This window comes from Eretmochelys imbricata, chromosome 1 (genome assembly GCF_965152235.1).
Source record: "Eretmochelys imbricata isolate rEreImb1 chromosome 1, rEreImb1.hap1, whole genome shotgun sequence".
Classification (NCBI taxonomy): domain Eukaryota; kingdom Metazoa; phylum Chordata; order Testudines; family Cheloniidae; genus Eretmochelys; species Eretmochelys imbricata.
In genome coordinates this window covers 38,068,238-38,212,416 of record NC_135572.1, presented here as the reverse complement: position 1 = coordinate 38,212,416, position 144,179 = coordinate 38,068,238, and the positions used below count along the sequence as shown (strand labels likewise).

The following is a 144,179-nucleotide window of genomic DNA, read 5'->3' as shown; positions in this document are numbered from 1 at the left end:
GTTGGGGGCTGCGGCCCCTTTCGGCCAAGTCAAAAAGGAGAAGGTGATATACACCCACAAAATGCCCTTATAGTCTCATGCAAAACAACATAAAGTCCAAAATCTTCCCCCAGCTACAGGGCCAAATGAACCGAAACAATTGCAAAGCTCCCCTTTCTTCAGCCTCAGACAATTGGAGAGAACAACCCCAAATAGGTTTTACCATTGTTACAGTGCCTGGCATCTAGTCTGTCTCAATACAAGCAAAGCAGATAACTCTCCAGCTCCTCTTCTCACTCAGCCAGGGCCTAGTTCAGCAGTCTCAGGAGTTAGAAAGCAACCAATTCCCTCTTCAGGATTACAACTCTCTGACTAACTGGCTTCTATCACCAATGCCTTTTTATGGCTTCCCACAGGCATAGGCCAGCAGTTTAATAAGTCACAGCTGCCAGACTTTCTCCCCTGATCTTCAGCATTAGCTTTCTCCTTTCTGTACGGGGGATGTACAATTCTCCCCACAAGGAGTACAGTCACAAATTTAATTGACGCATTATTTTCTTAATGAGCATCATCAGCATGGAAGCATGTTCCCTGGAATGGTGGCCGAAGTATGGAAAGGGCATATGAATGTTTAGCATATCTGGCATGAAAATACCTTGCAACGCCGGCTATAACAGTGCCATGAGAACAGCCTGTTCTCACTTTCAGGTGACATTGTAAATAAGAAGAGGGCAGCATTATCTCCTGTAAATGTAAACAAACTTGTTTGTCTTAGCGATTGGCAGAATAAGATATAGGACTGAGTGGACTTGTAGGCTCTAAAGTTTTACACTGTTTTGTTTGAAGTTATGTAACCAAAAAAAAACAACTGCATTTGTAAGTTACACTTTTATGATAAAGAGATTGCACTTCAGTACTTGTATGAGGTGAATTGAAAAATACGGTTTCTTTTGTTTATCATTTTTACAGTGCATATATTTGTAATGAAAAATAATAATATAAAGTGAGCTCTGTGCACTTTGTATTCTGTGTTGTAATTGAAATCAATATTGAAAATGTAGAAAACCATTCAAAAATATTTAATAAATTTCAATTGGTATTCTATTGTTATAAGTGCGATTAAATTTTTGAGTTAATCACGTGAGTTAACTGCGATTAATCGACTGCCCTAGTTAATACATCTTCTTTTCCTAATTAGACATAGTCTAAGGGTGAAATTCACTCAGATGTTGACAACTCACACTAATTAAGCCCTGCAGAATCATGTAATCATGCAAATGTATGGCTGCAAGGGACCTCAAGAAGACATCTCCACTGAGGCTGGATCAAGTAAACCTAGACCATCCCTGACAGATGCTTGTCCAATCTGTTCTTAAAACTTACAGTGATAGGGATTCCACAACCTTCCTTGGAAGCCTATTCCAGATCTTAATTACTCTTATAGTTAGAAAGTTTTTCCTAATATTTAACCTAAATCTCCTTTGATGCAGACTAAAGCCATTACTTCTTGTCCTACCTTCTGTCAACATGCAGAACAATTGATCACAGTCTTCTTTATAATAGCCCTTAACATATTTGAAGACTGTTATTAGGTACCTCCTTAGTCTTCTTTTCTCAAGACTAAATATGCTCAGTTTTTTTTAAATCTTCTTCATAGGTCAGGTTTTCTAAACCTTTTATCATTTTGTTGCTCTCTTCTGGACTCTCTCCAATTTGTCCACATCTTTTCCAACCTGTGGCACCCAAAATTGGACACAATATTCCAGCTGAGGCCTCATCAGTGTTGAGTAGAGTGGGACATTTATCTCCCATGTCTTAGGTACAACAATCCTGCTAATATATCCCAGAATATTAGCCTTTTTTGCAACTGCATCACATAGTTGAATCATATAACTCCCAAGCCTTTTAATCAGTACAACAATCTAACCAGTTATTCCCCTTTTTGTAGTTGTGCATTTGACTTTTCCTTCCAAAGTAAAGTACTTTGCACTTATCAGTACTGAATTTCATCTTGTTCCTTTCAGATCAACTCTCCAATTTTTGAAGCACTTTTTGAATTCTAATCACATCCACCGAAGTGCTTGGAATGCATCCCAGCTCATCTGCAAATGTTATAAGCATATTCTCCATTCCATTATCTAAGTCAGTGGGTCTCAACCTTTCCAGACTACTGTACCCCTTTCAGGAGTCTGATTTGTCTTGTGTACCCCCAAGTTTCACCTCACTTAAAAACTACTTGCTTACAAAATCAGACATAAAAATACAAAAGTGTCAAAAAAGTGCATTATTACTGAGCAATTGCTTACTTTCTCATTTTTACCATATAATTATAAAATAAATCAATTGGAATATAAATATATTACTTACATTTCAGTGTATAGTATATAGAACAGTATAAACAAGTCATCTGTATGAAATTTTAGTTTGTACTGACTTCACTATGCTTTTTATGTAGCCTGTTGTAAAACTAGGCAAATGGCTAGATGAGTTAATGTACCCACTTGAAGACCTCTGCGTACCCCCAAGGGGTACGTGTACCACTGGTTGGCAACCACTGCTCTAGGCCAGTATCCTTGTCAAAGAACGAAATTACATTTGTTTGGCATGATTTAGTCTTGACAAATCCATGCTGGCTGTTCCTTATAAACCTATTATCCTCCAGGTTGATTTTTTTATTGATCGTTTAATAATTTGTTCCTGTATCTTTCCATGTATCGAAAATAGGATGCAAAAAGAAAAGGAGTACTTGTGGCACCTTAGAGACTAACCAATTTATTTGAGCATGAGCTTTCGTGAGCTACAGCTCACTTCGAAGTGAGCTGTAGCTCACGAAAGCTCATGCTCAAATAAATTGGTTAGTCTCTAAGGTGCCACAAGTACTCCTTTTCTTTTTGCGAATACAGACTAACACGGCTGTTACTCTGAAACCTGAAAATAGGATGATCAGTCTATAATTCCATGGGTCCTCTTTATTTCTCTTCTTAAAGATAGGTACTGTGTTTGCACTTCTCCAGACCTCTGGGACTTCACCCGTCCTCCATGAGTTCTCAAAGATAATTACTAATGGTTCCGAGATTGCTTCAGCTAATGTCTTAAGTACCCTAGGATGCATTTAATCAGACCCTGCCAACTTGACTACCTCTAATTTATCTAAATACACTTTAACCTGTTCTTTTCCTATTCTGGCTCATGCTTCTTCTTCTTTGTTGTTAATATTAATTGTGTTAAGTATTTGGTCACCATTAACGTTTTTAGTGAAGACTGAAACAAAATACGCATTAAACACATCAGCCTTCTCAGTGTCATCTGTTATTGGCTCTCTTTCACTGCTAAGCAGAAGACCTACACTTCATCTTTTTCTTGTTCCTAATGTATCTGAAGAACCTCTTCTTATTGCCTTTTATATCTCTTGCTAGGTGAAACTCACTTGCTGCCTTAGCCTTTCTGATTTTCTCTCTACATGCTTGTGCTATTCTCTTGTACTCCTTCTTAACAATTTGTCCATGTTTCCACTTTTAATAGTATTTGTTTCTGATTTTTCAGCTCATTAAAGAGCTCCTGATGGAACTATATTGGCTTCTTACTATTCTTCCTGTCTTTTCTTTGCACTGGGAAAGTTTGCTGTTGTGCCTTTATTATTGTCTCTTTGGGAAACTGCCAGCTTTTCTGAACTCCTCTAGCCCTCAGATTTTCTTCTCATGGGACCTTATCCCAGTTCTCTGAGTTTGTTAAAGTTTGTGTTTTGAATTACATTGTCCTTATTCTGCTGCTCTCACTCCTTCCTTTCCTTACAATCATGAAATCTATCACGCAAATTGCCTTCCACCTTCAGATTCACTACCAGTTCCTTCCTGTTGGTCAGAATCTAGTCTAAAATAGCTGTCCCCCAGTTACTTCCTCCACTTTCTGAAATGAAAAGTTGTCCCCAACACATTCCAAGAACTCTTTGGAAATGTGTTTTGACATATTACTGTAGTAGAAAGAGAGAGCCTGAGACATGAGGGCTGGTATGAGGCCTGAACTAAGGTAGTGGTCAAACCGTGCTAATATAAAGCAAAGTCAGACTGTGAGCAGAAGTCAGGCCCTGTTATAAAACATTCAAATTCACAGCAGCTGTCAAGAATAGGGCTGGCATTGCAAAAACACCCACATTCCTAAAAAGTACTAGGCACAGGACACTCACGTAAGCACCTTTCAGAAGGGTGGTACCAGAACCCCTGATACCAAGTATGGTACAAACACACCTGGATCAGTCTGTGACAGTTTGGAGTCCCAGGGTCCTGCTGAAGTGTGGCTGAGCTGCCAAGGTACAAGGGCTTGCAGAGGCGGATGGACTGGAAAGCAGACGTCAAACAGTACATTATTGTCTCAGTGCTTCAAAACAGGTTCACTTTATCCACAGAGAAAAGCGCCTGGTGGAGTCTCAAGGCCAAAAAATGAAACTTTGTAAAACTGAGGGTCACTAGATTGTGTGAGGGATTCTTCAGTTCCCAGGAGCTCCATGGACACAACAGAGTGAGAGTGAAAAGAGTGCACAGACAATCATGAGTTAAAATATACAATTGCTTTTTCTTTAAAAATTGCAGACCACTTTGGACTGGGAGGTGGGGGATGGGGATGAGGGGAGCAGGGAGGGCACAACTTATTACCTGAGCTTTTTCTGTCCTTTCAGGCATTCCACAGTCTGGAGGACATAACAGTTCTGGAGGTTCTCGAAAGGCAAAGAGACATTTCATTCCAAACCTCTGGGGGCAGCTCAGCTGTGTACGCTACAGAAGTTTTCAAACTTATGGTGACTGAGCAGCACATGTGTGAGTGGAGTGGGCTGGTGACCGAAACAGGTGGGCCCAGAACACATGACCATCATCCCTGTAATTTGACCGCCTATCTGGAGTTCCAACGATGGGAAAAGTTTGCAGCTATCAGCACCCGGGATTGGGTCAAAATGCATGGGGGAAATCAACAGGATGGCTATGGATTACTGCCTCCCTTTGGCTTCTGATTCAGCCTGCTGTGAATGCATGCAAACACACCTGATAATACGGACTCTAAAAGAGCTACACAGACATCCCTCCCTTCCCCCCAGCATATTTCTTGACTACACACAAACCCCTAGCCATACTTTGCACATTAACTATATTTCACCTACCTCCTGTAAAATTTACTGTTTACAGGAGGTTTGGTTGATTTGTATGGCAGGACATACTAAAAGGGAAGGCAATACAAGGTTCTCACTTTTAACACCTCAGCACATCTTTGTGGGAATGTGCGAGTTTCTATTAAAAATTTAGTTTTGAATACTTGTTTCACTGTTAGTTGTGCTTCCATTTTGAATTCCACATGGTGACGATGAGGACGGGGGCGCTGGCATGAAATCTGTCATTAGCGGATACATGTTGCTGCCTGCAACTTGTAATAAATTTGTATTGGGGCATAAACCAGAAATCCCTCCCATCCATTAATAATAACAAAAGCCATGGAGCCAGAAAGGTATCAGCCTCTGGGACTAATTCTGCCCCTTGTGTTTATGTGCCAGTTCCATGTAGCGGGCTGCTCCTTTGGTGGGCGGGGGGCATCTAAAAGCTCCTCTGCGTAGGGATCCAGGATTGCTGCAGCTGCTCTGATGGCAAAGCCTCTTCGGCAATCAGTGTGAGCAGTAGGGTCACTTTGGTAGCCTGATCCATCACCTGCTGGCTCCCTCCAGTCCCAAACTGGATTCTGGGGTCAGAAGATCACAGTTCAGGCTGGTGTGAGCCACTGGGGGGTCAGTGCATAGCGCAGCATCCCGAATCTTGTCAAATTCCTCATAAGGGAGGCACATGACAAGGAGTTCTCAGAGGTGCAGTTCTCATCCCTGGCTTTCTGGTAGTTGTCCTGAGCCACTTAATCCAGTGAATCCCCAACACGACCATCTTGTCTATTTCTTGGTACACATGGTCATTTCAGGTACTCTGGCACTGGAGTCGAATGTCTTGCTCACCTCACACCACATATTTACCAGAATTTGACTGTAGTTTCGTGAGAGGTGGCAGCGTGCTTGGCAAAGGCCTTCTTATTGGTGGCCATATGCAGGAGAGAGGTCCCTCTGTGATCAGAATAAAATGGAAGGGTTAAACATCAAGCAGCTGTACTTGAACCAGGGGGTTCCTGCTGTTTCCAGAGGGTCTATTGGCTAGTCTTGAGATAGAATGTCTAGGAACACTGGCCCATGGGATTGTGGGATAGCACAGGCATAGTTATATGGGCCCATGGTGCCCATGCTCCACCAATATTCAGGAACGTGGGCCCGGCTCCACCAACGTTTGGGCTTATATTTTCAGAGCCGTCCCATCCATAGGATGGGCTGAGGCAACCACCCTGGGCCCTGCGCTTTGGGGGACCCCATGCTTCAGGGGATGTGGGGCCCAGGGCGGCCTGGGGGATTAGCGGGGGGCCTGGCACCGGCAGCAGCAAATGATCCGCCCCCAGCCTGCTGCATTCCGCCTCTTCCCGCCTGTGCTCCGCCCTTGCTCCACCCCTTCCCCAAAGCCCTGCCCCTGCTCTGCCCCCTCCCTGCCCCCATTTCACCCCTTCCCCCAAGCCCTGCCCCTGCTCTGCCCCCTCCCTATCCCCATTTCACCCCTTCTCCCAAGCCCTGGCCCTGCTCTGCCCCCTCCCTATCCCCATTCCACCCCTTCCCCCAAGTCCCTGCCCTACTTCTTTCCGGCTTCTGCCCTCTCTCCCGAGCGATCCTGGGAGCTGGCAGAGTGGGGAAAGCTGGGGCCGGGTCACTTGCTGCTGCTGGCACCAGGCCCCCTGCTACCCTACCAGGCCACCCTGGACCCCAAATACTCCTGAAGCACAGTGCCCCCCAAAGTTTGGGGCCCGGGGTGGTGGCCCTGGTCCATCCTATGGATGGGATGCCTCTGCTTGGACCCATTCTGGGCACCAACAAAAATTATACAAACCTGGTGCCCATGAGCACAGGACCTGAGTCTGGGGGACCTGGGCCTGAGGTGTGTCCACCCTGCACAATGGCAATGCCAATCTGCCTAGGAAACTTTAAAACATGTTTAAAAACAAATAGTGCCTGATGCTGTTCCCACTGAAGCCAAAGGGAAAAGTCTCATTGATGTCAATGGGAGCAAGTTTGAGCCTGAATCTGACAGCACCAGTCCTTTCACACATAAACAGAATATTGGTCTTTAGACCGATAGCCAAAAGCTGCCTCTGAAGTATTCTCAGAACTGCCACTGTCCCTTTTAGTAGCGTGCTAAGCCATTTCCCAGGTCCTGACCACTCACAGAATTCCTTCAGCGTGGGAATATTTAAACTAACAGCATAAAATAAGAGCAAACCCCTCCATTTCCTAACTCTACAGAGATGGAAGCCTACTGGAAGTTAAAAGCCTATATACTTTTGAGGATCTGGGGCGTAAGTGTTTCTAACAAACCTGGAAATACAGGCCTTGCAGAGTATCAAGGGCTTATCAAGATTAATGTACAGCACCTGCTGATGCCTATTAAATAAGGCCTGATAGCTTAACTAGCTAGCTGATCTCAATTACAGATTCTCTTGTTTGTGCTACTAATAAATAAATGAACTAGGAGCAATAAACTTGAACCATACACAATCCAAATTCATTCCCCATCCAATTATTCTGATTCTAATTGTCCTTTAGAGGTGCTGGCAAGAAAGGGAACTCGTATTTTTTTTAAATGGTCTATAAATGCAAATTATCCATCAATGGAATGTGATATGTGTTAATGTGATATTTATTAATATTAAAGTTAGTATATTTATTAAAGTGTTTGTTATTCCCAGTTGTTTGACTGCTTTGTGCAATTTTTTTTTTGCAAAACAATTTCTGTTAGTATTTTCTCTTTATGATATGGCAAAAATAGCAAATCGTGGCTCATCTGAATCACAGGTGCTTATCTCTCTTTCCTGACTGGATGACCTCTGTGTTAAAACTAGGAGTCCCTTTTCCAGTTCATAATTTATCTGCAAACAAGGTGCGATTTTTACAAAGGTACCCATTATTAGTAAATTTCCGATGAATCTTTTTGTGACTAAATCATAGGTTTTCATAATGGCTAAAAAGAATTTCCAGCTTAAACATTCTTGCAAGTATTTCCTATTATTATTATTTATTTGTGTTATGGCAGCACCTAGAGGCAGGGTCCCATTGTGCTAGGAACTAAGATGGAGCTTGATAAATTTATGAATGGGATTATAAAACAATTGTGTATGATAGCAGGGGACAGGTTTCGATGACCCAAGAGGTTCCTTCCAGTTCTATGTTCTTATGGTCTTAAAGTAGGCAGTGAATGAACATATACTAAAGGGAGAGTCCCTGGTGTAAAGAACTTACTGTCTAAATATAAGACTATCAGCCATGGGTGAATAAAACAGACAGGGAAGTACAATGAGACAATACTGGTCAGTATGAGACACCGGTGACCCAGCAATATGTTCATACTGTTGTTGCTTTTCTTAAATATTTTTGCAGCTAAAACCTTGCTCACCCAAATATTTGTGAAATAAAAGGGAGGCCTAGTTAGCAGTGAAGTGGATCACTAGGTTTCATTCTCAAGAATACTCTCAAATACTTTTTTGTTGTATTTACCCAGTTCTAGTCTCAGCCCTCTGCAGGACAAATACCTAGTTCAGCATTCATGAATTGCTCCTTGCTCTGTTGCTGAGTCTAACAATAGTGCTGGCTGTTGTGTGTGGGGGTTTGTGGTGTGGACACCTGGGTCGAATAATTTATATTTTACTGGTTTCAGAGTAGCAGCCGTGTTAGTCTGTATTCGCAAAAAGAAAAGGAGTACTTGTGGCACCTTAGAGACGAACCAATTTATTTGAGCATAAGCTTTCATGAGCTACAGCTCACTTCATTGGATGCATTGATTTTTTTTCAATATATTTTTTGGAAGCTGGGAGACAAGAACTGTACATACTGGAGTAGATCGTTGGGACAAGTCAGACTCAGTGAGGGAAGGGACTGAAAGGGCTGCATCTTTATCTCTTCCCTCCCCGATCCTGATCTCACTGGAGGCCATTCCCCCCCGCCCCCCGTGCTAGATAGAGCAGCCTCAGGGCTGCAAGAGAGTGGAAAATTGGGCTATGATCTGTAGAGAGCAATGCACAATACAGAACATCTTGATAGCAAGCAGAGGGTTACATGTAATACCGATCCTCCTCCTCTTCCTCTTCCACAGAAGCAAGTGAATTCCCCATTCAAACTGGCAAACATCTCTCTTAGGCAGTCAAAATGTTACTAATCTACTTTAGAGTGTGTATTTACCTTAGCAAAACTACATCTGCCTCTGAGCTTCTTGTTCCCAAAAGGAAGGAGGACCTTAAAACTGAGGCCAGCTGCTCTGATTTTTCTTAATGATTAATATGGGGCTCAGTAACCAAAATCACAAACGGGCTTGGAAATTAGGATAATGCATTGCAATTAAATCATGCGAACCATTTTTAATGGCAAAATGTAATTGCTTATTAAAATCCAGCCTGCCCGGTTCCCATTCACGTTTTTAATCAGACTAATTGCTCTTGCCTCTGAAATTTATGGGAAAGGCAGAGATGTGAGCAATTGTCATCGCAGTTTAAAACTAATTTATAAGCTCCGCCTTTGCACTGTGCTCTGTGGCAGCTCAGCTGAGGCTGGGAATACCTTCTAGTTTGACTAGAGTCAGGGAGACCACAGCGTCTTGTCAAAATGGTGAAGTGTGGTACTGCTAACGCTCTTGCTTCCTTCCGTAAATGCTAATCTGGTGTCACCGGGGATACGTCTGACAAAGAGGTGACAAATGTCCCCAGGAATTGAGGGTTTTTTTCATATTTGAGTGCTTGTGTGTGTGTGTATAAACACACACACACACACATCCCCATCTTCTGATAAATAATAATGTAGAACCAGATTCTTGGGCCCTTGTAGTTAAGACTTCATGCCACATGTTCTTTCTCTTCTCTTCCTCATGCTTGGGATGTAAATTCAGCAGACGCAAATTCAAAGAAATGCGCCTGCCTTTCTAAGGCCTTATCTACGTGGTGAAAAATGACTTTGATTTGGAACTCTCAGGGAGCTATTCCAGGAATCGGGACCCCCCCCATGCCAGTCTGCAATCAAAGACAGCGCAACAGCCAAACGCTGTTCTGGAGACACCAAATTCCTCCTATCCTGTGCAAAGAGAATGTCTTTTTTTACCAGAACCCAGATTCATTCACTGGAAATCACCTTCTGAGGCAGGTTTCAGAGTAGCAGCCGTGTTAGCCTGTATCTGCAAAAAGAAAAGGAGGACTTGTGGCACCTCAGAGACTAACAAATTTATTTGAGCATAAGCTTTCGTGAGCTACAGCTCACTTCATTGGATGCATTCAGTGGAAAATACAGTGGGGAGATTTATATACACAGAGAACATGAAACAATGGGTGTTACCATACATACTGTGACGAGAGTGATCAGGTAAGGTGAGCTATTACCAGCAGGAGAGCCGGGGGGTGGAGGGGGAGGGAAACTTTTGTAGTGATAATCAAGGTGGGCCATTTCCAGCAGTTGACAAGAACATCTGAGGCAGGAACTCCCATGTAGAATGAGTGGAATTGGAACACCCCTGGACAGTAATTCTTTGCTCTAATTTTGTTTCACTATTTTCATATGTGGGAAGTGGTTTTTCACATTCGGGACCAGTGATCTACATTTAAAAATTTAAATCAGTTTTTGAGGTGTCAGAGGACCAAAAAAAGCATCTCTGATATGGTACATGTGATTCACCATACGTGTACTTCACACATTAAAGCATAAAATGGATTCACTGACCTATCTGCAGGGCACTCCCTAGGAGTCCTTTCAAGCTGCCACAGTGTGAGTCAGACCTATGGAGACCATTGGTTCCTTCTTTTTGTTTTCCTTTAAAATACAAGCCATCCAAACTGAAAGTATGTGTTTGTGCTTTGTTTCTGGAAAACCGATCACATTTTTAAAGCACAACATAAAAAAACTTGACAGACTTTAGGCTAATGGTGCACTGAGACACAGCCTGTCATGCTGATTGGTTCTGTCTCATAATTTCCTTGTACTACACCTATCTATCTGTTGTCTCTTGCCTTATACTTAGATCGTAAGTTAAGGGACTGTCTATATTGTTCTGTGTTTGTCCAGCACCTAGGACAATGGGGTCTGGTTCATGACATGGGCGCGTAGGTGCTACAGTAATATAAATACATAATAATAATTATTATTTTTGAGTCATAGGTTTTTTCAAAGCACAAGAGATGTTCAGAGAACCTCAGCTGGAAGGTGCCGTATGAGCAAACAGGCAGAAAAAATAAACATTATTACTAAAAAGTCAGCAAATGTAATTTCTTTAGTTGTCACCAGAAAACCCAAAGTGTGATTTATCTCAGGGCAAATGTTTGTTGCAGCTCAGTTCCAAAAAATAGAAATTAACAATGGAAAGACAAGTGCAAAATTTGGGCCTGATGCAACTTCTGTTGAAGTCAGTGGAAATCTTTCCAATGACTTTAATGAGGGTTGGATCATGGACTATATCTGCATCCGATGAAGTGAGCTGTAGCTCACGAAAGCTCATGCTCAAATAAATTGGTTAGTCTCTAAGGTGCCACAAGTACTCCTTTTCTTTTTGCAAAGACAGACTAACACAGCTGTTACTCTGAAATATATCTGTAATGTAGGTGTAGTAATGGGTTAAAACTTACAGACCAGTGCTTTAATGACAAGGTGAGCATGAATTGAAAGCAAAAGCTGCTGCAAGTTGTGGGGTGCAGTGGCTTGCACACAAAGGAATTATGCAAATGCTGATTTCTCTAATCCAAATCCCATATGAGCTTTATTTTTCTGTGCTGCAGTCTTTGTTGCAGGTGGTGCTGCTCTGAGGAGAAGGGAGATGACAAAGAACAGAGCAGGAATGGAAATGAATTGCAGTATATGAGATGAGGTTTGGCTTTACATTCAGGGAATATGCATATATTCTGCCATGCAGGCCTTGAGCAATCAGGAATGTCATCTGTATGTTTGTGAGGCTTCCTGAATGCTATATAAGGGAGGTGGTGATATAGGGAGACACACAGAGCATCCATTTGATTTTAATAAAGCATTTCTTATGTTCCAGGGGAAGCTTTACTGGGTACAGAGGCTTAGCTGCTTCTATGAAAAATCTGTTATTTTACCAGTGTGTGTGTGGGGGAAAGGGTATGACAGAGAACACATACAGACATACACAAGCACAGACCCAGATACACACACACACCTTTTGCCTGTCCAAGAAGGAAAATTTATATTCAACAGAGGGGTGAGGAGAGAGGCATGGGGCACAGTCATCTGCCTGAAGAAGTGGAGCTGATAGAGGAGTCCCACAAATTAAAAAATGGTGAAGAAATAGAAGAGGGAGTCACCTTCTTCATAATTTCTCTCTTGCTGTCTCTCCCTTTTTTTACTAACCTCACTGGATTTTGTACAAGGACATTTTTAGGTCAGAGTTGTTGTTTTTAATTAATACATTTTCCCCTCAGTAACAGAAACCTAAAAAAGGGAAAAAAAGACTTCTTGTAGTTCTCCTTAAGTGGAATCCCCCACTTCAAAGTATGTCAGATAGTGATCTCATAAACAGCTGTCAGTTCTGGCAGGTGGCAAGAAGCCTAGAATGTACTATTCTTGGATCAAGAAAATATAAGTAGGTCAAGTTACAGTGGTTCTTGTAAACATCATCTCCACGAGAATCAAAAACCGATACAAGGTCAGAAAGTTCTACTAAGCTGAGTACAGAGAGGAAAGAATGACAGGGTCGATTTAGTCTTAAAATATCCGTCCTTCCGTCTAATCTCAAACTTTACCAAATTAGTTTTGTTTCATATTCTGTCTGCAATGGAACAGTCTGAGAAAGTTTTACACCACTGCGTTTTCACTGAGGCAATCGGGACAATGGTTTGGTGAGGTTTTGTTTATTTTAGCAACCTAAAGGAAAGCCAAAGAGATCAAACAGACCAAAAAGGAATTTGCACCTTTATAACTACTCAATGCTTGCTAGCAAAATATAATGCCTGAAGGACTGTAACAACCATATTAATTACGGCACTTCAGAGTCTTATTTTATGTTATCTATACTGGTGCTCTTCTAAATTCTTCACCTGCCTCTGGAAATTTAAAGTTTAGCTCTTTGCAGGCACTGTTGTGATACAGCCACGAACTACTGATTCCAATTTACAGATGGGGAAACTGAGGCACAGTGAAGTCCAGGACCAGATTCTGCAACTCTTGTTCAGGTTTGATTAGCCTCCTCATAGAGTAAGGTACTAATTAGAAGAATAAGGGTGGCAAAAATTTGGCTTTAAGTGCTTTGCCCATGGCCGGTCAATGACAGAGACAGGATTAAAACTCAGAAATGCCTAGTTCCCAGTCTTATTATCAGGCCAGACCACACTCTTTTTTTCTGAAGAAATTAGCTGTTTTTTCTTTCCTTTCTGGTGATCCCTTCCATAAATACAATTAGCTGTGATCTATGCACCTACCTACAGGGTTTTTTTTTAATAGTGCCCATCACTATTGTATCTAAGCACTTATACATCATCTCTCACTTTCCCATCCCAGTCAGTCAATCTCCCAACACATTTTGAGCTACTTATACCTTCTAGTTGTGTAATATCTGGCCAGAACTGTAGGGGCACAGGGGCTGTTCATGTAATGCTGCCCACCTGGACCAAGTCTCCAGAAAAGGAGGAGTTAGGGGCAGGAAAAGACTGAGAAAGCTGGTCAGCACGGCTGGCTGGTTGCACAGGGAAAGAGTATGTTGCACCTCTTAAAGTGCTGTATCAAACTACCCCCTCCTACTCCCTCAGCACAGCCAGGGAGCTTCAGGAGTCAATGTGCCTCTAGAACAGAATGCCTCCTGATGCCCCAGCGGGGGGTGCAGTTCTGCACGGTCCCTAACTATGGGCTGTGTCTAAACGCTATGTGCTCCATTGAAATCAATGGGAAATGGCCTCTGATCCAACCCTTCCTTACTGGGAGGAGATGGATCCACAGCCTCCAGGATAACCAAGCATTCTGCACAGTGTGAAGCATTCAAACGCATTTACAAGAATCTACCATCAACAAAATTCCAAGGCTGAAAATAAAGTTAATGCTGTTATTCAGCTCCCATTATCAGTTCTAATAGACACACTCAGCCTTGACTGGGCTTGAACAGAGAGTCAGCAAATTCTCACCTCTCGCTTCCTTTTTCATGGCCATGTATTACGCCTCCTGCTTGCTCCTGGACATATAGACTTGATAGGAACATTTGCAAATTGAAGTATTTTAAATTATTTTAAGTTTATGGTAATCTTTTCCACAGTGAATTGGATATAGATTTTAACCCTGCCTGCTTTCATTTATTTCCAGGCTTTATTCCATATTTTATCTCTTTGCTTCTGGGCTGTTGCCAGCAAACTTCTTCAATCTTTTTCTAGTTTCTTACCCATTAAAATTTTGTTTCTATTCTTATTTCTCTTTTGTGTTACATTATACCTCAGGGATCTCCTCTCCCTAGATCAGGCATTACCTAACTTCTTCTCAAGCTTGCATTTCAATAGGCATGAGACCCTTTACAAGTAATGTGCAGCTATGCATTCTCAACTGTTATTTTTTACTTACAGACATAGAAGACAGAGATTAATGTTCCAGACCTTTACAGTCACCTTGAAAGAGGCAGTGACCCAGGAACATCAGTCAGTGTTTTGCATCTGTTGGGATCACCCTGTGCAAAAGCGAAACTACATGAGACAGAACTTCTGTATTTAATGGAAAAGGAGTACAAGCAAATATCACTCCAGAAGGATGTTTCAAAGTAATCCAGATGGACAAGTCACCATGAGAAAAATAAGCAAAATCTTTCTGTGACTGATACTTATACTACTATTATAACTGAATCAAGTGACCCAGTTACAGCCGGCTTGTTCCTTGCCCTCATTAAAACATAGTTAAAACTGCAGCACACTTGAAACCTAAATGTATCCCAGAAACCCAGTTAAAGTCTTTGACAGTCCAGGATTTTCATATGGATACAGAGTTGCCAACTCTTGAGGATTTTATTATTAGTCACATGATATATAGTGTTTTCCCTTGAAGTTCCAGTTCTTAGAGTCATGTTATTACATCATAAATGTCAGATTTCATTTTAAACAAAAAATAAGTTTCTGGCCCTCATGGTTACAGAGAAAAACTTCAAAATATGAATCTTAGGGGCTCAAAAACCTGAATGCAAATAAAGAGCATCCCAAATTTATTTATTTTCAAATCTCATGATATTTTGAAGTCTTGAGGTTAGCAATACTGTAATGATGAGGTCCCAGGTAGAGCCAAGTCACACTACCTCAGGGGTTCTCAACTGGGGGTTGGGACTCCTCAGGGGATCAAAAGGTTATTACATGGGGGTCGCAAGCTGTCAGCCTCCACCCCAGACCCCACTTTGCCTCCAGTATTTATAATGGTGTTAAATATATTAGACAGTGTTTTTAATGTATGGGGGGGGGGTTGCACTCAGAGGCTTGGTATTTGAAAGGGGACACCAGTACAAAAGTCTGAGAACCCCTTCACTACAGCTTTTTAAGGGGAGGGGACAACTGTGCAGTAACCAGCTACCCTGTCTCAAATATAGTTGTAGTGTAGATGAGACCAACAGGCAAATGTACAGACAAAGCAACTTCAAGCAACAGAAGTAAATATAGACTCAACTACAACTACAAGAATGTACAATTCTGGAACTTTTGTGACTATTAAAGAAAATGACACCAAAATAGGTATCGGAATGCCTGAGAGGATCACAGCACAAGTGGCTAAAATTCTGCAGATGAGCAAACAAAAACCAGCTAAGGCTAAACCCGACAAAGGTCAGCTCATCTGTGGCAAATTCCAAAAACAGCCTTGTTCACAAGTCAGATGGGTTAAAGTGTGGCCCTTTCCTCAAGAGTAGGTTATTATCCAAGTTTTTATAGTGAACATGGAAATTGCTAGTGTCAGGAGACACAGAACTGAATCACTTATTAATTTGCATAGGAAAGAAGCAAGCAGTTATTGGCAGAGCTCACTGCATCAGGTGATGATGCAGCTGTTCAAAGTACTGCCTAGTTGTCCTTTTTGAATCTGCTGCATAATTGTGCTCCAGGATCAAAGGTTTCACTTAAAAAAATTAAACCTCTAGCCTTTATAGTTGCAAAGATAACCTTCAAAACATGAAATGAACATATATATCAAGGCAGTGATGTCCACCCAAGTCTACAGACAGCCTGAAAAAATCACTCTGGCCTGGTCTACACCTAAAACTTAATTTGACCTAGCTACATTGCTCAGGGCTGTGAAAAATGTCATGCCCTGTGTGACTTAGTTAGGTCGACCTAACCCCCAGAGTAGACGCAGCTCGGTTGATGGAAGAATTCTTCCATCGACCCAGCTACCGTCTTTCAAGGGGGTGGATTTACTACAGTGATGGAAAACCTCCTTTGTTGCTGTAGTGTCTACATTACAGCAGCATAGCTGCAGCATGGCAGTTGTGCCACTGTACTGCTTGCAGTGTGGCCATCCTTTCTGAGAGAGGTACAGATAACCCCGGAGCGTTAACTGTGGAGCTTAATGATGTCAACATTGTTAATGAGTCACTGTTTTTCATAATAGCAGAAACACCAAGATAACACATTTTCCTACCGTTGTGTGACGTAGTGGAAGATATTGAGAAGAGGTGTAGTGGGATAGGTAGTTGTTATCAAGATTTGATGGGGTATGGAGTGACAAACTCAACCCCAGTTGCCAAATTTAAGGTCACCTCTGGCCCTGTCCAAGACGAAAAAGAGAAGACACATCCCCTCCTGGGTAGTAGAGGCGTGTCTACCCATCTGCCAAACCCTCCGGCTTTTCCCTTGGCAGCTTCTCTCATGCTGTGACAGGAATCGGCAGAAAGCTGAAATGTGAGAGTATGGCTTCAGCATAAAATATATTGAATCAACATATTTAAAGACAAGGTACTGTACGGATCACGCTGCCCTGGATTATGGGTGAGAGGGTGGGGTCAGTGCCACATTAAACAGGCCTCTCTGCTGCATAGGTCATTCAAACTTGGCACATCATTTGAAACTAATGTTCTTCATAGGACAAAGGGCACTGGTAACTTAGTTAACAGTTAGTTTAAATCATTTAACTACTAAAAGTTATATATATGTACTTTTATATCTTGACTTTGTATTTATTGAAGGATGCATTTTGGATTTTTTAAATCATCACCAAGCTTGGGAAAGGAAGAGGGCTTGTGTGTAATAAAAGTTAAATAAGCACAACCTGACAGTTATGGGAAAGTAACCTAAACAGCTGTTTCATAGATTCATAGCATCTGAGTGAGAAGGGACCACTGTGATCTGACCTCCTGTACAGCACAGAGCATAGCACTTCCCCAAAATAACATCTTTTAGAAAAACATACCAATCTTGATTTAAAAATTGTCAGTGATGGACAATCTACCACGACCCTTGGTATATTGTTCCAATGGTTAATTACTCTTACTGTTAAAAAATTATGCCTTATTTACGGTCTGAATTTGCCTAGTTCCTACTTCCAGAGATTGGATCATGATGTATCTTTCTCTGCTAGCTGGAAAAGTCCATTACTAAATATTTGTTCCACATGTAGATACTTATAGAGAGTAATCAAGTCACCCCTTACCCTTCTCTTTGTTAAACTAAATAGATTGAGTTCCTTGAGTCTGTCACTTTAAGGCATGTTTTCTAATCCTTTAATCATTCTTGTGGCTCTTCCCTGAACCCTCTCCAATTTACGACCATCCTTCTTGAATTGTGGGCACCAGAACTGGACACAGTATCCAGCAGCAGTTGCACCAGTGCCAAATATAGAGATAAAATAACTGCTCAATTCTTACTTTAAATTCCTCTGATTATGCATCCTAGAATTGCAATAGTTCTTTTGGACACAATGTCACACTGGGAGCTCATGTTCAGCTGATTATCCACTGTGACCCCCAAATCATAGAATCATAGAATCATAGAATCATAGAATATCAGGGTTGGAAGGGACCCCTGAAGGTCATCTAGTCCAACCCCCTGCTCGAAGCAGGACCAATTCCCAGTTAAATCTTTTTCAGAGTCATTGCTTCTCAGGAGAGAGGCCCCCTTCCTGTAAGTATGGGCTACATTCTTTTTTCCCACATGCATTCATTTGCACGTAGCCATCTTAAAATGCATATTGTGTGCTTGTGCCCAGTTTAGCAAGTGATCCATATTGCTCTGTACCAGTGACCTGTTCTCTGCATTATTTACCAACCCCCAATTTTTGTGTCATCAGCAAACTTTATTGATGATGATTTTGTTTTCTTCTTTTTGTTTGGTCTATGTCAGGGGTTCTCAAACTGGGGGATGGGACCCCTCAGGAGGTTATTACCTGGGGAGGTCGCGAGCTGTCAGCCTCCACCCCAAACCCCGCTTTGCCTCCCGCATTTATAATAGCGTTAAATATATTTAAAAGTTTTTTTAATTTATAAGGGGGGGTCGCACTCAGAGGCTTGCTATGTGAAAGGGGTCACCGGTACAAAAGTTTGAGAACCACTGGTCTATGTTTAATATACAAAGAGTGGGACAGAATCCTATAAACGCCTTGTCACTCAATCAGAGGGGCTTGAAAATGCCCCATCTGAAATAAAATACATCCTGCAGAGACTAGTTTCCTGCTTTTCTGTGGCAATGTGACCTGATGAATAACTATCAGTGCTGAAGATGTGAGAAGCACAAGTGTGACACTGGACATATACTCTGGGCGTGCCCCTGCCTAAACTTAATATAGAACTAGATGAGTGAAGTTCTGAAATGCCTACTAGGACTCAACTCACAAGCCTCTCTGCCCCAAGAAAACAGTTGGTAGCTAGTGCAATATAATGCGTTAAATGATTAATGCTGCCCAGGTGGTGCATCCTCTCCTGTACACTAAGAGACTGTAGATGGGAAACAGCATCCTTTGAAAAATTAATAAACCAGCTACATGACAACCTGGCTAAAACCAGGGGGCCCATTTTTGAGCTTTCCATTCCTGTACTGAGCAAAGGAATGGGAAATGGAGGGGAAGGAGGTGGGGGACATGGCTTTAAGCCACCTTAGCACTCAGCCTTTGGAGCTACTTGTGCCCCAGGCAGTTAGTCTCAAGGCTGCTCTTACTTATGTTCCATTTTCCATGCCTCCAAGGAGTCCTGGGTAACTGAGATTAACGATAGGGCAGTTTGCTGTGACTACCTTCCCATTCTGAGACTTCTTTTCCTTAACTTCAATCCCAATGTGCCCCACACAGGGGGCTGGGAATACTGCCAGAGCAGAATCCTTAAACCAGACCTCGGTCCAGTGCTTGGATTGGGTAATGCAACCTGCATACTTTGTGTTTGGCTGCAGGCTTGTACTCCAAAGTCTCAGCTTTCATTTAAAAACCAAACTTTCTAGCTGTTGCAGCAAACCTCCTGAAAATGTGACCTGAGTGTCAGGATGTGACTGATACTGTGATATGTGCCTGAGTCTGCTGAGAGCCTGAAGCAACAGAGGGTATGAACTGCCCTCTTCACTTCAAGGAGGTGTTAACTCAGGTGCCAATTGACAAAATGTATACACTGTTAATCATTTCACTGCTGCTCAAAGCACATGTGAAAAAGAAAACAGGTTCCCAAAACAGCTTATTTTCCTAATCTAGACAAGGTTGCAGTGAGAAGGTGCAGGGAGAACCCCTAAAAGGTGAGCCTTTCCCTTTCCTACAGGCCATGCGAATGCCTGTTCTCAATTTCAGGTGACATTGTAAATCAGAAGCGGGCAGCATTACCTCCCATAAATGTAAACAAACGTGTTTGTCTTAGCGATTGGCTGAATAAGAAGTAGGACTGAGTGGACTTGTAGGCTCTAAAGTTTTACATTGTTTTGTTTTTGAGTGCAGTTACATAACAAACAAAATCTACATTTGTAAGTTCTGGACACTCACACCGGGCTTCTGTGTTTGGACTCTGGGCCTATGTGCTTTTTAAAGCACCACTTGGTCACTGAGTAGTCTCTGGCCCACTTCCTTGTCACATTTCAGAGTAGCAGCCGTGTTAGTGTGTATTCGCAAAAAGAAAAGGAGTACTTGTGGCACCTTAGAGACTAACAAATTTATTTGAGCATGAGCTCACGAAAGCTTATGCTCAAATAAATTTGTTAGTCTCTAAGGTGCCACAAGTACTCCTTTTCTTTTTCCTTGTCACAGACTCTCGCTCTGATACCCCTCATTGGAAGTTTGGCCTCACGGCACTCCTGGAGTTTAGGCATATCCTTCCCCAGAGCTCTACCTCAAGGGCACTCTTGTTTACAGCTCCCCTCCTCAAACCATCACACCTGATCAGTTCACCACCCTGGAAGGCTTTGCTTGGATGAAATGGAACAGTATGGAAACCTGTATATTTACAGCATGATGGCAAAAACAGTCAAGTTTAGGCATAAAATTCCATAATTAACCACCTAAATAAAAGTGACTTGATATTGCTGAGCAACCCCAGCTCCCACTGACTTCAATTGGAGTTGGATTGCTCAGAACCTTGGCAAATCAAGACATTTTTTATTTAAGTGCCTTAACATAGATTAAAGTCAGGAGCAGCGGAAGCCCCCTAAAAGTGGGGGGCCACTGGCACCTGAACCATGGCTCCATCCCCCATGCTGCCCCTTTCCATGAGGTCCCACCGCCGTATTACCCCTTCTTCCTGGGCCCCTCCTGTTACATTGCCCATTCCCCCTGAGACCACGCCCTTGCACCACTCCTTCTCCCTGAGCCCCCACCCTCATGCTGCTTCTTCCCCCCAGAACCCCACCCCCCGCTCTCTTCTCTCCACCCCTTCACACCTTGTCACTCACCCTTATGGCTGATAAAAAGTGATGGGGCCATGGCCCTCTGGTCCCCTGTTCTGGCACCTTTGATTAAAGTGTCTAACGTTAAGCATCTATATTTGGCTATATGCAGTCATATGTAGCACTATAGATCCTAATTTCTTTCAACAAACAATTAAGGTATCTTTTTGATTTCTTCAGATGTATTTCTCTACTGCATAGGGAGATTTTCGTTGCAGTCCTCAGACCATATATGGACTCATTCTCTTGTCACTTAGGTCAGCCACATCAACTAAGTACATTGTGAGCTGACCCTTTGTAGCTACATTTATTAATACCGCATAAGGAAATGAAGGTTTTTCTTCAGTAAAATGTTATAGTGGATTATTCTCCTATACCCTTTGCGGGTCATCTAACCATTCTAATGTTTCTTGACATAGCCTTGTCATCTGAAAGAACAATTAAACCAAACTTTACCTGAAATATTAAACCACAGGTTCTCCACTGTAACAATAATTCATCCAAACAAGTCCTTCTGAAGTCAGATAATGTCCACCTGGCCCTTAATGAGCTCTTGAAGCCGAGAGTGACAGGCATTCTGCTGTCTGTGAAATAAATACAAGTTATGAAGTGGTTACCAAGGAAACTTTATAGCGTAAAGAGATACAGTAGCTATGGCAAAAAGATATCACAGCCATATTATTCAGAGTGTGCGTTTGCTGCAAGTTGTATTTGTGTTGTCTTTCAGACTTATGGAACTGAACAGTCTGGGAAATCAGCCAAGTCACATGCATATATTGAAATAGACTCAATGTGAATACATGTAACCACAAGCAGCAAAGACAAGGATACTTTGAATGCAGTTCTAACCAAGTACTAAAAGCTAACCTCTCTCTGGGATTTTGGAAGAGGGTTGTTACGAAGATTGATTAGTCATTATCCTTTAGGAATTATTGTTAGGGTTACCCCTTTGTGACTGGAGCGGTTAGCCAAAGTTTGAGGCCCTGCAGGTTGCTTCCGTTAGAAGGAGAAATTGATGACTGGGTCAGGCGCTTTTTTGATGCAATCCTGTTTATTTACAAAGAATATGCCAAGTCTCTCTCTTGAGCACAGGCAGAATGAAACAGCAGGGGTAGTTTCTTTGCTCATAGCTCCAAGACCCTTTCAGCAAGCAGAGTGGGCAGAGACTCTGTTCAGTGCAAGTGTATTTAGGTGCTTTCCAGGGAGGAAGACATAGTCTGTGCCCCAGAAGTCTTACAAAGTTGTCACTAGGCTGAAACTGGAGAGTACTAGGCTCACATTGCTTTGGCATAGAAGCCTATACATTGTATTTCTGCCTACTATCTCCTTCAGAGATATGTTCAATGCATTTGATGAAAAATATTGGTTGCAGAGCAGATGCGACGCTGATTCCAGAGTAAAGTTAGAACCCGGACGACTGTCCTTCTTCAATAGCATCTCTTTGCAACATGTGGATTCAGAGTTTCTAAACTCACCACATTGCTCACACTGGCTCTCATCAACCCAGATCACAAAGTCTTAATCACACAGGTAGGTTAAGCAAGAAAAAAACATAATACTAGGTGTTTTTTTAATACAATACAGTTTTCTCATATTTTCTTCTGAAGATTCTAGGAAGAAATTTGACCTGGTGCAATGGTTTTATTATCCAAGAACAGTATTTAAGCAGAGGGCTTCCGAGAATCATTTATCATATGGAAAAAGTTATAGCTTGATCTCCGTGGGTGTTCAGAGCCTTTGAAAATCAGGTCATAGATATATTGTGAACTTAAGGCTCTGTAAAAAGAAATAACTTTGCTGTATTTAAAAAACAAAACAATAAAATGTCATTTAATTTTAGGTGCAGCAGCTCAAAGCTTTATTCTTTCTGCCTTTTTGATGTTTTACTGAAACTGTTCCAAAGATTTTGCAAGTGTGAAGAGTAAAACTGAAAGGTTTTTTTCACTTATTTAGTGACCTTTTGGCATCTAGACACATCCAGAGTTTGTAAGACCAGGAAAGGCACAAGTGGCAAACTGAATAAGGACTTAATCCAAAAGCCATTGAAGTCAATGGAAGACAATGAGCTTTGGATCAGGACTTAGAAGAAGGTTATTTTGCAAACTATTCTGTTTTAGCACATCACAAATAAAAATCACACCAAACCGGAACTTTTGCTTTGTTGATAATTTTAGATTTCTCAGGAAGCATAAGAACGGCCATACTAGGTCACACCAAAGGTCCATCTAGCGCAGTATATTGTCTTTCAACTGTGACCAATGCCAGGTGCCCCAGAGGGAATGAACAGAACAGGTAATAATCAAATGATCCATCCCCTGTCACAAATTCCCAGTTTCTGGCAAACAGAGGCTAGAGACACCATCCCTGTCCATTCTGGCTAATAGCATTTGAGGGACCTATCCTCCAGGAACTTATCTAGTTCTTTTTTGAACCCTGTTACAGTCTTGGCCTTCACAACACCCTCTGGCAAGGAGTTCCACAGGTTGCCTGTGCGTTGTGTAAAGAAATACTTCCTTTTGTTTGTTTTAAACCTGCTGCCTATTAATTTCATTTGTTGACTCCTAGTTCTTGTGTTATGAGAAGGAGTAAATAACATTTCCTTATTTACTTTCTTCTCACCAGTCATGATTTTATAGACCTCTATCATATCCCTCGTTAGCTGTCTCTTTTCCAAGCTGAAAAGTCCCAGTCTTATTAATCTTTCCTCATATGGAAGCTGATCATCTAGTTGGATCTCCTGCATAACACAGGCCATAGAATTGCACCCGATGATTTCTGAATCAAGCCCAATAGCATCTGGCTGAGCTAGAATATATCCTTTAGCAAGTTATAAAATCTTGATTTAATATCTCCAAGTGATGGAGAATTCATCCTTTGGCAAGCCTGGGTACTGGTGACTCTTTGTAGAACTTCTATAACCACAAATCAAAATGAGATCACCCCCAAACATGCCTAATTTAAGATTTACTCACAGAGCAGAGGGGACCACTCCAAATTAAGAATGAGGCAATTGTTTGATATCTAACATTTTTATTTATATAGTTGTATTTACTATATTATTTTCCTGTTGTGGGAGGAAATGTCCTAGATCAGTGGTTCTCAAACTAGGGCCACCGCTTGTCCAGGGAAAGCCCCTGGCGGCTTGGACCGGTTTGTTTACCTACCATGTCCGCAGGTTTGGCCAATCGCTGCTCCCACTGGCTGCGGTTCGCCACTCCAGGCCAATGGGGGCTGCGGGAAGTGGTGCGGGCTGAGGGAAGGGCTGGCTGCCCTTCCCGCAGCCCCCATTGGCCTGGAGTGCCGATCAGTGGCCAGTGGGAGCCGCGATCGGCCGAACCTGCGGATATGACAGGTAAACAAATCAGCCCGGCCCGCCAGGGCCTTTCCCTGAACAAGCGGTGGCCCTAGTTTGAGAACCACTGTCCTAGATCATTGTCTGAAAAATACATTGACTTCCTCTAGTCTTTCATCTTCCTTAATGCACGGTTGCTTCTGTTCTCTCTTTGCATCGCTCTGCTTAGGAAGTACTCATATTGAAAAGAGGTCTGCCCGGATGATGCTGATGCCTCTGCTGAGTCTCATTAGGGATTAGGATCCAAAATAGGGTGTATCATTACACTAATTGCGCAATGTTTTCCTTATTTAGGATAATGTCTCTTTTCTGTAGCTACTAACAATAATCATCATTACGTTCAGGTTTATTTTTAGTCCAGCGGTACCTTTTTGCAATCTATGCACACACTCACTTACCTAGGGTGACAGACAGCAAATGTGAAAAATCGGGATGGAGGTGGGGGGTAATAGAAGCCTATATAAGAAAAGACCCAAAAATCGGGACTGTCCCTATAAAATCAGGACATCTGGTCACCCTACCCTTACCAATCCTTAGTGGAACTACACTTGTTTTCATAAATCTTCCCATGCTCTCTGTGCATCAGAGGTTAGTGAATTACTCCCACATGAAGTTATGTATAGATTTCTACCTACGCCAATCTCTGGCAGGTATTCCTGAGAAAAGATGGAAGCTGTGGGCAGGGGGAAGAGGGCACCACCAGTTCCTCAGGTGGTATACATTGGCATAGCTCTTTTGACTGGCCCATTGTTTGTTTGTGTGAACTGCACACTGTAGTTTTAAGAAGGCAAATTTGGCTGATTGTATTTTTCACACCCTGCCCTCCCTGTTCCCTTTGAAGCAGCTGGAACCCTAAACTTGCCAGGATGGAGCAATCTGCAGCCATCCTCAGGGGAAATAAAGGCTCCTTTTGCTCTCCTCTATCTGCATAATTGTACAAGGGCCAGGAAAAATCAAGCCCTTAATGTATACCTGGTTCGGTGTTCACTTTTTATCTGTCCTTTTAAGCGTATTGATGAGGTCTGATTGGGTCCAGTGTGTATTTCCTAGGAACTCTGTGTAACTGTTGCTGGTTCTGTGTTTGTACAGAGCCTATAAGGGCGTCCATGTCCCTGACTAGGGCTCCTTGGCACTAGGGCGATACAAATAATAATAAAAGAGAGCTGAACACAATGTGCTTTCCTTCTTAGTCAGCCTTTCCTGCAAGAGTATGACCTTATGCCTTTCCAGTGCTTCATCCACCAGACGAAGTGCCATCTTACTAAAAATCCTAATCAAAATCCAGAAGCTTATTTTATAAATATTTCATAGATTATAAACAGCTGCTCTCTTGCGGCAATGCTAATAGCATTGCCCCAGTCTGCTGGGATTCTCATTTCCCTGATGCATGTTATGAGCACCGCAGCTCTCTTGTAAACTGCCTCTTACCTGCATTAATAACAAGCACCCAGGGCTGTCATCATCCTCGGTATAATTTTGTGTCTTGTTTCACTCATCCCCAAAGCATCTACAGAGGAGTCAAAAGGTGGGAAACTCTGGGAAATGGACTGGGGAGGGGAAATGCAACCATAGGGTAGATTTGGATTGTGAAACCCACCATCGCCACCACCAAAGGACAGGCGCAGCGGGAGAATTTAGAGCTGAAATTTTGGTTTGGCCTAGGGTAAAATTTGAGGCCATTTGCAAAATTTGTATCTGGGTTCCATTTTCAACATCCCCTAAACATCGTCTGTGGCAAGAGACTGACCCGGTGTGTTCTAATCTAATCTATAATTTTTGCCCTAGCCAATCTCTAATATCTAAGCACTGTCTGCAAATCGCATTAGTTTGTTAGCTGATAATAACGCAGAGAGAGAAGAGAATTGTTTATTTTAATATTTAAATACAAATCTTCAGTTCACATCATTTGGGGCAGCATGTTTCATTTCAGACTTCATGCAGCTCACTCAGGGTAAATGAACTACGTGACTAGACATTAAACATTAAACATTAAAATGCACCCCCCACCCCCATGACTTTATCTCTGGGTGTATCTAAACACTTGAAGGATGGCAGAGGGAAGAGAATGACTGCTGAGCTAAGCTCAGCTCCAGCCTTGTTTTCCTTCATACCACTAGAACCTGAGCCTACTTCATGTTACACACATGCTGCATGGCTACAGCTGGCCAGGGCTATAAAAGTTCAATGTAGATGTTCAAGCTTGGACCGGAGCCCAGGCTCTGAGACCCCCGCGAGGCTCCCTGCCCCCGTGCCCAGGCTTGAATGTCTGCATTGCAGTTTTTTGCCCCGCAGCCTGAGCCCTGCAGACCTGAGTCAGCAGATACTCAGTGCTGTGGAGATTTTATCACAGTGTAGACATATTCTTAGTGGGCTAAGGAATGGGAGGCAGGCCTATAAGCATGAACGGAAGATAAATGTAGCTGACTGAAACGTGGCTGCTTAAATTAAGGTCATGTTTGCTATTGCATTTCATATTTCTCTCATTTATTTGGCTTCTGTGTTGCTATAGTTACTTGTTACTGTTGCTCAAAAAAATCCATTTCAGTCCATCAGGGAAATACTGTCTGTAGGCAATTAAAAAACAAAACATAGAAATATGGCATTATTTGTAGCAAAGATCTCCAGAATGGCTCAAATCTATCAACTGAATACTGCAGGTACTGAGGTAATTTCCCACTTGGTTTGGGCTCATAATATAAGTTATGATCTTTTCTGATTTCTCTGGAGCTATACCCATCTATACCAGCTGAGTATCTGGCCTGGTAATTGAAAAAGGAATGTAATAATAACACTGTAATTAACGCCACTTCAGTGAGTGTTGTGAGATACTGGTCTCTCTGGTATTTGGTAGTGTGCTCCGTTTATCACAAGCTTGTAGCTAAGCACTCTAGGGAATCTCACATACTATCTATATTTTTAGGCACAAGTATTTTTCTAAAGCATCTATGATTTTGGTTCCATCTGCCTTTCTCTCCATCTGCTAGCTGTAAGTGCTGACAAATGAGGCAATAGTCCACCCACTTCTGTGTTCGGAGCCACTCTGATTGCCATGCTGTCTTTGTCCAGCCTCTGAGCCACTTCAGGTGGCCTGAAGAAGCTCCAACTTCTCACAGACGTCCCCATGCATTTGCATTGCAGAAGGCAGTGGAATGCTGCTCACAGCCATTATTAATCTGACTCAGTGCCTCCAGACAGCCATAATAAAGCATTAAAGCAGTAGAGAGCTGCACAGAGGATGCCACTTCTGGTGCACAACAGGAAGAAATGTAATTGATCCCAGAGAGCCCATGAACTACGGTACATAGTTCTTCAGAGTCATCTACTGCCACCTTCTCTATTAACGACTTACATATATACCAACACCTCATGTGTAAAGCACTTCTTTAGCACCCAAGGACTAGGCTAGTCCATTCTGAGTCCAGAGGATACCTTATCTAGGGCTGCCTCAAACTAAAAAGTGCAAATTCCCTAGGCACAATTACTTCAATTACTGTAACAATAAAGATCATCCCAACAGCTCCTAAACCTGTCCTTAGGGCTGTGCAGTACTGGGGTATAAAGGTATCAGAATAATTGGGTTCACCACTGCACTGTCCTCCTGCTGGGCACGTGCATTTGCCCCCCCACCCCATCTCCTGTTTGCAGGCTGTGACCTCTGCCCAGCCATGAAGGGAAGGAATGAGCTAGCTGGTTCATTACAACAATATAGGCACCATTAGCCATTCTACTATAAAGTTCTTTGTCTCTGTCCTAGATTCTGGCTCTGCCCTATGTAGCTGAAAGCATGCCGGCAGTTCTTTCCTCATCCTCTAAAGGTTTTAAGCCAGAAGCCCAGTGTTTATACTCCCTGAGCAGAAGCAGGGGGGGGGATCATAGTAATGTTAATGATGATAGGCACTCCAAAGAGGGGATTGCGTGTGGGGCCATAACCCTCACCCCATCCACATTGGCTGGCAAGCCAGACTGATGCAGACATTACATCTCCAAAACTGTAGGCCCTATTTCTTGGCATGGTCCCTGTAGCACCCTTGAGACATTCTATTTGCCTGTGTCCTCACAGTCAGAATACCTGCGGACACTGTCAGTGGTTTAATGCTCCTCTGAAGTCATCCTTGCAACATGGCTGAGGCTAATCCACCTGCATAATAGCCCTTACATTACAGGCTGAGTGTATCATACTGCATTGGCACAGCAGTTGGTGGCTACTGTAGCCAAGGATAAAAGGTATCAAGTATATTTAGGATATAGAGGTGAAATATAAGGATTAACTAATGTTGTAACACAGGGCCCACAGGCCTTAGGCCTGTAAGATATTTATCTTAGCAAAATTAGGCCTTAGGGCTTAGGATAAGTTAGCGTAAGTAAGTTAATAACAAAACCTACTAAGCTTATGGCTATGTTGTGGTATGCTGATGTTTTGAAATTAACTGGTGAGTTTGGACAATAATGTCTACGAGAGACCAGCAGACACCACAAGAGGACTGTTGGTAGCCAGGGAGAAATGTTAGAGACTTCCTTAAGGTAACCCACTGGTACTAGGGTGATATGGTCACATAAATGTTAATGAGTATAAGGGGAACTAATGAGTTAGTCTATGAAATATGGGGCATCCCAAAAGTAGTGGGGCTTGGAAGTTCAAATAAGGAAAAGGGGTTAAAACCTTCATAAATATGTATTGACTCCAGTGGGTGTCAGCATAACACATGATAAAAGCTGTTTCCTGGCCTGCATGCCGTGGTGGGGGGGAGACACCAGGCTGGCAATCACTGGTGATGATGGTGAGGATGAGAACTAACATCCTCATCAACCCTTGTTGGTTTTTCCACAAGGCATGGTGTGAGTAATGCCTATATTATGCGTTCTATATTGGTCTCGCTCTCCTTTAGCAAATTGCAACGTGTATATTGTTTGTTTGGTTTGGTTGATAAAAGGCATTATTACAGAAAGAGCACTATGCATTCTCTGTTGTGCAGCCAGGGCTTCCCCTTTCTACTGATAACCTCTCTTCTGTAGTCAATCTTGGGGGCTGAACTCTTAGAGACTCAAGTCGGTGTAAACCCTCATCTTTAGGGTGGGTAATTGGTTAAAGTAATCCATAACTATAGATAAGGTTACAGTACATAGTAAAGCAGTGCAAACCTTTCCATGCAGCAAGTACTTACAGGCTGCCTTGTAACTGACTCTGGAGATTTAAGATGCTTGCATGACAGCTGTATGAGTTAGAGCCGCACTTAAGAGTAGCAGTAGAGAGCTGCACAGAGGATGTGGCTGCTCATGAGGATAAAAACTGTAATTCCATGTAGTGCCAAAATGTTGTCTGTTAGACACCCACCTTTTGTCCTATAAAGGAACCAAATCTGTTCCTAGCGTCCTGTTCTTAGTATGAAATCACCTTTTCGATAGCACCACTGCTTCAGTAATTCCAGCATGGTAGTGGAGTGGGCGTTTGGCCTTTTGAAAGGAAGATGGCCCTGTTTGTGGAATAGGTTGGAAGCAAGAGAAGAAACCATGCCAAAGATCATAGCAGCATGTTGTTTTTTGCACTGATTGTGAGAGTAAGGGAGAAAGACCTCGGGATGGGTGGGAGGCTGAGGAGCAGAGACTTGCTCAGCAGTTTGAGCAGCCAGCAAAACATCCAAAAGGAAATAGAAACAGCTGGGGCAATACTATCGGGGATGCCTCGTGTTCATACTTCGAGTCTCAGGGATAAAAATGTGCAGCTATACATTCAGCCATTTACCTGTGGAGGGGGATTGGGATGGATTGTGAGCAATGCAGTGTTGTTCATGGGTGGTAGAAGTTGAACACTGTGGCAGCCTTTACCTTGTGTCTGTGCCTAGATGCGTTTGTAAAGCTGTATGAGTTATTTAGAATCTATGGATTTTTCTATGTAAAATGCATTGACGACTCTATAAATGAATTTTCAACAGTTTTTATTATTAAATGCTGCATTATATTGCAAACCTCAATAAACCTCAATGAGAACAATAGTGAAACAAAAATTCAAAGTGCAAAAAAAGAAAAAAAAAAGAAATCAAGATTGAAAGTGACGTTGGGCAGTGGAAGGCAAAACACTACAAGGGGATGGGGAATTCAAGTCACAGGTGAGTATATACCAGACTGTGCCTCGGCCTCCTCTTGTTCTTGGGCCTTCTGACAATGAGTGGCAAGTTATTAGGGGCCTTAGATGGCACAAAAGAGCTGGGCTCGCAGGTGTAGCTGATCTCATAGTTCTGAACTTAAGTCTGTGAAGAGAATGGCCTCTGGGAGCACTGCTGTAGCCTTATAACAGAGCAGAGTTGGTGTTCCCAGTCTCCTGTATTGTCTAGGGCACTGGTTCTCAACCAGGGGTATGCAGAGGTCTTCCAGGGGCTACATCACCTCATCTAGATACTTGCCTAGTTTTACAAGCAGCTACATAAAAAGGACTAGTGAACTCAGTACAAACTAAACTTTCATACAATGACTTGTTTATACTTCTCTATATACTATACACTGAAAATGTAAGTACCATATTTATATTCCAGTTGGTTTATAATTATATGGTCAAAATGAGAAAGCAAGCAATTTTTTTCAGTAATAGTGTGCTGTGATACTTTTGTATTCTTATGTATGATTTTATGTATGATGATATGATTGTATTCTTATGATTTATATGTATGATGATATGATTGTATTCTTATGCATGATATGAAGTTGTTTTTAAGTGAGGTGAAACTTGGGGGTCCACAGACAAATCAGACTCCTGAAAAGGGTACAGCGGTCTGGAAAGGTTGAGAGCCACTGGTCTAGGGCTGCAGAACATGGCTGGGTCATGGTTTACAGCACTGCATTGCCTGCTGCCCTAAAGGCTGTATGTGCTGCAACAGAGCATTCTGGCTCTGTATTTTCTCTAGAGTTGCTGCTCCATCTCCCTGTCTTTTTCAATGGTGTCTTCTGCCATGACTGCTCTATACCTGGCCATTACGACACTGTCTCTGGCCACTCTGACAATCTCTCTGGAGAACTCCATCTTTTTATCCCTCTCTGACCTCAAGCACTGCCTCCACCTTTCTGCTGTTTTCGTTTTTCTTTGGGACTCTGCAGTGATGTCCATGAACATTTCATCCTGAGTTTTCAGTTTCCCTTGCCCCAAGGTTAGCCAGCTGCTCAGCCTTGAGGGTCTGGCTGCGGCAGGAGCCATGGCTATGAGAGTAGGAAAAATCCCACAAATGATTATTGTTCATATTCCAGAGGGGCTGTGATAGCATTTTTATATGCATTTCTGACTTTCCTTCCCCAAGACTCTTCCCAGTCTTGGGGAACCTCAGAGATGGGAAATGATGTGTGCATGAAAACGGCTGCATTGGGATTTTTGTCTGTGCAGTGTGTGTTGTTTGGGTTTGCTGTTGTATCAGGGAGGCTGGGAAGAGGGGCTGGGAATATGTTCTCAGTTTGGGTTTGCAGGTTTGCTTACATGCTGTCAGGCTAGGATAGTGAGGGACAAACTGGATAGTAATTATCTCTACATCCCCTTTAGGCTGTCCTGACTCTTGAAGAAGTTACACTGAGTCAGGTGACTAGGAGGCAGAGAAAGGCCTTATTCAGAAAGGCAAAGGGTAAACCAGTGAGCTATGCTGTGAAGTTATTCACCAAGATGGTCCCCACAGAAGTGCTGCAGGAGTGGAAGAGAGTTGTGAGCTATATGAAGGAGCCATCCCCAATAATGTTCAGCCCAAACTAGAACAATTTATCAGTATTAGATTCTACTTTATTGCCACTACAGACATGCTGAAAGTGCAGAGAAAAATATGTAGGGTTCTGCAATGATTGTCCGAAGCATTTCAGTGTTCCCAGTGTTTCTCTACATAAGCCTGAGAGAAGCCATTAAGTGCTTTGCCATCCCTAAGGTAAACAGCTTTTCCTGTAAGAATGCATGTGACAGGGCATTTATACCTCACCAGGTACCTGTAGACTTTGTACCTTTATGGGCACGCAATGTCCATATCTACCTCATTGAAAGTGAAAATACTATATAAGAACGTAAGAATGGCCATACTGGGTCAAACCAATGGTCCACCTAGCCTGGTATACTGTCTTCAAGCAATGGCCAGTACCAGATGCTTCTGAAGGAATGAACAGAACATGGTAATTATCGAGTGAACCATCCCCTGTCGTTCAGTCCCAGCTTCTGGAAGTCAGAGGCTTAGGAACACCCTGAGCAGGGTGTTACATTCCTGAGCATCTTGGCTAATAGTCATTGATGGATGTATCCTCCTGGAATTTATCTAACTCTTTTCTGAAGCCAGTTATACTTTTGGCCTTCACAACATCCCCTGGCTGTCCCAGATTGACTGTGCATTGTATGAAGCAGCCTTCCTTACATTTGTTTTAAACCTGCTGCCTATTAATTTCATTGGGTGACCCCTGGTTCTTGGGTTATGTGAAGCGATAAATCACACTTCCCTATTCACCTGCTCCACACCATTCATGATTTTATAGACCTCTTTCATCTCCCTCCTTCATCATCTCTTTTCTAAACTGAACATTCCCAGTCTTTTAAATTTCTCCTCATGTGGAACCTGTTCCTTAGTTTTTGTACTTTTTACAACTCTAATACATCTTTTTGAGATGGGGCAACCAGAACTGAATGCATTATTCAAGATGCGGGCACACCATGGATTTATATAGTGGCATTAAAATATTTTCTGTCTTGTTATCTAGCCCTTTCCTAATGGTTCCTAACATTCTCTTCGCTTTTTTGACTGCCATTGTACATTGCGTGGATATTTTCAGAGAACTATCCACAATGACTTCAAGATCTCTTTCTTTAGTGGTAACATTTAATTTAGACCCCATCGTTTTGTATATATAGTTGGGATTATGTTTTCCAGCAAGCTTTACTTTGCAGTTATCAGCACTGAATTTCATTTGCCATTTTGTTGCCCAATCTCCCTTTGTATCTCTTCAGAATTAGCTTTGGACTTTCCATGAGTAATTTTGCATCATCTGCAAATTTGGCCACCTCACTGTTTACCCTTTTTTTCAGATCATTTATGAACAGCACTAGTACCAGTACAGACCCTTAGGGGACACCACTATTTACCCCTCTCCACTATGAAAAATGACCATTTAGTCCTACCCTTTGTTTCCTATCTTTTAACCAGTTACTGATCCATAAGGGGACCTTCCCTCTGATCCCAGGACTGCTTACTTTGCTTAAGAGTCTTTGGTGAGGGACATTGTCGAAGGCTTTCTGAAAATCTAAGTACGCTATATCCATTGGATTACCTTTGTCCACATGTTTGTTGACCCCCCTCAAAGAATTTGAGTAAATTGGTGAGGCATGATTTCCTTTTACAAAAACCCTATTGACTCTTCCCCAACATATCACATTTACCTACATGTCCGATAATTTTGTTCTTTAATTTCAACCAATTTTCTTGGTATTGAAGTCAAGTTTACTGGCCTGTAATTGCCAGGACTGCCTCTGAAGCCTTTTAAAAAAATTTACATCACATTAGCTATCCTCCAGTCATTTGGTACAGAGGCTTATTTAAATGATAGGTTACAGACTACAGTTAGTAGTTCAGCAATTTCATATTTGAGTTCCTTCAGAACTCCTGGGTGAATCCCATCTGGTCCTGGTGACTTCCTACTGTTTAATTTATCAAATTATTCCAAAACTTCCTCTATTGATACCTCAATGTGGGACAGTTCCTCAGATTTGTCACTTAAAAAGAATGGCTCAGGTGTGGGAATCTCCCTCACATCCTCAGCCATGAAGACTGATGCAAAGAATTCATTTAGTTTCTCTGCAATGACCATATCTTCCTGGAGTGCTCCTTTAGCATCTCGATTGTCCAGTTGTCCCACTAATTGTTTATCCAGCTTCCTGTTTCTGAGGTACTTAAAAAATTGTTGATGCTAGCTTTTGTGTCTTTTGCTAATTGCTCTTCAAATTCCTTTTTGGCCTGCCTAATTATACCTTTACACTTGACTTACTAGAGTTTATGCTTCTCTCTGTTTTCCTCAGTTGGATTTAACTTCCAATTTTTAAAATATGTCTCTTTGTCTCTAAATGCCTCTTCTTCTCTTATATAGGAGGTCAGACTAGATGATCACAGTGTCCCTTCTGGCCTTGGAATCTATGAATCTGTGAACTATTACAACTTCTTGGACAAATCTTGTAGTCCTTATTCAGTAAAAATGTCTATGAAAACCAAGGCCTACAAGACTTGGTGCATAATATTTAGATTCCAGCTAGTGTATAGTAGAGAATGAAACAGGCTATCTACAGAATTTTAAAGACCAGTATTTTGTAAATTTGACTTCTAAAATATGCTATGAGTGGTTCGCAACCCTGTTTGGTCTGACCTAAAGAGTGATTTAAAAAAAATCATCTTATGATGAATTAAATCCCACAATCCTTTGCAGCTGTAAAAGCTTATGGTTCATGATAAGAAACCATAGGTGGGGGGATGCTGGTGCTGAAAGAAGGTAGAAAGTCCTCAGGAGGGGATAGCTAATGCTGGGGAATGATAGTTCTTGGGTCAGAATGCTGGTGGAGAGATCTGTCCTATAGTATCATTGGGGAATGGAGATGCTATTGCAATGGTGATGGAGGGGTGCTATGGCCACAGGTGCTGACTTTTATTTTTCCCCGTGGGTGCTCCGCCCCCGCTCTGCCCCTTCCCCTGAGGCCCCACCCTTGCTCTCCCTCTTCCCACCCCTGCTCTGTCCCCTCCCCGAGGCCCCACTCTCATTCTGCCTATTCCCGTCCCGCCCTGTGCCCACCTGCAGCTTGCTGCTCTCCTCCCTCCCCCGAGCGCCTCCAAACAGCTGTTGGGCGGCCCCACCGAACAGCTGTGGCTGGTGGCTGCTGAGCACCCACTATCTTTTTTCCATGAGAGCTGGAGCCCCAGAGCACCCATGGAGTTGGTGCCTATGGCTTTGGCTGCTGGAGTGAAGGGGGGGTGAGCTGTGCTGCAAGTGCTTCTCTTCCTTCCCACTCCACACCGTCCTCTGAGCACTCTGCTCAGAGGCAGCAGCACTGCTTCCCCTCCCCGAGGCGAGTATCATGAGAGTGGGGATGGAGAGGCAGAGGAGCAGCCTCAGGCTTGCATGTCAGTAGAGCTGGTCAAATAATTTTGTGCAGAAAGTTGAAACCAACATTTTTCACAGGAAAATGTCAATTCTGATTAAAATTTTTTATTTTTCTCATGGAAAATCTCAAAACTAAAGGTTTCATTTGGAACTGATCTTTCTAAATGAAACAACGATTTTTCATTTTGACTTAAACTGTTGATTCCTTTTGGCTTTTCAGTTTAAAAAAATGACACAAAACAACATTTTATGATGAAGTGTTGATTGGAAATGACAGTTTTGGTGGTGCTTTGCTCTCTCCCACTCTCCGCTTGTGGCACACAGTTTAGTCTTGTGAGGACTGAAATGTTTTAACCTAACTAAAATCTCTAGGGCCAATATGGGGGTATCCGGGTGAAAATTAATGCAGGAGGTCAAGCTAGATGATCTACTGGTCCCTTCTGGCCTCATACTCAATTAAACTATTTTGACTTAAAAAGTTATGTCTTCTTAAAACTGAAAAATGAAATGACATTCTGAGTTGAAATGAAATAAAAATTGTTGGTCTGTTTAAAAATGTTGATTCTAAACAAACATTTTTCGTACAAATTGGTTCAGAACTTCCTGAAGGAAATCCCCAAAATTTTGAACCTAGATTTTTCACCTGAAGTTTCTCACAAGAAAAATGTTGGTTTTAAGACCAGCTCTTGGTGGGAGTCAGAGCAGGGCTGGTGCCAAGGACGCAGTAGCATGCGATCGATGAGGGAGAAAGACAACTCCTTCCCTCCCCTGCCTTTGCTCTTAGTGAATGTTGGAATTTGCTATTTCTCCCTCAACCGGTAGAGTACATCCCATTGGGTGGCTCCTCACAAATCCTGTTCTGGTGATCCCCATACCAGCACCCTTTACAGGTCTTAGAGCATTTCCACTAATTCTCTTTTATTTACTTTTTGAGTGAAAACTTGCTGCATGCAGTCTTAGTAAATAAGACCATTTTAGTTCCAAATTTTACTTACGTATGCACCCACACACCATTCTGGGTACTTGTAAATAATAACAATGCAAATGTGCCTGCCTGTGAGGCATTACTAGCTTCAGGTGCTAACAGTGAAATCTACCAAGTTTTTTAACTTTGTTCATGAAAATACTTTAATAAATCAGAGCTTAAAAATAACGTTTAGCATTTCCAGAACACTTTGCCTGTTCAGAATGCTCTACAGATATTGACTAGTACTGGGGGATAGGTAATTAAGTATTAGTGTCGCAATTGTAAAGTTGTGGAAACCAAGGCCAAGAGGTGGATCAAACCTACAATTAACTGGTGGAGCCAGGATTAGAACTCAGGATCTCGTGACTCCCAGCCCTCACTTCTTCTAGTAAAATAGCACCAAATAGTTGATGATAACATGTAATGGGCACTCCTGCTCTGCCTACTGGTTGGTGGCCATTGTACAATTGCTGAGATTGTTCCTAGTAAGCCCATGTTCCAAGTAACCACCATTGACCAAACTATGTCAAGACAATTGAGACCATTTTTCCTGGAATCAGTAATCTGTGCCTTGGTCCCTTAAATCTGGACTACTGAAACTTGCTTTTCTAAGGGTTAACTCTGAGTGCCTGTCAACAGCTTCAACCAATGCAGCATTCAGCATGCCCGTGTGTTGCCAGGAAGCACAGAGGGAGCATCTCACGGCAGTTTTCTGTTCACTCTGCTAACTGCGTGTTACTTTCCAGGGTAAAATTTATGAGTTGATCATGATCTATGAAACCTTGAAAGGTCTGAAACCCAGCTATCAGAGAGATTATTTCCGGCTTATTCCCCCACCGAGAGTGAGATGAGAGCAGGTTTCTGTGCTCCTGGAATTCAGTTCTGCTGGATATATGTAGCTTCACAACATGAGATGTAAAATACATATTTTTGCCTAGACTTTCCACAGCAGGGGAAGCCTCTTCCTCTGATATTTAATTTCCTAAATGCTATCCACTGTCTCAAATTTCCTTGAGGCAAGACAGTTAGCTGCAGCTGAGGGTGAAGCAATATGTGCTTCTTATTCTTGTCATGTCATTTAGTTCTTTTTAACTTGTTTGAAGGGGGGAAAGATAACATATTGGTGGCACCTTAAAATATTTCTGAAGATTTCTTTCTGTTCTCTTAACTGGTGGCACATAAGTTTTCCTGATAAAGAAAAAAATCAATTGGTATAGTTGTGCTTACTTATTATTCTGGAGTCTGAATCTTAATGCTGCAATGCCTGTTAATAGGGGAAAGGGTGGGCACCTTGCAGGAGAGTTACATTATGAAGATGGAGTGGGGGTTTTTCTCCCAGCTATGCCATCTGGGAGATGGGGAGTATTAATGCTTTAGGCATGCCTGGTATTGAATGTAAGTGAATGGCCTGGTGGCTATTCGGTTTACAGGAGTAGGACATATATTGAGTCATGCCTTGCCCGTGCCTTGGTCATTTCTGCTGTAACCTCCTACTCTGAGGCTCTCTGCTTCTCACCCTCATCTCCTCCAGTCTGTTAAAATTACTGCTGCTCCCCCTCCCGCCACTCGGACCACATCACCTTGCCACTTACTCCGAAATTCCACAGGGACAGGGCCTGGCCCTAGCAGGACAGGTCAGAACAAAACACCTATACACAAGAGAAGGGGCATCATAGAATGGGCTGTGGTCTTTGAAACTGTAATGCCTCATACACCGAGAGGATTTTTGAGTAGCTTCCTGAAAGAGAGAGAGGGTAAGCGGCAAACACTAAGGGCCTGCTTGTGTTTCTTTTGAAGTTTATGGGAGTTTTGTTATTGACTTCAGTGGGAGCAGGATTGGGCCCTAATTGTGAGGCTTACAGGTTTATGAGGCTATATAATGGAATCAAATGGACCAGTCAATAAATTATGAAGTACATATACTTCATTTTATCTTATTGACATGGTGGTTTTTCAATAATGTGGTGCTGTCAGCTTAGAAGGACTTTTAACTGTCAAAGCAAATTCAGAGACCTATTGCCTATTGTTAATACGCTGAGTAATCTAACTTGGTGGGTATTTTTATGTGCTTATACCCGGACATGGTAATTATATGCAACATACTCACACCACTGATTTATGTACCTTACAACGGCTTCATGTTTACCTTTGCGTGTATAGTAAGAGGTCATTTTTTCAAGTGGATCTTTCGGCAATACACTTCTGTTACACTCAGAACAGAGATTCCAAGGCCACCATTGCCCAGACATTGACATTTAAAAAAACCCTCTTAATGAGATTTTATTAAGAAATCTTAAGACAGTCTCCCCCGCAACAATGAATGCAGCCTTGTTATATAAGAATTACTTGGAAAGATTACATGGTACTTGATGTGTAGTCTAGAAAGAATTTGAGACAGACACAGCAACTTTAAATATAGACCAGAGCCTTAAGTTTGAATATGTAAGGTATGAGGAGGGAACTTTGGCAGGGTGTATGTGAAATTTTAGAACAACCCAATCTGTCAAAAGAAAATCAAATGGCCAACAAAAGAACTATTTAATACATCACCAAAACCCAGGACTAGTATTTAAAATGTAATCATTTACCTCATCCTTTGCCTTCCTTCCTCTCTCCCTTCATCATTAAATGAGGTTAACTCATTAGATTAAATAAAGCATCCTCTTTTGCTACTGCCTTTAAGGTCTTTCACACTTCATAAAGAGCAGGGATATAGTCTAGTGAGATGGCTCAGAGGTTGAACTCAGAGGTGATTTTAGACTGCAGACTAAGCTGTGGCATACATAAGTCAGAAAAAGTGCCAAACATTGCTTGATTTATTTTCTTTCACAGTTCAAGTCAAAAAATGTTCCCCATCTTAATAATATGTAACATGGTGCTCATTAAGCTTAAGGTCTTTTTGCAAGCCTTGTAGGTATCCTGCCAGATGGCACAAAATCTAAATGTAATACAGTAGTTTGTCTCTTCTAAAGTTACTATGGACTATATCTGCCAATCAAAAATGTTCTTCCTTTGCCAGCTGTGTCTTGTGGTGATATAAAAAGTTCTGTCAAATGAGTTGTCTCAACGTTGCCCATTGCAGGAGAAAAAATAAATTCCTTCTGCCTTGATGAACATATAAAGCAGAAAGCCCTAATTAGAGTGTTATTGAATTATATTTTGAATAGTGCCAAAAAGTATGCCCGATACTTTCTAGACAAGCATATATATGGGCAGGGTCCCTGCTCTGGAAAGTTTACAGTGTAAAGCCCCAATTTTGCTAGCAGAGCTGCAGGGGCGGGCCCTTGTATTGAACACAATAGGACTCCAGGCGGGCGTAAGCCTTGACTCTTGTGCCTCTGATTGCAGGATTGGACCTTAAAATCAGATTCTGTCAACCTTATTTGCATTGACTAGTATTTTATTCTGTAAGCAGTCCCAGCGAAAGCTCACTGAGTAAAGTCCTATACCACACAAATAAGAGTGAAGGATCTGATCCTATTTAGACACTATAGAAATAACGGAAGGAATGCAAAAGAAGTGGTGATGTTTAGCATGTGACTGGTTGGTTCCACATTTATAACATTTTGTGTTTCATTAACACCTGGAGGAAGAGAGGGCTAGGTATAGAGATCTTAGAGGAACTGTGGTTTAAAGCAAGTCTAGAGGCAGAAAGGATGGCAGGCCAAATCAGGAAAGGAATTTCAGGAATAGTGTGCAGCACAGAAGATGTGGAGATGAGGGTGGTGGCTGGAGTTGCTTTTATCATCATAATGATGATTTTTGATGGAAAATATAGTTTCTGGCAAATAAAAATTTTCCATGGGAAAATTTCAATTTTGCCAAAAATTTTCAATTTCAGTGTTTCCCTATTGGGAAAACCAAAATGAAATATTTTGTTTTGGGCTGGTTTGACTCTAATCGAAATATTTTAGTGTGTTGAAGTGACCTGAAATGTTTCATTTTGAGTCAGGTCTACATTAAACTGCATTTCCCTCTGGTGCCATGTGGGAACTATAGTTTGGGTCTCTCATATCCCCCATCCTCTCCTATGGGCTGGGCTGGTGATTAGTTGTGTGACTTGGATGGAACTGTATTACTTGTTCTGAAATAATGTCAGTAAATTATAGAGTACAAACTGGGAGTCAATAGCTATTAAATGCAAAAAGTCAGTGAAACATTAAAGTTATTAATTTAAATGCACAACAGCCATGTGAGTTTGTAAATAATTTGTGTAATCCACAATATGTAGTTTTTGGAAATAATTGCAAGGGACCGATTTGAATATCCTTCTGAACTTGAACCAGATTCTGATACACTGACTCATGCTGGGTAGCTCCTTATTCAGTAGTGGTCGCATTGACTTAATAGAAATATTTGTGGAGTAAGGTATTCAGTGTAATTGAGGTGTCTGAATTTGGCCCAGTGGAGTGAGAATGGTAGAATCTTGCCCTAATTCTGTATTATGTCATACTGTTCTATTCTCTTTCAAATTTATTTGAGAAAAATGCTTTTCTATATTTTAATAATATTTTTGTTGATGTATGTCCATTTTTACAGCTGCCAAGGAGCAAAGCTAAGGTAAGGTGGGCAATATAAGTTGGCTGGACTTTAGAGCAGTGTAATTTAGGGGAAGAAATTCCACATTTGGTGAGAATATATTTTATTGCAATTTTTTTTACTGGCAACTCTTTCAAGTAGCTCAGGGGGTTGGAATGTTAGAGTAAGTCCCCAGGGAAATGGGCTAATAGACAGAGGGCAGGAGAGGCAGTTAATGGGGCATGACTAATGCAACTGTTCATGATTTTCAAATACTTAAGAATTTGGGAATAAATTAATGTCCAGTAAATATTATTTTATTTAATTACTGCATATCCAAGTGCAAAAATATTTTGCTCTAGCTGTCTCTCTCTTAGACTAAATGTATAAGAACATGAGACGTTGTAGAGACTATAATAACTATGTAAAGCAGCAACAGGTGACTGTACTTGTAAAGTAAACAATGTAGCCCGGACTTTGTTCAGTTTCTAAAGACTGGAAAGCGTCTTGTACAGATCCTGAAAATGAATATGGAGTATTTCAAACACTTTTTTTTACAGTACGGATGAAGATACTAACTGGTGAACTTGAAGCACAAAAGAAACATTTGTGAAATCCAGTTGGTTCCAAAGGGTTTGTACATGTCTGACATTAAAGCAACTCATCAGAGGAAGAAATGAAATGGTCATATGCAAATCCATCCATATGCCCAAATGCATAAATAGCCCTAATTGAATCCTGAGGCCCAGCATAGCCTTTTTAAAATATTTAGTTGGTGATGTCATCACTTTTGTTGCCAATACGCTTGTTGCTCTCCTCCCTCCGACTACTTTAGTTCCAACACAGAGACTGGGAATCCAGACTGCACTGGGAGATCGGCAGAAGCTGAGGAAGAAATAGTATCTGATTGACCTAGGGTTCCAGAAGCTGCAATACCATTTCATTTATCCTCTTCAGGTAAATCATGGGCTACTTTTTAGATCTACTTTTCCTTTGTACAAATAAAATATGAAGCTGATAGAGCAACATGAGGACAGGGGAATTTGCATAACTGCATTACCACATATTGAGCTTTTAATATTTCATTAGTAAACTAAGACAATTTCCAGTTAAAGCCTTCTGTCTTCATCATGGTATGATACTGACCTTGCTCTTGTGTTCATCATAGATGTTACTTTCTAATCTAGCTTCTCCTTTAAGAGTTTGTTTGCATGGCTGCATTTCTTTTTTTGCCCAGAGCTTAGTTCTCTTTTTGTTTTTTAAAAAAGTTTTCATATTTATTACACAGCACACAAATAGGATTAGGCAACAGGGTACTCATCACAAATGTTATCACTTCTCTGTGTGTGCCCAGGGAAACATACACAAATCTGGACTTTCTGTGATTAAAGTGAATCACATAAAAACAATAGATTGAAAGTTTTTGAATATAGCTCAAGAGGCATTACTATTTAAGAGAACTGTAGCAACTTGAAAGTGCAGGCAAGTCAGAAGAGTTCAGAGAAAACCTATTTAATCTACTAGCTTTAGCCCATGAATTTTGATGTTTTTCAGAAACAAAACTGTATAACTGCACCTCTCCCTTTTTAGTCATAACAAAAATCCTTCAGGTTGTTTTCTCTTCCAAGCACTGCAAAGAAATGCTGAATTTAGTGATTCTTCCAAGTTATACTTGCAGTATTAAAGTAAAACTAGTAGTATGGAATGAAGAGAGAGAGAGGAAGAGAGAGAGAGATGTAGAGTTTAAGATTTGAATATCAGAGAAAAATTTCTAGCTATTTTAAAATGATACAATAACAAATATTTGAATGTTAGTAATTTTAATAGTAATATGCTTACAGTAAGTATCACTTCAAAAGAATATGGCAGAAGTTTTTAAAAAAATAACGGTGCAAGTCAAAGCTGACTTCCAAGGATTGCTTGTTATGTGATAGATGTATTTTGGGGTGACACTGAGAACATGTTTTCTCAAATGGTGGAAATCAAAGAAGGTGATAAGCTGGTAGAAGATACTCTTTGCTTTTTAACTTCTGCAGTGCACACTAACTTTTAGCAATAGAAATAACATTTACTTATAGTAATATACATAGCTATTAGGCTTCTTAGCTTCATATGTCTGTTCTGTTGGTGTGTTTTTTTCAGGAGAGACTCTGACCTGGAGGCTGATCTCAAGGACACTCTTGGAGGATTCCCTGAGGGTTTCCCTTTGCTTCAACTGTTAGCCTCCGTGCTTCCTCTGATCATTCTTGAAAATGGACCGATCCACGCAAGAGCTTTTCCTCAACTTCATGATTGTCCTCATAACTGTGCTCCTCATGTGGATTCTGGTGAAATCTTATCAGGAATAAAAGACTGTGGCATATTCCGTGAATGCATTTAAGTTTGTGTCTGCAGAAGTATGTGACATCTACTGTATAATTGTGTGATTAGCTTCATGTAGATCTAGAATGTAAACTTTTTTTTACTCTAAAACACCTGTTGCCTGAGATAATGTGTGTTTTACATGGGTCTATGATGATGTAATTATTTTATTCTTTGGCAATCCAGTTGTAAAATGTACAAGGCAAGATCTTCAGTAGTTGTTACATGTTATTGTCCCCCCAACAGTTACTGTCTCCATAAACAGAGACAAAAGAAGCACAAACCTACTGAGATGAAAAATGTGGAACCTTTTCATTTGCTCACCATTGTACTCTCCTGAATAAAGAAGAAAATGTAAGACATGTTTTGTAGTAATTTTTATCCTTTCCTTGATCTGATTACTTTTCAGGGAAGGATATAGTGTGTTTACTTGAGAAATACAGGACAACAGCCAGGGAAGTTTGGTGGCTTGATTGCCTTTAGTTAAAAAGTACAAATAAAGTTCCAGTTAATTGCTACTGAGTCCCAGTGGAACTCATACTGAGTCACATGAATACCAAATGACTTCATCACAATAGTTAGTACAGTAAAATGGCCAGAGAATTTTCATGGCTAGACCATTATTTATGCTACCAGTTCTGTGAACTTAGACTTTAGAGAAATCCTTTGCCTTATTGCTGGCATTGCCATATAATTGCATCTTCTAGGGATGGATTTTGGATGTCACCTTTAGGGTCTAATTCTTTGATTTCATAGAATCATAGGGTTAGAAGGCTGTGCAGGGAGCATCTAGTCTAGTCACCAAACTGTGATTGGCACATGAGGTGGAGGGAGCAGAGGCATGGGTTAGTATAAATTATTACAGCAGCCCCAAGGCTGCTCTAACTTCAAGAGTCTGAAAGTTTCCATTGCAGCAGCCAGAGATCACCAGAGCACAGAGGCACTCCAGTTGTGCCTCCTTGCCCTCAGCACCTCCCCTATGCAAAGGGCTGCGAGGGAGTGCTGTAGAGTAGCTTGGCTGGTTTTATGCTGCTTGAAGTCTTCCAGCAGTAGAGGACGCATCAGTTATCTACTTTGGCCAACTTTGGGACTGTTACACAGCAGTGCTTAGGTTTGGACCCAGGCAGTCCCTTCCAACCCTCTCATCTGTCAATCAGCAGCTAAAGTCTTCCCAAGAATTCAAACATGCCATCCTAATGGCTTCAAAAGATGTAACATTTTAGATAAAATGAGGCTTGCATTAAGAAGTTTGAATCATTTAAATACATCTCATTGTACTTACATTGGCTTGCTTCTTGGCTAGGACACTTAAAGGAATGAGTAAAGGTCAGGAGATTAGGTGCATGTTATCCAAGGATGATTTGTTATACTTTTATTTAGAAGCATGATGGTAAGCATGTTTTGAGAATCAGGTTAGTGCTTTAAAGGACAACACTGAAAATCTCAGGCTACATGGCATTATTCCATCTGCTACAGTTATCTGTTGTTTAAAAGTGGATATTAAGTAAGTGTCATTTTTCTGTTTAGTCTGTACTTTCCACGCTGCTCTATAGTTTTCCTCCTCTGTTTCAAAGATGATTGCAAAGCTGTTTCTGCAGTTAATAGACTAAATCCTCTCCTGTAAAGAAATCCTCTCTTTAGCAGGACGCTTGTTAAACTATGCAGTGTAGTCGTAGGTGTGTTGGTCCTGGGATATTAGCGAGACAGGGTCGGGGAGGTGATATCTTTTATTGAACCGGCTTCTGTTGGTGAGAGACAAGCTTTCGAGCTCCACAGAGCTCTTCTTCAGGTCTGAGAAAGGTATTCCGTGTGTCACAGCAAAATGCCAGGTGGAACAGATAGTTTAGCATAAACTATCACATAGCTTAGCATAGTATCACATAATCCTAAAGGACCATTCAAGGTAGAGAGGCCCGTTAACACCTCTGCTGTCATAGGACAAAAAGAGGGAGTTAATGGGTTACAGATTGTTGTAATAAGCCATAAATTCAGAGTCTCTGTTCAATCCATGATTTTTAGTGGCTAGCAGAGTTGTGAATTAAAGCTCCCAGCCTCATCTTTTGAAAGTGTTGTGCATGTTTCCTTTGAGGATGAGGACTGATAAGTCAGATATAGAGTGAGTGTTTTGTGAAAAGCGTTCACTCACAGGGTGTTTTTGTCTTTTATTGTTTTCCTGCGTGAGTTCATTTGAGAGGCTAGAGATCGTCTGGTTTCACCCACATAGTTGTTATTGGGGCATCTCGTGCACTGGGTGAAGTACACCACATGTTGTGATAGGCATGAGTAGGATCCATGGATCTTTAAAAGGGTGTGGTTGCTGGGGTGTTGATCATTTTGCTGTGATGCCCCCAATGAGCAGTGGTAGCTATGTCGGTGGGAGATCATCTCCTGCCAACATAGCATTGTCCACACCAGCGCTTCTGTTGGTGTAACTTATGTCAGTCAGGGGTGGGGATTTTTCACACCCCTAAGTGATATAAGTTTTACTGACAGAAGTGCTAGTGTAGATATGGTCTCAGGCATGTGAAATTTCTTGTGAGAAAGCTGAGATGGCATTAAATTAGCCTGTGCCAACAAAAGCCGCAACCTTGGGTTTTGACCCATCTGACACCAGGAGCTGCCATGATTCCACTAATTTACACAATTTGTTTGCATTCCAACGGCACATCTGAAACAGGCAGCCAAGTCTGGGGAAGGACATGGAAAATCTATTTTTAAATATAGTGAATACCTGATAATTCAATATGATTCTCATCTTTCACATACTGTGCCTCTCTCATCCGGTATTATCAGATCTACACTGTGGCTTAAAAATAGATTTTCAGATTCTCTCGTGCATCACAGCTTAGGACTTAGGACATTGCAGCTGTACACCCAACTCTTGCCACTTCAGCGGTAAGAAACACACTGCACACCACTTGGGTTGGAAGAATCTTTCCTGTTGATTAGTATACTGCATAGCATACGATACGGAGCCATCTAACAAGACACAGTGATAAAAAATTACAGATACTTCACTGTTGAAGAAGCTGCTAACTATTTTGGCCAGAGTTTGGGAACTGCAGAGCAACCCAACTCTCCCTGAAGTCTATGGGAGCTTTAGGTGCACAGCACCTTTGGACATCAGCCAATATGAGTAAATAGATATGTTATAAGTGCCTCGCTTTTCAGGCATTTCTGACTTTCTGGAAAAATTTGGATGAAATTCCTCATGCACGTTCTCAGCGCAGAGGTGCATTGTCTTTGAAAATGGTCATTTTTTCAAAATGCAGTAGTTCAAAAAAGACCAAATGGAATATTATCAATTGACCAGAGTTAAAGCAGGATGTTTTAGTGGTTAACACTAGGACTCGGATCTACAACCAGTTCTGCCAAGTCACTTAAGCTGTCTGCTCTTCATTTCCCAGTGGATTATTTCTAAAACTTCTGGCCTGACATGGAAAAATACTTTCAGGAAGAAATTTGCTTTACAGACACAGTTTAGCCATTTCCAGATAAAGGTGCTGTGCATGCAGCTATTGGAAGCATTATATACTGAATACAGTGCACACATTTATGTAGTGTATGAGAGTAGGCCATCCTCTATGAATCTGAAAACATTCAAATAAACATAAGGCCATTTATTTGAGTCTGAAGTCACAAACTCAGACATGTTTATGTGAAAGCTCCTTCAACTCTATCTAGGCCAAAAATTTCAAACTGGGCATCTGTCAGGGTTCCTTCCTCACTCTGAACTCTAGGGTACAGATGTGGGGACCCGCATCAAAGACCCCCTAAGCCTATTTTTACTGGCTTAGGTTAAACTTTCCCAAGGAACAAACTTTGCCTTGGCCTTGAACAGGATGCTGCCACCACCAAGTGTTTTAAACAAAGAACAGGGAAAGAGCCCATTTGGAGACATCTTTCCCCAAAATATCCCCCCAAAACCCTACACACCCCCTTTCCTGGGAAGGCTTGAGAATAATATCCTCACCAATTTGTACAGGTGAACACAGACCCAAACCCTTGGATCCTAAGAACAATGAAAAACCAATCAGGTTCTTAAAAAAATAATTTTAACTAAAGAAAAGGTAAAAGAATCACCTCTGTAAAATCAGGATGGAAAATACTTTACAGGCTATTCAGATTCAAAACACAGAGGATCCCCCTCTGGGAAAAACCTTAAAGTTACAGAAAACAGGAATAAACCTCCCTCTTAACATAGGGAAAATTCACATAAAACAAAAGATAAACCAATCCGCCGTGCCTGGTTTACCTATACTGATTGCAATATTGCAGACTTGGATTAGGATGGGTTGGAGAAGATGGATTTCTGTCTGGCCTCTCTCAGTCCCAAAAGAGAACAAACATGTAAACAAAGAGCACAAACAAAAGCCTTTCCCCCCAAGATGTGAAAGTATCTTGTTCCCTTATTGGTCCTTTGGGTCAGGTGCCAGCCAGGTTAGTTGAGCTTCTTAACCCTTTACAGGTAACAGGATGTTGCCTCTGGCCAAGAGGGATTTTATAGCACTGTATACAGAAAGGTGGTTACCCTTCCCTTTATATTTATGACACGCCCCCCAAATCACAGATAGGGTGAAACACTGGCTGTGATTTCTTCCTGGAGCTCTAGGAGAAAACAGAGTTAATAAGACACATGCATCTCTAAATATACTACTAATGTATAAAGACTAACAATATTTCCCACATCTCAAGGATGATTTGGACCAGTTGATTCTGGGAAACTTTCACGGGAGAGTGCATCAGCCACTTTGTTAGAAGCTCCTGAGATGTGTTGTATGTCGAAATCAAAATCTTGGAGAGCTAAACTCCACCGAATAAGTTTTTTGTTATTTCCCTTGGCGGTATGAAGCCACTGTAGCACAGCATGGTTGGTTTGCAGGTGGAAACGCCATCCCCAAACATATGGGCGTAGCTTTTCCAGAGCATAGACAATAGCGTAATGTTCCTTTTCACTGATTGACCAGCGGCTTTCCCTCTCAGACAGCTTCTTGCTGAGAAACACGACAGGATGAAACTCTTCATTCAGTCCTTCCTGCATTAAGACTGCTCCCACACCATGCTCGGACGCATCTGTGGTTACTAGGAATGGTTTGTCAAAGACTGGGGCCCTTAGCACAGGGTCAGACATGAGTGTCGCTTTAAGCTGGTTAAAGGCCTTCTGACACTCTTCGGTCCACTGATCTGCATTTGGCTGTTTCTTTTTGGTTAGGTCTGTCAGCGGGGCGGCGATTTGGCTGTATTGAGATACAAATTGCCCGTAATATCCGGCCAAGCCTAAGAAGGATTGGACCTGTTTCTTTGACTTTGGGACAGGCCACTTTTGGATAGCATGCACTTTGGCCTGTAGGGGGTTGATAGTTCCTTGACCCACCTGGTGTCCAAGGTAAGTCACTCTGTTTAGGCCTATTTGACACTTCTTAGCCTTAACAGTTGGTCCTGCTTCCCTTATGTGCTCAAAGACTTTTTGTAGATGTTCCAGGTGTTCTGCCCAGGAATCTGAAAATATGGCTGCAGCATCAAGGTAGGCGACTGCATATTCTCCCCATCCTGCCAGGAGACCATCTACAAGTCTTTGGAAGGTGGCGGGTACATTCCGCAGCCCAAAAGGGAGCACATTAAATTCATACAGCCCAACATGTTTAGTGAAGGCTGACCTTTCCTTGGCGGAGTCATCTAGCGGTACCTGCCAGTACCCCTTGGTTAAGTCCAAGGTAGAGATGAACTGGGCCAGTCCCAGTTTCTCCAATAGCTCATCTGTGAGTGGCATTGGATAGTTGTCTGGGCGAGTTACAGCATTTAGCTTACGGTAATCCACGGAAAAACTTATCTCCCCATCTGGTTTGGGAAATAGAACCACTGGAGATGCCCATGCACTGTCAGAGGGGTGGATTACACCCATCTGTAGCATATCCTGGATCTCCCGTTTTATAGCAGTTTTAGCTTGAGGAGACACCCGGTAAGGTTGGGCTCTAATCGGATGAGCATTACCTGTGTCAATGGAGAGGTATGCCCGTTCAGTCAGTCCTGGGGTGGCTGAGAACGTCAGTGCGTAGCTAGTGCACAGCTCCTTGATCTGCTGTCGCTGCGTACGCCCAAGGGTCATGGAGAGGTTCACCTCTTCCACGCCACCAGCACTTTTCCCTTCGTAGTAGACACCTTCAGGCCACTCAGCATCATCTCCTCTCTAGGCTGTAAACTGACAAACCTTTAATTCTCTGAAATAAAAGGGCTTTAGAGAATTAATATGATACATCTTAGGCTTTTGGTTTGAGATTAGGAATGCTATGAGATAATTAACAGCTCCCAGGTGCTCTTGGACCGGGAATGGCCCTTCCCACGACGCTTCCATTTTATGGGCCTGGAGCGCCTTTAAGACCATGACCTGGTTCCCTATTTTGAAGGGCCACTCTCTGGCATGTTTGTCATACCAGGCTTTTTGCTCTTTTTGAGCATCTTTTAGGTTTTCTTTAGCAAGGGCTAAAGAGGTTCGGAGGGTGGTTTGTAGGTTGATTACAAAGTCCAGAATGCTAGTTCCTGGAGAAGGTGTAAACCCCTCCCATTGCTGCTTCACCAACTGTAATGGCCCCTTAACCTTGCGGCCATATACAAGTTCAAATGGTGAAAACCCTAAACTGGGATGTGGTACAGCTCTGTAGGCAAAGAGCAACTGCTGCAACACTAGGTCCCAATCATTGGAGTGCTCATTTACGAATTTACGTATCATGGCCCCCAAAGTTCCATTAAACTTCTCCACCATGCCATTTGTTTGATGGTGTTAAGGAGTGGCAACCAAGTGATTTACCCCATGAGCTTCCCAAAAGTTTTCCATAGTTCCTGCCAGGAAATTAGTTCCTGCATCTGTGAGGATGTCGGAGGGCCAACCTACCCTGGCAAAAATGTCTGTTAGTGCCTGGCACAAACTTTTAGCCCTGGTGTTGCTTAGAGCTACTGCTTCCGGCCATCGGGTGGCAAAATCCATGAAAGTCAGTATGTACTGCTTTCCTCTGGGTGTCTTTTTTGGAGAAGGACCCAGAATATCCACAGCTACTTGCTGAAACGGAACCTCAATGATGGGGAGTGGCTGGAGAGGGGCTTTGACTTGATGATTGGGGTTTTCCCACTCTTTAGCATACCTCACAAGATCGGACATAGGCAGAAACATCCTTGCCCATTCCCTCCCAGTGGAATGACCTCCCCAAATGGTCTTTGGTCCTGTTCACCCCAGCACGGCCACTAGGATGATCATGGGCTAAGCTCAAGAGCTTGACCCAGTACTTAGTTGGAACTACCAACTGTCTCTGAGGATGCCAGTCTTCCTGGTGCCCACCAGAAAGAGTTTCCTTGTATAAAAGTCCTCTTTTTACAACAAACCTGGATCGATTAGAAGAGCTGAGAGGCAGTGGGTTGCTCCATGCCTCTGTCCAAGCTCTTGGGAGGCTTTCATCTGCTTCCTGTTCAGCCTGGAACTGTTCCCTTGATGCTGGAGACATCAGTTCCTTAATGGATTATGGACCTGGGCTTGGTCCCTCTGGAAGTGATGCAGGTGATGGGGCTGTTTCCGCTGATGGTGAACTGCTCTCCGCTGGTGCACTATGGGGTATTTCAGGCTCTGGCTGAGCCTCTTGTGTAGGGTCATCTGCTGCTGCTGCCAGTGCAGGTTTGGTGGTGCCCTCTGGTGTTGGAGCTGTGGATGGGGTTGCAAGCACTGGACTCAGTGCTGGCAATGGTTCTGGTGCTGGCTGCTTCACCAGTTTCGGTTCGGGGACTGGCTTTGGCTGGGTCTCTGGGACTGGCTCCACTATGGCCATTGTAGTTGTTGGCAGGGGATCCAGTTCCACTGCCTCCATCTGGGTCTCTGGTAACACAGACAGGGGGCTGGTGGAAGGCTCAGGAACAGGGATAGGTGTGGAAGCTTGCTTAGTCTGGCTGCAGGTGACCATTCCCACCCTCTTGTCCAGCTTTACCTGGTTGGCCAAGTCTTCCCCCAGCAGCATGGGAATGGGATAATCATCATAGACTGCAAAAGTCCACGTTCCTGACCAGCCCTTGTACTGGACAGGCAGCTTAGCTGTAGGCAAATCGAAAGAGTTGGACTTGAAGGGTTGAACCATCACTTGGGCCTCTGGATTGATTAAGTTGCGATCCACTAAGGACTGATGGATAGCTGACACCTGTGCTCCAGTGTCTCTCCACACTGTAACCTTCTTCCCACCCACACTCACAGTTTCCCTTCGCTCTAAGGGTATCTGGGAGGCATCTGCGCCTGAGGACCTTTGGTGTGACCCCAGTGCAATGAACTGTAATCTGTTGCGGTTCTTGGGGAAGTTGGCCTTCACATGCCCCAGCTCATTACATTTAAAACATTGCCCAGTTGACTGGTCACTGGGGCGAGGTGGGTTGCTGGAGAATGGTGTGGTGGGACGATAAGGTGTCTGGGGTTTTCCTTGGGATGTAGGTGGGGCCTTGGGTTGCCCCTGGTGTTAGGATTTTGTTTCAGGTTACCCCTTCTGATATTCGCTCCAACTGCTACTAGTTTTTTTCTTTTCTGCCACCTGCACCCATTTGGCTCCAATCTCCCCCGCCTTGATTACAGTTTTGGGCTTCTCATCTAGGATGTACCTTTCTATTTCCTCAGGAACACCCTCTAAGAACTGCTCCATTTGCATTAGGAAGGGCAACTCTTCTGGAGATTTAACACTTGCTCCTGATATCCGGGCATCCCAATGTTTCACAATGTGGTAGGCATGTCGGGTAAATGACACGTCTGGTTTCCACCTTAGGGCTTTGAACCACCAACGGGAATGCTCGGGTGTTATCCCCATTCTGACTCTTGCCTGGGTTTTAAAAAGTTCATAACTGTTCATGTGTTCCTTAGGCATTTCAGCCGCCACCTTAGCTAAGGGTCCACTGAGCTGTGGCCTCAGCTCTACCATGTACTGGTCTGTAGAGATGCTGTACCCAAGGCAGGCCCTTTTAAAGTTTTCTAAGAAGGCCTTGGTATCATTGCCTGCCTTGTAGGCGAGGAACTTTCTGGCATGGGAAGCGGTACCTGGAGAAGAATTGCTAGGATTGGTTGGCGTATTCTGCTGAGCCCTTGCCTTCTCCATCTCCAGTGCATGCTTCCTCTTTTTCTTTCTCCTCCATAGCTCTCTTGTGGGCAGCTTCCTCTGCCTCCACAGCTCTCTTGTGGGCAGCTTCCTCTGCCTCCACCCTGGCTTTTTCTGCCTCCACCTCCAAGCACCTTAAGGCCATCTTTCTATCATGCTCTTTTTGTTTCTCTTCAGCTTCGAATCTGGCCAGCTCTAGTTTATTAGCTGCTTCACTGGTAGTCATTTTCCTGCTTTCTTGTGCTTAACTCTAGCTATACCTGAGAGTTAGGGGGAAAAAACAAACAAACTTGTGTATTTCCCTGCAGGAGGTTAACTACCCTGCCTTGAGGTAGAGAAAACTCCAGCTCAAAAAAGAAAAATCCCTTTGTAAAAAAACTAACACCTCTGTCTCCAGGCAAATAGACAGAAAACCCTCTAGCTGCCCTCAGCTTAAAAATACCTCTTCGGGTGTGTGCTTTTGGTTCAAAATGATCTCTGGTTCAAAATGATCCCACCGCTCTGCCACCATGTCAGGGTTCCTTCCCCACTCTGAACTCTAGGGTACAGATGTGGGGACCCACATGAAAGACCCCCTAATCTTATTCTTACTAGCTTAGGTTAAAAACTTCCCCAAGGTACAAACTTTGCCTAGGTCTTGAACAGTATGCTGCCACCACCAAGCTCTTTAAACAAAGAACAGGGAAAGAGCCCACTTGGAGACGTCTTTCCCTAAAATATCCCCCCCAAACCCTACATCCCCTTTCCTGGGGAAGGCTTGATAATAATCCTCACCAATTTGCATAGGTGAACACAGACCCAAACCCTTGGATCTTAAGAACAATGAAAAATCTATCAGGTTCTTAAAAGAAGAATTTGAATTAGAGAAAAGGTAAAAGAATCACCTCTGTAAAATCAGGATGGAAAATACTTTACAGGATATTCAGATTCAAAACACAGAGGATCCCCCTCTGGGCAAAATCTTAAAGTTACAGAAAACAGGAATAAACCTCCCTCTTAACACGGGGAAAATTCACATAAAACAGCCAGGTTAGCTGAGATTCTTAATCCTTTACAGGTAACAGGATGTTGCCTCTGGCCAGGAGAGATTTTATAGCACTGTATACAGAAAGGTGGTTACCCTTCCCTTTATATTAATGACAGCATCCAAATTTAGGCACCTAAATAGATGTGGCTAGATTTTTCTGAGAGGTGCAGAACATCTGCAGCTGCCAATATCAATGGGAATTTACTTTGGAAAATCAGGCCACTTTTATATAAGTGCCTAAATATGGATCAATTAGCCTGTTCCAAAGCCCATTGATTCAATGAGTGTCTTTCTATTAGCTTCAGCAGGCTTTGGATCAGACCCTAGATGTCTAATTGTAGACATCCAGGTTTCAAAGTTTTGGTCTCAGGGCTCAATTTTAAGAAGTGTTGAGCACTCATCACTTCAGCTGAAGTACTCTGGAGCACAGGGTGTTCAGTGATTTTGAAAATCAGTTGACTGATTTGGGTGCCTAAATATGGCCAATCGTTAGGCATCCATATTTGAAAATTTTAGCTTACTTTTTCAATTATGTTTTCCCAAAGCTATGAAACTGGACAATAGGAGTGGTCAAAAAATTTCCATGAAAAATATTCATCAATGAAAAATTGTTTTTTTTGACTAAATTAATTTTTTTGCAAAAAGTGTCTGCTTTCTGTTACAAATTTCACTTTTTCTTTGAAACACTCAATGCCTGAAAACAGAAACATTCGGCTTTGAATATGCTGTCACAGTGCTTCATGGGAGTTGTAGTTCAGTTGTCTCATATCCCCATTCTCTTCTATGGGCTGAACCCCCGCAGCCAGACTACATTTCCTGTGACGCAACATGGTCAGTGACTCCCATGATGAACTGCTTCCCTGCTCCAAGAGAAAGAAACCATGACGCATCATGGGAAATGTAGTACAACCAGGGAGCCTCGCCTATAGAGAAGATAAAGGCCATGAAGCATGTAGTCTTTAGCTCCCATGAGGCACTGTGGCAGTATTTCCAAATAGAAACTTTGATTTTTGGCCAAAATTTTTAAGTTTTCAAAGTTTCATTAAATGTTACCATGGAAAGCTTAGGAAAATATTGTGTGTGTGTGTGTGTGGGAGGGGTTGGCAAAATATTTCACATACAACTCCTTCTGACCCCCAACTTTCTGACCATTTCCACTGGACATATCAAGATAGCACTACAGTTTAAGTATATCATTTCTTTCTGGACCATACCAAGACAATGTTGAGTATCTTGGTCCAGCTCCCCAAAAGGATCTAGACGCCTAATGCCCATTAAAGCCAATGGGAGTTAGGTACCTAAATACCTTTCAGGATCTGAACCATTTAAACTACTGTGGTACAAAACAATGCAAGCATGGTTCTATTTATACAGGTCTGTTTGTAAATGCCTTAAAGGCATTGGAACATTCTTTGCTTTGCAAAGTTGTTTGCTGATTCAATCGATTGTTTTTACTGGGGCCAGGAGTTAAGTAAGATCAGAAGTCTGACAAATGCTGACTCTTTTGGATTATATGGCAAGGGGCATTAAATCGTTCTTCACTCATACAACTGAGATGGTCTGTCCTCTGTGCACAGGGCTTGCTCATAGATTAGCAATTTAATAGTCTGGACTGGAAAACCATTTGGCATTCTTCCCAAGGCCATAAAATACAGATGTGCAAGCCAATCAACTCTGACTTCACAGTTTAAAGGTTCAGCTTCTATTTTTAAAGCAGGAACAGTTTTTTGTGGCCAGTAACTTGCTACAAGACTCTCCTTTCTACTCGCCATGAGTCAGATCTTTGGCTGGTGTAAATCAGCATGCCTTGGAAATGAATGTGGGCGGGGGGTAACACCAATTTTATATCAGCTGGCCCTTCATACAGAATGGGTTCTCAATAGTTCTTCATTTTTAAGGATTAGGATGAAGAAGAAGAGTGATAGTTTAGTGCAGATAGAAATTTTAGCTGTGGTTGCTATTATATTTTCTCTTACTGCAGTTAGTACTTTTGCTATATGGGCTTCGTATACAAGAAACTCAGGCGCAAAGATCATTTAACTTTGTACACATTTCTCCACATACCCAGAACATGTGTAGAGATAAAATCATAAGGCCATCTTGAATTCCTCTAAAGGACAACTGGGTGTCCATCTTGTAAGCTCTTCTTGTCCCCTCCTAGCTGTAGTTTGGCACTTTTTCTGTTTTGGCGGGAAATAACAGTAGCTGTCAATCACCTAATCTGCCTAGTGATCAAAAGTCTATATAAGGCAGTGTTCAAATCAGATCGGGGCTGCCCATCTGAGTGGTAGTGTCTGGTGGAGACAAACTCAGTAATTGAGAGTAGGCCATTCACCCCACAAGGGTTACTTGTCATATTTACCTACACACGCCTGACCCACCGGTATAGGATTTACTCACCACACACACAATGACGCAGGATAGGGAGTGGGAGGGTTTAGAAGCACTCATCTGATCCTGTTCCAGGTTCCCTGGTTCCATCTGAGGGATCCAGCAGTCTTGCTGTGCTGTGCTACCCTAAGGAGAAGACATCAGTGAATCAAGCTGCCAGAAATGGTATAGTAACCATCACTTGGTTGTATCCACCGTTCCCTTATTGGTACAGCTTGCCTTATTTTGTAATTTGCCTGATCATTATCTGTTTATCTGGTTTATCCTGGGAGTTCTTACCATCCCCTTTAATAAATTCTGTTGTACCTTTATTGGTTTGAGTTTTATGTAAAGATTACAAGCCCCCAGTGATAGATACAGGTAGGAGACGAACCTGAGACTGAAAGATCTGGGCCACTTTTAATTTCAGCTCCTATTTTGGTGAACACATGGGCTGAGCATGAGCTTAAGAAGAACTGTAATCTTGGTCCAAAATGCCCATTTTCATTTTGTTTTATATCCCTTACCTTTGTAAAGCAGTCAACAGCTCTGTAACTTTCTGCCTTGAGAGGAGGAAATCAGCACATCAGCCAAGAGAAGTATGTGATCCACCCCTTTGAACTACCACATCCCATTCACATCGCTGTACTGATTGCCCTGCAAACTTATAATGAGGTACAGAAGGAGTGCAGCCCAGATGGCATATAGCTTGAAATTCAACTGTATCATAGCACTCATCATTGACCCAGATATTCAGTAACTTTCTCAATTCCTTAAAAGGGGTTTACTAGTCTACAAAGTTGTGCCAAGAGCTATGTACTCCTGGAGTGCTTCCCATTGGATGACTGTTGGAATCTGTACATTCCTTCAGACTCACTATGTGACACTGGCATTTCACTGTACTTCGGAAACAAACCAGCCTAGGCAAACAATTCTAACAAATCAGCAGGAGTGACCCAACTTTTCAACCTAAGCTATGGAAACAGACTGAGTAATAAATATCTAGGATGAATTACTCTTTGCTGAAGTATTTATACAATTTAAATTAAGTTTCTTGTCCTTATTTACTGCTTTCAGAGTAGTGACATTTTTAAAATATCTGACTTGTAGTTTTGCTGATGGCTGCATAACTCAGTATAAATAATCTAAGCCTTTCAAGAGTGATGGGAAAGCTTCATCTCTATGAACAATTGGCCAGATCCTGAGCTAACTTCAGTGGAGCTATACTATTTTACACCGCTGTGGATCTCTGTATTTGTCTTTTTGTGGTATTGCTTTATTTTCAGTGGAAGTCTATGCATACATCAAATGAAGGAGGTAGTTTGGGCTAGAATGTACTATTAGACTTGTTGCTTAATGCAGTGTTGAATAGAAGGATTTAACTATAGGAACTCTTATACCCTGTGTTCATTAAACTAAATTCATTAATATATTAATGAATGAACCTACTCTTCCTGCCCTGAATCCTCCTTGAATTTCAGATCTTGGCTTATGTCATGGAAGCAAATTCTCATTCAGTTTGGATTGTTTGGTACATGTTTAGATGCTGAATAAAATACGTTCAACTTCAGAGTTTTTGCAATGGCTTCTGGTGGAAGATGTATCACTATTTACAGTGGGAGTAGATTCATAGCTCTCAAGGCCAGAAAGGACCATGATCATCATCATCTAGTTTGACCTTTTGCATAACCCATTCCACACACTTTCACCCAGTCATTCTTGCATCATGTCCACAACTTCTGGTTGAGCTACAGCATATCTCTTAGAAAGATATCCAATCTGGAGTGAAAGACTTCAAGTGATGGGTAATCCACTACAGTCCAAGGTAAATTGTTCCAAAGGTTAATTATCTTCATTAAAAAAAAATCTTACCTGATTTCTAATATATTGTGCACTTAATTATATATTATGAGAAACTTTGCAGTTCTACCTTCATTACTAAGCATCCATATTAAAACATTAATCTCAAATAACTCTTGGATACCAGTTACAATAAATTTCTTGCCATGGTAAGAACTTAAAATAGCACTGTAGTAATTGTTAATAAATGGCCCATTGACATGATAGATGGCATTGTAGAGCTGGAAAACTACTAGATATATTGATTTCCTAGTATTTTCTTCTTGCATTGCACAAAGAAAAGATAATTTAGGGAAGCATTGTAGGAGTAAGAAATTTCCCAAGGACAAACAAACCACAGCAAGTAGTACACTGATGAAAAAATATCTTGTAGGGAGATGATTACTATGAATAACCATCATGAAATTGTGATGAATAGTTCTCACTGCACATTGACTGGTGGTGTGGATTGAAAGTGTTTTATGGGTTTCTTTTTCTACCAGCACTAAATGCTTCAGAGAAGCCAACATCATAAGTAAATTAGGAAATGTGTCTGGAGGGGGGTGGGATATGATAGAAGACTATAAAATAATGAACGTAGAGAAAGTGAATAAGGAAGTGTTATTTACTCCTTCACATAACACAAGAACCAGGGACCACACAATGAAATTAGTAGGCAGCAGGTTTAAAACAAACAAAAGGAAGTACTTCTTCACACAACACACAGTTAACCTGTGGAACTCTTTCCTAGGGGATGTTGTGAAGGCCAAAACTATAACGGGGTTCAAAAAAGAATTAGATACGTTCATGGAAGATAGGTCTATCAATGGCTATTAGACCAGATGGTCAGGGATGCAACCCCATACTCTGGGTGTTCCTAACCTCTTCCTGCCAGAAGCTGGGAGTAGACAATAGTGGATGGATCACTTGATGATTGCCTGTTCTGGTCATTCCCTCTGAAGCAGGTGCCCTTGGCCACTGTGGAAAGACAGGACACTGGGCTAGATTGCCCATTGCGCTGACCAAGTATGACCATTCTTATGTATCGGGGTGGGAAAGTGACTCATTATTCTTGGAGAACACTCTCCCCATAAATATTGCCAGACCACCCCAGTGTAAGCTGATTACAGCCATTACAGTACTCTCTGTGTTCAGAAGTAGGTAGTAAACATAAAAGGAGATGTTTGGTTATTCCTTCTAGACAGCTTGGAAAGGATGAGAGCAGTTTGCTTTGCTCTCACAAACAAAGAATGCTATTGCAGGTGTCATTGTAGCAAATAGCAAGGGTAACCCACTCAGCTTCTTAAAAGGTCCCAGATCCCACCAACTCAGTCAGCAAGAGAGTGAGAGAGGGGAATATTTGAGGCTAGGGAAGTGGCCCATTGTGGGAAGGGAAAGCGGCACTGAATGGGTTAAATCAGAGCACTGAATATTCTAATAGGATGATCAAGGACTGCAGTTTTCTTGATTGTTTGGACAAGCATTTAGCTAATTGACAGTCATTTTCTGCAACATCAGAAAATAATCTAATTTGACATGGCTGACTTCTTCATGAGACACTAAACAAACAATCCAAAAAGCAACCAGTCTAAGGCAGACGTATTAGCTACAATAGATCGGAACATAATATGTAGCTATAAAATATTCCTTTTCGCATACAACAGTGAAACAAATATTTAGAAATGTGATTGTTCCACCTGCACACAGATTTCCTACCTGTTAGAGATGGTACTGCTGCTCTCATCTTGCAGCAATAAGGCAGAGAGCTGTCCAAGGTACTGAAACAAAATACAACGGCTACCTTGTTATGGCTGTTTTTGTAGTGCAATAAATAAGCATGGCACTTTACTGACAAGAGAACAAAATATATATCTCAGCACGATTACAAGATATATAATTGTACACACAAGCATGAGCCATAGAAGGGAAAAAGAGGACAAGGGCTAAGATAATGTGGCTGATAAAAATGTTGCTGCGTGCACCTTGGAGGTGGTGTGTTACATTATTTGCCATACAAAAAATATCTTTTCTTGGACCAACTTCTGTTGGTGAAAGACAAGCTTTTGAGCTTACACCTGAAGAAGCGCTTGAAAGTTGTCTCTTTCATCAACCGAAGTTGGCCCAATAAAGCTATTGCCTCACCCGCCCTGTCTCTCTAATATCCTGAGACCAGCACAGCTGTAGCACCACTGCAAATTACTTCTCAACACATTCTCAAGTGTATGCGCCCAAACACCCATTCTAAAATGGAAAGAATAGATTTTGGAGCCCTATGAGAGGAAAATGTGTTTTGAGAAGGAACTTACAGATTAGTAGACTCCAAGGCCATAAGGGACCTTTGCAATCATCTAGGCTGACCCGCTGTATAAACACAGGCCATCGAATTTTCCCAAAATAATTCCTAGCTCATATCTTTTAGGAAAACATTACATTTTGATTTAAAAATGATCCATGAAGAAGAATCCACCATGACCTTTGGTAAATTGTTAATTACCCTCACTGTCATAAATTTATGTCTCATTTCCAGTCTGAATTTGTCTAATTCAGGGGCATGCACAGGAATTTAAATTTGACCCCCTTTTGAAGGGGCACATTCTGCACCCCTCCCCCCGGTTACCCAGAGATTTCAGAACCCCCAACAATGGTAACTTAACTATTTCACTCCAGGCAGTGTCAGGAATAAATGAACAGCAACTCAGCAATTCTGTCTAATCAAGGATTAAATGCAAATAAGCATGCTAGATTTAAGCACATACAGACATAAGCAATAGGTTTAGAACATCCCAGATATTTACCTAACATCTGGAATGGTATTGAATAATTAACAGCCGGTTCACAGTGGCCAGTTGCTCACCCACCGGGGAAAAAAAGGTGTTAGGAAAAACATCTCTCAAGATGGCTTCTTCAGAGTACACTGTGGCTCCAAAGTACACTGTATTAGCTAATCTTTTATAACTAACTTCTACAAACCACATAGGTCATAATGACCTCTACTGGATTATCACTTTCCTAACTTTCAATAAACTTAATATCTGAGGTGTCTAGATTCAAGGTTTTCCAGCCACCAAGGTTTTCAGTCTCAATTGTTTACTTGTCTGTCCCCTCCTCCCATTCTGATTAACAGAAACTGTAGCTAATTTTGACCTTGCTTCTGAAAGCCTCTCTTCAAATTAACCCTTAACTATGTGGTGTTCTATTTCATTAATTCGAGGTGACTGAATGCACATGATATGGTTGCAATTAGCTTCATCACATTCTGGGGTATACACACCTCTCAAACCCAGGGCAATATCCCTGCCCCAAGAAGAACTTACTCTGCCCCCCTCCTCACTTCTGTCTTTGCAGGAGCTCATTCTTCCCTTCCCCACATCCCTGGGGCCAGAGGAGTGCCCTCAATGATTATTGGGGGGTGTGTGTGTGTGTGTGTGTGCGCGCGCCCCTGCTTGTCCCCCCTTGTGCACACCCCTAGTGTGGATCATGTTATACCTGTCTCTGTCAGCTTGAAGAGACCATTAACATAGATTTGTTCTCCATGTAGATACCTATAGACTGTAATCAAGTCACCCCTTAACTTCTCTTTGTTAAGCTAAATAGATTGAGCTCTTTGGTCTATCATTGTAAGGCAGGTTTTCTAGTCCTTTAATCATTCTTGTGGTTCATCTCTGAACCCTCTCCAATTTAGCAACATCCTTCTTGAATTGTGGGCACCAGACCTGGACACAGTATTCCAGCAGTAGTCGCACGAGTGTCAAATACAGAGGTAAAAACCTCTCTACTGCTACTAGAGATTCTCCTGTATATACATCCCAGGACAACATTAGCCCTTTTAGCCAGAGTATCACACTGGGAGCTCATGTTCAGCTCACTATCAACCATGACTATAGACTTTTTCAGAGTCACTGCTTCCCAGGATACAGTCCCCTATCCTGTAAGTATGGCTTATATTCTTTGATCCTTGAAGGAGGAGAGGGTGAATCAGTTCAGGCAGCAAGTTACAGGCATATAGACTATAGGGAAAAGATGTGGCAACAAGAGTGGATGAGAGAGACAAAGAGATAATTAGATTATTATTTATTAGCACTCCAAGAGTATGATGAACAGAAATCATAGAAAGACATGGTCCCGATCTGAAGGATCTTATAATCTAAATTTTAGATGTTACTCAAGGGAGGGATTCAACTTTGTTGTTTTTTTGAGGGGGATTAAGGAGGGAGAGGACATGACCAAAATGACGGTCAAGAAAAATCATCATTTGTATTTCGTATAGACGGGCAGGGGTAACATGAGCTTTGGGAAACCCAGAGAGGAGGTGGTTACAGTAAGCAAGATAGGAGAGAAGAGTTCTACCTGCCTTAACAATGACTTTTCCAGATGATCATAAAGCAGAACTGATGGCCCTTGAAGAAAGTCCTAATCACTCTTCTTTTCTCATGGCTAAAGCAGTCAGGAATCCTGGGCTTTCGTCCTGATTCTACCAGGGACTCCCTATACTTTATGGCCAAATTAACCTATAGACTGTAGGTCACTTTGCCCTCTGCCCTCCAACTATAGGCCTGTTAGTTTGACATCTGTAGTATGCAAGGTCTTGGAAAAAATTCTGAAGGAGAAGGTAGTTAAGGACATTGAAGTCAATGGTAAATGGGACAAAATACAACATGGTTTTACAAAAGGTAGATCGTGCCAAACCAACCTGATCTCCTTCTTTGAGAAAGTAACAGATTTTTTAGACAAAGGAAACGCAGTGGGTCTAATTTACCTAGATTTTCGTAAGGCATTTGATACCGTGCCACATGGGGAATTATTAGTTAAATTGGATAAGATGGGGATCAATAGGCAAATTGAAAGGTGGATAAGGATTTGGTTAAAGGGGAGACTACAACGGGTCCTACTGAAAGGTGAATTGTCAGGCTGGAGGGAGGTTACCAGTGGAGTTCCTCAAGGATCAGTTTTGGGACCAATCTTATTTAATCTTTTTATTACTGACCTTGGCACAAAAAGTGGGAGTGCGCTAATAAAGTTTGCGGATGATACAAAGCTGGGAGGTATTGCCAATTTAGAGAAGGACAGGGATATCCTACAGGAGGATCTGGATGACCTTATAAACTGGAGTAATAGTAATAGGATGAAATTTAATAGTGAGAAGTGTAAGGTCATGCATTTAGGAATTAATAACAAGAAATTTAGTTATAAGCCAGGGACGCATCAATTAGAAGTAATGGAGGAGGAAAAGGACCTTGGAGTATTGGTTGATCATAGGATGACTATGAGCTGCCAATGTGATATGGCCATGAAAAAAGCTAATGTGGTCTTGGGATGCATCAGGAAAGGTATTTCCAGTAGGGATAAGGAGGTTTTAGTACCGTTATACAAGGCACTGGTGAGACCTCACCTGGAATACTGTTTGCAGTTCTGGTCTCCCATGTTTCAGAAGGATGAATTCAAACTGGAACAGGTACAGAGAAGGGCTACTAGGATGATCCGAGGAATGGAAAACTTGTCTTATGAAAGGAGACTCAAGGAGCTTGGCTTGTTTAGCCTAACTAAAAGAAGGTTGAGGGGAGATATGCTTGCTCTCTATAAATATATCAGAGGGATAAATACCGGAGAGGGAGAGGAATTATTTAAGCTCAGTACCAATATGGGCACAAGAACAAATTGATATAAACTGGCTACCAGGAAATTTAGACTAGAAATTAGACGAAGGTTTCTAACCATCAGAGGAGTGAAGTTTTGGAACAGCCTTCCAAGGGAAGCAGTGGGGGCAAAAGATCTATCTGGCTTTAAGATTAAACTCAATTAAGTTTATGGAGGAGATGGTATGATGGGATAACATGGTTTTGGTATTAAATATTCATGGTAAATAGGCCCAATGGCCTGTGATGTGATATTAGATGGGGTGGGATCCGAGTTACCCAGGAAAGAATTTTCTGTAGTATCTGGCTGATGAATCTTGCCCATATGCTCAGGGTTTAGCTGATCGCCATATTTGGGGTCGGGAAGGAATTTTCCTCCAGGGCAGATTGGAAGAGGCCCTGGAGGTTTTTTGCCTTCCTCTGTAGCATGGGGCACAGGTCACTGGCTGGAGGATTCTCTGCTCCTTGAAGTCTTTAAACTACGAGTTGAGGACTTCAATAGCACAGATATAGGTATGAGGTTTTTTGCAGGAGTGGTGGGTGAAATTCTGTGGCCTGCGTTGTGCAGGAGGTCAGACTAGATGATCATAATGATCCCTTCTGACCTAAATATCTATGAATCTATGAAACTTCCCCCTCTGTAAAATGCAGCTGGTACTCATTGAATTAATTCCCGGCTGTAAAGCAAGGTGAGGTTCTTGGTTGAAAGATGCCATGTAAGTGCTCAGTATTATTCTTTATAAATTAACGTGCACATTTATGTTTATTTATATTAGCCAGGTTACTTCAAAATCCTGCTTTCTTTTATTGCCAGAGGTCCTGCACATGTTTTTCTGCAGCAGGGCTTGCTGCAGGTAATTTAATAAGAAGGAAGCTAATTTTCCACAATCTTTTTTGGTTCTAAAAAGCAGTGAGTTGAAGTGTCCTGGAATTAATTCCTGGCAGTTCAAAGCAGGCATAGAATGGTAACTGTCACGTTCAAGCATGCAGATAATACATCATCTGCCATTTCAATTTGCCTATGGATAATTCAAACCCGCCTTCTTTTAAAGACACAAACAATTACCAGAACTTCTGACCCAAATGGACATCAGATATCAATGGCATGCCATTGTGCCTGCGAGGCACACATTGCATGCCCCAGGACTGGCTGTGCTCGGGGGTTAAATCCATATGGCCTCTGAACATACATGGAAGATGCTATTTTGAAGAACAAAATTAATTCTGCAAAATGGCATCCTCCGCACAGTGTGACTTTGCATGCACTGCATATATAAGGTCAGTCTGCATGGAGAATGCCTGTTTGCATGCAAGGATTTAATTGCATGCCTGACTAAAAATGTCACAGCATGACTCTGCTAGATGTCAATTTTATACAGGTGATTACATTTTTAGTAGTATCAAATTATATTCCCCCAAGTAGAGTAGGCTGCATTTCTTCACATTGCCTTACACACTTACTGCCATTCTATCTTAGGGTTTTTTTTCCTATAACATTTGACAATTTACTATCCAAGCACAGTCATCATGTTATCTGTAGAATGATGAACAAGGTCAGCTCCCAGACTGCTGCACTGGGCAGCACAGCATGGGGAGGAGGTGACCAGCCCTCTGTGAAGAAAGAAGTAGTTCGGGGCTATTTAGAAAAGCTGGACCAGCACAAGTCCATGGGGCCGGATGCGCTGCATCTGAGAGTGCTAAAGGAGTTGGCGGATGTGATTGCAGAGCTATTGGCCATTATCTTTCAAAAACTCATGGCCATCGGGGGAGGTCCCGGACGACTGGTAAAAGGCTAATAGTGCCCATCTTTAAAAAAGGGAAGGAGGAGGATCCTGGGAACTACAGGCCAGTCAGCCTCACCTCAGTCCCTGGAAAAATCATGGAGCAGATCCTCAAGGAATCAATTCTGAAGCACTTAGAGGAGAGGAAAGTGATCAGGAACAGTCAGCATGGATTCACCAAGGGCAAGTCATGCCTGACTAATCTAATTGCCTTCTAGGACAAGATAACTGGCTCTGTGGATGAGGGGAAAGTGGTGGACGTGTTGTTCCTTGATTTTAGCAAAGCTTTTGATACGGTCTCCCACAGTATTCTTTCCAGTATTTTAAAGAAGTATGGGCTGGATGAATGGACTATAAGGTGGATAGAAAGCTGGCTAGATTGTCGGGCTCAACGGGTAGTGATCAATGGCTCCATGTCTAGTTGGCAGCCGGTATCAAGTGGAGTGCCCCAAGGGTCGGTCCTGTGGCTGGTTTTGTTCAATATCTTCAGTAATGATCTGGAGGATGGTGTGGATTGCACCCTCAGCAAGTTTGCAGATGACACTAAACTGGGAGGAGAGGTAGATACGCTGGAGGGTATGGATAGGATACAGAGGGCCCTAGACAAATTAGAGGATTGGGCTAAAAGAAATCTGATGAGGTTCAACAAGGACAATTGCAGAGTCCTGCACTTTGGATGGAAGAATCCCATGCACCGCTACAGACTAGGGACCGAATGGCTCGGCAGCAGTTCTGCATACAAGGACCTAAGGGTTACAGTGGACAAGAAGATGGATATGAGTCAACAGTGTGCCGTTGTTGCCAAGAAGGCTAATGGCATTTTGGGATGTATAAGTAGGGGCATTGCCAGCGGATCAAGGGATCGTTCCCCTCTATTCGACATTGGTGAGGCCTCATCTGGAGTACTGTATCCAGTTTTGGGCCCCACACTACAAGAAGGATGTGGAAAAATTGGAAAACGTCCAGAGGAGGGCAACAAAATGATTAGGGGACTGGAACACATGACTTTTGAGGAGAGGCTGAGGGAACTGGGATTGTTTAGTCTGCAGAAGAGAAGAATGAGGGGGGATTTGATAGCTGCTTTCAACTACCTGAAAGGGGGTTCCAAAGAGGATGGATCTAGACTGTTCTCAGTGGTAGCAGATGACAGAACGAGGAGTAATGGTCTCAAGTTGCAGTGGGGGAGGTTTAGGTTGGATATTAGGAAAAACTTCTTCAGTAGGAGGGTGGTGAAACACTGGAATGCGTTACCTAGGGAGGTGGTGGAATCTCCTTCCTTAGAAGTTTTTAAGGTCAGGCTTGACAAAGCCCTGGCTGGGATGATTTAGTTGGGGATTGGTCCTGCTTTGAGCAGGGGGTTGGACAAGATGACCTTCCAACCCTGATATTCTATGATTCTATGGAATAGAACACGTGGAACAGAACATACTTAACATAATACATGAGAATGGTAGATAATCATTATAGACATCCATACTACATTTAAGGAAATTATGTACAATGCTTCTGCTACAAATGGTGTTTCATCTGCATGTACTGTAGAAGAGGTAGCAGAGTAAGTGACAAAGATTCGGTCTCTGCACAATTCTGCAGATCAGACATGTGAGTGCTGTAGTTTTCCAACAGCACTGCCAAGTCTCAAGGTAATGTTTGGTTCTTTATTGAATCTGAAAGGAGTTCCACATTCATACAGCACTGGAATTCCTACAGGATACCTGAATCACTGAATGGCTTTTCAAGGGGGAAATCAAGTATTCATGAGATACTCAACTTTCATACTGCAGCTCAGAGACACTCATTTGCTAATCATGGGATGGGAACTTCTTCTGCCCTATTGAGCAGATATTTGACATTTCTATCATTGCCTGGGAAGGTAACTTTTCACCTGCCCAAGGGAACGAGTGTGCTGTGTTTTGAACGCTGCTCCTTAAATATATTCCTGTGCTTATGGAGCTGCAGCTTCAGGTATGAGCTAAGTGAGGATTACCTTTCCATCACCTGTAGCTGCTGATAAAAGGACAGATCTGCACCTGGTGTGAACTGCTCCATTGCAGTCAGTGCTGATTTACACTAACTGAAGAGTTGGCTCATGGACTGGAAGAATGAGTCTCCTCTTCAGCTGCTGAAAAAGGCTGACATCCCACTACTCAGGGCATGAGGATGCTTGAGGAGGGGCAGGGCAGTACCAAGCGGTGTGTGACCACCAGTACCACACAGCCTGCAGCGTCAGTGATGGAATCCTACCCGACTCCAAGGGAACCTCTGAACTCCTTGAGCTGCCAATAGCCCTTGTGAGGTGGGCAGAACAGTAGGGTGCACCAGCCCTGGAGGAAGTAGGGAACAGAGGGACCAAGGTATTTGAACTGCAGCAGTTCTCCTGCCCACACTACAGCTGTGACCCCCAGGTAGGACTGATGCAGCGTGGGAGGGGGGAGCATCTGACAGCTCCTGCTAAGTAGCTGACCCATCTGCTTTAAAGCATCTGATCGTTGTGGGAGCAACACAAGAGGGGATGCTGCCCAGACACCCTTTCATGTAGAACTCCTCTTTTCTGCTCCCTCATGGATATGCAGGTGCCCCTCCTCTAGAATGGCTCTCTTTGCAAAGGTTGGGTGGGAAGAAAAAGATCACAGCCACCCTGACACCCAATTCACCATAGTTTATACACACACTCCCTACTCCAAACATCTGCAGCAATCCCAATTTACAATGTGCTGAAAATTCCCTACTGGCTGAGAATTACTCTGGCCAGCATTTCCACTCCACCATCTCCCCTGCAAGGTCTCCTGGGGCAGATGGCACAGCATCTCCCATGTACACCAATCACAGGGGCTCTTTAAAATCAGCTGAATGCTCAAACCTATGGTAGAGAAACATCCTCCACCTTCCTCCCTCATAGAATCATAGAATATCAGGGTTGGAAGGGACCCCAGAAGGTCATCTAGTCCAACCCCCTGCTCGAAGCAGGACCAATTCCCAGTTAAATCATCCCAGCCAGGGCTTTGTCAAGCCTGACCTTAAAAACCTTTAAGGAAGGAGATTCTACCACCTCCCTAGGTAACGCATTCCAGTGTTTCACCACCCTCATAGTGAAAAAGTTTTTCCTAATATCCAACCTAAACCTCTCCCACTGCAACTTGAGACCATTACTCCTCGTTCTGTCATCTGCTACCATTGAGAACAGTCTAGAGCCATCCTCTTTGGAACCCCCTTTCAGGTAGTTGAAAGCAGCTATCAAATCCCCCCTCATTCTTCTCTTCTGCAGACTAAACAATCCCAGCTCCCTCAGCCTCTCCTCATAAGTCATGTGTTCTAGACCCCTAATCATTTTGTTGCCCTTCGCTGGACTCTCTCCAATTTATCCGCATCCTTCTTGTAGTGTGGGGCCCAAAACTGGACACAGTACTCCAGATGAGGCCTCACCAATGTCGAATAGAGGGGAACGATCACGTCCCTCGATCTGCTCGCTATGCCCCTACTTATACATCCCAAAATGCCATTGGCCTTCTTGGCAACAAGGGCACACTGCTGACTCATATCCAGCTTCTCGTCCACTGTCACCCCTAGGTCCTTTTCCACAGAACTGCTGCCTAGCCATTCGGTCCCTAGTCTGTAGCGGTGCATTGGATTCTTCCGTCCTAAGTGCAGGACCCTGCACTTATCCTTATTGAACCTCATCAGATTTCTTTTGGCCCAATCCTCCAATTTGTCTAGGTCCTTCTGTATCCTATCCCTCCACTCCAGCTTATCTACCTCTCCCCCCAGTTTAGTATCATCCGCAAATTTGCTGAGAGTGCAATCTACACCATCTTCCAGATCATTTATGAAGATATTGAACAAAACCGGCCCCAGGACCGACCCCTGGGGCACTCCACTTGACACCGGCTGCCAACTAGACATGGAGCCATTGATCGCTACCCGTTGAGCCCGACAATCTAGCCAGCTTTCTACCCACCTTATAGTGCATTCATCCAGCCCATACACAAAAATAGACTTGTGCCAGCAAATGAGTAAAAACTGCTTTCCCTTGGAAAAGAAAAGCAATCAAAGAAAAGTGAAACTAACTCTGAGCTATTGGACAAAATAGTAACAACTTACTAAAACCCAAAGAAAGCTAGAACTCCAGATGAAAAGCTGATACCTAACAGCAACACCTCCCACTCCCACGCATCATCTATGTGGGGCTATAAGCAAAACAAGAGCCTCACACTGTCATAGCTCTGTAGTAGTCAATTCCCTGCAATGCCGTAGGAGCCCTGACAACAGCTGGAATTCAGAGCACAACCAAATCCATTTAAGTCCAGGGGTTTATGTTGTGGCAGCTGAATTAATCTTGGCATGGTCAGAAAGGTTGGAAACCCCCATGCTATTTCACACGGACTTAAGTTAACGTGATGTCACTTATTTCTTATGGCCCTTTCTTCATTTTCCGTCAGTAGCTCCACGCTTCCGTTTCTGCAGCACACCACACTAAACCTTTCAGTGCCAGGGCGGTTTTCCCATAGCCACAACCTTCCGTGGGTGTGGCATGTAACACGAAGCAGTCTGTAATTATCTGTCAGTGCAGTGACAGAGAAAGAAGCCCTATGGGCACTGAGGCCTTTCACAGCGCTGGGATGCTGCTGTAGAGCACTTGGCAACAACAGCCTCTGGGATCTGTCTCAGCATCCTATTTACTCCAGCACTGGTGGCTGGATATAAAAATACATAGGACTTATTTAGCACTTGTGTTAAACTATGGAATCTAAGCTTGGGTATCTTTTAAAGAGAGATCCTCAATTCAGCCAGAAGTTATAGGTTAAATTCTATAGCCTGTGGTATACAGAAGGGCAGACCAGATGATTACAACAGTCCCTTAAAATCTTTTATTCAAATTGAAGGAGCAAAAGCCATAGATATCGAGAAAGACAGGATCTAAGACATCCGATAATAGTAAGTGAAATTAGCATTTCACAGCTAAGGCTTTTCTCTACTCCATGAATAAGTTTGAGATATTTTCAGCACAGCAAAATGGGCCCAATTCTGTTCCCATAGAAGGCAACAGCAAAAAATGAGACAAACCCTTTAGTTGCTTACATTCTCTGTTTTCTCTCCCTGCTTATAAGAAGCTAGCATCCAGTCAAACGTCTCCCGTAAAGAAGGTTAACCACAACAGAATAGAACACAATAGGGAAGTGCATAGAACAACAAACTTTCAGCCCCAGAAACAAAGCGCTGAAGAGGTCAGAAAAATAAAAACACGAATTAATTTAAGTCTAATACAAACACCAGAAAGTAAAATCACAGAAAACAAACGGACACCATCAATTTGAATTTGGGCCAATTTTTGCAATTTTTGTTTAAAAAACACAACAAAACCTAAAACCAAGAGGAAAGTTTCCATGATTTTTTATAAACCCTGTTTTCAAAGGTATTCTCCAACACTGTATACACTAAACACTGTACTCCTGGGGGAATTCTGTGCTACTGTGCACACACAATTAATGAGCCATGCATATTTTTAATTTTTTGCGCAGAAAAGAGAGACTGCTGAGTTGTTGCTGCAGTTCTGGCTTTTGCCCACCTATTGCTGTGGCAATAGATCAAAGCACTTGCTCCCAGCCAGCTAGGGAAGGGAAAGAGCCTGCCTTCTTCACAGTGCCTGCCTGGGCCAGGTCAGGAGACAGGGGCTATGGGGAGACAGGCAGCATGGGGTGCTGTGGGGGGGATTAGACAGGTGCTCATAAGGGCTAATGGGGGAGGACAGACTGGGGCAGGGGCTGAATGGGAGGAGAAGTGCAGGGCCACGTGGTGATGGGGGTGGGGATGCAGGGCCATATAGAGACTGAGGATGGCTGAGTGGGGGCACAGAGACACATAGGGGATGGGGGAGTGGGTGACTGAGTGGGGGTGCAAAGACACAAGGGGACAGGGGAAGATATACCTGACTGAATGGGAGAGGTTAGGGGTCAGCCAGGGTCTGCATGGGGGAAGCTCCCTAACAATCCCTCTCCGCCCCCCACCAAAAAACTGTTCCATACTTTCCCCACCCATACCCAACAATCCTTCAAGTTCACATCAAGGCTCCTTCCCAGCAATTTACTTCCCTCTGCCTCAGTTCCTCTGTTACTCCCAACTCCCCCAAACTTTTGAACTACTTCTGAGGGGTGCGGGAAATACAGTTCTGTATTGTAGTTTAAATAAATTATTACTCAGAGTTCTATATTAATATGCCTAGTAAGGAACCTATTTGTCAAAAAACACTTCCTGAATCTTTTTTGTCATCTGTATTGTTACAGACATACTTGCTGACAGGTATTTTGAAATAAATGACCACAAATAATTAAAATTGGTGTGATTATATTGTGTTATTTTGACAAATAAAAGATGCAGAATTTGGCAGAATTTTAAAATAGCGTGTGCAGAATTCCCCCAGGAACACTGCAACACTGAGAACCTGAAAGTGAAAATGATTAGGAACAGAAGCAAAACAAGCTGCAAGAAATGCCAGGAAAACAGCATCATCAGTGACATGGGAATTGAATTTCAAAATTATTTCAGTCTAATCTAAGAGGTGTTGATATCAAGTCAAGAAATGTGGGTTCACCCCGTCCCCCGTGGTGAAGATGCTGCTTCCTTCATCCATGTTTAATACCACCTTACTCTGCAAATTGTCCCACTCACTTCAGCTGGGCAACTTGTAGGGTAAGGAATGACTCAACAGGATTACAGGCAGCAGAATCTGACCCAATACAATTTGACAGCATCCCTTCAAGTGCAATAGAAACCTCTCTCTTTGTCCTGAGATGCTGAGCACCCAAAATCTCACTGGAATCTATGGGAATTTTGACAGTTCAGCACTTGTCAGGATCAGGGCCAAATGCCATTTTCTATAGTTCATGTTACATCTGGAAAAAGAACATGGTTGAGCTGCGTGCACAGTGTGGGGGAATAGAGATACACGGTTGAAGTAGAGGGATTCCACCAGCAAAGTGCTCATGAGGTCTCCCTTAGCTAAACACACTCATGTTATAATTTGCGCTGCCAATAGTCTGGCTTCACCACCCTTAGCTCAGCTAAATTGCCACAATACAGTGTGTCATTTAAGCTAAATACTACAAGTAAAATGGTTTGTTTCTTTGCATCAGTAGTAACCCAAGATGATCTAGCTGACCAATTAGTTTTCAAATCATTTAAAGTATTTCCAAGAAAAGAGAGGGACAATGTAGTCTACATAACTCACTCTTACTAGCAAATGTGAAGCTAGTGGCTCAGTTGCAGTGCTCTATGCTGATAGACACAGGGACCCAATGTTACATTTTTAATCAATTCAATCTCTTGGTCCCATGACTGGCAACAAGGACTAGGAATGCTGCAGGAGTGGCTGGAGATTGCAAGGTACCAACAATCAGAACATTTAGCAAATGCAGCATTTTTCTTCTTCAAAGTGTTAGACAAACTTTTTTTTTTAATTATAAGCCATGACCAAGAGTAAGCAAGACCCTCATTTTACAGATTGGGAAACACGGAGATTAAGTGATAGACCCACACAGCCTAAGAGGCAAAGGCACAATTCACACTAGGAAGATCCTGGCTCACAGTCCAGCGCTCATCTTTCCAGTCATCACGGCCTCTCTGGAACGTTGGTGACAGACTGTGATGGAAAACCCTTCCGGGTTAGAAAGATGGTGGCTTTAAGATCTCAATATTTCTCAGTTATATTGTGGTAGCACCTAAAAGGGCACAACTAGGTTGGGACCATTTGTGCAGGGCACTGTGCAAAACAAAATAAATGACCTCTTCTCAGCAAGCTCAGTGGAAAGTCAGCTACTGCACCATTTCAGGAGATGGAGAGGAGCAAGACTGAGCTTGTTTTCTTGTGCGGCAGGATCTGAAGTCAGATCTCAATAGGAGAAAGCACACAGAATCCCTGAGCCACCCTCTCCAAATAGCTCACAGTCATCTTGATGGAGCCACTCTGCTGCAAATAGGACAAGAACAGGAAGAACAAGGGTGCTGCCCGTCAAGACTGAGGAAAACATGGACTGCAAAAATAAATAAATAAAATACACAAAACAAAAATAGTGGGGCTTCCTTGGTGGCAAAGGGGATATGATGGGTCTCTAAGGGAAAGGGAAATTACATGTTTAGCACCATTGAATCCATCTCTCTGCACACTACTCACTGTTATTGGACCAACTTCTGTTGGTGAGAGACACCAGCTTCTAAGCTTACACAGAGCTCTTCTTCTGGTCTGGGAAACTAACCCAGACCTGAAGAAGAGCTCTGTGTAAGCTCAAAAGTTTGTCTCTCTCATGGACCGAAGTTGGTCCAATAAAAGATGTTATCTCACCCACATTGTCACACTAATATCCTGGGACTGAGACAGCTACAACAACACTGCATACCACTCTCGCTGGAAGATAGCAGAAGTATCACGAAAGCAGCTGGGTCATCATTATGCCAACACGTAACTGGATGTTATTTTCGGAACGTATAGGCACCTGGAGAAAAGACACACCATAGCTGTGAAGGTCACACTATTAGGGTGAGTTTACTACTACTGGCATAAGACAACCTAAGTTACGCACAGGTGCTGACTTCTACTGGCGCCGGTGGGTGCTCGACCCTCCTCTGCCCCTGGCCCCGCCCCAACTCCACTGCTGTCCCGCCCCCACCCCAACCCTTTCCCCAAAGTTCCCACCCCAACTCCACCCTCTCCCTGCCTCTATTCCAACTCCTTCCCCAAATCCCCACCCAGGCCCTGCCTCCTCCCCTGAGCACACCACATTCCCGCTCCTCCTGCCTCCCTCCTGCAGCTTGCTACACAGAGGGCAAATGCTGGGTGGGAGGTGGAGGAGCAGGAACACGTCGCACTCAGCGGAGGTGATGCGGGGAGGGGAGCTTGGCTGCCGGTGGGTGCAGAGCGCCCACTCATTTTTCCCCGTGGGTGCTCCAGCCCCGAAGCACCCATGGAGTCAGCGCCTATGAAGTTCGGCTACTCCAGCTATGTGAACAACATAGCTTAGGTCGACTCACCTTGGTGTCTTTACTGCGCTGTGTCGACAGGAGACGCTTTCTGGTTGTCTTCTTTTACTCTTCTCAGAGAGGTGGAGTACCGGGGTCGACCGGAGAGCGCTCTGCTGTCTATTTAGCCGGTCTTCACTTGACCTGCTAAATTGACCCCTGCTGCACCGATTGCAGCAGTGTCGGTCTCCCAGTAGTGAAGACCAGCCCTTAGAAAGGTAACACTGACCTGGATTTTCTCTTGCAAATTCAGATGTAGAGGATCAAATATTGTGTCTTCTTTTAAAATCTCAGCAGGCTGCAACTATGTGCAAAACATTGCAGCCTGAATTTGATTGCTTTGCTCAATTAAATGTGGGGAACAGGGAAGATAGAATTGTAAAGCATCAAAAGTTATAATCCAGACGCTGTTTTAGATGCTTTTTGAGTTTGAGACAGAAAAACATCATTTAAATATAATGTTGCTGGCATTACATGCATTGTCCTCACCAATACTGTAAGTAATCTCTCTCCAAATCAGTGCTAACCAAGAACCAAAAGAATTGAACAAATATCTTATTTCTCCCATTTTCATGCAACCTTGTGTGCAACAGTGGGTATTCTGAGTCTCTCTAGTTTCTAAAGTCATTGGGGGAAAATTGCAGCCTCAAAGTCAATGGGAGATTTGCTTTGGATCAGGCCCATATTGCTTTTCATGTAGGCCAGAGAGAAGCGCTGCTGAGATGGGTATGTTCCCTTTCACCCAATGACATCCCTGAAAGCACAGGAACATTCATTTTAATTTATGTGTAGGTACCTTAGAAATAAAATCCCATGCTGTTTCCCTGTTGAGAATGACAGATAATTTATTCATATAATTCACATAGTTGGGCAATACTCTACATTTTATCTCAATACGCAAGTGGTAACAAACTAAACTGATACTAAAATTGATTGTTCAGAAGGCAAAAAAATATCCAGGGTATGAAATGCCCCGGTAAACGCTGGTCAATCACAGTGACAGACACCTTTTTTAAAGTGACCTGGGAAACTTGTGTGGTTTTCTTCTAAACCTTCTAATCAACTAGATCTCTCAGTTCATAGAATCATAGAATATCAGGGTTGGAAGGGACCTCAGGAGGTCATCTAGTCCAACCCCCTGCTCAAAGCAGGACCAATCCCCAATTTTTGCCCCAGATTCCTAAATGGCCCCCTCAAGGATTGAACTGACAACCCTGGGTTTAGCAGGCCAATGCTCAAACCACTGAGCTAACCCTCACCCCAATTCCCTCCTGGGAATTGAGTTGACAAAACAATAAGTAAAGTTTTCAGTACTTCCAACACATGATCAACTCATGCTGCATTCAGACATGTGACATATTAACCCCTTGCTTTCAAAGCAGTGCACTGGAATTTAGACGGGCTAGTGGGTGCTGGGTGGCTATAACCCTATGTAACGTTTTGTAAAGACCACCTGAGATGTTCAGTCATTATGAATATATTTGCTCTTCAGTGGGAATGCAGCAAAGTCTTCAGCTCTTTTTGTATTCATGCAGCTGTGGAGTCCCATTGCAATTCTGCATATTTTAAATAAATTGTTCCCACTGACATTTGTCTCAAACCTCATTAATTTTTCATTAAGCATATATGATTGCATGGAAAAAATTGGTCTTTAATGTGTTTTTGTGCATTAGATTAAAGTTACATACATTATCTTCTAGATGAAATCCAAACATGTACTTTACTTGAAATGTCAGTCGTTATCACAAAACATATCAATAAGTTAAAAGGTTTTCACAATACAAGATTCAGATAATTATTCCACATATACAAAACAATGCTAGAGAAATACAATTCTTCAATGCCGAATTATGGGGAAAAAAAGGTCTAAAAAAATAGAAAACTCTTGATACCTGGACATCAACTCAGAACGTAACACTGCATAATGCCGCAATATGAGCACCCATTTAATGAGAAATCCCCTGGAAAGAGACGTGTAAGGGGATCTAATATTTATGACAAAAATAGATGAATACTGCACCAAAAGGCATGCATACAATCGCCATGGTCATTCAATATGTTAGTGATGATCTAAAGTGTGACGTAAGAGAAGAGTGAGGCAGTGTTCTCAGATCCAATCAAGTGAATGACTACATGTTGATTAAGCTTTCTGAGGCAGCAAAGTGAGGGCACAGAGCCATGTCTGGATTCTGGAGCTGTTTTAAAATTTGCTTGTGAAATTTCTCTCGCACACGGTTAAACTCCATTATGTCCAGTGGATCCTCTTCAATCCAGAATTTATGGAATTCATGCATCAAATAGCCTAAAAAACATTCAATATTTAAAGAATTGGAACACAGGTAAAGATCTTCTCTTGTCTACAGAATAGCAAGCACTGCAATCAGACATCATAATGCATACTGTGGGGTAGGTGAAACTAGTACCATTGAAGTCTGATGTATTATTTGATGAAGCTGTGTTAATCATACTAAGAAATAAAGCACTACAGCATACAATATTAAAACAAGCCTCTAAGAGGCATCTTCAAATAATGAAAATAAAATAACTTATAAAGATGTGCTCGCAATAGTAATGGAATTACTATAATGTACTTCTTAACAGAAGAAAATATACTAATTCTAGGACACCAAGAGCTCCCATTCAGGAGGACATTTACTCATGTGTTTTAAAGCTTTCCCAAATTGGGATGTTGTCTTGAATTAAGGCCTGAATTTAGAGAAGCACTTTTGAAAGATTACTCAATTGCTAATGCAAACTTTAAATATTTTTATTGTTACCTATATCAATGAAATGGCCTAACTTTAAATTAATAAATAATTTAATAAATTACTAAAATAAATCTCTAATTACTAGCTCTCTCCTCTCTTGATATGCAGTTATAAAATTGTTAACTTACGCCTGGATAAAACAAGTGAAATACAAAATATATTTTAATATTAAACTGCAGGCTATAAGTATTAAGAGATGACATTATTAATAAGAATCAGTCTTTACCAAATGTCTTTTGTTTATATTCAGTTATTCTCATGCTCAAATATCTATGCATCAACACTTACTCTATATTATAAACAGCCTCTAGGGAAGTGTCGATAATAAAATATTTACTGAACAAGCCCTACACTTAAAAACCATTTAATTTATGAATTGTGAATACTTACAGTCTGAAAACAACTAGTTACTGGATCTTTGCCAGGAACATTCAGTTTTACACGTCTTTCTAAACACGAATAAAGGATTCCACCATATTGGCTTTGCACATAACCGTGGCTAGACAAATGCCAGGGGCAAGAAATAATTGGCCTTGGAAAACCCGCCTTGTGTAGGGAAAAGGCATGAGATAAAACATATACCCTATGATACCTGCCCTGATAAAGGCATTGTTTTTATTCTTTGCTCCCTCTGTGATTTCTGCATCACTTTTCCAGCAGTGGTCTGGAGGTAGAACATTGTCAACAAACAGCTCTGTGTCAAGAAATACTATGGGTTGTGTAATCCAGTTCAGCAAAGCACTTAAGCATGTGCTTGAAGCCAACAGGCCTTACACACAGCCTTATGTGTTTTCCCGAATAGGGATGGACTTAAACATATGCCATGGGCTTTGCTCAATCAGGACTTATTCCAGGACACTTTTGTTATGTACTTTATTCCATCTGTGGTTTGATAAACATCTCGCTCAGTCTATTCACTTTCAAAATGGCGCCTTATTGCTAGACTTTACAAGCTACACAGTGGATTCCATGGTTAATTTATAAACAATACCATTTTCATGTACTTGGGCAGACAGATACTCCTCCTAAAGCTGGAAGGTTTTTCTTTGAAGGAAAAACCTAGCTCAGCAAAACACCCTTAATAATTATTATTAAAGGGAAATATATCATGGTTGTGATTCTCATGATCCAGGTGTTTCAAAAGTATTATTATTTATACAGCATGAGAAGTGGCTTGGTGTTCAGCATGAACGGTTATTTTTATTACATCAAAAGGAACTTCATATTAATGAACGATACAGAATTGAGTGCATTGCTTGTCGTATCAAGAGATTTCAGTGCTGCCGTGGGAATGGTGAGTCAAATTCTGCACTCAGCTACGCCCAGGCAAACCCACCAAAGTCCAGGTGGACTGGATGGCTGCAGACGAGAGCAGAATTTGGCCCAGTATTGGAGAGGTCAAATCAGTACAGCTATTGTATTCTTTCACCTAGAAAGAGGGCTTGCTGTGCATTGCAATTTTGATTTTCAGATTCAGACATACAGCCTTCAGGCATTTACTGCAGCCTAATTGTGTTTCAATTTTTCTCAGCTGCATTCAATTAGTTGAAACCTAGGATGACTAAGGCCCTGGGGGAAAACTGTCTGAGTGTGTAGTGCGGAAGAATACAGAACTGTGTGAGTGAAAAACTGCGTGAAAAAAACAATTCATAATGCCCCCCACTTCCCAAACAAACAACAATGTATGTTTGGCTTGGTCAGTCTGTCAGATATTTGATCATAGAGAAAGCAGCACTCCTTCCCTACATATATCCTGACTTTCTTCCCACACACAATCCCACCACCTTGGGACCACTCCAGCCACTCCCACATCCCCAGCAGCTCCACCATCTCCCCAATCAGCATGGGAAGTCTACTCCACCATGGAATTCTTAGCCTTGTGGTTTTTATCTCACTGCAGCATTAAGCTAGGAGAGAGGGTGGTAAATGTAATTTCTTAGCCCTATAGTGCCTGCTCCCAAACAGTCTCCATGTCTGGTCAGGGAGCTCCCCTGTTTTTGTAGGCACACAGAACAGGCAGTGAAATAAGATGGAATTGTAGAGTCAGTAAAGATGGGAGCAGAAAGAAGCATCTGCAATGGGATCACCAAGCAGAACAGTGACATCTGTTGGTTGGAGCTGAGCACTGGCACACAGAAAACAAGCGGTCACATCTGGAAAGGCCTTTCTAAAGTGTAAAAATTACTTAAAACTTTGTGGATTTCACAAGACTTTGAGGATGCAGCAACACTGGAGATAACAGACAATGTGAAAACAACATGGGCCTATCCAAAAGATCCACTCACTCAAAAAACTAAGGCACACTGGCCAAGAAGGGATTTGCAGAAACTGATGACTGGACAGCGTCAATGAGAAAGTCTCTGAAAGTCCGCTGAAAAAGAGCCTTTGAAATGTTGAAGTATCTATTCCTCTTTGTTTGGCAAACAACTCATTGTAAACTGACCTTACACACACACATTCAGCTGTAGTCTGCAGAGATTATAGTGGAATCTTTATATCTGTCACATGCCACACAGGAAGAAGGTTAGCTCCCCTGAATTTATGCTAGCCTGCTCCAGCCAGCTGTGACAACCCAGAATCCATCACAAAACCACAGGGGCTGATCCTTGCTGTGTATGGAGCTTGCCCACAGGGTAATGAGTCATCTTATACAGGAGCACAGTTCTGAAGAGCATTAGTGAATATTTTAAGCACTTTAAGATTTATTATTTACTATATCTACCAGCCAGAAGCATGTTAGGCACTTTACAGACATAAAATAAGACTGGTCTCAGCCCCAAAGATCTTATTGTAATCTAACCAAAAACATTAGAAGGGGGGAACAAGCAATATAGTTATTGACACTATTTCCATTCCGTTTGTCTCTGATGATCCTACTTGAAAAAAAAAATCAAACACCTTCAACTTCCTCTTGTCAAATGCTTGCTTATATTATTTTCCATTTTATTTTCAGCTCCTTCTCATTCTAACCCATGTTAAATTCAGATCCTAATTCACCAGTTGTGCTGAGGTAGTGGAAGGCCCTATACTTCTGAAAAAGGTCCAGCTGCCAATGCATCAGTTCATTACTCCTATTTACAGTGCTGAGTTCCTGCTCCGTAGTAGCCGTATCATAGATGTTCTGCAGGTAAGCACTGCAGAGTGGATAGGAGATTATATCGAGAAAGAGGGGTCTGGCTTGGATAGATGGGAGGAGTCCTTCTGTATGATTCTGTCGTTAACCCCCCCCCCCCGATCTTTTTCCTGAACTGGTTCACCTGTCTGTTTTGCACAACAACATACACAGTATGCTCCAGGGTCCAAACATCACAAAGATAAAATAATAAGATTAGGATGATGCCCACCCGTGCTGCACCAACGTTGTTCACTGCAATTCACCATCCCGGAGTGGTTTTAAGGCAGTGTTACTGGTAATGCAAACAAAACAAAAAACTTACAGAATGTTTGTTGGAAATGGGATAACGTCGGAGCCTCTGGAGCAACATTGTAGAAATGGGTCTTCAGCGCGCCACTCACAAGCAGGTTGTACGCAAGGTCAGTTATGTTAATGCCAACAATAGCAAAAGAGTAGCTGGAAGAAAAGTAAAGAGTAGGATTTATTGGAAATGCTGGTGAAACTAAAAGACTGGGGGAAGTAAATTACCACAGATTTTGCTTTTAAGAATAATCCTTGACATTGGTTATTTTCGCTTATCTGACAAGGCTCTTAGAACAAAGTAACCGAGAACAAAAAATATTTATCCTCTGTATTCTGTACATTTTAATGAAAGGTATTACACCTATGATATCTGCCTGTACCACACTGAAAATAAGAGTTTCATCATCTTGCTAATCATTTCCACAGAAGCACCATGGAAATATTTCTGTGGAAGAAGAGTAAGACCTGCTTATTAACGTCTTGGTGTTCTTGAACTCATTGTAGAAAGGGAGTGCCATACATGACACAGTTTTCATTATGACAAGTAATTTGTTGTTATTACTGCCCTGCTACACTTTAAACTACCACTTGTATTATACGTACAGAGTTACCCCGATAGTGAAGAATGTCAGCTCTGGACCAGCACGAGATTAACAAAACTGCCTAGAAGGGTATTACACAGTCTCTTTAAACATATATAAAAAAGCCAGTTGAAAATATGCATAGGTTCCCTGCTTGTCCTAGCAGACATTGGAAATGATAAAAATGGATAAAATATTCTTTGAATGCCCACAGGTTTACTTTGCTGTTGGAAAAAACCCGAACAACATGTAAATAAATCTCTAGTATAATGATTAAGTTACCTCACTATAGATCAAAGACCTGTTTGAAATGGAAATGAATTATCTGCGTAATGGTGCAACATCCTACACAGTCAAGAAAGTGAATGATCAAGGAAGATGTATTTTAATAAGCAGTCAATATGGCCCTTGTGTTAAGAAAAAGGACATTATCCCTTGATTTGTGATCCTCATTAAACAAAGGAAGTAATGCAGTCATGCCTAAATCATGGCTAAGAAATCCCACATCACTTATCCCAGGCCACACATCCTGTTAGTATAGTTGGTGGCAAGTGGCCTGTTAATAAATCACAACTTGTCTGTGCCACAGTCAAAAGTTAGACCCCACCTCATGAAGTTTATTCAACCCTTCATATGTGCAGTTACACAGTCACAAGTAAACGCTTATCATTTTAAGAAGTCCTTCCAGTTACTAAGAAGCAATTAGAAAAGTAGTACATTCGATAATCAATGTATGGCTAAGATAAGCATAAAATAGCAAATGGTGCTGACATTTCGTTAAAAATTGAATTTAAAAAGTTCTTTTTTATAAAGAGAACAAATTGTTACATGTACAACATCAATCAGCGTCATTGTGCTTATGTCAACTTATTTTTAAAGATCTTGTACTTACCCAATTGCCTTATCAAACTTTTTCTTCTCCCATTCAGCTTTGCTGAATTGGCTGAAAAAATTAATTCAGATGTTACCATACACTACTTTCCAATTTGTTTCATACTGTAATGTTATCTAGCACAGGCTGGGTACTTTAAGTGCAGCGGAGCTGTCTAGTAGTATTTTTCTTTGCTTCTATGATTTTGCCGCAGTTTGATCAAACTCGTATAATAGGTTTGAAGTGAGATTAGCTTCCTTGACTTATAGCATCATCCATGTATTGTTCTCATCAGTGCAATCTGAAAGGAGGCTGTGGCTATGCTATTCTCCCAGTCAAAATCAATTTATTCTGTAACCTCTTCAAAAAGATGGTCCACCTCACTTAAACTTGAACAAGTGCTCAAAACCCTACATTTCTTTTTAACTTTGATCAAGGATGACTTTAGCCTTTGGTGTTCTCCAAGATATACATGACATGAACCACTTGAAACAAACATGAAAAATAGTACTTCTCCAATAGAGAATGGATAGGAGAAATGTTACCTTAAAGAATATGCTTTTTATTAATCTGAGTAAATTAGCAGCTACAATTTAAGGAACATTCAAAAGCAGCCATATTTAATGCCTAATAATTACAAGTCTAGAGCAGTTTTTAGATGCTTATGCATCACTCAAAAGAGACAATTAACAAAGGAACTTCTTTATCTTTCAGGATGAAAGATAATACAAACAAGGATTTGACAATGGAAAGATTTGTAGAAAAGCTAATTTGATACAGTTTACAGAGTTTCAGTTAACTGAGGTTTCACTGAACTGTATATGCCAAATCCCAATGACGTTAATGGGAGTTTTGCCGGAATAAGCACTCAGGAGAGTTTTCAGAGTTTGGACCCACTATAGGGAAATATACTTGAGTGCAAACAATACAGCCACATGCCATGATTGCATTTAGATTGCACCTGAATTGTGAGAACTCAGACTATATTATACAGTACATACTTCCATGTACATATCATTTAGAATAATTTTTGCATGATTATAAATATCCACATTTAGTCCTTCAAAAGATATTAAAGATATTAGCAGAACAAGGATTCGTGCACACATTCATCAGAATGCTGACCCACTTATCTTCCCAATCTACAAAACTTTATTTTTCATCTCATGCAAGTGGTGAAAGCCTGAAGGGGGTTTATTCCTGGCCCAGTGAAGGAGACACCATATTTAAAAGGTGTTCACATTTAGTGTCATGTTGTTATAGTGGAAGGTGAAACAGGCTCAGTGGTGTCTTCAAATGAAGATAATGAATTGCTAAATGAGAAGATAGACCAGTAATACAATTCAATAGAAACAAACAACATTAATCATCATCACACGAACACCAGCACAGCCACTAAAAAAAGCACATCAACAAACAGAGCATCACTAGAAGCATTTTACTCTCTGTGGGTGCTCTTTCAAGGATGGAGCATGCATTCCAAAAGGTTTCTAAGTAACATAACATATAAATGAAGAATATTAATGGAACTGATATTCCCTGTCTCACAAACGGGCCATTGGAATATACATATTGCTCGCATAGCTACATTGGTGCGAAATTCCCTAGCATTGAAAGGCTCATAATCCAGATTCAATTTGCCATGTAAACTAATGAAAATTTTAATTAAGATCTTTTTTTTTTCCACATTGAAGGACAAAACCATTTAAAAATAAACACGACATACCCTGTTCATTAGCAAATACAAGTTTCCTTTCATGAAGATGCTAATGGTAAAAAAAGAAAAACGAAAAAAAAACCCTGTCCCCCATCCACAAGGTGGGCAATATAAAGATTAGGTAAGACCAACTGGAAATGAAGCAAACTCTGCTAAAAATAAAACAAACAAAACTTAATAAAGAGATTAAAAAGAAGTCGCGTACAATAATTAACTGACAGGGTGCCTATAACTTCTGTATGGACTTTCCCCCCCTTATAGCTTAAATCAAAATAAATAAGATATAAAGACTACCGGCCTAGGTGCCAGGTGGTCTCAAATCCTATTCCTGTTCCTACTGTTGGTTCTGACAGGCCTTCATAATACTTTGCGCTTCCATTGTATACAACACAAACATTTAGTGAGGAGATGAATTAAAGGGGACACATGATAGATGTATATAAATTAAGGTATGGCCTAGAGAAGTTAATTGATCGCTCCAATTTTCATATTCTCTTACTACAAGATTAAGGGGATGTCCATTGACACAAACAAATTTTAAAATAACACAAACTGCTTTTTTATGCAATGGATGTGGAACTCATTGTCACAAGGTATTACAGAGGCCAAGAGCTTAGCAGGACTAAAAAATGGATTCTTTAAGTGGATAATGAGAACACAAGGGATAAACATTTTTGTTCTTTTGGGCAGCTAACTACCTGCATGTATGGAGGGTGGGAGGGGGGAAAGATACTTTCCCTACAGATAGTCTTTTCCATTATTAGCCATTACATTAACTTTTTGCACCTTCTTCTAATATATCTGACACTGGACACTGGCCGGATCTAGTATGGCAGTGCCAAGGTAGCCAGGTGATCACAATTAAGGAATACCAGACAGCTGACATGAACAACTTGTAAGCTTAAAATTGTTAGCCCAAACTATTTGGCAAATACTTATGACTAGTAAGTCAGGGTCACAGAAGTCTGGAACCATTTGCATGACCTAAGAATTTTAATTAAAGAGCTAAATTTGTCACACATTTTATTTTCAACAAATAATTTGACCAGTTGTAGCTACAATATGCAGAATCTTCTATAAATATGAAGCAAGGCTGACATTTGATCTTATATACATCAGCATGTTTAATTGCACCATATCCTTGTGCAGCCAGCAAGATTTGGTGATCACTGCAGCAGTGAGCTGAAGAAGGGAATATATCAAGTACACCCTTGGAGAATGCTTGAATAAATGATGGGTTTACTCCAAATATGGTTTGATCTTTATTTACATGTAAAATCTTACAAAACTGAAAGGAAAGAAAAAAATACCTTAGCTCCTCTTTAGTGACTTCTCTTCATTGTGAAAGACAAGAGAGAATTAAAGAAAAGCACATAAAAAGATAAGTAGCTTAAAATTAAAAGAATATGGAATAAAATGAAAATATTTAGCAATACAATAAACTATATGTCAGATTCAGTACATGAAATACATGAGTTTGTCCTCTCAATCTGATTAATTTACAGTAGCTAGCCATGTTAATTTAGAGACAGGGCTGGTCTATAAGGCGAGCTAGCTTTTCAAACAGCAGTAAGTCAAAGCACACTAGGGAACTTTTAGTACATGACAGGAGGGTCCGTACGGCCACCTTATGCGCAGCAGGCTAGGATGCTGAAGATTTACACCCCAGCTTGCCGTGCATTAACTCTCCACATAGACAGCCCCAGAGACAGCATATGGCAATACTCAAGCACGCAAGTCTAATAAAAATTTATTTGAAGCAAATTTATTGTTAGCCTCAAACATTACCTGTATTTCGGCTGAAGGGAATCGGAGAGAACTTGCTGAGCTATTGCAGCATCCCGTTCGGCAAAATATCTGTAGGTGCACACATTTAAATACTTAATGCAATTTGTGAACAAAGTCAGGAAATTCTTAATGCTGGTAAGCTATACTCATACAATTGTCCCAGTCCTTTCAAATATTGCCAAGGGCAGTTCTGCATAGGTACGATGGTATATAAAATGCTTTAATATATTGATAATCTATTTTAAAAACTATCAGTGTGTATACATAAAGTATCAGATATCTTTATGTACATATTAAGGAGTGCGTGTTAGATGTCCCACCTCTGTCCCTGATGCACACAGGATAGGAGTCTGTTACAGCCCCAGCTACAGAGCCGTGGCACTTGAGCTCGAAGTGTAGCAGCTCCTGCTTTTAGCTCTGGAGAACCCCAGTTCTATTCCCAAATTTTCAACTAAGATATTGGCCGTCACAATATCACAATGAGAAGTAGAATGGGAACGATTTCTCTTGTGATTAAAGCTCCGAATTCGGAATCAGGAGCCGGAATTCTAAGATAAGCTCTGCCACAGACCGACATGGCTGAGTCGCTCAACCTCTCTAATTCCCACTCGGTACCATGAAGTAAACACTTCCCTGACCTCACAGGGATGCTGTGAAGCTGAATTTATTAAATAATTGTAAAATACTTAGATATCTTTAGATCGAGGAACGGGAGAAGCACAGGACTTTTATTTAATACTGACAAAGATGTCAAAAATCAAACGGCCAGGTATTATGTTTGCAAATAATGAAAATTTAATGGCTGTTTAAAATTCACCAAAGCAATCATAGCTACATTTCTTTCAGCACCTAATTCTAAGGTTGAATGTGATGTAACTGCAGACAACAACCAACAGGGACTACATTTGATCAGTTCCAACCAAGAAGTCAGAACAAAACTCCCAAAAGGAGAAAACATATGTAGACAGACAGACAAGTTTTTTATATTTTATACAGAGTGTATCTTTACACACAAAGAATACTATAAAGCAAAATAAATGCTATATGCCTAACGGAAATGTTTCTGTTCTCATGTTTAATTAATGTTTCACAAACGCGTCCAAACACAACATAAACACAATTACTACAGTAAACCATGGGGGATTGTCTAAATTTCAGGATTCATGGATTAAGTAAAAAAGTTTTGTTTTTTTTTTAAAGAAATATTTCCATCTCAAGAGAAAATTGGGTTTTTTTGGCACAGTTTTCTGAGATAAGAGTCTTCAGTGTTTCAGGAATTATGCCTACAAACTGTTAACAATATCAACATTTGTGTTATATTTGTATAAATTGCATTACATCTTCAAACTCAAGTATCTGTATATCTACTTACAACAAATTATATAATCCCAGTAGGCCCATCCCTCTAAAATCTGTTTTAGGATCGTCTCCTTGGAAACCAATTTCACACCACTGCTTCGAAATCCGAGCTTCCAATGGGCAATCAGGCTTCAAACATTTCCATAACTAGGAATATTACAGAGAAGTTAATGATTAAGTTTTCGTGCATATAGTTGGTCTTCATTTTTATGAAATTCTCCACGCAACCTAAGTGCATCACTATGCATAGAATTCAGCAACTAGAGCCTGTGGCCAGGTACCAGCCCCTAAAAGTTTTTCTTTAATACTGCGAACAGTTCAAATACTACCCTAGGAAACCCCCTTTGACCTTATACAAGAGTTGTACAAACCCCCACAAGCACTCCTTTCTTTATACTTTATGCATCGAAATAGAAACTTCCTCCATAAGCAGAGTCAGAAATACGTTAGCATTTTGCTGAAAATAACTGACATGCCAGCAGGCAATCAGCCCTCTCAGTTCCATAAGGCTCTGCAGCAATCTTTTCTCAGACATCTTTTGCAATACTCTAGAATTATCGGAAATTGAGAGTGCTGCATTAACACTGCACTGAAAATATAAAAGAGAAAAACCTAAACAGGAATGGCATAGTTTACCCTCCACACTTAATTCAAGGACGAGGCCTTCACTGAGCTCACATAAAAACAACAAAAGGAAAAATTACCATCATTTAAACTGGTGTAAATCAACCTAGCTTCACTGGCCCACAGTATCTAGTTGTGGGTACAGATAGTCGGAGAGATTGGTCATTTTCATAAGCATTTTAGATGCCTTTGCTCCTACATATCTTTTTACTGTCACCATTTTAAAGCTGTTTATGAAAGCACATCCACAGTGAATACCATGCCTAGATACAACTGCAATGCGCACCCAATAAAATGCTTAAATTGGCAGGATTATTCAAATAAGAGGCACACAATGTACAGATTTATGTACCACGGTATAAAGCAATACATTTGCTCATTCTGATGTGAATAAGACAACTGTTAATCTAAAATCTACTGACACCATATCATCAGCTCACTCATACTCTTGACCAATGTCTCAAGGAGCACACTCATGAAGAAGTATTCCTGAAGTGCAAAAAGTCATTAAATACTTTGGGGGGGGGGGGATGAAATTCCAGAACTCATAATTTATAATATTACAGAAATTTCACATTCTAGAATTCAAAATGCATTTTTTAAAACTTTATAAAACCATTTGTTCAACTTTTAAAAAATTAAGCTTTATCTTTGTTAACATTTCCTGTTTTATCATGGTATGCAATAGCATGAGATATTTTAACCACATTTCCTAATTCTTGCTTATACAGCTAGCAACAGTATTCAATGCATCAATGTTATTCTTCACTAGTTCAATCACATTAGATAAATCTTTACCCTATCTCACAAGATAACTTCTGGTAACATGAATAAATAATAACCATTAAGAACTTGGAGAATTTCCCCCTGGAGAGATCATTTAATCAGAATGTCTAGAAACAATGAGGAGGAATCAACATAATCTTTCCTGATGTGAATTGAAAACAAATCGAAGTCCCAGACAGACCGCTATTTGGTATTCACTAACTCTTATGTCAAAAGCATGTTGTAAACTGATCCTTGATATATGGTATGGGAGGCAAATAGTGGAGAAGGGACATCAAAGTCCTTATTTTAAAAACAGGAAGAACTTTACTGTTTAAAAGGAAATATGCACAACTGTTCCTCTCATTATCATCAGTTTCCATCTGGCTTTAGTTCTAATTTAGGAGAAAAAAAATTCAAAAGCACCTTTGTGATTTAGGAGCCTACATCCCAAAGAGATTCAGGCACCTGGGGGAGGCCAAGGTTTTAAAATTATTTAGGGACTTAAAGATGCAGATAAATGCCTACTGGCATTTTCAAAAGCACTTAGGCAGTTATCTCCCATGGATTTCAATGACTCCCAGGTGACTCCTTTTAAAATGGGACTTAGGCATTTGTGAAAATTTTACCCACAATGACTCACCCTTGGCTATCATTCTGCAAAGTTACAAATGATGTTGCAGAGGATGGTGCTGCTATTCAGAAACACCAATTATAAAACAATCAAATGTTTGTTTTTTCAAAGCCTGTTCAAGTTTATTCATGATGAGAAAAGCTTTCAATTTCAGGAGTTTGCTGGGTGGGATAGGTGCATTAGGAGGAAATTTTTCCTTGGGGGCAGGTTATCCCCATACCATTTATTGCAGAGCTTCTTGTACCTTCTCTGAATCATTTGGTCCTGGCCACTGTCGGAGACAGGATACTGGACTGCATGAAACATTGGGCCGAATCATTATGGCAATAGATACTTTCCCCATAACTCTACCTCTTCTTCAGCTCTGACTGCTACAAGGAAAGGGGTGTCCGCTGCCCTATCCCATCCCACAGCTTCTGTTTTTGAGCCCTGTTCTTCAGTGAATAACGCAAGTGCCTGCTTCTGCTTGAGCACAGGGCTGTCCCCAAAGAACTGCACAGTGATTCTGACCTGATTCCTATCAGTTTCATTGCTGCCAACAATGATTCTGAAGAGCAGCACTGAAAACTCACTAGACTCGTCAGTTTTGGCTCTACGTAACCTGGAAACCAGAACTGACTGACTGCATTATTACTTTAATGGTATATTATTACATATGAGTTTTTATACATCTATTCAATGCCCACACACATACCTGATTTTGAAATAATGATAGCTGGAGATCTGCTTCTGGTGTAAGAGGCCAACACATTCAAAAACAAGAGAATTTACTTTGCCTAATGCTGGAGAAAATAAGCTCGGTTCTTTTCTTGAAGGAAATGTTCACAGTCCTTCACTACAAAAATGACAGCTCAGTTCTATTGCCAAAGTAAGCAAGAGCGTGGGATTGTCAGTCAGGTAAGTGACAGACATCTGTGGGCTCGTCCTAATGGCAGAACCTATTTCTAGGTTTTATGTTTATGACAAAAGTGGGAATTTTTGGCATGGTTTTTGTGAACATGTGTCTCCCCCATCAGACTTTGCATTCTTATCCTCTAGGAGCAGAGGGGTTAAAATGCTTCTCCTAGAACAGAGGTGTGACACTGGCAGACCAGGTGCCAGGCCATGCCAAGGTCCCCAGTCCTCAATTGAATACTGACAAATACACAGCTGAAATCAGTCTGGCTCACCTGTGTGTTAGTAATGTTAAAATAGGTGTGAGAATTACAAGAATGTGTTTAGACTTTACTGAATACTTGTGAGTTGCTGCATGCATTAATCTCACTTATAACATCTGTATCCCACATTGTAAAGTAATATTTAAGCATTTGCACTGTATGCCTTTTTAACTGCGTAGATCACCAGACAGGAGAGAGACATTAACTATAGTAGAACCTGACAGTTGCGAACACCAGATTTATGAATTGACTGATGAACCACACACCTCATTTGGAAGTGGAAGTACGCAATAAAAAGCAAATACTCTACAGCACAGTACTGTGATAAACAAACTACCAAAAAAAATAAAGGGAAAGTTTAAAAAACAAGATTTGACCATGGAAGGAAACTGTGCTGGTTTCATTTAAATTAAGATGGTTAAAAGAAGCATTTTTCTTCTGCACAGAAAAGTTTCAAAGCTGTATTAAGTCAATGTTCAGCTGTGAACTTTTGAAAGAAACACCATAATGTTTTGTTCAGAATTATGAACATTTCAGAGTTACGAACAACCGCCACCCCTGAAGTGTTCATAACACTGAGGTTCTATTGTAGTGTGAAATGCTGGTCTCCAACAGAAGGTGTTCTGTCCTGCCCAAGGAGGAAGGTCCATTGACACCAGAAGGGTTACAACGGAACATTAAAGAGAAAAAAAAAAGACTTGGTTGTTTACTCTCGCTCCCCCAGGAACATGAGTCTTGCAAGTGGATTCCTCCCATCAGCTGAGTTCGCCGCTCAGAGCAGAAGGGGGGAAAGGAATAAAAACCTCTAACAAGGAAGAAGTGTATGTTTATGCCGCTCGGACTCTAAGGAGCAAGAATTACTAGGCATAAGCAAAAGATCCCCAGTGCTTACCCTGGATTAGCCCTAAAGGACATATAGAGCTTGCTTATTACAGAAGTTTCTATTACTTTTTTGAAACTTAAGATTGGAACTCATTTGTTTATGTATGTTTATCAGCTTTACCTTGTAAGTAACTCTTATTTCCTTTTCTTTTTATTAACTCTGTACATAGTTTATGATAGGACTGGCTACAAGCGTTGTCTTTGGTGTGAGATTTAAGGTGCAATTGACCTGGGGAAAGTGACTGGTCCTTTGGGACTGGGAGTAGCCTGAATATTGCTGTGATTCACGATGTAAGGTACCATCTCTGTCACAAAGGAAAGCTTACCTGGGTGGCAAGACAGATTGGAGTACCCAAGATGAGAGTCTGTGACTCCATGTTAAGGCTGTTGTTATGCCTCAGGAATTTACACTTGATTTGTTGGTGAAATCTAATTACAGAACCCAAAACCAATGTGGGGTTTGTGCCCTAGTTGGTAACAGTCTGCCCTGAGGTTGGTACTCACGCTCTTGATCCACAGCATGACAGCTTGACAAGAGGAAAGGCATAAGGTGCTTGGATCATGTAGGTGTCCGGGGTGGTATGAATTCACCATCAAGAGCTGGCTGGAATCAACATATTTGAATGGAAGATTCTACAGAAAACTGCCATGACTGAAGATTAATTCCTAGGGCAAATAACTTCCTTTCCTCCACCTTTCTGAAGGGAAGCAGAGCTCAAATCCCTAACCAGAGAACAATGGAGTAAAGGGGTCAGGGGCCTGTGACAAACACAGAGTTCTCAGACATACAGGCGCTCTCACTTGGGACTGAGAGACAAAGGGATAGTGGGAGTGTGCTAAAATGGATTCCAGTACAAGCTTGCCTAATGGAGCCCTGGCTTTAGCCAATATGAATTCTGTCTTAACCTTTGGTTCTCTGTACAAACCTAAGGACTTCCCAACACTGTATTCCAGTTGACTATTAAAACCTACCCTGTTTTGGAAAAGATTTCCTGTTGTTGATGGTTCTACTTACTAATGTGCACTGATCCCGAAAGGGAGTGGAAAGTCTCTGAACAGGAGTCTACCTCAACTGGATTCACAGTTCAGAGCTCATGCTGAGAAACAAGGATTGTTGGATCCCGAAGGCCAGTCTCGGAGGCGTTGAGGCCATGTGGCCAACCATTCTGGAAAACTGTGAGCCCCTGAAGGTCTGACTGTTTAAAGGCAGGGGCATACCACAAAGCCTGTAAATCCATGACAGTGTTCATAAATAAGTGCAATGTAGCTGCATGCCTAGCAACTTACAACCTGTGTTGACGAATACTGCTGTAATATGCCATTTTAGGAGAGTATGGAGGAAGTTAAGACATACCTGTGGAAACTGTGTATGACACTTTTACAAATAGGGCATGTGGAATCACCAGGAATCAAGTGTTCTATGCCAAAGTGATTCCAGCACTCACCTTTAGAAGCTTCTCTTCATGTTGGGGATTCTCTGAGTCATATGGCTCTCTGCGCAGCTTTTCAACCTCTGCAATCAGATTTCTGTACCCTACAATCTGTAGGAGACAGGCCTGAAGAGATACTCCTAACCTAAGCAAAAAGAAGTCAAACAATGATGAAGTGAACTGTAGCTCACGAAAGCTCATGCTCAAATAAATTGGTTAGTCTCTAAGGTGCCACTAGTACTCCTTTTCTTTTTGCGAATACAGACTAACACGGCTGCTATTCTGAATACTGTACACAGCCACTTGATTTATATGAATATCCTCAATGAATCAAAAGCTTTAATAAGTTTAATTATGGTGGAAGAAATTTAATGGGGTCAATTCTTCTCACCAGAAAAACTACATTTAAAGAGATCGTGTACACTGCACAATTTTGCTATTTACTAGCTTTCTTTAGTATTTGGACTTTCTTTTGTAAGTTAATACTCCTCCCTATCCCCACCCCGAACAGCAGTGAAATCTCTCTTATTTGTTAACATCCCATTCTGACTGTATACAGCAGCCATGTGGATGCCTGCTGAAAGGACTGCATCAAATCTTTCCCTTCATGCAAACCACAACTTCTCAAAAAAAAAAAAAGCCCTGAGACCGGCAATGAACTAAAAAAATCACATTGAATTAATCACTGAAACTATATGTTTTGTTTCCATGTCACAAAAGCCCACACAATACAGGAAAAACCTGAACTGATGCGTCTTATGCAGCCTTTATGGGATCTGCCCTTAGGTTGTTATTTTTTGCCTCACATGCTGAGAACTGCCATAATTTTTTTCACTCTGTATTGTAAGTCAAAACATTTTAGATTTTTATGCACCATTTAAAAGTCACTAGGCTTCTAATGCTTTAAATTAAGGCAATTTATTCAAGTGTTAGTTTGGACAGTCTACAGCATATTATTAAATGCAATTATATACTGAATGTTATTGAATACCAATACCTTTTGCATCTCATATGGAAACATGCTATGAATATTTAGGCAGGTATTTTAAAAACATTTCCATAAAATCTCAAATTAATATAATCCCTAACATGAGTAAGGAAAGCACAATCAGCTTAATTTCAATGCTGTTTGCATGCCACTAAATCATAGATATCAGAGATGATAAAGATCTATTAGGTTATCTTGTCCATCTCTCTAAAAATGCAAGACTGTCCTGTTCAGTACTTCGTTTAATCTATTGTAGTATTAAATGACTTGAGCATAAAGACTTCCACTTCTTATCTTTGAAGACTATTCCGCTGAGTGTAACAGATATCACCACTAGGATATTTTTCCTTGCCTCAGTTTCATACTAGGACTTCTAGTTATACACGCTTGGTCTACCCTAAACAAGTGTCTTCTCCTCCTTTGATGTTTACATGCTTCACTTTTTATACGTTTCATTTTTATAGTACCTTTCATTCCAAAGGATGAAAACATGCTTCATTAAACTACATGTGAATGCTTTCACCTCACTGCTAAAATGCTGCCACAACTGGGCTTAACCACAGCAATGACAAATCGCAGTTTAGAGCAGGGAACTAAGAATACCATTGGCAGCTGAAACTGCAAGGCTAATTTAGATAGACAAAAAGTAATTATTCAAATTAGAATTTTTTTTAAATTAATATTTATACAATTTTTGGACACGCACTTTAAAAATTTGTAGTATACACACACTATGTCTGTCTATAGATAGATGTATGGATAGATTCCAAGGTCAGAAGGGACCATTACGATTATCTAGTCTGAAGTCTGGTATAACACAGCCATAGAACTTCCCCAAAATAATTTGTGTTTGAACTAGAGCATACCTTTAAAAAAATCCAATCTTGATTTAAAAATTGCCAGTGATGAGAATCTAAACACTGTATACACAAAAAGTCTCTTCTCCATCCCCTCAGCCCCTTGTGCCAGTCTTCCCCCTCATCTCTCCATTCCCTGACCCGCTAGGGCTGGCTCCTCACACCTCTGCATTCCAATCAGGCTCTTTCCTCTTTCTCATTCTTGCTGCTAGGGTGACAGCAGGGAGAGCACTTAGAACAAAGGACTGGGAATCTTTCTGTTCTTAAGTTCTTTTTCTTGGCACCTAGCTGGCAGGAACAGCAATTGCAGGGAAAGTCCCATTCACCTCTGCAGCCCTGGGATGGAGCATACCCAGCAGAGATGGAATCTTTGGAAAACTCTGCCACCAAATTCTAACAAGTCTCTATTGAGTAAATGTGCAAACAGATTTTCAGAGGCATATAAACTTGGCTAAATTTGAATGATTTTTTACAGAGATGGTAAAAGGCATATCTCCAGTGCGAGGACAAGTCCCCTCCCTCCACTGATAAATTATAAGTCCTTGCTCCAAAGCACTGGGGCACTAGAGCTTCTCAGCGACATAGTTTTTAGGTTATTTTTTAACATGGACAGAACAATATTTTTCCTCATCTCATTCAGAGAAATGGCTGAACAATTTTTCCTGAAATTTCCCCAACAAAATTCAGCCCAAGGTATACATCCGGCATGTAAATTTTCAGCCCAAATGGTTAAAATCTGACTAAGTTATAAGCAACTAAAAGCAAGATCTTGAAATGGAAAGCATTTGGCAACCTTAACTATAGTCCTTGCTACCTGTGCTGCCTCTCTCTCTCTCTCTCTCTCTCTCACACACACACCCACCCACCCACCCTCTATAAAATATGCATGCTGTTGGAGGCGCTTTCTTTCAGAGGAGATATTTAATCAAGGGCTAGAAAAATGATATTCAGGGCTCAGACCTGCAAAGTATGGAGCATACCCAAATCCAGAAAATCACTTACGCACATGCTTAAAGTTAAGCATGTGAGTAGCCCCTGGGCAAAGTTTAAAATGTGCTTAAATGATTTTCTAGATTGGGACCAGTGCTCAGTGCTTTGTAAGATGGAGCCCTGAAGCTCTGGTTTGAGCGACCACTGCTCATCTGGACCTTGACTTTACATCTCTTCTGAAAGATAGCATCTCCAGTAGCATAGATCCCACAACGTCATGTTGCGTCTTTGCCACCAAACGCCAGTTCCTGGGTTGTCCTTGGAGTTATCCCATCAAAGTAACAAAAGGCTTGCTTAGCCCATGAGAAAAGTGAAATGCCAGAATTGGCCTGGCTATCATATCAGCAGTTAATCAAGCCATACCTATCTTTCTTGTGGTATTTACTCAGTCTTGTCTAACCCTTTACTCTTTTGCTCCTCTGAATCTACTCCAATATATCAAGGTCTTTCTGATACTGAGGTGTTCTGAGCACTGCTCAGTACTTGAGGTGTACTCTCATGAGGCATAGGCAGAAGGTGTGACAAATGAGATAGCATCCATCAATACATCATTTTTGCTACAGATGGAGTTACTGAACTGAAGATTTTAAGGCTTTGATGCAGAGGCTGACCTGTTTCCTAACAATTATTCTAGGGGCTGCAAAGACACCCTATGGGGGATAGGGGAAAGAGAATGTTAATTTGGTTGGAGATTCACAGGTCAGTCTGGGACATGAAGGGCTGTCAACATGTTAATAAACACCCCAAGCAGAGGAGAAGAAAACAACCTCAACTATACATATAAAATGATGGGGTCTAAATTAGCTGTTACCACACAAGAAAGAGATCTAGGCGTCATTGTGGATAGTTCTCTGAAAACATCCACTCAGTGTGCAGCAGCAGCAGTCAAAAAAGCTAACAGAATGTAGGGAATCATTAGGAAAGGGATAGATAAGACCGAAAATATCATATGGCCTCTATATAAATCCATGGTATGTCCACATCTTGAATACTGCATGCAGGTGTGGTCACCCCACCTCATAAAAAGATGTATTGAAATTGAAAAAGGTTCAGAACAGGGCAACAAAAATGATTAGGGGTATGGAACATATGAGGAGAGATTAATAAGACTGGGACTTTTCAGCTTGGAAAAAGATGACTAAGGGGGGATATGATAGACGTCTAGAGGAAAAAGTAAATAAGGAAGTGTTATTTATTCCTTTTCATAACACAAGAACTAGGGGTCAACAAATGAAATTAAAAAGGCGGCAGGTTTAAACAAAAGGAAGTATTTCTTCACACAACGCAGAGTCAGTTTGTGGAACTTTTTGCCAGAGGATGTTGTGAAGGCCAAGACTATAACAAGGTTCAAAAAGAACTAGATAAATTCCTTGAGGATAGGTCCATCAATGGCTATTAGCCAGAATGCGCATGGATGGTGTCTCTAGCCTGTGTTTGCCAGAAGCTGGGAATGGGCAACAGGGAATGGATCACTTGAGGATTGCCCTGTTCAGTTTATTCTCTGGGGCACCTGGCATTGGCCACTGTCAGAAGACAGGATACTGGGCTAGATGGACCTTTGGTCTGACCCAGTATGGCTGTTCTTATGTGTGAGAGAGTGAGAGTGAAAGAAGGGGAGAGGGGGAGAAAGGCAGGTAACCGTACAGTAGAAAGGAGCTTTCAAAATGGAGTTTTGAGAACAGATTAAAGCACTGACCAACACACTACATCTATGCAAACATTGGGGTGACTACGCAGATACAAGCTAGGACTCCACAGATAATATATTAATGCAAGCTCACACGTGCCTGTCTGAAACAGTGGGAAGGTTAACTGGCAGGGCTGAGGCGCACGGAGGGTACATACAGAGGGTAGAACACTTACTCAGTGGGAGAGCTACCGAGACACTGAATTGCTGACAGGAAGAGAGAGAAAGATCCTGATTTCATATGACACAAACAACCGAACCCTAAGGTGTAAAGTAAATACCTGCTGAAATCACTGTGCTGTCACTACAAGAGCTGTAAACTCCATGTGGCACCTTAGGAGACTAACAAATTTATTTGAGCATAAGCTTTTGTGAGCTACAGCTCACTTCATCGGATGCATTCAGTGGAAAATACAGTGGAGAGATTTATATTCATAGAGAACATGAAACGATGGGTGTTACCATACACACTGTAACGAGAGTGATCACTTAAGGTGAGCTATTACCAGTGGGGGGGGGGGGGGGGGGAGACCTTTTGTAGTGATAATCAAGGTGGGCCATTTCCAGCAGTTGACAAGAACGTCTGAGGAACAGTGGGGGTGCGGGGGGGAATAAACATGGGAAATAGTTTTACTTTGTGTAATGACCCATCCACTCCCAGTCTTTATTCAAGCCTAAGTTAATTGTATCCAGTTTGCAAATTAATTCCAATTCAACAGTCTCTGATTGGAGTCTGTTTTTGAAGTTTTTTTGATGAAGAATTGAACCAACTTTTAGGTCTGTAATCGAGTGACCGAAGAGATTGAAGTGTTCTCCAACTGGTTTTTTAATGTTATAATTCTTGATGTCCGATTTGTGTCAATTTATTCTTTTATGTAGAGACTGTCCAGTTTGGCCAATGTACATGGCAGAGGGGCACTGCTGGCACATGATGGCATATATCACATTGGTAGATGTGCAGGTGAACGAGCCTCTGATAGAGTGGCTGATGTGATTAGGCCCTATGATGGTGTCCCCTGAATAGATATGTGGACACAGTTGGCAACGGGCTTTGTTGCAAGGATAGGTTCCTGGGTTAGTGGTTCTGTTGTGTGGTGCGTGGTTGCTGGTGAGTATTTGCTTCAGATTGGGGGGCTGTCTGTAAGCAAGGACTGGCCTGTCTCCCAAGATCTGTGAGAGTGATGGGTCGTCCTACAGAATAGGTTGTAGATCCTTGATGATGCGTTGGAGAGGTTTTAGTTGGGGGCTGAAGGTGATGGCTAGTGGCATTCTGTTATTTTCTTTGTTGGGCCTGTCCTGTAGTAGGTGACTTGTGGATACTCTTCTGGCTCTGTCAATCTGTTTCTTCACTTCAGTAGGTGGGTATTGTAGTTGTAAGAATGCTTGATAGAGATCTTGTAGGTGTTTGTCTCTGTCTGAGGGGTAGTGAAGGACACTATCAGAGGCTCGTTCACCTGCACATCTAACAATGTGATATATGCCATCATGTGCCAGCAATGCCACTTGCCATGTACATTGGTCAAACTGGACACAAATCAGAAGTCAAGAATTATAACATTCAAAAACCAGTAGGAGAACACTTCAATCTCTTTGGTCACTCGATTACAGACCTAAAAGTTGCAATTCTTCAACAAAAAAACTTCAGAAACAGATTCCAACGAGAGACTGCTGAATTGGAATTAATTTGCAAACTGGATACAATTAACTTAGGCTTGAATAAAGACTGGGAGTGGATGGGCCATTACACAAAGTAAAACTATTTCCCCACGTTTATTCTACCGCCTACCTCCCACTGTTCCTCAGACATTCTTGTCAACTGCTGGAAACGGCCACCTTGATCATCACTACAAAAGGTTCCCCCCCACTCGCCTGCTGGTAATAGCTCACCTTCAGTGATCACTCTTGTTACTGTGTGTACGGTAACACCCATTGTTTCATGTTCTCTATGTATATAAATCTCCCCACTGTATTTTCCACTGAATGCATCCAATGAAGTGAGCTGTAGCTCACGAAAGCTTATGCTCAAATAAATTTGTTAGTCTCTAAGGTGCCACAAGTACTCCTTTTCCTTTTGCAAATACAGACTAACACGGCTGCTACTCTGAAACCTGTTATTACGGAGAGAATTTTACACTGATCACAGTTTATTGGATATGATTTTCTCTCACCTCTTTTCTAGGCACTTTGTTTTAACTAAGATCCCTGGGGTTTAAAACCACTGGGAATGGGAATATTCCCCATCAGATGTTCCCAGAAGTGAAGGGGAGATCTGGACTATAATGTCCCTCAGGTCCCTGGTTGAAAGTATGGACCAGAAGGTCCTGTTCCCCAAGGTTGATGTTGCTGCCCAGGTTGGAGGGAGTGTAAGGCCTGGGGAAAGCTGAAATATGAGGGGTGAGGAAGAATTTAAGTGGGAAAGGGGCTATTGCCTCCCTAGTCTGGAACATGCTATCATATCACAAGTATTATCATTACTGTAGTGCCTAGAGACTGGGGCTCCATTGTGCTAAGCACTGTACAAACACATAGTGAGAAAGTCCCCAAACAGACAAGACAGACAAAGAGGTGGAGACCAAAGACAAGCACACTGAGGCTAAGTGATATGCCCAAGATAAAGCAGCAGGTCAGTGCCATGTCTGGGAATATAAAGCAAGCCTCCTGAGTCCCAGCCCTATTCTTTGAACCACACTGTCTCACAATGCAATCTCTCATATCTATTTGTATTCATCCTTCTCTTCAACAATTCTCAGTTTGACACGGTCTGTGAATTTTAATCAATGTACCCCTTCTAGATCACTGATAAAGATGTTAAACAACACTGGACCGAATACCAATCAGCAGGTCCCTACTAGGCATCTTCTTTCAGCTGAATTCGTTGACATTTACCTTTAACCTTTGTTTATGGTCTTTCAGCCAGTTTTCAGTCCACATGGACAGTGTTAATACCTAAGCCAATTTAAATGTATTTTCTCTCTCAAATTAAGCGCCAGAGCTCAATCCCTATTTCCCCAGCAATTGATGAAGCCATATTTTCATACTGCCCTAATTATTGCCATTATTACTGACAGGATTTGAACCTACAATGTGATGAACATGATGGCATTCTTCCCTCCAAGTTCTTACTGTACTCCCAGCCAAGAACCCAGGGGTATTGTGCTGTTGAACACATTGGCCAACATTTTTCAAAAGCGGCTAGTGATTTTTGGGTCACCCAGTTTGAGTCATCTTCACAGATTTTTAAAATCAGAAGGGACCATTGTGATGCTCCAGTCTACATAACCTGCAGGCTACATCTGTGTTATACAGATGACCTGCATAACACAGACCACATTATTTCACCCAGGGCTTCCTGAATCTAGTCCATCCACCTGTGGTTAACCGCAGTATCTCTTGCGGGAAGCATCCAATTTTTGGCTTAAAGAAAAGAAAACCTTAGAGGGATCCAATTTTCAGAAGGTGCTTGTCACTTTCTTAAAAATCAAGCCCTGTAGGGTGTCATAAATTGGTCACCCAGAAAATCGAGTTAACCCAAAAATCATTACTCCTTTTTGAAATACCATCTTTTGCATGCGAAATAAAACCAAAGTCCTGACCATTTTTGGTCAATGACATCTTGTGGCATTTAAATAAAAACAAAAAATAAGAGTGTTAATCACGTTGCCCCAGTCAAAATTCCAACTTGGGTAATTTAAAGGAGAATTTTAGTTAGAAATCAGAATATTGTTTGAATTGCTTACGGTATGCTTCTTTCTTCCCTGCGCTAAACTGCTATGTAATGTTGCTGTGCGTTGCTAAAAAGCCACCATTTTTATTGCCACAAACACCAACCACAGCTGCATTTTATCCCAGGGGGAAGTGACCACTATATAATTTGTATATCAGTTTATAAAAGACAGCAAGATTCAGAAAACAACCAAGTAAAGAGGCACAGGACTGCTGCCAATTATAGGCACCATAAAAGATTACTTATTTTTCAGTAGCATTATTTGGACAAGAAGCACAGAGCAGATTCACACTGAGAAATAAAGTTAAGCATGAAGGCCTGATTCTCCAGGGAGACAGGCAGTAAAGACAGCAACAGTTCCAAATTTTCTGATAAAGAAAAAAAAAAAAAAAAAAAAAACCAACTTACTGTGGATTTATATCTGGATTAATCTTTTTCAGTTCCATGATGTCATCTATAGTTTTTTCAATGGCATCTGGATGAACACTTACTGAAGTTTGCAGCAGCTGGAAATATATTTTAACATAAATTAACTACTATAAGGTGATATTTAGTGGATACTCATTGCGGTGGAATGTGATGCACATGAGAACTTCTAGATTGACAGCTCAGGAAACCCAACTTTCTATGCACACAGAACAAATACACCCTGGGCAGCCCTTTCAGTGTGTTTAATTCCCATACCTTGACCCTGATCATCCTCCCTCCTAGTGAGGAGCCAGGTTACCTTCCCAGGCTCACTCAATCCTGTACATCTCTATGGTGGTTGCCAACTGTGAAGATATTTTGTATTGTGGACTTTGGTCTAATACGAACTAGACTGAGACCATGAACTCCGAAAATATATTTGCATTTCTGGCCTCCATACGGTATTAAAATACCAGAGCATATGGTATACGAGTTTTGTGTAAGGTAAACGGACACACTCCAGACATATAGCAATAAAGCAAGAAAAATGTTTTTTCCCCCATGTATTTCAAGTGATCCCACTAGCAAGATTAGAGATGCACAATCGCTAGAGTGAATTAATAGGAAAGAACCTCTGAATCATCAAATTATCAAAATCTAGCAAGAACTCAGAGAAGTTCAAAATGGATTAAATCTTTTGAAAATCTGCTCTGGCAACCTCACTTGTCACTTGCACATATGCAGGTATTCAGTGTGTAGAACAGATTCACAGAAACGAGGTCTAGAAGGAACCTCAAGAGGTCAGCTAGTCTAGCCCTGCATACTGAGGCAGGATTAAGAATACCTAGAGCATCCCTGACAGCATCCAGCCTGTTCTTAAAATCCTCCAAGGATGGGGATCCCTCAATCTCCCTAGATAATCTGTTTCTGTGCTTAAAACTACCCTTGTAGTTAGAAAGCTTTTCCTAACACCTAACCTAAGTCTTCCTTGCAGAAAACTAAGACCATTATTTCCTGTCCTACCGTCAGTGGATTTGGAGAAAAATTTATCACTGGTCCTCTTTATAACAACCTTTCACATATCTGAAAACTGTTATTACATCCCCCTTAGTCTTCTCTTCTCTAGACTGAACATGCCTAATTCTTTCACGCTTTCCTCATAGGTCAAATTTTCAAAACTTCTCACAATGTAGGTTCATACTTTCCATTAGCTACACTGAAACATGTATAGGGTAGATGCCATTTAGTTTATTTTGTGCAATTTTTTTGTAATGCAGATATAAATAGCATGCTTTCCAATGACACTGGATTTCCCTTCTCAGACAGAAGCGTATAGTTTGAAAATATAGTTTTTATATTCTCATGCTCTTCTCTTTAACTCATGCAATGTATTTAGAATAACAGAATTCTAGTTTTACAGTTTGAGGAGAAAAGACTGAGAGGCTGTTTTAAATATTTGTATGAACATTCATAAAAGTGAGGGACAAACACCACACTGCCCAGGTACTTCTACATGTCCCCCAGTCACCATAAGGTACAGAAGTAATATCCCCAATTTTACATATACAGAAACTGAGGCAAAGGGTGATTCAATGAATTGCCCCTGGTCACCCAAGAAGTCTTTGGCAAAATCAGGAACTGAACCAAGGACTCCTAAGTCTTAGTCCAGTGCCTTAACCACAAGATCATCCTATCTCCCTTTTCTTATTTGTCTCCATTACTGCCTACAATGCACTAAGCATTTTATAAACACAAACAGTTTCCCAATATAGTTTTGTTGAACTCAATCTTATCTTGCAAAACCACCTGCTACTCTAGCCACAGACTTCTCCTGAGGAGAGGTTGCTATTTATGCTACAGTGTGTCAGTCTTTATATAGGTTTTGTGAGGTGGGAAAACTAGTGTGCTAATTTTGACAAGTGAACACTGTGATGGGGTGCCTACCCCACAAAAGCATAGAAGGGGTTAATCATGCCCTGCCCCAGAAGGAGCAAGGGAGGCGAGTCCTCCGAGCATCCCAGAGAGGCTGTGTGAAGCACAGCCATTCGGAGAGTAGTTGCAAAGGGCACCCAATCTAGGCCCGGCAGGCTGGGATAAAGGGGAGCTGCAAGGTCAGTTGCTGCTGGGAGCCCAGGGAGAAAGGACTGTGTCCCTGGAGGGCTGAGAGAACTACGCACCCTGGACAGAGCAGCTACTAGCAGGGACTGGGGGAGTGAGAGGGAGCTTCTGGCTGTCTGCTGGGACTGAGCAGCTGAGTGCCCTGAGGTAAGGTGAAGAAGGTGCTGGGGCCATGGGTAAAGGGGCCCAGGGAAACATAGCAGCATTGACACAGGTTACAGAGGAGCAGCAGGAGGCTGCTATTTACAGAGTCCCTCGGCTGGGGTGCAGAGTAGTGGGCAGGCCCGGATCCCTCCTCGCCACTGAGAAAAATGGCTGGACTGTTGGACAGTTATCCTCTCCCTTCCCCTCCCTCGGAAGGTGGAAACACAGACTATGGCATAGCCTGAGGGCTGAGTCGCAAGGAGGATGCTGCAGTTCTGGGAGCCGAGAGCGGAGCAGCAAAGAGAGTGCCGGTGTACAGACCACGGACATGGGCACTGGTCTTGAGCTAATCTGCAGCATGACTAGGAGGCAGCAGCGCCAGTCTGGGGACGAGGGCTGCACCCCGTGACAAACATGTTGTCATCTATTTTACAAATTGGAAAGAGGCATGCTGTGAAATGCTGAGTGGAAAAGTATACGAGAGAAAGAGGGAGAGAGAAGTTCACTCACCTTATTTTTTGAACCCCTCAGTGATGTCTCTGTTAAGGAAACAATTATTTAAAAATATAATTATTTCAGTTCATTTTTAAGCCAAACAACATACACTGTGCGTGTGTAGTGGCCACACTTATAGACAAGAACAGAAACATGAGGAATACCAGGTATTTTACACTTACCTATCTTCATAGTTCTGCTGGCCCCAGGTTTGATATTGTAACAGATCCTTTGTAATTCACATCGTCCTGTTAATTTCCTCACCACAAATTTCAGACAGCGCCACAAACATTTACAGTAGAAGAACAGGCAGACCTGGACAAACATTCTGTCAAAGGAAATGTTAAAGTGAGAATTTGGAACTGAATTTGTCTAAACGAAACGGGCAGGATTTTAAGATGCCTAACTGTGTATCTGAAGGACAAAACTTTTATACAAGGAACAAATGGAGTCTTATTCTGCAATAGATTACTTATACAAGTAACTTTTGCAGAATCAGGCCCTTCAGTTTTACCCAGTTAGAAAAAGCCAAACCACGAATCAGCTCAGAAAAGAATCCCCAAAAGAATTTTAGTTCTATGAAATTTTCCCCCGCCTTAATATAGGAGTTTGTGTGCATAAGTCTTCTTAATGTCAACAGGAATTATGCCCATATAATAAGGGGTGTACAGAGCTCAGAATGATTATAGTACTGTAAAGTCTAGTGAGCCACAACTCCTTAATTCCATATCCCACTTTGATACAAACTCTATCCCCTTGAGCCAGTCACTCAACCTCTCATCTTGACTGAGAGGTTAAAGGATTATTAATACTGATTAATACGACGATATCTAATTCCCAGGGCATGAGAATGAATGGCCCTAATTAGGGAAAGCACTGAATGTTCCTTTAATCATGCATTTGAGTGGCTGTCCTGAACAAGGATGATTCCTGAAGAAGGGCCAATGTTTGTTCAGCCCTTTGAAGATGGGGAGCAGCCACACAGCAGTGTTTATAATAATCACAAGGTCACAGAAGTCTAGGTACGCTGCAGTTCTGAAGAGGATTCTATTTTACATTCATGTCAATATTTTGTTACTAAAATAAAAATTCTAACAATATGTTTTATTGCATTTATTACGGTACTGCTTAAGGACCAATGAAGGATGTACAAACACAGGCTAATAAATGGTCCCTGTCCCCGAAGAGCTTACAGTCTAAATAGGCAAGACAGACAAAGGTGGGGAAAGGGATATAACGCACAGAGTGAACTATGTGATGGCAGCAAGTGTTCCACAATTATTATTATTATTTGCTGTGTTTAGTTAGGAGGGGATTAGATAAGTAAAGCCACAATAGCATGCCTGCATTTAAATTTTTTTTCCACAGAACTGTGACTATTATCTGCAGAAAAACCTTCAGACCCAAGAAATGCATTCTCTGAGCAAATCATCCATGTAGTCCTTTTACTGCTGTGGATCTGAAGGACCAGATCCTGCAGACTGTCAAATAACTCTTAACTCCCATTCGCTTCACTAGGAGTGGAGGGAAGTGCAGGAAGCACTCAGCACTCCAAAGGATCAGACCCTAATTTCAGAAGCAACAGTCTAATTACAAAAATAGTTCTGATAATTGGGAGAATGACTCACTAGTTTTCAATGGTATTATGTTAAAAGGGCTCAAGAAGAGCAACCCGTTAAGTTCCACGTCTCTCATTCTACTATAATTTTATATAAAAGGAAGTAATGTGATGAATGCTATGTAAGTTCCAAGAATATTTGGAAAACAGATTATACAGAATTTACATATTTGGCAACAGACCCCAAATTTAAGCTTATGTGTCAAGTTCTTGAAATTAGTTATACTGAAATACGAAAGCCTTGTTTACACTTCAAATGCTTTGGCAGTATAGCTATACAAGCAGAGTCCCTAATGTAGATGTGACTCACGCTGCCAGAAGGAGTTTTCTGTTGACACAGTAACACCATGTCCCCACATGACAACAGCTATTCCAACAGAAGAACTATTCTCTCAGCATACCTGCATCTACACTGGTGGTTTGCAGACATAGCTATACCAGCTAGGGTGTTGTTTTTTTTTTTAAACACACTCCAGACCAACACAGCTAAGCCAACAAAACTTTGTAGTATAGACCTGACCACTGTGTAAGATACTGAACCAGTGTAAACTGGCTCAGCATGAATAGAGCAGTATCAATTCACAACAGGTCAAGATCAGTCCCTACAAGCACATTTACACAGAGACACTAAAGCCTGCTCTACACCAGAAAATTAGATCAGCATAACTAGGTCACTCAGGGGTGTGAAAAATTCTGCACCTCAGAGTGGCCTAGTTAAGTGGACCTAGTCCTAGTTTCCTCTGGGGGAGGTGGTTTACCTATGCCGATGTTAGCATATGTAGTGTCTACACTGAAGGGCTATAGCTGTGCCACTGTAGCATTTTAAATGTAGACATACCCTAAGGAAAATTAAGCCACAATAACTAAAGGTGTGAAGATAAAAGGTGCATTAAACCCCTGTGTGGGTGCTTAGTTTCCTTTAGTTTAATCCTCTTTGAAGGAGGATTAAGCTAAAACTAAGGAAAGCCACTTTACATCTGAATGAGAGCATCCACATGAGGGTTAAATGCACCTGAACTAATGTGCTTTGACTTTACACCATTAGTTAATTTGTCTTAACTTGCCTAAGTGTCCTAGTGTAGACGCGCCCTTAGTATTTATCCCACAGGAAGTCTGTATTTTGGATTCAGTCAGAAAGCCTGATGACTTTTAAGGGCTTGTCTACACATACACCGATGCAGCTGTGCCGCGTATGGCGAACATGCTCTATGTCAGCAGGAGAGCCTCTCCTGCCGACATAGTGCTGTCCACACCAACCCTTATGGTGGTGTAATTTATGTCCCTCGGGGGTGTGGTTAATTCACACCCCTGAGAGACAAATTATGCGGACATAAGCTGTAATGTAAACATAGCCTAAATGATGTGTCCCCTCTGGAATCAAATATACACAGATATGGAGAATACCCCAATTGCTAGCACTAAAATGCTCTTGCACATTAAAAGCAAAGTGAGGATTTACTCCAATATATGCCAGGCAACCAACTTCTTAGTATTAAGAGACCAAACAAAACAGCAGTCAGGAAAAAAAAAATCCCACCACTAAGCAGATGCACAGATATTGCTAAGGTCTTTGCAGCAGTCTGAAGTATAAATCAGGCGAAAGGAGAGAATAAAATGTGTCATACGAAGGCAGCCAATGTGTTCATCCATAATCTTCAATTCTGCTCCTGCAAAAATAGACTCTAAAGCTGGACATTTCAGTACTCCAGCAGTCACATATTCCCCATGAGTCATTGTGGTTGCTGCTATCCTGGATTAGGTTACTATCTTCAAACAACAAAACAAGCACAACTCAGCAACAGATACCTGATGAAGTTGATGGAACGTTAAAGTGCTCATCTGCATCCCTACTAAGGCAGAACTCCAATGAAGTAAACGAGAGTTCTATCTGAGAGCACTGCTGGCTGGGACCCAAATGGAGTAAGACAAAAAATTTGCTTTTTGATCACTGATATGCGCTGTAAATGAATATCACATACTATTTGGTGTGCAGTGCATTTTACGATTCCAATGTACTTCTGTTGCAGCAATGTCCGTAGCCCACAGTGGTCATCTCTTCTTTGCATATAGAAGAAAGATCCATTTATCTCCAAGCAAGCTGCTCAATCAAAATGTTTATTTCCAATGCAGAGAATTACTCTTACAAACAGCGTAGCTCCTTTATAAAAACTCTATGGTTGTAGTTAACTCATTCCCTTGGAGCTTAAACATGACAATCCATCTTTCATTACTGGTAAAAATCTGGTTTTATGGAGAACAAGTGTTCCTGGAAATGGATAAAGTCTCAAAAACTTGCTAGTTGTGAGGTGTTATTCTGGCACTGCCTTTAGGTTCAATGATGAAACATGCTTATAGTGGTATAAGGAGTTTGGACTTCACAGCTGTTTTTCCCTCATTTATGTTCACCATTATAATTTTGTGTATGGCTTGTACTAAGCATGGCTATCCCCGCCTATAAATGGGGATAATGATACTGACCTCCTTTGTACAGCATTTTGAGATCTACAGATGAAAACAGCTAGATAAATGCTAGGTTATTTTTATTATTAACCAAAAGTACAGCTATTAAAAATAGACTACAGTGCTAAAGAAATGAAAGACACTGCAAATGTGACTTACCATAAAACATTTGACAGTGGCTGTTTTTAATAAAGCAGACTGCATTAATTATAACTAGGCACCTAGAGTAAAAAAAAAAAAATCTTTGTTTTGTAGATACCTGTAATGTTATACTACTCGTCCATCTTAACCTTGTGATAGTGGAAGTCTTCTTTACAACGAGAATGGTATGAACAGTTACTGAAATTTGTTTTCAATTATTTTTTTTTTTAACAAAAACGAATTCTTGCTTGCAGAAATCCTGTAATGAAAGCACACTGCTGATGAAATGGGCTAGGTTTTTATTTTAAAGTGAACTGACAAACTCCTAGACACCCACCAAGTGAAACAAAGAGATTGAGAATTTAAATAAATATCTAGTGCGGCATTACAGTATGATCACTGAATTAGGTTGGATGACACACACGACTGCCTCTGGCAACATATGCCAATACCTTCCAAATTCTTGTGGAAATAGATTCCCCTTCCTCCCCTCCCCCAAGCTTGCTCTAGGTCTGGCACATGTTTTCTTTGCACAGAAAATGTAGAGCCTGACTCGCCACTGGCTTGTGTAGCCATTTACACCTGCTCAAAGTGGTTCCAAAATGATAATCAAACTTCTCCACTCAAGTGAGCATTAATTCAACATTAAGGTTCAGAAAACCAAGTATGCAAAACTTAGGACATTTCTAAAAAGTAGGGTTTGTTCCCCCACAGCATGAGCTCCACAACACTGCACACACGCACATTATCACACACATATGTACAGTCTACGTTATGCATACTTAACAGAGAAGGAAAGCCTTCTGTCTTTTTTAACCCAAAATTCCTAGTTTTACAAAAGCTATTTGCTTTTTTACCAATTTTCATTCTTATTTTGGACCACTGAAGTCTATGAAAAGACTGATTATATTATGAAAATCCAATATGTTACATTAGGTAGAAGATTTTATGTTAATAATAAATTAGTCTAAGTGTAAATGTGAGGCAGTCTGTTAAACTAAGGCAATGTACTGCAAGACACACATACATGCGTGTCATATGCATAGATTGGTGATTGAGTCTGGATGGAGAGATGGCGGCTTGACAACCTGTGCCACTCAGTACCAAGATGCCATCTCTATTTATTGCTTTTTTCTGTCCTCCTGTTCCCAATATTTACCCTATTTACCCAGAAAACTCTTCAGTTAATTTTTTGCCCTGATTTTCACCTTTTAAAATTTTTTGATAAATTCCTAGGAAACTTGAAACAAACTACAAACATAAAATGAAGGGCCTCGCACATAAGTTAGCAGTACCATTTAATCAGGAAAAACGCAAAAAGAAAATACTGTATAATATGCATGTGGCCATGTTACAAACGTAAACTAGTAACTGTAAATGTCTTAATTGTGAGTGCTTGATGCCTGAACCTTAATGATGCATTAATACTAGTACACACGTGTATACAGACGTGTATACAGACGCACACATTACCTTGCATAAATCTCTCGTGCGAGCGTATGTACCTGTGTGCACACACATACGAACTCCATCCCTTAGCCCAAAAATTTTGAGTATTCAAAGTGATTTGTTACATGCAGAGTAATATATTAATGAAGCTCAACGTAACTGGGATAACATGGCTTAGAAAAGGTTACTCTGACCCTAAGAAAACATTTCATCTCTATTTCGGGCTCCAAAAGGGGGCTTGGGGGCAGAGCTAGGGTGACCAGATGTCCCGATTTTATAGGGACAGTCCTGATTTTTGGATCTTTTTCTTATATAGGCTCCTATTACCCCCCACCCCCTGTCCGAATTTTTCACATTTGCGGTCTGGTCACCCTAGGCAGAGTTAACTACTCAGAACTCTCTCTTCCTCTCTTTACCCCCTGCTGCTGCCTCCCACACCACCTCCCCCTTTACCCATGAATGTTGTCCTGGTCCATTGTTTTCCTGCCACACACACGCCTTCCTCCTGGCACAGCAGCTCCAACATGCCTCCCGCAAATACTTTATAGCTTGAAGGGTTAGAATTCTTCAAGATCAGCAAGTGTTCAAAGGGAAGCACCAGTATCAAGCCTCCCATTCTGTCTCAAAAACCAGTTTGATAAACTGTAACCTGCACATGAATTGTTACGTATTAGAATTCTAAGAACCTGCCGGTGCCTCGCACTGATTCTACCTGAATGGCAAGGAAGTGGAATACAGCTTCTTGTGACACAGCAATACCCACACGGGCAAGCTCTTGCTCTCAGCAAAGACAGAAATTCAAAGAGGTAAAAAACATACGTATTTTATAAGAGAAGTCATTCATTCATAAGGCAGTTGTGAGGTCTCACTGGAGTGCTGTGTCCAGTGGGTGCCACACCTTCAGAAAGATGTGGACAAACTGGAAAGAGTCCAGAGAGCAACAAAAAATGATAAAAGGTTTAGAAAACAAGACCTATGAGGAAAGAATTGAACATGTTCAGTCTTCAAATATGTAAAAGGTTGTTATAAAGAGGATGGTAATCTACTGCTCTCCATATCCATTGAGCACAGGACAAGAAATAAACTGGCTTAATCTGCTGCAAGGGAGATTTAGGTTAGCTATTAGGAAAAACTTCCTAACTATGAGGATAGTTAAGCACTGGAACAAGTTACCTAGGGAGGTTGTGAAATCTCCACCACCTGTGACTTTTAAAAATAGGTTAGACAAACACCTTTCAGGGATGGTCTAGGTATACTTGGTCCTGCCTCAGCACAGGGGGCTGGACTAGATGACCTCCTGAGGTCTCTTCCAGCCCTACGTTGCTATGCTTTCCCACCCCTTAAGATATACTGTGTACCTAGGAACAGGCTCACACAGCAATGTCTAATAGCTGCAGAATACCACTCAGTGGTTTGAAATGTTACAGGGATTTAATTATAATTTTTAACTATAATCTTTCCCATACTATTTCAGATGACAAGGGAATTTCTGTGGGAGTTTTCTCTCTGGGGTTTCTTTGACTCACTAGACTGACCATGGGTATTGCATCCCTATCTCACCTCTTTCTTTTTCTTGCTCTTCCACTTCATCAAGTCTTCAACTCCCTCAAGCTTTCCTTTCTGCATGTCTCTCTATTCTTCTTCTCTGGGTCTTCTCAATGTTCATTTTCTGCCATGAGCTACTTCAACAAAGAAAGGAATTGGGCATATAGCCTTACGTTGTTGTTCTCGATTTTCCTTGCAGCACCAGCAGCGCGATGAAACCAAAAAGCTACTGTGAAGGAGCACAGCAGTGATAATGTTAACCATGGAGTCTCTTCCATGAGTGAGGAAGTGGAGAGGAGAAAGGAGGGTGCTAGAAGCTATAGAATTCCTACAATCTGATGTCAGATTTAAAAGTATGGGAAGCAATAACCAATCAGGTCTGTAAGGCGTATCATCTACCAATGACATTCAGTGACGTTAAGACGAATTAACTAAAGATGCAAAATTAATGTGCATTAAACCCGCATGTGGATGCTCTCATTCAGAAGTAAAGTGGCCTTAGTACACTGTAACGTATTCCTCCTCAGATTAGGTTACAGCAAACTAAGGACACAACTTCTGAATTAGAGCTTCCAAACGAGGGTTTAACATGCTTTAACTTGCATGTATTACCCATGTAGCTAACTCCTTAGACTATTATGATCTAACAAACTAAGTCGAGCTGGTCCTGAAGAGTAGCTGAATAGGAAAGCTCTCAGGAAGCTTTCCTGTTCAGCATGAGTGTGGTGATAACTCAGATGATGTTCTTCACTCTGAAGCTATCCACATGAGCATTTTCAGCTAAGCTTGCAAAGGGTGTCAGATATTTGCTCTCAGTTAGCCCCATGGTCCCTTCAACTTGTGTTAAACATCATTATCCTAATGGAGTGGATAGTGTCCTCGGAGTTTGATAATCGTCATAGAAAAGCGTGCTTGATGTGCTGTTTTCTGATCAGGTCAGTCAGACTTCTATATAAAGGGTAGTTTAACTCTGCTGATCTTCTCCATCATAGCAAGACATGGGGACCCATGTTTGTCATCCATTGTCAAACACAGACTGAAAATCTGAGAAAAGACTCAACCAAAATTAATACTGAAGCCACATCTCAACTTGATTAATAATCTATCCAAAGTTTCCTTGCTCTTTCCCTCTGGTCCTAAACCATTGTGCAATACAGTAAAACTTCAGATTTACGAACACCTCAGGAATGGAGGTGTTCATAACTCTAAAATGTTCATAACTCTGAATAAAACATTATGGTTGTTCTTTCAAAAGTTTACAACTGAACACTGACTTAATACAGTTTTGAAACTTTACTGTGAAGAAAAATGCTGCTTTCCCTTTTTATTTTAGCTTACGTTTAACAGTACTGTATTGTCTTAGTCACTGCTGCCTGACTGTGTATTTCTAGTTCCAAAATGAGATGTGTGGTTGATTGGTCAGTTCGTAATTCTGGTGTTTGTAACTCTCAGGTTCTACTGTATGCCCATGCTCTGTTAAACAAATGCTGTGTCCCATCCAAAACATGGCTGAATGTCAATGACTGGTGAATTAACTGCCTGTTCAGCCTTTCAAATACTACAAAAGGCATGAAAAATGCAAGTTAATCATGATTGAGTTCTCTTATTGCAGACAAGAGTACTTGTTTTATCCATGTTAAAAGATCAAATCCTCTTTTAACTCGAAGATTTCCCAAATTCCCTACTACGTCTGAGAAAATCCTGTCCTACAGGAAGTAAACCCCCCAGGAGTTTAAAGGTGGGATTTTCAAAAAAAGCTCAGCATTTCAATGATTTCAGTGGGAGTAACTCAGGCCAGTGAGGAGAGCTTTTGAAAATCCCACCTTAAATTAATGAATGGAACAAGCCCGATTCTTCTGGTCTCAAATGATTTTTCAGAGCCGTAGGAAGATTAGTATTTTCAAAGCCAAGAACAGATCAGTATTGAACAAATTCAACTGCCTGAGTCCTTGGTAAACTGGCTTTTTTAATTAGATGCCCAGTGCCGATGACTAAGTTTGGTATAAATTAAAACAAACGTTCTAATTTAAAAATCCATCCCATAGATCCACAGTTTGTTTGCCACCCTTACTATCTTCCCTTCATGCCTAGTTTTACATACTGCAGATACACAAGAGACCTATGCACTACTTTGTTCCCTGCAGACATACACAAATCAGTGGAAAAAATGTTATTTCTGTCACGTCAGATAATGGATGATGTTTATTCATTTTGTCTGCTGGATGCTGGTGCAATACACTGAGAGCTGCTCACTGTACCGTTACTGGGTAACTGCACTCCGATTTTAGCTTGGAAAAATAAGACTTCTATATTCCATCCACAGACCAGCAGCTTGTCCAAGTAAGAAAAACCCTTTAAAAATGTTACACTGTACTTTTATGAACAATTCAATTTGATTGGTCCTCGTTTTATTTGTGTAACTTTCAGCTGTAAATAAGGATCAACAGTAAGGTTCTCTGTTGGCCATCGTTACAAGGAGAATTATCTGTCTGCCCCACACAAACCTGATGGCTCCTTTTTTTAAAACAACTGTACGACATATCAGACAGTTTTTCAGGCATAAGGAAGACGGAATTCCAACTTGCCCATCCGCTTATACATGGAGGAAAATCACTATAGCAACCAAGGAACACATCAGGACAGAGTCATTCAAAAGCATTCTATATTGGGAGCTGCACCTTCGCATTCCCTACCTTCAACTGCCTCGGTGATTTTTATTTTACTTGATGGGATCAGGGCAAGACATATAACACATTGTAAAAATTTGCTAGTGCTTGGAGGCTGTTTACCAGCAGACCAAGGGAGGGTGACAAATTTCTGAGATTTACTGAGAAAAACTGCACTCCAACCAACTTCAGCAGGTGTTAAGTACAGTAAGTAACTAATTATATTTTAGTATCTCAAATAATAATAATAAACAACAATAAAAGGAAGTGACATCTTGGCAGCCTCACCAAGACCCAGTTGTGAGCAGAGCTGGTTGAAAAGTGGAGACGTTTTCTATGAGAATCTTTTCCCGTTTTTGGCAAAATTTCAAACTTCAGGCAATTCTCCAAAATGTTCCTGCTTTTGTGTTGAGCCAGGAAGTCAAACTGAAGCAAACAGAACAAACCCCAGACTATGCACAAGTGATAAGAATCAGAAAGTGAGAGCAAGAAACAACCCTCCCTTCTGGTTGGCTTATCAAATTCACACTTACTTCTAAATTATCTGAGTGCCCAGATCTAATGAGCATTTCACATGGGTTTGTCCAACAAATGAAGGCGAGAAACTAACGAAAACAAAGACAGCTCTGGAGAGGTTATATTAATCCCTCCATGAGAATGCTCTCTGCAATATTTATAAGTCCTCTGTTGGTGCTGCACAATAAGAGAGTGAAGGTTCAGGTGCATAAATAAATCTGACAATATGGACAGTCCCAATTCAGGAACAGCATCTGTCCAGTTTTTAAATTCTCAGGGAAGTCTTCCCAAAGCAAAAGGGATGTTAAAAGACAGAATGTGGAAAGTTGCAGACCCAAGCAGATCCCTTATGTACAATGAATACTACATTGTCTTTAGTTGGCTGGACCACAGCTGGAATGTGGAATAGCCTCACGCTTTCACAAGCAGATGGTACCTTCTACCACTCACCCCGCAAAATGTGCAAGAGTTTCAGCATTGCCAAATGGTCATTAAATGGGTTGGGGTTTGGTTACCTGAGAAACCCAAGGTGCAGCACTACAACTGTGATCAGCAGAGACATTTAAGGTGGAGTCCCCTTGCTTTAAATAGGATGGACTGCTGGCAGGGCATTCTCCATGAGAAACCTTGGCTCTGGAATTTGCTACTCCTTTGGCTCACCAGAGGCAAATTGATTACCCTTCCAAACACGCCATAAAGTCCATTTTCTCTCACTGGCAGGGTCATGGGAAGGGCCTGAACGGATGAGTTGATCAAGTGGACAAGGAATGACTGAAGGAAGGGTTTAAAATCAAACAATCTATACAGAGAAAGATTGATATTGCTTTTTAATCTCTCAAGCATTGCAAGACTTCAGTTTATTAAATGAAGTGTCACTAAGCAGCATCATAACTAATTTCTTCGTAGGAATCTTTCTACCTTAGTCCTACATATAACAACTTAGTCTCAATGTCAGCAAGAGTCACTATCATTCACATACAATGCCAAATTTTTGAAAACTTTTCTAACACTAACCCACCATCCCCCCTCCATGTGGAAGACAGACTGCTTCACAGTGAGGAAAGGTAATTTTTGAGTTCAGCCATTTCTGAGTTGTGGGTAAGAAGCGCCTTTAAAGGATATTTTCCTCTTAAGCTTTGCCTTTTTTTTTTTTTTAAAGTGATCAATTTTTTAAAATCTATTTTTGACAGAATACGCTTTAAATAGTATGCCCTGAAAATTTTGATATTTAATTAAAACAAACCATATTTACAACAATCACCACATCAAAGGAATGGGTCAGGATTTTAAACAGATTATAAAAATAACCCAAAAACAATACATCAACAGAAAAGGAACAGATTAAAAACCACACAGAACCCAATATGAAAATTACAACATCTTCATCCTTACTGAAAACTTGTCCTATATCGACCCTTATATTTGTCTTGTTTAGCCTCATCAGGACGAGAATTAGTGTCTTGTACTCCAGTAGCACCTAGAGGCCCTGTTATGTATATGTACAGCACCTAGCACAATCAGAGATGGCCCCTATCCTGAGGGCCTTACAGTCCAAGTAGACAAGACAGATGAAGGTGGGAGAAAGCAAGAACTGTACTTCTCATTTTACAGACAGAGAAGAGACGTCAAGCAATTATGTGACTTGTCCACAGTCACACAAAAGTCGGGGGCAGAGCCAGAATGGATTAGAGCTCCTGGAGTCCCAGTCCAATGTGTTAACCACAAGGTCATCCTTCCTTTCCACAAGACCACTCTAACGTTTTACTTCTAATACACAAGCCACATCCACACCCTAAACCTACCTCCGTAACTAATGGAGAGAATCGCTCATGCCACAGGCTCTGAACTTACACAGACATGTTTTATCATATGATCTGCTCTTTCTAGAGCCTATTCTGGTTCTCAGGCTCTCTCCCCAAGTCGTCTTTATAATGGCTGCCACTCTGGGGAGTCCACAGGGATGGAGTAGTTTCCATTTTGCTTCAAATGAACTCCCTCAGCAAGAGGCAGCTTCAAAATACCTCTGTCACCTCAGTTTCTACCCAGTCTCCTTACTCTAGAGCAGTGGTTCTCAATCTGTGGCCCAATCAGCACACAGCTGCGGCCCATGTGACATCCTCAGGGCCACACAGGTATATATATATTGCGTGGATGTGGTCCCCATAATGCATAGAGAGCTGCCTATGTGGCCCACAATGCTAAATAGGTTGAGAAGCACTACCCTAGAGCCTACCTGGAAAAATGATTGCACTAGGAGGCAGTTCTTTTACCTTGGCAAACAGTAGATATCAGCTTTGGAAAGTTCCTGTTCTGCCACTCTTAATTCGATCATAGATGTCTAGCATTGTGCACAGTTTCTAGGTGTTGTCTCACTAGTGCTATTTAAACCGGAATGATCACCTCCAAACTTCACTGCATTTTTGCAATCATATCCACTATATGCTGGTATCTAGTTTGCTGCTCACTATCACCCTGAGTCTATTTAACAAAGCTGGTTGAAATTTTTCAACTAAAAAACATGTTAACACTGGAAAATTATTTTGACAAAAAAATTCAGAGAAAAATGTCAATTTAGATTCATGTTTTGGATTTTATGATGGGGGAGATTCAAAATGAGACGTTTCATTTTGAAATGTCAATTCAAAAATGGAAGATTTCATTTTGAAACATACTTCAAAACTGTCCACTTTTTCCACTTCAACATTTCCAAATTGAAACTTCTCAGAATTTTCCATTTTGCAAAAACTTTTTGCTATTTTGACTTTTCAATCCAAATGAGAATGGAAAGTAATTTCAAAACGTTAGACTTTTCCATGAAAGGGAAAAATTGTTTCCCAAACAGATACTTATTTGGCTCTCACCTGTATAGTATCTGAGTGCCTCCCAAGTAAGTAAACAAGACTCTCTCTCGCCATTCACTGCCTTTTGGATCATAATATGAAGTCGAGAGATGGCAGTTTCCTTCTGGGCATCCATAGAAATTTATTTTAGTTTCTAGTGTGCCCATCACCATGCTCACAATGGGCAATGCCAACCCTCCCTAATTAGGTCACCCAACAGGAAAAGAATCAGAAACAACAGGGAAGTGGTTATATGGGTCAAAATGCAGGCACTGTCTATCTGATTTGGGCTTGACTAAAACAGGAGCTTTACTAACAGCACATCAAAATCAGAGCTGGCTGCGTGCATACAAATCTAAATCATCAGCAACACTCCCCGGGGGCTTATATACAGTCAGGGACAGATGGGGTGTTGTGGTGCTGGAGTGGTCCGGAGCGTAGCTCCGGCACCTGAAATCCAGGACAGAGCAGCCCACTGGCACTTCACCTGGTGAACGGGGTTCCAACGCCATTCCCATTTGACCCGGCCACCCTTCCTTCAGGGCAGGGAACAGCCGGGCCAAATTTGAGCAAGTGCCATTGTGACCTGGCACGCAAGGTTGCAGTGTCACTCAGGTTTGGCCTAGCCTCTCCATCATGATGGAGGAGCAGCCTCCTGGACCAAACCCCTAGTGACGGTGCAACCTGGCGCTCAATGTCAGTGCCGCTCAGGTTTGGCCTGGCCTCCCTCTGCCTGCACCAAACTGGACTGGCACTGTGATCCCATGTGCAAGGCCGCAATACCACTCATCACTCAAATTTGGCCTGTGCTGTGTGTGTGTTAGCCGGGCGATGGCAGCTAGCGAAGCTGCTGGGTAGCTGTGGTTGAGAGGAGCCCCTCTAGCCTGGGACAGAAGCAGAGTGTTGAGCCAGGGATGTGCTGGTGAATGGCCAGGAAAGTCCCAGGGGCAGTGGGTGAGCGGCAGGAGGGAGAGTTGTCGGTGGGCTAAGGGGTGAACAGGGAGTGTTGAGAGCCTGTGGGATGAGGGGCTGCAGTGAACACGGTGTGTGTCACAGCTGCTGGGATGTCTGTCAGGATAAGTGGGGGCTTGTAGAAAACCATTGTCACCCTGGTCTGATTAGCCAGTCAAATGAGGTTTATGGAGTACTCACAAGTAGCTGGAGCAAACCAGTGAATCTTCCCCTTATATGAAGTTTGCAGAGAACATGAATGTTGTAAAGACAGTATTTTACATGTGCTGCCAGTGGGCTTTTTGACTAACAACATGTGTGCTTGAATGTCCCTTGTTACCTAGTTTGGCCAATAAGAAGTTTGGCAAATAAAACCGGAGTTGTGTGTGTTTCACGTAGAGATGTGTGTGTATTTATTACCAATGCATGAAGGCTCGCAATTGCTGTTGTGCAGATTTTCCATTAGATAAAATTTCTTGGTAAAACTTTAGCCTCCAAAATCTAAAATCCTTGTGTCACCATAAGACAAAGCACCCATATTCAAACCCTATCGCATGTGACAGAATTACTAACTTGAGATCCCCTCTACAGGGCTCCTACCCTATAAAATGTAGCAGTACATCACTGCTGACAGAAGTAGTGAAGGAAACCCATTTAAACAAGAGAGTCATGGCAGCAAGTTTGGCTTAGGTACCAGATCATTATGGATGATCAACCTCAAGTAACAATACTGAAATCTGCAGTACCAAAGGGATTCTCTGCCTTCATTCTGGATCATTCTTTAGTTGTCCATTTGTGAGTTTCTTCAACTTTCCTCTGAAACATCAAGTACTGGTGACATGCCACTGATCTAATTCAATAGGGCAGTTCCAATATTCTGAATAACTGAAAATGAAGTTTTAATAAAATCTAACATTTTGACAGTTTTAATTAAATGGTAGTGGCAAAGTGGCTGAAAAGCAACCAATAATAAGCTATATTCCACTAGTAACATGGAAGATTATGGCCAAAATACAGCAAAATTGTTCTACAATGAAACGAGTTATCATTAGACATGGTTTTGGAGAAGGGTTACCTCAGGAAGTGCTTCATTGTGGTGGCTTTGATGTTCCAGACACACAATCCTTCTCAACCGATCACAGATAAAGTTGTTCTTGCAGAAATAACTGATGCTGTAGAAAAAAAAAGACATATTGACTAACAGAGATGTAATAGTGTCTCAACATTCTCAGTTGGTCAGTGTATTTCTTCTACATACCTCCTACAATTGTTTTATGAATTCTAATGCCAACAAAAATAGTAAGTTTATGTTCAAGTCCTCAGCCTGAAATCTTACATATAATACTTTGCTCTATGACTTTTTCAGGTTACAGATTTTTTTAGATAAAGCCCAGGACTAAGAGCAAGAATGCCTGGATTCCCAACAAAAACTCTTTCATAGACTTCCTTGGAATTTGGGAAGTTGCAACATCCTCCCCATTTGTAACTGCAAAAAAAATGTACCTCACCTCGCATTGTAAGCCTCTGTTCTTAAGTATCTGTAGCAGTATTTGAAGATCCATGGATGAAAAGCACTAAATAAGTGCAAAGCATTATAATTGGATCCTGATTTGAGACATGCATGGGAGACATGAGACAGGTAACTACCCTTCCAGGCAACAAGACCCCTGAGGTGATAGGTTTACTGTCTTGCAATTCATTTCCTCACATTTTTCTCAGCATCTCCACTAGACTCTTCTCAGACCTGCAAGCCTAGATAAGTTCCAGTGTGATTACCAGCTAGCTGAAAGCAGTGGGTGGAATTCAGATAAGAAGTCTGTTTCTGGGAAGCAAGCCTGTACACGACAGATTTCTGGGACTCTCCCCAGCAACCTCTTTTCTCCATAAGCTTCTAAAATGTGGCATTGTTTTCACCCTGAAATAACACTTCCAATAGGATGTAGAATTCAACTATCAATTTTACACAGCAAAATACTCAAAAGGTTCAATAAAACATCTCCTATTTACCTCCTTTCATCCAGGAGGATCTAAAAACACTTTACAGACTTCAAATATAGGGACCATTCATCCATTATCGAAAGGGAACCATCAACAAGGTGGCATATTCTGCTCCAGTAATAACTACATCACAGTTTTTAAAAGGCAGAGGAAGCAAAAATGTCTTGAAAAAAAATCTAATTACCTACAAACCAGATTTTCAGAAGAATTCAGTTCTCATTTAGGCTTCTGATTAAAGGCCAGATTTTCACACAATTGGGCACCCAATGTTTTGAAAAGAGCTCAGCATCCTTTTGAAAATCTTACAACTTAGTTTGGGGCTCAAAGGGAAGCTGAACCCTGGAAAATCTGACACTCTGTACTTTTGCAGGACCAAATGATACCGGTAATCTGATGCAAACTTCCTCCTCCCCCACTCTCCTTCTTCCACCTAGCGATCATTTTCCTTTCCTCTTGTTGACCTCTCTGAATATTATACTGTCACCTGCTATAAAGAAAAGATCAAGTGCTCCATTTATAAAAACACAGCTATCTGGTTGGATCACATCATGCTGCTTGCTAAAAATATATAATCCCTAAACTGTGAAAGCTTCATTCCATTTACATTGTTTTTGACTGGCTGAATCATGCTGCTGTCCCCTGAATACAGCTGTAATTGCTACTGGCTGCTGTGACACCTGCTTGAAAGGATGGACAGAGGCTAACAACAAACTCTGGTTCATTAATGAACACAGCAAGCAGGCTTCTAATGCTCCCTAGAGAAGCTTTTGATGTTCCTTAGACAATATCAAGCGCAAGTGAAATGGGAGGAGAAGGGCAAAGACTGGAGGGGACATAAACTGCCCCCTCCCCCACAATAGTTTTCTGTCTAAAGATATAATCTGTACAGCATTCTCACTGCTGGGTCTTAGCATGAGATAAATGAAACAGCCTTTAGTCTTAAGATATTTTAACCCTTAATGACAGTAGGAGCAGGAACAGGACACAATCTAGGCCCACTACTGGCTGTCATACACCACCTCTTGCTAAGCATATATGTTGCCCTCTGAGCATCCCCAATCAGTTCCTTCTTGAACCTGGTCAGTGAAGGAGCTTCCTGTCGGAGACTGTGCTTCTCTGTTACCAGAGATCCAGAGGGAAGATCAACTGCACTTACGGTTCTGCAACCCAAAATTCAGAGTAGCAGTGGTAGGACTCATTAGTATTACGGGTTTGTGAAACTTTCTGTCTTCATGGGCCAAGGGCAGGTCCTGTGGAAAAAGTAGAGCTGGTCTAAAGTTTTTGAAAAGTTTGTAATTAAAAATTGTTCTGTTTCAAAAAGTGGTTTTTAAAAGGACAATATTGGTTTGGGGTTTGTGTTTCTTCCATTTTTCATACCAGAGTTGTTATTTTAAAAGCAAACACCTCAACAACATATGTTTATGAAAAACTCAGTTTTGGCAGATGAAAAATATTGATAATTAGGACCATAGCAAATTCACGGTCCATTTTGGTCAATTTCACGGTGATAGGATTTTAAAAATAGTAAATTTCATTTCAGCTATTTAAATCTGAAATGTCATGGTGTTGTAATTGTAGGGTTCCTGACCCAAAAACGAGTTTGGGGGGTCACGAGGTGGGGGGTGGGGGGTTGCGGTACTGCTACCCTTACTTCTGCACTGCTGCTGGCAGCGGCGCTGCCTTCAGAGCTGGGCGCCCGGCCACCATCGCCGCTCTCTGGCTGCTGAGCTCTGAAGGCAGAGCAGAAGTAAGGGTGGCAATACCGCGACCGCCCTAAAATAACCTTGTGACCCCCCTGCAACTCCCTTTTGGACAGGACGTCCAATTTGAGAAATGCTGGTCTCTCCTGTGAAATCTGTACAGTATAGGATAAAAGCACACAAAGACCAGATTTCACAGTCCATGACACATTTTTCGTGGCCCTATTGATAATGCTTTAGATCAGTGTTTCTCAGACTGGGTCCGTGGACCCCTGGGGGTTTCCGAGGGGGTCCACGGGCCCTGCTGATCAACTCCTCCCCCTCCCGCCCTGCGCCTCCTGCACCCTAAAAATCTGGTGATGCAGTGGGGCTAAGGCAGGCTTCCTACCTGCCCTGGTTCTGCACCATTCCCAGAAGTGGCCGGCAAGTCCCTGCAGCCCTTTTTGGGGTGGGGGGACAGGGGGTCTCTGTGCGCTGTCCCCACCCTGAGCACCAACTCCGCAGCTCCCATTGGCCGGGAACTATGGCCAATGGGAGCTGTGGGGGTAGTGCCTGCAGGCAGGGGCAGCGAGTGGAGACCACCTAGCCCCCACCTAGAGGCCACTGTCAGAGAGATGTGCCAGTCGTTTTCAGGAGCTACCTGAGGTAAGCACCTCCCGACGAAGCTTACACCCCTCACCCCCGCCAACCCCCTGCCCAGAGCCTGCACCCCGCATCCAAACTCCTTCCCAGAGCCCACACCCCCTCCTGCACCCCAACCCCCTGCCCCAGCTCACAGCGCACACCCCCTCCTGCACCCCAACTCCCTGCCACAGCCTGGTAAAAGCGAGTGGGGGGGGGGGGAGAGCAAGCAGGGGCAGGGCCTCAGAGCAGGGGCAGGGCCAGAGCTGAGCGGGGAGGGGGTTGGGGGTCCCCAAACATTTTTTAATCAAAATGGGGGACCTCAGGTTGCTAAAGTTTCAGAACTGCTGCTTTAGATAAAAATATCTAAAAACTTAGACTTTGGTCCACTTAGAACCATTTGAACCTTAAACGGCTTTGAAATTACTCACAAACTAGTTTTTTTTCTTTTTTAAACCAGTTCTAAGAAAAAAAGATAGATAGATTAGGGTTGAAATTCTACCCCCATTGACTTCACTGGGTCCAAGATTTCACCCTAGGAACTTTAAAAAGCTATAGACCCAAATGCATAGACCTGGCCCAACACCAAGTACGGGAAGTCTTTGGTGCGAATGAGATGGCAGCAAAGGCTACTGCCTCAAGGATGCACATCTATAGCTCTGCTTAGCTATAGGCAGGCAGCCAGACTCCATCCAAATGGCCAAAGAGAGCAGAGCGGTCTCTTGGTCCTGAGTCCCATCTCCCATGTAGGTGTAGAAACTTACTGTGACTGGCAGGCAGTATCCATAATCAGCATGGGATGGCCAGTCAGGGACCCAGACTTTGCTCTTGCTGCCTTCAAGCAAGTTAACCCACCCCCACGACACTAAGACCTAAGAGACTGCCGCCATGCTGGGAAACTAGGCTGAGAGTTCTGTAAAATCGTATCTTCAAAGAAGCAGAATTACAAAGTTTTCCTCTTAGCTAGATCACCCCCTTAAATGCTGTTATTTTTGAGGAGCCCAGCAGTGTTAGCAGCATTCACTTCTAGAAAGTGGTTTCTTACACTACAGGAAGACGTACCTGGTCTTGACTGGATACATGCTAGGCTATTCATGAAATTACAACAAATTAGAACAGCCAGAACTATCCCCTTACAATTTCTTTTCGCCCAGAATCTTTATAATGCATTTCCACAAAAATGTAACCACTCAATAGTATATCGTCTGCTTCCAGCAAAACTAAAATGTCAATGATTTTTTTTAAAAGCCACACACCATAATTTTAACCAAAGTATGCTACTTATGAACAATGTGATTCAATTAGATTGAAACATTTCAGCTAAATGTAATTCTAGGTTTGGGAAAGCGTCCTGCAATTGTGAGAAAGACTCAGCTTGTGGTCTCCTGTTTTCTGATCAAAGAAATATCAAAAGGAAATTGATAATTTCTCTTTAAGTTCATTGCCTGCAAGTCAAGAATGCTTACATTTCTGTCTGTGCCAAAAAATAAAAATAAACAAAAACCTCTGTGGGCGATATGGTACAAGGGCAGCATACACTACCAGATTTGTTGGAAGAGCCAGAGAAGAAAATGCTATAAATAAAGGTTTACAGCACATCTTGGATTAGCAGCAATGAGACACTTTTTAAAGAAAAAATATTTTTTATAGCAAATATTGACTTTTAGCTCTTAGATGATTCTTACGGTTGATTATATCTTGCCATGCTAGATGGAAACAAACAGCAGTCTGAAAGGTTAAGATTTGCTAGAGGCAGAGATAAATCAAAGGTAAACTGCTAGATTTCACAACTTAACTCTAAAGTCCTGGTTTTGTTAAGAAAAAAGAGAGTCCCCTAGACACAACTGAAGAAAGAAAATCACCCTATTCAAATACAATTTAATTTCACAAAGAAAAAAGAAAGAAAACCAGCACAGTTTTGTTTGTTTCACAGAGGCCTAAGCATGCATTTGACTAGCAAACTCATCTGACTCACTAATGCTTATTCTAGAATTTCAAAGTCTTATGTTTGAGTCATGAGAAAACATCAGTGCTGAAAATGCAGTGTACTGATAATACACAGGTGACCCATGATGAAGGCGTAGAGGTGACTCCACATCAATAGAAAACTTGTAATTGTTGCTGGTCTCTTTTTTTAATGGGATGTAGCTAATCAGCACAAATCATGTCATTTGTTGTTGAAACTGCCTCGCTAAAGAAAATATGGGAGTTGTACAAGGTTGTTTGTTTTGGTTTTGAGAGTCAGCCATTTTAGAATCTCCAGAATCTAAACTTTTTCATTTAAAAAGTATTAAGTCTAATCCTTATGGTTGCAAAGTAACTGTCACATCATGAACTGAGTTTAACCAACATCATGATCTCTGCCTCAGACATAGTCTACACTAGCAAAATCAGTCAGTTTAACAACATCAATTAGAGGTGTGAAAAATCTACACACCCCTGAATGGCAGTTAAGCTGACCTAAGTCCCCGTGTAGACAGTGCAAGGACGACAAAAGAATTCTTCTGTTGACGTAGCTACTGCCTCTCGGGAAGTGGATTACCTGTGCCAGTGGGAGAACTCCTCCTACTCCCACTGGCATAGGTGTCGTCTATGCTGAAATGCTGCAGTGGCGCAGCTGTGCTGCCGTAGCATTTTAAGTGCAGGCAAGCCCTCTGCCTGCAGATGGTCTGGAGCAGTACCTGTAAAAGGTGTGATGCCCCTCATTCACCGCAACAGTGTTTGTGAGGAAGGACTGTCCACTGGTTAGAGTGCTAGCCTAGGGCATGGGAGACCTGCATTCAATTTCTGCTCTGCCACAAACATCCTTTGACACCCTGGGCAAGTCACTTCATCTCTCCGGTCCTCCATTCCCCATCTGTAAAATGGGGATAACAGCCCTTCCCTGCCTCCCAGAGGCATTGCAAGGATAAATATGTTAGAGATTGTGAGGCGTTCAGATGCATGGCCCCATTGCCATAGTAAGAACCTTAGATAGGCACATAACTGAAACCTAATGATGTTAGTTCAGTGGTTCTCAAACTGTGGGTTGGGACCCCAAAGTGGTCATGACCCTGTTTTACTGGGGTCACCATAGCTGAAGCCTGAGCCCAACTGCCCGCGGTTGAAGCCTGAGGGCTTCAGCCCAGAGTGGGGGGGAGCGGCGCTCAGGTTAGAGGTCCCCTGCCTGGGGCTGAAGCCCTTGGGCTTGGGCGCCAGGGCAGTGGGGCTTGGGCTTTGCTCCCCCCCCACCCCCCACCCCACATGGGGCAGTGGGGCTCGGGCAGGCTCAGGCTTCGGTCCTCCCTCCTGGGGTCATGTAGTAATTTTTGTTATCAGAAGGGAGTCATGGTGCAATGAAGTTTGAAAACCCCTGTGTTAGTGTGTATGCCAACAGCATTAACTATTTGACAAATAGCAAAAAAAAAAAAAAAAAAAAAAAGAGAGAGGTCAGCTGACATCACTGCATGCAAGATATAACAGGGAACTGATTTATCACGAAGACAATCTGCAGGCAATGGTGTTTTGGCATCTCAAGTGGCTGGCAGCAGCATGGTTTGTGGGTGGAGCTAAAACTACACAATTTCCCCCCTCCCTCAATTTGGCTCCTGAGCAAACATTGTATTAGTTGCTTCAAAATGGATACAATATTACCACCAAGGCAACAAACAAAAACAATCTAGGGATCTCCAGTAGCAACACCAGGCAGTTAATTGGGAAATCAAAGCTTAAATTTTGACTCATTCAATCTTCTACTTCCTGAATCTGTAGAAGACTGAGCATTTCAAATTCATCCTGCAGCATCAGAGCTTAAGTTCAAACATCACATTTCCAGAGCACCCCTTTGTCAGGTGGTACATAACACGTCATAGATGGTGCCAGATTTAAACTCAATCTTTCCTAGCCCTGTGCAGATTTTCCCATGGCAGAAGAACAGGTGATGTATGGTTTGGCTGGAACAGGAAGCTGAGTAACCATGACCAGGTTTTACATTGTGAGATCAAACTCTTTTCCCTTGCGAAGGACAAAACTTGCCTAAATGAAAGTTTATTCGTCAGAAAGCAGCAAAAATTTCAAAACCTAACAATTTCAACACTCTTCTTTCATAACTTCTTTCCCATGCTAAGTAATTTATAAAGACATTTCAAAATTAGCTGGTTTCATTTATGAAAGTCACAAAGGTGCACTCATAGCAGTTCATTGTTATCATGGCTTGTTCACAACAGTATGTTTTTAAAAAGTTCACAACGATCATCCAATGTGTATTATTCCTGTCATTTGTATTTATATAAAGGGAATGATAAATGGTATTTTGCGTACAATGTCTGAGATTTGACTTCTTTAAAAATATATATATATACACACATATGTCCATGAATTTTGCGTCTTTTACTCTAACTTCATTGTGTCCTCTGTTAAAGATTGCCCTGGCAAAAGCGAAGCACAGTGGTACGGGGATACCATCACAAGCACCAAGCAGCCATTTGGACAACTGTTCCAAACTGCAAAATGCTGCTGCCCAATTTTTATTTATTTTGCTTTCTTGGTCCTCTGCTTACTGTCGACAAGAGTTGAAAGCCATGGTACCTTTGCTCCAGTTTTGTCCTCATTACTGACTCCTAAAAGCAACCGAATTCTAGGATTGCCTGAGATCTTTGACAATTCCTTGTACACAACAGTTTATGGGAATGATAAGCATTGGCATCCTTCCGATAACAATGGGTAAAAGGGACAAATGCATCCCTGGTGTGACTCAGTTGAATTTGGTGGAATTATACAAAGGACAAGTATCTTCTGTGAGGTTTGCTTGTAGCAAACAGGATTAAATTAACCATTCAATTAATGCTGAACAAGTTGCCAGTCAATAAGCACTTTAATTGCCTTCACACTGATTTTGGGTAACAACTGACATGAACATCTAAGTCTTATCAAAGAGATGCAACCGGACACTGCAGGACAGCCCTTTAAGGTGAAAGGAAGATAATGCAACAGCACCATCTAGAAATTCAGGGAAACTCCAACATGATTCGTGTTGATCGAGCAGAAATCCTTCATATAGTGAAAAGCTCTCCTACCACTGCATCCGGAATGCTTTTGTGGTAGTGACAACTTTACCCTGATGCTACAGGAGGCAGACAAGCTGAAACGGGGTGCGAGAGAGAAAACTATCCTTGTGTTAACATTTCATGGAGCCAAACGACTGCAGCAGGACCCAGGATCTACCTTACTCCAGTAAAGTGAGCCACTACACAACAGTTCTGCAGATGGATGGCACAGAGGAGCGTTATGTTTCTGAAGCACTGATATCCTCTGGTGGAAAGTGCTAACTATTTACTACAGTGCCTCTATGGATTGCAGGACTCCAGACACAGCTAACGAGCAATATGCAATGAACCTCTCCTGATGAGTCTGCAGTTGAGCTGACTCAGAAATGAGAAACAGTTCTTTAGGAAATTCTGTGGCCTATTGATTTGGTTCCTACTTGGTGCTCAATGAGCTGTTCTGCATGCCGCGGAAACCAGAACAATTCTGTGTGTATGTATGGGACCTTGCTGGGAGCCCTGACTGTGTGCACAATGCACAGCAAAGCACATTTTATGGATTACATTGTCGAGCAAGCTTTAAGTCTTTTAACAGGGTTGGAAAGAGATCTATATGCCTGTGGTGAGTAGGAAGTATTCCCAAGCAAGTGTCTTCAACTTCTGCAGACTGTAAGCTTTAATTTTATTTTAAATGTTTGTAGATTGTAAAGCAAACATGCCAAATGTGAACCTGGTATAAACTGATTTAGGGGCATCTTCCCAAGGCTGCAAACAGGCTCAGTGCTTCTGCTGCTCCTGATCATTTCCCCAACCTGCAGCAGTCACCATAGTCTTGTCAGTTTTCACTGTCCCTGTTCACAACCCTCTGACTAACCATGAACTGAGGCGAATTAGGTCAATTTCACTCTTCTGCTGCTTGAGATCCCTGAGCATCACCAGAGGCAGGCACTGAAGCTAGTCATAGAAGAAGAAAACCTGAACAAGGAAGCTATGAGTTGAGAAGGGTAGTGGGAACATTTACAGAGAGTAGCAGAAACAGCCCACCCTCACAGCAGCCAGGCAACTGAGACTTCAGTGGGGCTTGAGGGGACTAAGAGCAGAGACAGAGAACGTTTTTGTCTCCACTGCCGAAGAAAGAAGGTTTTGGAGACCAGGAAAGAGATTCCAATTTGTCAGTCAACTAATAGGCAGAGACGGATATGAAATACAAAGTCATCAAGCGGGGTCCAGGAACAGCACCCTGGTAGGAATCACACACCATGCTCCTTTCCCAGCAACTGAGAAAGGGATGTGTGGAAAGAAAGGGCTGTTTCTCATCAGGGTGTTACCTCTGGTCAGTGACTATTCCCACTCCCACCCCCCTCTTACACTGTTAAGTGTCTGGTAAAATTTCCAAGCTACATGTGAGAGTTGGTGTGTGTGTGTGGGAGGGAGATATTATGTTGACAAATAGATTTTTAGTGTAAATAGAGTCAGGAAGAAGGCAAAGAACACAATATGGCAGGGGAAAGAGAACGCTGTAAGTGATTAAAGGGAGATAAAAGGAATATAAGAGATACAACATGATCTACTGAAGGAAAGAAGAAGCAGAGTAAAGTCAGGAAGAGTAAGGCCTGGTCTACACTGGGGGGGGGAAAATGATCTAAGATACGCAACTTCAGCTACAAGAATAGCGTAGCTGAAGTCGACGTATCCTAGGTCGACTTAGAATCACTTACTTCGCATCCTCGCAGCGCGGGATCAACAGCTGCCGCTCCCCCATCGACTCCGCTTCCGCCTCTCGCCGTGGTGGAGTTCCGGAGTTGACGGCAGAGTGATCAGGGATCGATTTATCGCATCTACACTAGATGCGATAAATCGATCCCCGATAGATCAAATGCTACCCGCCAATCTGGCAGGTAGTGTAGACGTGGCCTTAGAAGCTATAATTAAAGCAAGAGAATCAGCAGTAAATGACTTTTTAAAAAAGTTCATTAAATAGAAAGTTGATTGACAGCTTTACCATTATATTACTCAAAATCCAATTGTACACAAACACAACCATAACTCTGCAAAGGATATGTAGGTGAAGATATTTTCAGCCCACCAGTAGGTAGGTATTGGGCAAAATTTTCAAGCTCTGTCTATTTATCACTTTACATAGTTGTATTTTCAACATTAGTTTCATAGTCTTTTTTATTGAAAAGGAAAAAAAGTGAACAGTCACAGAAGCCCAAGTCTCCAGAAAATGTATGATAGGAAATATGATGAGAATTCAGTAAGGATGTACAGTCCATGCCATCTTAGAGATTGTGACCTACGTGCTGAAGGTGATAGCGATAACCTTGGCGGGAGAAAGATCTTATAGTTGCATTGTAGCGAATGACAGCTGTGATCCTGCATCTTTGTCATATTATGGAATGAGTCCTCTTGGACTGTATATACAACCAAATAATTTGTTCATAGAACATAGTAACACCAATGTAGAAGTTCCAGACTTCACAAGAATAGGAGGGTAGAATTTCTTATGAGCACCAGCATCGCTTGTGAAAGAGTCTAACACTTCACAAATATCTGTAGGGAAAGTGATCTGGGCCTATGTCACGGAGTCACCAGGCCAATGCTCTGGAACTACTCCATACAAAGCCAGTCAGGACTCTGGGGTAGCATGCCTCCTCTCGCTGAGCATACTGTCTCCAGGGCAAGAAGCTTACACAGCTTTCACCTTCCTGGGTCTGACCTCAGAGCATTCAGCATCCCCTTCCACACCATGCGCTTCCCACAGCAAATCCGCCCAGGCAGGGCTCCTGGGGAAGCCAGAGGGCCCTGCACCCCAACTCCTGCAGTCAGCAGTGACTCTCAGCCAGCATGTAGAACAGAAGGGTTTATTAGTTGATAGGAACAGCGTAGAACAGAACTTGCTACCACAGAAATCAGTGACTTTCAGCCAAGTCCATCTTGGGGAGTCCTGGGCCAGATGCCCTGGACTCCCCCCATTCCAGTTCCCCACAGCAGACTGACAGATTCCAAAGACCCAACCTCAGACACCCCATTGCTCCTCCTTATTCTCTTTGTCTCGCTTCCTAGGGCAAAGAGTCACCTAGTCGCATCCACCTATTGGGTCTCAGGTTACAAAGGGCACCGGTCAGAGCATACTTGCAGACAGCTGGTGCAGCCTCACCTGCCCCAGAGGTCTCAGCCAAAGTCACATACCCCTATTCCCACCACTGAGGTATTTGTGCAGCACACAGGGAAACTGAGGCACACAGTATTCATGCGAAACAGTAAAACTCACATAGGTTCACATACAACATAAGGGAAAATCCCCACTTTGTCACAGCCTGATCTCCCCATGAACTTTTACAATAGCTTATGTGATAATGTACATGACATGAGCTATGTTCCATCAGTTGCTCTTGTGATGAGGAAACTCTGCAAGATGAAACTCACAGAATTCCCTCCCTTTCACTTGGATTTCCCCCACAGAAACCATGAGATGTCTCCTCATTCGTAAGTTTCAGTTTCATTCTGCATACTATGATTTTTTTCCTTCTCCTTTTCATAGGAAGCAGCTATAGCTGCAGCATGCAACCTGCAGATAACACAATGAATGTTTCAGAGCTACATTTCCCCTTCTGCACAACACAAACAAGGCTGAATAAGGTTTTTCATTTTATCTTTATCCAGTGCCAGGTACGGTAAAAACACAGAGTGATAGTTCTTGCCCCCAAGAACCTGGAATCTACACAGATAAGACAGGCAATGGGTGGAAAGAGAAACATGGCTGCCTCACAAAGGCCCCTTGAGTTTTGACCAGGGTGCCCTTGCGGAGTGGTTTCCATACACAATAGGTACGTGGGAGGCTTGTTGTGAAGTCATTGTTCCCTTTTTAGCTCAAGCCCAGGGTGTAAAGATATGGGGGCGAGCACAATTCCATATCTCCTGATAGAAGCAAAGGGAGAGTTCCCCTTCTCCTCCCTGGTTTGGGCAAGCTATGCTCCCCTCTCCTCTTTGACTGGTGCAATGAGAGTTCCCCTCACTCTGTCCCCTAAACCGCTCTCCTCACGTCTTCTCACCATTGCCTGTGCCAGGGACTATCAAATCTCCATAAGTTAACAATGGGGAAAGATCTGCTCAAAGAAATAATTCTCTCGGTTATGTTCCAAAGAACCAGAACCTGTTTCATTGTACACGTCCAGGTCACCAATGTTATTGATACCTGCAGGAAACAGGGTGACTGAAAAATGTCAGTTATCAGCAGTGCTGTAGTTTTGTCAAGGCAAGTTTGGAGAAAAAGCTGTCCTGTTTAGTATGATGATCACCAGGTCAGAGTCACAGAAACTGAGAATTTTCAAGAACTACAGGAACTGGTTTCGTAAAAAGAAAAGGAGTACTTGTGGCACCTTAGAGACTACCAGGCACTGGTTTGTACCCAAAGTGTTTCCATTCTTAGTAAAAAGAAAAGGAGTACTTGTGGCACCTTAGAGACTAACACATTTATTTGAGCATAAGCTTTTGTGAGCTTCAGCTCACTTCATCAGACGCATTCAGTGGAGTGTAACCCCCAAGGAGATTACCTAGATTCCTGGGGCTCTGTCTGCCGGCCGCTCAGGGAGAGGCACGCTGTCCCTGGTAGGGAGGGGGAGCCAAGGCAGACTCAGAGTCTGCCTGGGAGTGAGATGCCCTTCCCAGGAAACTCAGGAAAGGGGAGAAGTCATTTTTTGAGACAGTCTGGAGCCAGCCAGGGCAAGGGCAAGACTGGCTGTGTGGGGAGCTGGTGAGTCCCAGGCCTGCATGCAGGGTTCCCCCTGAGAACTGGCCTCTAGGGACCTGAAAGCAAGATCCCTCAGCTGGGCTTTTCCTTCTCCACTGATGACTCCCAGTCTGTAGAGTTTTGCTGGGAAACTTCCCCAGCCAGGCTGAGTTAGCTCTCCAGCTCCCTAGGGGAGACCGGTTACCACATGGTCAGCTCCGCTCTGTCTGCTAGTCCAGGGCTGCTGCCTGCTGTAAACGAGTCTGGACACTGGGGTAGCAGACTACAGTTTGGATTTTAGTACAGTTGTGTAATCTGCACCTTGAGCCCTGCACCACTTTGTGGTGAGGGGAGATCCTGGGACCGAAGCAGCCTGATTCCTGCCTGAAGAGGATCCCTGCCAGCAGAGATGAGCCCCTCCGCAGTGACCGAGTCCAGAGTCATCTCTGACCCTGAGGATCATTCATGGAGTTTGTGAGTGCACCATCTTTTAGTCAGTCAGGGAAATTGTTTTGGGGACTCCCTACTCCCTGAACTGTGTCCTCAAGCCAGGGAGTAAGGGTTTGGGGATTTTATAACCTGCTGCATATTAAACATGTGGAGGGACTTACCACCTCCTCCCACTTGTGAGTCCTTTGGGTTGTACTGAACCCAGTCAGCCAGACTGCTAAACCACTGCAGAGACGATATCGGGGTCATAGGTCACCAAGGGCCCCAACAAAGTACGCGTACCAACGGGACACTAATTTTACATTTGCTACATCAGGTCCTGTGACTGGGGAAAGTCACGGGTATTATCAGCGTGGGCACCAGTGACCCTAAGAATCCTGTTTTACCCTGTTATGTTATATTTGTCTTCTGTTAAGTACATACAATGTATTCAACACAGTAATTATATTAGTGCTATTTCCTGGGGGTCTCCAACTATCAAGTAAGTGGGGGTTACCATATGGTTAGAATTTTCCTCCTAAGCTGCCCTGGTGACCAGGAAGGGGCAAGGGAGGTGGAGGCACCGCCAAATAAAATCATAGGGAAAAATAAAGAAGATACACCCTGCTGAGTGAGTGGCAGGATCCAGACCTGTCCATCAAAACCTGTAAGCAGACTGGCATTAAAGAAGGTAACTGGGTGGAGAGGGGGCACTACATTAGCATGTACCAGTCCTCCTTGTTGGCACTGTGATCATAAAGGATAGTTGACATACAAGTTGCCACACTACAGATGGATATACTCTCATGACCTGAAACACTGTGGAGGAGGGTGAGAAGCAGATCGCATATTTTTTCTTTTTCCATCATATTTGCATAATATTGTTTATGCAAGTAACGGATACCAAGGCCACTTAGTCAATGCAAAGACTTCCATTAACGTCTATGTATTTTGGAAATGGCCCATAAAGCAACCTGTTCCTGGTTCATGCAGGGCAGCATCATGAACACAGCATGACCTGGAACCTATTTGCGTTCTTTTCCTTCTCTAAATTGAATGACTTCAGACACGTACTACTGGCTGTAATTAGAGACTTGTTTGTATGTATTATGTAAGAGGTAAAAGGTATCAGCTAGTGCAGTTCCTTTTTATTTAGGTTTAAATTTCACAGGCATGCTATGTTTTCCCCAGTTGATGTCTTCCTTCCCCAATCACCTCCATAAAAGCATTAATTGTGGATGAACAATGAATTAATGAAGAGCCAGCATGATCCAAGGGATTGTGGCCTGGGCTACGAGCCAGGAGTTCCTGAGTTCTAATCCTGGCTCTAGCATGGATTTGCTCTGCAGCCTTGGGCAAATCACTTAATCTCTGCACCTCAGTCTCACCAGCTATAGCTGATGGATAATTACAATTACCTACCTCACAGGGCTATTGTGAGGATAAACCAACAACAGTAGATTCATAGATATTAAGGTCAGAAGGGACCATTATGATCATCTAGTCTGACCTCCTGCACAATGCAGGCCACAGAATCTCACCCACTCACTCCTGCAATAAATTTCTCACCTATGTCTGAGCTATTGAAGTCCTCAAATCGTGGTTTAAAGACTTCAAGGAGCAGAGAATCCTCCAGCAAGTGACCCGTGCCCCATGCTACAGAGGAAGGTGAAAAACCTCCAGGGCCTCTTCCAATCTGCCCTGGAGGAAAATTCCTTCCCGACCCCAAATATGGCCATCAGCTGAACCCTGAGCATAGGGCAAGATTCACCAGCCAGATACCCAGGAAAGAATTCTCTATAGTAACTCAGATCCCTCTTTGTATGTATTGTAGCACCGGGGGGAGGGCTGGGTGGGTGGGTGGGCGCATAGGTGTAAGACTACAAGTGCTATTCATTTTGGGTGCAGAACCATGATTCCAGCACTCCTGTACCTGCTAGGCCCCCTCCAAGTCAGTCCTACTCCTCCACGCACCTCTAAAATGTCACAATATCCCTCTCTTCATACATCAAGCCTACAAACCATCTTTTGAACCTCTCAGCTCCTTCTCATCACCTCTCTACCCCACAGACTTTCTTCTCAGACCCTCATCAACCTACAACTCTCAGGGTTACCCTCACCAGTATCAGTTATCCCCACTCTCCATCTTATTTCACCTAAGTCCAATCATCCGCCTTCATTTTAGTCACTCCCCATTTTGGATCTCCTCAAATCACCTGGTTTCCTTCCCAGGACCTAGCAAGCCCCTTTCACACCCGCCCCCCTGGATTAGGACTCTCCTTCCTTCCATAAACTCCTGAAAATATTCTTCTCTCCCTGGGCTTGTGGTCTTTTTATGATCTATACCAGGCATGGGCAAACTTTTTGGCCCGAGGGCCACATCTGGGAATAGAAATTGTGTGGCAGGCCATGAATGCTCACAAAATTGGGTTGGATGCTGGAAGGGGTGAGGGTTCTGGTTGGGGCCAGAAATGAGGAGTTCAGGGCGCGAGAGGGGGCTCCGGGCTTGGGGGTGTGTGTGAGGGCTCCAGCTGGGGGTGTGGCTGGGGATGAGGAGTTTGGGGTGTAGGAGGGTGCTCCAGGGTGGGACCAAGGGGTTCGGAGGGTGGGAGGGGGATCAGGGCTGGGACAAGGGGTTGGGGCGCAGGGAGAGGCTCAGGAGTGCAGGCTCCAGATGGCGCTTACCTCAAGCAGCAGTATGTCCCTTCTCTGGCTCCTACACAGAGGCATGGCCAGGTAGCTCTCCACGCTGCCCCATCTGCAGGCACCGCCGCAATAGCTCCCATTGGCGGAGGTTCCTGGCCAATGGGAGCTGCGGGGGCAGCACTTGGGGTGGGGGCAGTGTGCAGAGCAGAGCCCCTGGCTGCCCCTATGTGTAGGAGCTGGAGAGGGGCCATGCTGCTGCTTCCAGGAGCCGCGTGGAGCGGCCCTCAACCCTGCTCCCTGGCTGGAGTGCCAGAGCGGGGCAAGCCCCAGACCCTGCTCCCCAGAGAGAGCTTGAGGGCCAGATTAAAATGGCTGGCGGGCCAGATCCGGCCACCAGACTGTAGTTTGCCCACCCCTGATCTATATCATCAAGCAACAAAGACTACCGAGGAGCATCAGACAAACCTTCTTCTCAATGAGGCTTAGCAGACATTCATGAATGGTACAGAGACCAACTCTCCCAATGACCCAGTGGGCATTTAGAACCAGTAGGACTTGGTCTCCAGCCAGCCCAGATTTTTCTTCTCGTATCTTTGTGAAAGTGCTGCAAGTGGTCCATGGAGCAAACAAAGATCTCCTGTGTCTGGTTTTGTGCATCTTATACCTCCTCTATATAAGCCACCTGGAACCTTGTGTACCTTACTGCTCCCACTACTGAGCTACATTGCTGCTAGCAACGGTGGGAACGTTAAAAGAAAAGACAGCTAGTGCAGCACAGCCTTGAAGTGCCATAGTGAAGTATGGTTTAGCATTCTGGCTGTGTTAGCAGTACTAGTCTCATCAGGTTATGATTCTGTGGCAAGGACAACAGAAAGATCTTTTGTCATTTAACAAAATGCTTTGCTACATAGAACTAAGGACAGTATCTATCTACTGAAACTTTGTGCAACACCTGTCCTGTGGGCTCTGACTCACAAAGGGTTAAGAGGCACTTTCTACACTGCTACATGATAACTCGATATGCAGACCTATTCCCTGAAATGCAACAAAGCTAGCAGGAAATTTAAACGTGTTTTGTGGGAAATCTGTAGCATTCATTCATATTCAATGGTTTCCTGAAGTTTTTTCTACAAATGGCCATTTGTCTTAATGTGAAATATAACATCTCTGAAAAACAATGCCTAGCAGTTTCAGGCAAGAATCTAGATAGGCAATAAATAATCTATTCCAAAAGATGAAGTTGAAAACCACACTTAACATTTCTAGCAACAGCGTTCACCGAAATAATACACCAACTCTAAAAACTAAGACATCTGGATTCTTCATGCTTGGCTTAGAAATGTGACTATCCCAAAGATAATTTTAAAGGTAGCCACAGAAAGATGCTATTGTCTACTGTATCACTGCTCCTAAGATCTAATTTATTTATCACCATGTAACAGGATGAAAGGCATGCAATACATCCTCCCAGAAATTACTACACGTAGGCATCAGTACTCAATTAAGCAAGACGAGCAGCACATGCATAGTGAACCATTTCAACTATTCATGGCTGGACAAGTACACAAAATAGTTCTTTCACTGTGTAACCAGATGTTTGTAACAGGAGATAACAATAAACCAGCACCAGTGCACCTGGGAAATATGTGTCGTATAGAAAGGAAATTTAACTTTATTTCCTCTATTTTATTTCTATGTTACTTCAGTTTTCCGCTCTCCAAAACGGTGTCCCCAATTTAAAAGTGATCGCTGGGTTTACAACCACAAAAGCATGAAGATAAATAATTTCTCTCAAGCATTTTCTAAAATGGCTCCTTTGTTTCAAATGCCTTTGTCACCAGAACTGTTTGTTATCTGAATGTTGAGCTGCTGGGTCTCGGACCGTAACAGTACTTCTCATCAATTATTGAATACACTGTGGCCTCTTTCCTCTAATACTTTTTTTTAAAAAGGTAGGAGAGGTCAAGGAAAAGGGTAGAGGTTGGTGGGGGATATAAACCTGAAGATTACAATTATGTTGATTCCGAGCAAACTTTAGAATGAAGACTGTAATATCTCGGGGGTTCGCATGACATAAGCGCCTCAAGGGGCCTGATTCTGATCTCATAGCAGTATAATTCCATTGACTCCAGTGGAGTTATTCACAATGGTGCAATGGAGATCAAATCCGGCCTCAGGTGTTTCTCTCTGCTTTCCACCATATTGGCAACTCCACTTGTATTAGGATGGTTGTCAAACCATCTGCATGACACAAACACTGCAGAGCTGCAGAGCAAGGCACCTGGATATCTGCCCAGAATTTGCTATAGCCCCCTCAGTGCTTTAGGATTTTTTGTTTGTGTGCTTAAGTCCAAGAAGCAACCTAATTTCTCTACCACATAAAATCCAACTGAAATCCCAAAGTCCAAAATGTAAAGGGACAAACTTTAACTCCAAAGATTTTAATGACAGTTACTCAACTAAATTCCAAAAGAAAAGGAGACTTTTCACGCCAGTTCTAGAGGATTACGAATCTGTGTCACTGGGCTAGACACTCACGGTCACTATACAAATGTAGAGCATTCTGCCAAGGATAAAAATAAAACCCTCTTTTCCCCAGCACTTACCTTCGCTGGCTACTCCCTCTCCTGACAATGACCTGGGAAAGGATACGGCCGTGAGTAGCTGCCCTGGTACGAAGACAGGCTGGAACTACAGTAACCAGAGTCATCGGATAATCATAAGCTCAAAGAAATTGCTCCACGCACTAGTGTTTACAGCCCTGCCACAAGCCTTCAGCGATCACCGCAGCATCCCCCCGTTCCCGGCCCACGGAGCAGGCAGGGAAGCCGCTGCCCATCTGGCTGCGATGCGGATGGCACCGGGGTGCTGCCGGGCGAGACCCCCCCGCACCCTCTGCACCCCAGGAGCTCGCGCCTCTCCAGGATCCGATACACCGTCGCTAGGCGACCTGCACGGGGCTCGCTGCTGCTGAGCCCAGCCCCAGCCGCTGAGAGCAAAGAGCGGGAGGCGGCTGCTACCGGGCTACAGGATACACAATGCACCACGCCCGGGAGGCTGCACAACCATAAGCGGGGAGACATGCAAAATGCGCGGGGGTGAGGGAGGGGGTGCACACTGTTGCTGGGTCTGTCTGGCAGGGCACCCTGCTGCGGGCTCCGTCCAGGGCAGCGCGGCCGCGTGCAGGGGGAGGGGGGATCTGCAAGGCGCCCGTGCGGCTCCCTCACCTCTCTCCTGCCCGCGGCGGGTGCTAGGGTCCCATAGCGCCGCGGCGCCGCCGCCTCCGCCGCTCGCCAGCCTCCCCCACTCGGCAGCTGCCGCAATGAGCCGCTGGTTCGGCTGCCCCGGGAAGAGGCTGCACGGAGGCGCTGCCGGAATGTGGGTCAGCAGCAGCCTGGGCGCGGGGCGGGGCTGGGGCCGCACACGCGCTGGCGGGGCGGGCGCAGGAGCCGCGGGCGGGGAACGGGGTGCGGCTGCCACCTACTGGCGAGGGCGGAGGCGGAGGCGGCGGGGCTGAGAAAGGGGGTCAAGCGCCTGCGGCTCCTGCGTGCCCTGGGGCAGGCGGGGCATTGCCCGAGGCCCCTGCGTGCGCTGGGGAACGCCTGCCATAGCACCTCCCCCCCCCCCAGCAGAAAAGATAGAAACTGACATGCCTTGAGGGAGAGGTTTTCCCTGGCTGACATTAGCCCTTGACGTATCCCCAGCGCTCTACAGCCATGAAGGGATCAGGGCTGCAAGGTGAGACGGTTCTGGCCCTCATCCACCAAATCATTTAAGCACCTGCCTAACACTGAAATTAATGGGCCTGCTTGAAGTTAATCATGTGCTCAGGTGCTCTGCTGGATGGAGGGCAGGGTGCTCAGCATCTTAAAAGATTGAGGCCTGAGCGAGGGTCTGATTTTATGGGCAGGGTTTTGCACTGGGGATAAACTGCATTCACTGTTCTGTGCCCACTGTCAGTCCATGCTTTTTTCCCTGGCAATGTGTTGCCTACACACTTTATTGTAGGCATTGAACTGCAAGCTCAGCAAAAGTATGATAAAAATGCTACATCCAAAAATAATTCTTTGAGTAGTGGACTACAGCAGTCTTAATTGCATTAGTCATACTTACTGCATGCAGGCACTAGAAATGTGCTGGTGTACTTTGTACTGTATATGACTTTTTGGTTCCCTTTTCCCTGGGCTCTTACTGAGTGGCACTTACACTTAGCCAAGTGTAAGGGGACTGTTGCTCCCTTACTAACATTCAGTGGGGGTGTTTTGGTTGGCTAGCTCCCAGCACTAAAAGGGGAAGGGTCTATGGAAAACCAGGACCCTGAGGTTGGTAGTCCCCAGGAACAATGGGGAGAGGCCAATGCTCCAGGTCAGCCTGAATGACAGGGCGGGCAGGCTAATCAGAGAGTCAGAAGGCCCCGTCCTCCATGTGAGCTGGAATTGTCTGGGTCAGACAGAGTGGGGTTAAGCTACAGAGAAAGGAGGGGCGCAAGCTGAGCTGGGAAGCAGAGCTGTGCCAGATCCAGAGAGAGCAGACCCTGTCCTGGGAGCAGAGCTGCAGCCCCAAAGCCAGAGGCACAGCCCTGAGAGAGCAGACTGGCCCTGGGAGGAGAGCTGCAGCAACCAGAGCCAGAGGGGCCAGAAAAGCAGCCCAGGAAGCAGGTCAGTGCTGGGAGCAGAGTCACAGAAGCAGCCTGCAGAGCAGATTTGTCCTGGGAGCAGAGCTGTAGCAACCAGAGGCAGAGAGGCCAGAGAAGTAGCCCAGGGAGCTGGAGGCAGAGCAGCAGCCATGCTGAGGCAGAGTGGTGGAGCTGGGGCTGGAGCAGTCCGGAGCTGGGTGCGGTGGGAGCGAGGGAGACCCTGGGCAGTGGGCCCAGGACAGGGAGACGCCTCAGCGAAGAGGCTCTGCAGGCCAGGCTTGGATCGTAACCCCGACAGGGCGAGGGTGACTCTGGGAAGAAGGGTCCTGCCACTTAGAGCCTGAGACCACCACTAGAGCAAGTGTCCAACCCACAGCACCCCTGCAGCACAGCCAGGGCCTGAGAAGAAGGTCTGGGACTTTCAAGGAACAGACTGTGAACTGCCCTGACATTCCAGAGACACTGTTTGTGATGTTTCCTGCCACAGAGCGGGTTGATGTGTTTCCTTTAACCTTTCCCATTTTTCCTTATTCTTTTTAAAATTAATTGTTTATTAAATAACTTGCATTTGCTTTAAATTGTATGTAATGGTCAGTGGGTCAGAGAAGTGCTCAGTGCAGAGAGAGTACCCCAGAGTGGGGACACCCTAGCCCCTGTTCTAGGTGACCACAGCAGGGTTGGAATCCTGGCCCCAGCCTTGTTGGGGTTACGAGGACTCTGCCAGACAGGAGTGTGGCAGGGGAGTCCTCAAGGGCAGGGAGGCCACTGGGTAAAGGAAGTGGGAGCGAGGACTCAGATCCTTTCGCTAGCCCACTTCACCGGGGTAGTGCAGAAGCCAGGAAAGTTCCCCACAATAGCGGGACTATTCCCCCGCTTACACAAGGCAACCCTCTAACAGGTATCCCCAAGTGCCCTTCTCAGGAAGGGGCAGAAGGTTCTCTGCTCTTCAAGGACCTAGCACAGGGACTGAACCTTAAAAACAATCGAAGGTCACAGTTCTGCATTCTGATCTATGCAGGCATTCTGCTGTTCCCAGGCAGAGCCCCATTGATTTAAAGGGGGCTTCACGTGGGTGCAGCAGTCTACTCGGTTAGGATCTATTTGCTCTAAATAGAAATGAGGATAGAGGAAAAAGAGGATTAAAGCAAAAGAAATGGGCTGCATAGCATATCTAGTCCTGCAGCTGGCAAAAAATAAACTGATGTTGGTACAATTCAAGTCATTACAGCATTTATAAAGACCAAATAACTTCTAGCCAGCCTGTCCCTTTCTTCTATGTCCCCTTTATTGGCTAACCTGCCAGTGAGATGCCCCTGCCCACTAGCTAAACTGTCATCTGCTGCTTTCCCCTGTCTCCCACCACCATGCATATCAGGTGTCTTGGATCCCTCCCCCTCACCACACCCCTATGGTAGCCTGTGATCCTTTTGATCTTCAAAGTGTCAACCTGTTCAACATAATCCCAGGCATTCAAGCAAAGATATTTACATAGGTGTCCCCTTCAAGGGAAGATGACAATTGTTTCTTTCATGAAATGTCCACAGAATGCTTTAAAGTCTCTCACTTATTATAATTGCCATTGGTTAAACAGATCTAGATTCCAGCTTTTCCTCCAGTTAGATAGATTTCTCCAGCTATTTCTCTGAAGCTGTATGCATGCAGACTTTCAGCCCACATTGGTATCCATCCACTGTCCAATTGCTTGTCTGGTGTTGGAGGAAGTCCCTGGGGAGGCTAATTAACCTCTTTTCAAATGTTTCCCATCCCTGACCAAAGATGTGACCTCGAAAATAGCTCACCGCCTGCCTGTTAAAGAGGCAAGGCTTATATTTCTTTTAATTCCATTTTTACCAGTTATTTTTTCTCTATATCCAATATTACGTCCACAAATCTTTGCTAAAAATGTTGAGGTTGCAAAATCAGGTACTCAGTAGTTAGGAAATGCCAGAATTAAGGCTGTATGTACAACTTTAATTCAGCTCCCTTGTGTGTATACATTATGACACAATCACATATTGTGTTTTTTCCACAGAAGTCCTGCTCTCAGTTCTGGTACCTCATCCCCAGCAGCTGGGAGAAGCAATTGCAGGGAAAGCCCTGTTCAGCCTTGTGCAGGCCTAGGCTGGACTCTGGAGAATAATCAGTACAGATGAACACTTTGAGGAATTTAGCTGCCAAACTCTAACAAATCTTTACTGACCATGTACAAACTGGGATATTTCAGAGGCCTATAACTTGGTCAAATTTGAATGAGTCCTCATAGAGAGAGCAACAAGCACATCCCTGACACCAGAGCAACACTCCCGACCCCTTCCTGAAATGTCAAGCCCTTGTTCTAAAGCATGGATGTGCTAGAGCTTCTTATGAAAATGATTGTAAGGTTTTTGGTTTTGTTTTTTTTTTTAACATGGGCAAAACAGTGTAGTGTTACCCCTGAGTGGCTAACCAAAAATTTGGGGGGGGGGGGGTTTGTAGGTGTTCCAGTTGGGAATAGAAATTTACAGTGGAGTCTTGTGTTTTCTTTGATGCAACCTTGTTTTTTATAAGCAACATACAGTCCTTTTTCTGTGAACACACAGGGAATCAAGTAGCAGGATACAAACAGTTCCCTTGTTTGTGGTTCCAAGCCTGCCTTTCCAGGCAACAATCTGTACCGGAAAAGCATTTTCTGTTAGCTTTATCTCATGGCTACATCATTATGCTTCCATGCTGTATCTGCTTAGCTTTTTCGCTCTGCTGTTTTGCTTCTGTCTGCCTCTGCTTGTGTATTCTGTCTCTGTGCCACCCAGACACACTCACATATGCAAAGATTGTGGTGCTCTCTCCTCAAAGTCCGAATTATTGGAAGGTCTTGCACTTGCCCTTGTTTTGGGTGGGGCTTTTTAGCTATTTTTCATCTAGTGGAGGTCAAAATAGTTTAGAAGAGGTTTAACCCAATCAATTTAACAGTATTTTTCCCTAATGTTATTCTCAGATACATTTCTTTGTTTTAACTGAGATTAAAACAAAAAACCTTAGCCTGAGGCAGACGCCTGGCACGGAGAATTTCAGCTCAAATGGTTTAAGTTTGGCAAAGTGATAAGCAACTGAAAACAGATTCATACCATGGGAAGTGTTGGCCACCTTAAAAATAGATGGTGCTTCCAGGCCCTCCTATAATGAATCATTCACAGATTAAAATCAATAGGCCTGATCAGGGCCATCCTTACCCATATGCAAAGTACGCAGCTGTGTAGGGCACCAGGAAATTTGGGGCACCACCCTGCACAGCTGTGTGCTGCCCCAGCCCCACCCCCACTCCCCTGAGCTCTGCAGCAGGGTGGGGGCTGCACTAACCAGCAGTGGGAAGTGCAGCGACCCTGCCCCAGCTGTGCCACCGGTGAGTGCTGGGGGGTGGTTCTCCCCTGTCCCCAAGCCAACCCCCACCATCCCCCCGTGGAGGCCTGGGGCCAGTCCCCTTGGCCCCCCCTGCAGAGGCCTGGGGCCCCCCACACACACCCAGAATTGCTGGGGATGGCCCTGGGCCTGACCCTCAATTACACTGCTACAATCCCTTTATACGCCCCTGAGAAGACCCTGCACATGGAGCCTCCTCAGCCCTTGTACAGCTGGCATAAGGGTGCTATGCCAGCCTTGCTCCAAGCTCCTGCATCTAAGGGACATATCAGGAGTATGAAGGGGAAGGATGGGGAGCACACTGCACTACAGCGATTCTGTTCTTCTTGAAGCCTGTAGGAAGCTGTGGGAACCAGAATGCAAGTTAAACCAACTCAGTGCTGCTCTAATTTGCACTGGTCAACACAATGGCTCCTGAATGGTTCCATGAATCTACAGGGAGCACAAATGTGACTTAGAGCCACTTTCTCACACAACCGACCCCCTGTTTTTTCCAACTCATGGACCAAAATAACTGAGAATCAGGTCCAGTCTGTCACATAGGCCATCTTCCAGCCCAAAGAACAGCCTAAATCTCCCAAGGCAGACCTGCCATTCTACAAAATCTGGTCCCTAACATAGCAGATGTTGATAGGTAAACAGGGCTACTAGGATGTTCATAAAACTCCCAATAAGAAACAGAACACCCCGGCCATCTGTATAAAATCTTGTGCCCAGGAAATTTGTGGAATGTCTGCCTACACCTATGCACTTAGAAATGGTAAAAACTGTAAAAATAAACAAACACATTCAGCAGAAAAATACAAGTTCCCAGTAGTTGAGTAATGTCACACTCTCCCAGCAATGGCTTATGGAACCTGCTGGGAGTCATAAGGAAAGAGCAAGGTCACCCGCAAGATTAATTTCTTATTGGAAAGAAGGTGACAGGAGCAGCAACAAAAGCATATACCAGCACAACTAGCTCAGATGTTAATGTAAATCAAAAGCCAAAGCTACTTATTATTTCGGATGGGAAATTTTTGTTGTTGCACATTTGACTGCTGGGGACAAGGTTGACACAAACCGTGTATAAAATGCCCCTATGAAGAACTTATCATGATTTTAACACCTACAAGCAATGTTCCTTCCTCATTGCCAGTGCCACTCAGCTACCATTAAGACACTGAAGTTGCTTTTCAATTAGTTTTCATGGGAAGCCAGCGCTTATATAGCTTTTATTTTCTCTTTGTCAGGTATAAAGTAGCATTTTACATTTTGTAACAAATACAGCTAGTAATTGAAATATTTTAGTTGTATAATCTGTTACTTCAGATATACTATAAGAAGAAAATATTTTGTCTAACACTGAAGTACTCATAAGAACTGCAATAGAAGAGGGAGAGGAAGCAAGAGTGACGCTAGATGAGTGTAAATGCCTTCCTTCCTGGAGGGAGCATACGTCCCTCTGGAGATACATTTTAGCAAGTCTGTCCTGGTATCCCAGCCTGTT

General features: G+C 42.4%; 2 protein-coding genes across 14 annotated transcripts; one reads left to right on the top strand and one right to left on the bottom strand.

Annotated features, from left to right (window-relative positions):
* The first annotated feature begins 43,045 nt into the window (after positions 1-43,045).
* On the top strand, positions 43,046-43,141 carry SLN (sarcolipin). The gene has a single exon (XM_077805924.1). It carries the CDS (start codon positions 43,046-43,048, stop codon positions 43,139-43,141), a length of 96 nt encoding a protein of 31 aa, XP_077662050.1.
* Positions 43,142-75,550: 32,409 nt separating this feature from the next.
* Positions 75,551-138,026, bottom strand: ELMOD1 (ELMO domain containing 1). Of its 13 annotated transcripts, none has more exons than XM_077808787.1 (16): positions 137,886-138,026; positions 137,265-137,349; positions 128,570-128,773; positions 120,666-120,759; positions 118,587-118,683; positions 107,563-107,624; positions 103,508-103,653; positions 103,341-103,369; positions 100,569-100,666; positions 91,930-92,059; positions 86,436-86,569; positions 85,064-85,132; positions 84,586-84,609; positions 81,580-81,630; positions 80,126-80,259; positions 75,551-76,222 (listed from the first exon to the last, which is right to left on the bottom strand). In XM_077808787.1, the coding sequence occupies exons 7-16, from the start codon at positions 103,650-103,652 to the stop codon at positions 76,050-76,052; spliced, it is 987 nt and encodes a 328-aa protein (XP_077664913.1). In that variant the 5' UTR covers position 103,653; positions 107,563-107,624; positions 118,587-118,683; positions 120,666-120,759; positions 128,570-128,773; positions 137,265-137,349; positions 137,886-138,026; the 3' UTR covers positions 75,551-76,049. The 13 variants fall into 13 exon arrangements, with proteins under 13 accessions (XP_077664913.1, XP_077664900.1, XP_077664858.1 ...); XM_077808774.1 differs by lacking the exon at positions 107,563-107,624 and adding an exon at positions 107,663-107,803 and having other exon boundaries at positions 137,886-138,025; XM_077808732.1 differs by lacking the exon at positions 107,563-107,624.
* Positions 138,027-144,179: the final 6,153 nt, after the last annotated feature.

Bases quoted from the DNA above. Each gene is read 5' to 3' on its own strand.
- SLN (XM_077805924.1), top strand. From the start codon at position 43,046: ATGGACCGATCCACGCAAGAGCTTTTCCTCAACTTCATGATTGTCCTC.
- ELMOD1 (XM_077808732.1), bottom strand. The intron at 84,610-85,063 runs GTAATGTTTGAG...TTCACAATGAAG, and splicing joins TCCCTTCAGCCGAAATACAG to AGAAGTCACTAAAGAGGAGC. The intron at 76,223-80,125 runs GTAAGTTTTTTG...AATGTTTTTTAG, and splicing joins CCATTTCCAACAAACATTCT to GCTATTTGATGCATGAATTC.